We start from the raw sequence: 141,405 nt of genomic DNA on the forward strand, positions 1-141,405 counted from the left end.
CCAAACCTACCGCACACCATGGCTTAGCAACACAACACACTGCAGCGTTGGCCGCTCAGCTTTGTGGCTAACTGGGAGCTGCCGCTCTCTGCCACGGGAGCATGCCAAGAGCAGACAGTGTCATAGCAGACATCACTAGCCCAGGAAAAGATCAAACTACAAAGTTCAGAGCCTAATGACTGTGTATGGCTTTTTCATTACTGTAAAGCTAAAAAAAATTGTAAGTTGAACCACTGTAAGTTGGGGACTGTCTGTATCTGTTTTTATTTGATTACCCACCAAACTTTTCATATTTATTACCATTGAGGCAGGAGAAAAAATTACTTTACCTGCAGCAAGAGGAACTAAAGGCAAATCATCTTGAAGAGTTATGAAAAATGACTGAGGAATACATAATCAATATGAATTACACACACACACAGTGACACAGTGGAATATTAGTCTTAAAAGGAAAATACTGATACAAGGTACAACATGGATAAACATTAAAAACATTATGGTAAGTGAAATAAGACAGACATAAAAAGACAAAGACTGTAAGACTCCACTTATTTGAAGTCCCTAGGATAGTCAAATTTGTAGACAGAAAGCAGGGTGGTGGTTATTACAGGCTGAGAAGAGGGTCATGGGAGTCACTGTTCAGTGGGCACAGGGCTTCTGTGTGGAATGATGGGAAAATTACGGAGATGGATATTGGTGAGTGTGGCACAATCAATGCACTTAATGTCACTGCATTTTATACTTAAAATAGTTAAAATGGTGAATTTTATGTTACATATCTTTTACTACCCAAAATTATGAAGAATGCAGTAAGAACACAGGCAGAATTGGTGGAATCTACCTCCAAACAGAAAGAAAATACAGGTTGAACATCCCTAATTTTAAATCTAAAATCCAAAATAATCCAAAATCCAAACTCTTGAGTACCAACATGATGCCACAAGTGGAAAATTCCACATCTGACTTCATGTGATGGGTCACAGTCAAAATATAGGTACACTACAAGTATCATACAGGCTGGGTGTACAGGATGTATATAAAACACAGAATGATTTTAGTTTAGACTTGGTTCCTGTTCCCAAGATTATCTCATTATTTCTGTGCCAATGTTCCAAAATCTGTCATAAGAAATACTCTGGTCTCAAACATTTTGGGTGAGAGATACTGAATCTGAATATATCTAAGACAGTTTAGGTACACACTGATCAGCAAAAGGAGGTAAGATGCCTAGGATGGAGGAAATGATCTGAGCATCTCTCAATTCATATGACAAAGTGAGTTTTCAAGACTAACAGACTGCCAGCCCACTGCAGCAGGGACTGTAGCTTCTGACCTCCTGTTTACAAAGGCAGCTGCGATTGAGCCTAAAGGACTTCCAGAGGGGGCTGTGTTAATCATCAATGCTCTTTCTAGTTACAAACACTCTGAGGTCAGGAGCCTTGCCTGATCCTCTAGCCCAGACTCCCTCAAAGTAGCCCCTGCGAGGTATTTATTTCATGGCTATTGAACACAGATAGGAGTTTGATGTGGCTTCTATAATGGAGACCAGATAATGTCATCTTAAGAGTGCTATGAAGGTACTTCAAAAAGTTCACAGAAAATGAAATTTAAAGGTGTTTATTTTAGTGCAACAATTTTTTGAAATACATGCATAGTTTTTTTTTCAAAATGAGCATTTTCCATGAACTTTATGAAGACTTCTCATATGTCTGATTGGAATGAAATGGTATTTTGTAAAAACCCTGATACAAAGATAAGGCATTATTCTAAACATAAGCAGGACAAAAAGGCTTGGACATCTCCCTGAACGTCATGGTTTGTTTGCCATGGTCTGCTTTCTTGGCGATTTGCTGGCGAGTTTCACTAAGGACATGGGAAGCTCTAATTCACCATTTTCTTCTCACTCATCTTGGAAGGAGTAGGGCATGGTACTTTTCTGCCTCTAAAGTTCCTCAACTCTTACAAAGCAATTGATTATTCTGAAGGATCTTGGGTTTGGAAGAAGAATACACTAGAAAACAATAGTGATTTGTTTCTTTCAGGGGTTTGTCTAGCTCTAAAACCTGTCCAGTTTTGGCCAGATACAGTGTGCAGGAGGACTTCTAAGGCAAGGCATTCAGTCTCAAGACCTTCCCTGGTAGACCATTTTCTGCTAATCTGACCACAATTGACAGGCGATTTAATAAACTTAATTACCCAAGACATTTTCTATTTTCTAAATCTGCCTCCTTGAGATGAGTATCCTTTGAATCTATGACACAAGGAGAGCAGTCAAGAACTGAACCTTGTGTTTCTGTGTGAAGAACCCATATTTAAAAATTAAGATCCATGCTCATGTAACTCTGATGCTAAGGGAAGTCAGAAACCAAATGGGTATTGATAAAAACTACTGTTTCCTGAAAGGATTTAAAGCAGGAAGCCCTTGCCAACTCCTTTATAAACTGAAAAACATACAATTACTTTAAGAAGAACTAAGTTGTTTCCTAATTACACCACAGATTTTGTCAAAGGGAAACTCTTTAGCAATCTTGAGACTTTTACCTCCTCAAATCTTAGATGGCTGGCTTTCAAAAACGATTTTTGTAATCCACAATACATGAAATCTTCTAGCTGATAAAAGGCCAACATTTACATTCTTCTGGAGGGTTGAATGGATTTTTATATATTAACACAGATGGTTTCCAGTGCTCACCATACTGAGTAGGGAGAAATCATTAGTTTTCATCATCCATGTATCGGACAAGCAGGAAGTTAGAATATCCACTGAAGTTCATTACTGTACATTTCAAGTTCCGATTACCTTCTAAGAACACGAATTTCTGCATCTTAGGTAGAAAGTGTACTTCTCAGTTGCAACAACATCCTCACGGACTTTTCAGTTTGTCTTTATCTTGCTCTTTCTGACTGCAAAGTGCAAAAGATTCCTGCACAAACTGCCTACACATTGGGCACTGCTGAAAATAGCGCACGCAGCCATCGCACAGGCACGTGTGCCGGCACGGCAGCAGCACCCAGTTCACGGCCCCGTTCTGGCAGACGACACAGTCCTTGCTGTTCTCCTCCCACGGCTCCACTTCGCTTTCAGACAGTCCGGCCCTTTCCAACAAGCTTCGGTCCGTGTTTTTTTCTTCTGGAGAGGGGTGGCTGGAGGGAGTGGTATTATTATTTGCAGACATGAAAAGTTGCTGAAAATCAAAGAAAAATCAAGGCTTAACGATAAGGATAAATGACAATGACGTTTCAAATCATGGGGCCCAAAGAGCTGCCCGAATTTGTGAGTTAGCACAGCCAAGAGCAAGGAGGAGCTGACACCTACAACCACTCACTGCGAAACACCACGGCCTCTCTCTGAGTGGCTATCCTTGAAATTCTGTGAACAAACTGACACAGGTCAGACTACAGGGCACGACTTACCTTAAGATCATGAAATTGACCTTGAGCCAAGAGTAAATACTGATACAATATTCTGCAGGGAAGCTTGTAAGTCTTATCAGGAATATGAATTACTGACACCATGGAAATCTAAAACAAAAAATTGAACAGCAGTCAGTATTTAACCTCCTTACGTTATTTCACAAATACAAGGCAAATGTTTCTCAAAGAGACAGATAAATTAGAAAATTTAATCTGTATAAACACTGTCATTGAAGAGGATTCAATTACTGACATGTTTTTGCCAGTTACTTTAATTGCATTCAAATTTATAGATTTAAAGTGATTCCAATAAAAATACCAATGAACTTTTTTTATGGTGTTATATGCATGGAATCAAAAATTCCCCTAAGGAAAAAGAAACACATTAGAATAGCTAGGAAAACACTGAAAAAGAGAGAGCCATGAAAGAGACTAGCCCAGTCAAACATGAAAACACGCTACAGAACTTCTCAAATTCAATGTGTGATGTTGGCACATGGAAGATGAGAAACAATCCAGACACAGACCTAAATATGTATAAAATATGATAAAGGTATCATCTCAAATCAATGGGAAAGCATTTTTTTTTTTTAATAAACACTATTGGTTGGGGTGGGCTCTGTGGCACAGCAAGTTAAGCTGCCGCTGGTGCACCCTCATACCATATTGGAGTGCCGGTTTGAGTCCTGGCTACACGCTTCCAACCAGCTCCCTGCTGGTGCAACTCGGAACCAGCAGACGGATGATGGATCAAGCACTTGGGTCCCTACCCATGTAGAGACCCAAAGGAGTTTCTGGCTCCTGGCTTCGGCCTGACCCAGGCCCTGCTGTTGCAGTCATTTGGAGAGTGAATCAGTGGATGGAAGATCTGTCTCTCTCTGCCTTTAAAATAAACAAACGCTATTGGGACAACTGAATAGCTATTTGCAAACACAGAGACTAAATGCATTCCTCACATTGCATATAAAAATAAACGACAAAAGCATTGGGCACCTAAATGTAAAAAAACAAAAAAAACAAAAAACATGGCAAGTATCGGAAAAAAATTGGGTAAATTCATTTTAGTCTCAGTGTAGGGAAAAGATTTTATAACTACAAACCAGATAACCCTGGTACATTCAGCTATATAAAAATTAAAAACTTCTGACAGAAAAGAACCATCAGCAATGTCAAAACATGATAAACGAGACCAGAATATTCATAGTACTTATTGCTGATTGCAGTTTGATATCCCTAATTTATGAAGAATGCTTAAAAACTGAAGGAAAAACTGACCAAAATCCTATACAAAATTGAGCAAAGTAGATAAACGGACAATTCACAGGAAGATATAAATATGGCCCTTAGCCATATTAAGAAATGTTCAACTGAATCTTCACTGTTTCTCACTCACCAGACTAACAAAGATCTAAAAGCTTGTCAATATACTCTATATAGAAACTGTCAATCTCATTTGTTGCTGGTGGAAATGTTAAAAAAAGTACAACTTGGAAGGTACAGTCCCAGTGGAGAACTTGGCAACATTTAATAAAATGACATGCATTTACACTTCACCCACTAACTCCAACAATATTAGGACAGCCAGTACATGATCGTATGCTACTGAAGAAGACTGGAGGGGCCGGCGGTGAAGCTGCCGCCTGCCGTGCCGGCATCCCATACAGGCGCCGGAACAAGTCTCAGCTGCTCCACTTCTCATCCAGCTCTCTGCTATGGCAGGGAAAGCAACGGAAGATGGCTCAAGTCCTTGGGCCCCTATACCCATGTTGGGAGACCTGGAAGAAGCTCCTGGCTTTGGATTGGCCCACCTCTGGCTGGTGCGGCCATTTGAGGAGTGAGCCAGCAGGTGGAAGACCTCTCTCTCTCTGCATCTGCCTCTCTCTAACTCTGCCTTTCAAATAAATAAAATATTAAAAAAACAAACACACAAAGAAAAAGACTGGAAACCACCTGGATGTCTGAGCACAAGAGACTGGCAGGATAATTACGGGACACACACACCATACTGGAGGATGGTGCTATTCACAATCCCAAACGCCATAATCCTGAGTGTTAAAATCCTGAAAGGTCAAAGTCCCTAAATTCTAAAATCCCTAAAGTTCAAAACCCCCAAATGACAATTCTAAAAGACTAACTGAAATCCTAAAAGCAGAAATCAAAGAAATAAAAAATTACAATTCCCCTATGAAGAAAGTGTATGGTAAGTGGGTGGAATGCTCAGCCCTGGGGAAAGCATTAGCGTGTTTTCAGCTGTCCGCTGGGTAGCTGTCCAACTCTGCAGCCAAGTGTGCCTCTACCCCACACACATAGCACTGTGCTAGCACCCTTCTCAGTCAACGAAAAGAATTCAGCAAATTCTGACCAAAGACACTTGTGTTCTTCCAGTGTGGCAAAGCATATTAAATGGTGAACTATTCTTGGTAAGGGAGCTGTCACAGAAGAGAGTCTTCTCATATTACCACCAACTGTAACATAGAAAAACTAGCACAGGATGCAATTTGCTCAATGGATGGCAAATGTTCCCATTGCTATTTATCAAATAGAAGAATTTCATGGAAAATACATATTATGAAAAAAACTATGCACGGATTCCAAAACTTTGCACCAAAATAAATTTATTTTAAAAATCTTTATTTAAGAGACAGGGGTGGAGGGAAACTGAGCCAGAGTGAGAATGTTCCCATTCATGGCTCATTTCCAAACGCCCCACAGCGGTCTAGGGTTGGACCAGGCTGAAGCCAGGTCTCCCATGTGGGTGGCAGGGACACCAGTACTTGGGCCATCACCTACTGCCTGCCATAGTGCACATTAGCCAGACATTGGAATTGGAAGTGAAGCCAGGACTCGAACTCCGGCACTCCAGTATGGGATGCAGGCATCCCAACCCAGTGCACGAACCAATAGGCCAAATTCCAACTCAATAGACTTACTTTTAATTTCATCTTTCCATGAACTTCTGGAAGTGCCTGCAATTCATAGAACTCAATGTCCCTGAGCTGAAAATTCTGGAACTTATCTACTCACTTAAGGAACCAAATTTCTATTGAATCTTCAAACCACAATGACAGATCCCGACTTCTGTGTGACAAAAGGCTTCTAAAAGTAAATTTCAAACTGTTACCAATACAGTTTGTTTCTTCTATTGAGCTCCATGCCTTTAGTAGATAATTCAGATGAGTAGATTCACCATATGATACAACAGTAACAGAAATGGAAGTTTAAAAATATGTCAGGAGCTGGAGCTGTGGCGCAGTGGGCTGAGGTAGCATCTGCAGTGCCCGCATTCCATATGGGCACCAGTTCGAGTCCCGGCTGCCCCATTTCTGATCCAGCTCCCTGCTAATGTGCTTGGGAAAGCAGTGGAGGATGGTCCAAGTGCTTGGGCCCCTGCAACCATGTAGGAGACCTGGAAGGAGTTTCGGCTCCTGACTTCAGATCAGTCTAGCTCCAGCCATTGTGGCTATTTGGGGAGTGAACCAGCAGATTGAAGAGCTCTCACTCGGGTGTGTGTGTGCGTGTGTGTGTGTGTATGTGTGCGTCTTCCTCTCTCTCTATAATTCTGACTTATAAATAAAATAAATCTTTAAAAAAATTAAAAACATGTCGGCCGGTGCTGTGGCTCACTTGGCTAATCCTCTGCCTGCGGCGTTGGCACCCCAGGTTCTAGCCCCAGTTGGGGTGCCAGGTACTAGTCCCAGTTGCTCCTCTTCCAGTCCAGCTCTCTGCTGTGGCCTGGGAGGGCAGTGGAGGATGGCACAAGTGCTTGGGTCCCTGCACCCACATGGGAGACTGAGAAGAAGCACCTGGCTCCTGGCTTTGGATCGGCAGGCATATCGTGCCAGCCGTAGCAGCCATTAGGGGAGTGAACCAATGGAAGGAAGACCTTTCTCTCTGTCTCTCTCTGTCTATAACTCTACCTGTCAAAATAAATAAATAATAAATACATGTCATTTGTCTGCACTGGCATTAGTTTCGGCTGATAAAATTCCGTAAAGTGGCACCTGTCTGAGGAAGCAGTGAAGTAATGACCGGTATGAAAGTAATTGTGGGCAGAGTAGGATAAGGAGACAGGCAGTGGTGCTGCTGTCTGGTCACCAGTACTGGTTTTCACCATGCCCAGGGTGTGTATTTGAATGTGAAATGGGTTTCTGCATGCCCAAAACATCTCAGAAGCACAGCACAGAAGATGGGAAAATTTGACCGGATCTGCACAGAAGAGTTCCAAAAGGAGCAGCACCAGGCAGAAAATGAATGTGAATGAACTCTGAGGACAGTCATGACCCAAAGAACGCCATGACGCATGACGTAAAACGTTAGCTGGTGAAAGTCAGCTGGCTCTCAGCGACTACCCCCTTGCAACTGCTCACCATCTATCCCTACCATAGACTTTTTCATGTGTTGGCTTTTCTTTTTAGTACTTGTTTTTTTCTTTTTGTGTTCCCCCCTGTTTTAAATTATCAGTACTATATTTTGCAACTCACTAAGCCATGTATTTTACCTTTGTGTCATTTCCAATACTGGACATATTAATGATGTAAATGCTTTCAGAGAGTTCTAATTTGTTCTTGACATTTAACAAAGGTTTTTGCTCTGCAAAAGCACATTTTGTTGCAACATTGGCTTGGTGTATAAGCACTGTGCACATCTATAAAAATGCTGAAATTTCCTCAACAAATAAAAAGATGTCCTGTTGGTACACTGCAATTTGTGAAACATAAAGTTTCTATAGATCTTCGATCTTTGGGTGAGTGTTATCTGCGGTGGTGAGCCATCATGGTTTTTGATGGGTCTTATCAAAACATTCAGGCTGTCTATCCCAGTATTTCAGATAAGCACAGTTACCAAGCTCGGCACATACAGTAACGAACCATCGTGATGTGCACCTGCACATTTTGCTTTCTGATCTATTTCTTTATGAATGCCATTCGCTCATTACTCATACCCATGCAACTGTCCTTATACATAAATGTTTATGCGTGTAAAAACAAGTATGCTATTACTGCCTATTTTATGGGCAAAGTGGCCTATGAAGTACTGTATTGTGTTTTTATGTTTCTCAAGTACATCTCTCTTTTTTTTAAAAAAAGATTCATTTATTTATTTGAAAGTCTGAGTTACACAGCAAGAGGAAGACACACACACACACACACACACACACAGAGAGAGAGAGAGAGAGAGAGAGAGAGAGAGAGAGACTGACCTTCCACACACTATTTCACTCTCCAAATGGCCACAATGATTGGAGCTGGGCCAGGCTGAAACCAGGAGTTTCTTCTGGGTCTCCCACATGGGGCAGGGGCCCAAACACTTGATCCATCTTCTGCTGCTTTCCCAGGAGCATTAGCAGGGAGCTGGATCAGAAGTGGAGCAGGCAGAACTCAAAACAGTGCCGATATGGGATACTGGTGTTACAGGCAGTAGCTTTACCTGTTATGCCACAATGCTGGTCCCAAAAATCTTCTTAAAAATGTAAATGTCTTTTACAAATTTTAAAAATTATTTTTCCAGAATTATTAGACTGTTGATCTTTTGGGATTTCAACACCTGGGTTTTTGGTCTCCAGGACTGTGTCTTTCGTGATTATCTGCAAACCCAATGGAACACTACACAGCTGTTCAAAGCTGGGGTGGGGGGGTGGGGGTGATCTCTTCTAATTGATCCGGAGGGATTTCTAAGAGACACCGTGAAGTGAAATAAGCAAAGTACAGAAGAGCATCTACAAGAACAATTTAAAAATGTAATGGAAAATAGAATCAAAAGATGTTTTATTTGGTGCAAAAATTTTTTGAAGTCTAGAACCGACCCAGTGGCGCAGCAGGTAACACCACCGCTTGCAGTGCCAGGATCCCATATCAGAGTGCTGCTCCGAGTCTGGACTGCTCTGATTCTGATCCGGCCCCTTGCTAATGCACCTGAAAAATGAGACAGCAGCAGATGATGGCCCAAGTGCTGGGGTCCCTGCCCCTAGGTAGGAGACCAGATGGAGTTCCTGGCTTCTTCCTGGCCCAGTCCTGGCTGTTACAGCCTTGTGGGGAGTAAACCACACAGATCTCTCTGTCACTTTGACATTCAAAAATATAAACAAACATATATTAAAAAAAGTTTAAATTTGTGCTTTTCACAAACATTTTCGATGAACTTTTTAATTACAGCATAGATAATGGGTTACCCTTTGTGTAAGATGGAACAGAAAATAGGAACCACCAGGAGGATAAACAGAAAACAATGAATTTGGTTATTTACAAGGACGGGGCTGTGGAGAATGGAGTACAGGGGATGTGGAAGAGGATACTGACTGTATCACTGCAAACAGTTTTGTGATTTTTGAGAGAACTAAGCCAAGCTAATTTACGCACACAGGTGGACTATAAACTCTCAGCAGAGCCTTGGCAGGAAGCAGACAGAGAGCAGTTTGGGCAAGCAGAGTAAGTGTATTTAGTAATGAAATGGAAACCACTGGAGGAAAAAAAAGGAATTCATGAGAGCATAGAGATAGCAAACAGATGAACAAGCAAATAAACGGAAGAGAAGCGAAGTCCCTAGTTTGTCACAGAACGCTGAAGACTGACTGGAAGGAGAGCTAAATTTGGAAAATGACCTCTTTGCAACCATTGTGATAAAGATAAAACCTGGCAAGAATCGTCAATATCAAATATTAACTCCAGGGGAAATTTCTGATAAAAAAGCAGGATATTTGCATGGTCTTGAAATGTTTCCTGGAGAGGACAGAGTAAGACAGCGGAACACAGCCTTCCAGCAATTGTCCACTCGTAGCGCCCTCCAGAAATATCAGCTTGAATATTTATCCATGTAGGAAAGTGTCTTCATACGAGCCTCAGTGCCTTCCCACAGACCAAGGAGGGCAAAAACGGAAACCGTGGAGAAATGAGGTAACACCTAGACTGAGGGACGGAAATCAGCGTCACTCATGTGATAAAAAGGGGACGCCTGCTTCTGGAGGTGACACCCTAGGACAGGTCGTCACCTGCAGGTCACTGGCTCCAAACGCACAGCTCTGATCTGACCACGAAGAAAGACGAACAAAACGAGAGTGCTGTGCTTCACAGAAGGGTGTCATGTGACTGCACCTGTGAAAAATGCCGATGTCATACAGACAAAGGCAGGCTGTGGGGAGTTCCAAATTAACGTAGGTTAAAAATGCACAACAAATACAAAGTCTGCATCTAGACTCCAACCTGTACTAGAGGGAAAAATATGTTGTGAACGACACTGCAGGTATCAACTGACTTGTTAGTATAATAAAATACCTGAAGCAGGCTACTTTATAAACAAAGAAGTTTACCTTGACCACAGTTCTGGAGGTGTCAGATGTAGGGGGCCCCATCTGGCCACGGCTGTCCTTATGTCAGAGTCCAGAGGTGGCGCAAAGCATCACGTGGGAGCTGGTGCTGTGGCATAATGGGTTAAGCCGCCTGCAGCGTCAGCATCCCATATGGGTATTGGTTTGTGTCTCAGCTGCTCCACTTCCGATCTAGCTCCCTGCTAATGTGCCTGGGAAACCACAGAAGACAGCCCATGTACCTGGGCCCCTGCATTCATGTAGGAGACCTGAATGGGTCTCCAGGTTCTCCTGGTTTTGGACCAGCCCCAGCCATTGTGGTCACTTGGGGAGTAAACCAGATGGAAGATTCTCTGTCTCTCCCTCTCTCTGTAACTCTCTGCCTTTCAAATAAATAAATCTTACCAAAAAATCATGTGGCAAGAGACAGCACACTTGTCTGACTGCATCTATGTTTGTCTCTCTCTTTCTTAACAAAGCAAACAGGATTCACTCACAGGGACACCACCCAATGCCCCAATCCAATTTCATCAATTCACCCCCAGAGGCCCCACCTCTGAACACTATAACTGGACTAAGCTTCCACCCTCTCAGTACTATTAATATTATACTTTGAGGACTAAATTCCTTCATGAATTGAGGAACCAAATCATACAGGCAACAGGTTGAATAAAATATTATATCAGTGTTATTCAACTCTTACAGGTTGGATAAAATATTGTATCTATGTTAAATGTATAAAGATGGTAAGTATACTGTGGTTATTTAAGCGAACATCTTTACTATTAGGAAATACTCTCAAATAATTTGTTTAAAATGCATATGATAAATGATTCTATGATATGTATTTGTATAAATGTGTGTGTGCGCATGTGTGTATAGGCAAATAATGCAAATGATGCAATGCGAGCTGGGTAGAGTATACGGTATTCTTTTACTTTTTTATTTTTGGAGCTTTTTGAAAGGATGAACAAATAAAAAGGTTTGGAATCCCATTATAGTTGTAAAAACACAATATTCTTTACAGATTTATAGGGATTTATTAATTCAGTAATGGTTTTAGAGGTTATTAATACTAAACCAAAATGACAAAATTGGTAGAAGATAGTATTTTCACCTCATACTAACAATTCTACTATTTTTTTTTTTTTTTTAATTTTTGACAGGCAGAGTGGACAGTGAGAGAGAGAGACAGAGAGAGAAAGGTCTTCCTTTTGCCGTTGGTTCACCCTCCAATGGCCGCCGCTGCAGCCGGCGCACCGCGCTGATCCGATGGCAGGAGCCAGGAGCCAGGTGCTTTTCCTGGTCTCCCATGGGGTGCAGGGCCCAAGCACCTGGGCCATCCTCCACTGCACTCCCTGGCCACAGCAGAGAGCTGGCCTGGAAGAGGGGCAACCGGGACAGAATCCGGCGCCCCGACCGGGACTAGAACCCGGTGTGCCGGCGCCGCAAGGTGGAGGATTAGCCTATTGAGCCACGGCGCCGGCCTCTACTATTTCTTTTAATATATAAAGCCCCAAAGCAATTGTCATGCTAGACATATATATGTATATATATGGTATATATGTGTGTGTATATATATGTATGCGTGCATATATATATATGTGTGTGTGTGTGTGGTTGTAGGTATATGTTTGATATGGAAAAGATGTTCAAATAACTTAAATGAAAGCATGGTTAAAAGCACTACAATTTGATCCTGTTAGATATATAAAGATCTGGAAAGTTCCAAATAGTCCACAATACTTATCTTTGGATAATAAAACACAGGTAATTACACTTTTCTCTTTTTGCCTTATCTAGATTTTTGTAAATTTTTTGTTGTTATAAACATGTGCGATTAGAATAATACAGAAACAAAACCACCACCATAACTAAGTAAAAATGAAAACCTTTTAAAATAAAATTTTCCGCCCGCACCATGGCTCACTTGGCTAATCCTCCGCCTGCGGTGCAGGCACACCGGGTTCTAGTCCCAGTTGGGGTGCCAGATTTGGTTCCGGTTGCTTCTCTTCCAGGCCAGCTCTCTGCTGTGGCCTGGGAGTGCAGTGGAGGATGGCCCAAGTACTTGGGCCCTGTACCCCATGGGAGACCAGGAGGAAGCACCTGGCTCCTGGCTTTGGATTGGCACAGTGTACTGGCCGTAGCGGCCATTTGGGGGGTGAACCAATGGAAAAAGGAAGACCTTTCTCTCTGTCTCTCGCTCTCACTGTCTAACTCTGCCTGTCAATAAATAAATAAATACATTTAAAAAACTTTTCCAATAATTCTTGCTTTCCTCTTTCTACCTAAAACAACAAACTGGTTCCTAACTATATTACCTAAAACTAATCTTTTACTGTTACAACAGGAATAAGAGAATTTTTTTTCCTTAGAGTCCCCGACACCAGTTAAATACCAAAAATCACCTATGAAAAAGAATATAAAACCTTCTGTTTGCCTTTAAAATCATGAATGAGAACATTAATCCAAAATACAGTGATAAATGTGCTTTAGTGCAATTGTAGCCCCCATAAGAGATGCAAGATTCCCAGGAAAAATGAGAGCGAGCCCACAGATTAGAAAGACAGACACAAGGAGACCCAGACAGGGGACAACTAGACAAAGGACAAGAGGAAATGCCACCGGCCCTGGAGCTGGGCACGTGAGCCTTCCACAGCTGCAGCCGCGGCGGCTCCGTTTCAATTCCATCAGAGACCTGATGGCAAATTCTCACCTTGTAACTGCACTGAACCGTACACTCGAAAATGGTAAAAGAGGTACCTTTTTGTTATTTACTTATTTATTCATTTTTTTGACAGGCAGAGTGGACAGTGAGAGAGAGAGAGAGACAGAGAGAAAGGTCTTCCTTTTGCCGTTGGTTCACCCTCCAATGGCTGCCGCGGCTGGCGCGCTGTAGCCGGCGCACCGCGCTGATCCAAAGCCAGGAGCCAGGTGCTTCTCCTGGTCTCCCATGGGGTGCAGGGCCCAAGCACTTGGGCCATCCTCCACTGCACTCCCGGGCCACAGCAGAAAGCTGGCCTGGAAGAGGGGCAACCGGGACAGAATCCGGCGCCCCGACCGGGACTAGAACCCGGTGTGCCGGCGCCGCAAGGCGGAGGATTAGCCTAGTGAGCCACGGCGCCGGCCCGTTATTTATTTTCACACACACACACACACACACACACACACACCTTTTCTGTTTGGATGGAGGAAGAAAATTAGAAAACCAAGAAGACACCTAGCACACTGAATGCAGACAGCACCATTAGTGAAAGGAAGGGGAAAAAATGACCAAGATCTGTCTTTTTTGTTCAAGACAAAAGCAAAAGGTAGCAGTGGCTGAGATGCTGACTGGGATGTACAACACACCGCAGGGTACCTGGGTTCCCAGGGGGAACACTGGCTCCTGACCCCAGCTTCCTGCTAAAGGAGACCCTGGCAGGCAGTGATGCGCTGAACTAGTTACGTCTCTGCCACTCACCTGGGAGACCTGGATTGAGTTCCCAGCTCCTGGCTTCAGTCTCTGGCCACTGTGGGACTTTGGGGGAATGTACCAGTGGATGGGAGAGCCCTCCATCTCTCTCAAAGAAATAATAAAGATAATTTTTGAAAGTTTAACTGGAAGGATACAACAGGAAACAGAACTCATGGAACCTCGAAGAGATGGGGGTGAGAAGAGGGTCACCTTCCCCAGGCAGGCGGTGCAAAGAAGGAAGAGGTTGGAAGATAAAGCACCGGATTAACAGGTCTGCTCATCCTCAACTGAAAGCGCAGGAAGAAGGGGGAGAGGGAGGATGGATAAAGGAAGCAGGAAAATCAGACCCCCCCCCCCCACACACACACCACCTCATGCACACGCAGGAGTCTTGCTGTGAAGCTCTGTGAGGGCCACAGACATCACCTGGGGTGACTTCTTTTTACCCACCTTTATTGAGCACCTACTGTATTCCAGGCTAGGTTCTGGAAATACACTGCTGTTGGCATGACTTTTTTTTTTTTTTTTTTTTTTTTTTTGACAGGCAGAGTGGACAGTGAGAGAGAGAGACAGAGAGAAAGGTCTTCCTTTGCCGTTGGTTCACCCTCCAATGGCCGCCGCGCTGCGGCCGGCACACCGCGCTGATCCGATGGCAGGAGCCAGGAGCCAGGTGCTTTTCCTGGTCTCCCATGGGGTGCAGGGCCCAAGCACTTGGGCCATCCTCCACTGCACTCCCTGGCCACAGCAGAGGGCTGGCCTGAAAGAGAGGCAACCGGGACAGAATCCGGCTCCCTGACCGGGACTAGAACCCGGTGTGCCGGCGCCGCTAGGCAGAGGATTAGTGTTGGCATGACTTTTTTGAAACTGTACATATTGGGGCCAGCATTGTGGCATGGCAGGTGAAGTTGCCACCTGTGATGCCGGCATCCCATATGGACGCCAGTTCCAGTCTCGGCTGCTCCACTTTCCTAGGAAAGCAGCAGAGGATGGCCTGAGTGGTTGGGCCCTTGCACTCACATGGGGAACAACCTTTACCCAAAATGCTTGGAATCAGAAGGGTTTGGGGATTTCCAATTTTTTTCAGTCTTTGAAATATTTTGCATACACACAGTGAGAAATCGTGGGCATGGGACCCAAGTCTAAAGAGGAAGTTCATTTGTTTCATAAATACATTACAAACACACAGCCTGAAGGTAATTTCATACAGTATTTTGAGTTTTGAATGTGACCTGTCAAGTTAAGAGGTCAAGAAACTCCACAACAAAACAAACAGCCCAGTTAAGAGATGGGCAAAGGACTTAAACAGACATTTTCAAGAGGAAATCCAAATGGCCAACAGACACATGAAAAAATATTCAGGATCACTAGCCATCAGGGAAATGCAAATCAAAACCACAAGGAGGTTTCACCTAAACCCAGTTAGAGTAGCTTTCATACAGAAATCAACAAACAACAAATGCTGGTAAGGATATGGGGGAAAATGTACCCTAATCCACTGTTGGTGGGAATCTAAACTGATAAAACCACTATTTAAGACAATATGGAAATACCTCAGAAATTTGAATATAGACCTACCATATGACTCAGCCATCCTATTCCTAGGAATTTACCCAAGGGAAATGAAATCAACAAATAAAAGTGTTATCTGCACCCCCATGTTTATTGCAGCTCAACTCACAATAGCTAAGAAATAGAATCAACCTAAATGCCTGCCAATTGAAGACTGGATAAAAAAATTATGGAATATGTATTCTATGGAATACTACACAGTGTTTTAAAAAAATGACATCTGGTCATTTGCAACAAAATGAATGAATCTAGAAAACATCATACTTGGTGAAATAAGCCAGTCCCAAAGGGACAAATATCATATGTTCCCTCTGATCTGTGATAAGTAATAGAGCACCTAAAAGGAAATCTGTAGAAGTGAAACTGACACTTTGAGAAGCAAAGACTTGAACAGTCCTTGTCTTGACTGTTAAGGAACAGTTTTTTTTTTTTTTTCTTCTTCATACTATTTGTTGAACTCCTTACTTAACACAGAGTTAATCATATATGTATAAAGTCAATTGAAACTAGATCTCAGTGAAAAATAAGAGTGGGAATAAGAGAGGGAGGAGGAAGTTTGTAACTATAAAGCTGTATAGTTCCATACACATTCCTACAGACTTGCTTCTAAGAGTACAGTTTAAAAACTTGCCATGGGACCCCAAATCCCATTAAGCTGGGTGGTAAATATGCCATCTTAAGTGTTAAAGCAATAATACAGGTAGGATTAAGTGTTAAAAGGACCATATAAATAAGATCAAGTGCCTGGTAATAATAATAGAATTAAAAAGGAGTGACTGTTCCAACATGGGAAGCAGTCCACACAGCAGATTCATAGAATGACAATCACTTTAAACAGCACTCTGACCTCAGAATCAGCCCTTAAGGCATTCTGGTCTGGCTGAAAAAGCCCATGAGAGCATTTTAGGCATGGAAAGCCAAGACACTGTGGCAAAAAAAATATCCACATGAAGATCTCTGTGGGTGAGATCCCAGTGGAAAGAAGTGGCCATCAAAGAAGGATGTACTTTTTATCTGAAGGGAGGAGAGAACTTCCATTTTGCTTATGCCATTGTCTAAATACTGATGGGGATTGTAGATTCAAAAGGCTTGCATAGCCTAGGCAGCTCATGTCAAGAACCTTGGTTGATCACTGATATCATACATGAAAGAGTGTTAATTGTTAAATTATCAGCAGGAGTCACTGTGTACTTACTTCCCATGCAGGACCTCTGTCCTCAATGAGTTGTATTGTGAGAATTAACTGTAAAACTTGTTCTCAAACAGTTCTTTTGTGTATGTGTGCAAATCGTTGAAATCTTTACTTGGTATAGAGTTGGTCTTTTGTGTATAAAGTTAATTAAAAATGATTCTTAATGGAGAATGGGACTGGGAATGGGAGAGAGAGGAGGAGGTAGGGTGGGAGGGTGGGTATGGTGGGAAGAATAACTATATTTCTAAAGTTCTACTTATGAAATTTGTATTCCTTAAATAAAAGGTTTCTTTGGGGAAAATAAAAATAAATAAACATGCTTCTCAACAGAATTTTGTCTATGTAGCAAACATGACAGATGTGGAATTTATGACATTATCTTAAAGCAACCAAAACCTTTCTTTTATTTTCTAAATAGTTATATTTTTGTGACTCATAAGGCACTATTACACATGTAATAATCATGTTAGGTATATGTCCAGACCAAATGCATATCTTCAGAAATGAAAACCTTTTCCATTTTGCCAAATAATTAAGAACCAACATTCAAACCATGTGAAGACAATGCTCTCAGAATTGTAAATTACTTACGATGTCATAAATTTCTCGGTCATCCTCGTCAGCTAAGGTCAACAGCGCTACAAGTGGATAGCGAGATCTGGGCACTGCACCAAAGTCTTCAATTTTAGTGTCTTTTGGTAACTGGCAATATATTTCTTCTTTGCTGTCCTTTTTAATACTTTTTGAAAATGTAAAGGAAAATTGCCAAGATGGTCAAAATAAAAACAATTTTAAAAAAGGATCAATAACTAAGCAACATTTACTGTAACCATAAAAATCTGATTTTAATGTGCTAACAGGCATAGCAGATAGAAGGATACAAATACTGTTCTTGATACAGATATTCGCTATACAGAGCATCTTCTAAAGCTTGGGGGGTGCTTATTCTGAAGCAGTAAACGTGCTTCTGCAGGGCTTCATATAACTTCTGCACACTGCACCCCCAGTAGCAGGTAAGGTGGCTATCTTCAAGGCAATCTGTTGTCAAGGTTAGGCCAGCTGCAGAAAACAAACCAGAAACAGAATGGGAATTACCTAGTATAACGAGTACAATGACACAGGGTGCATAACACAAGTTTCCTTCTGGAAGCTGGCCAGCCTGCTGGCAATTAATGGAACTTGTTATAAGGTAGATATCTACAAAGGGTGGAACTGGCCTCTACTACAACAAGAGATATAAAAATCTCAGTGTCTACACAACTTTGGGGTGCTACCAGTCAACTTCTCACTACTTATCCATCTAAGCTTAGAAATTATCAATTTAATTTTTCTCTTTTGGCAACTCAAGGCTTTCTCCACTCTAATGGTATAAATAACTCTAACTACAAGAAATGGTGCAGCAGGGGAGAGCTGTCTCCAAAAGCAGATACCCACAACCCATGGTATCTAGAAGACTTCACTGGAGTAAGAAAAAAGAGTGAAAAGAGTGTGACCTTTACTGATGTTGATATGCAACATGACTACGCACTCTTGTCATACAGCGAATGTGCCCTGTAATTTGCAAAATATCCTGAGGAGTGAGTAGGGATTCCAAAACACAGAGGGTTTAATAGTAATATCCCTGTTCATCTGTTTTTGTTCAACATAAGAAAAGATAATGCAATTCAAAAGGACCCAAGTGGCTATATAAAGTGTAACGGACATACAAACTGTATTATACAACTTTTTCTTCTGTAACACTTACACAGGACTTACTATATGGTTTTCCCCCCTCAACAGTGGCAGTTGTAACAATATCAAGTTCAAGGGTAGTGACATCCAAGGGCTCAAACTGCTGGCTGTGCAAGCTGCAACATTCAGCAGTGTACCAGACTTGACCAAAGGGCAGTTTTGATGGCTGTTCTTGGCTGAACAGTAATGGTCTCTTATTCTGGCTCTCCGCACCTAGTAGCAATTCTTTAAACCATACAGTAGCTTTTTATTACATTTGTTTCTGTTGCTTGCTGATAGGAATTCTGATTGCTACATTACCTGTGTTTAAAAATGTGGTCAAGAGCAGGTGTTAAAGAAGATACACAAATACAAGCAGATGCTTGAATTTTAATTGGCAGGAATTTTGCATACAAATGAAGCAGAATTTGATTCTGAACTTCTTGATTCCAATCAGGTATTAATTCAAGAATGGAAAATTCTATTAGCTATTAAATAGCTGAAGAAAACATCCCATTATTATAACTGCACACACACACACACACACACAATCATAGATACTTTTCTCAATGTCATTGTAGAACCATTCAATGTGAGGCAAGAGAAAAAAATTGTAAATAGAAGTAGATAGGAGGGGCCAGTGCTGTGGCAAAGTAGGTAAAGCCACCACCTGCAGTGCCGGCATCCCATATGGGCGCCAGTTCAAGTTCCAGCTGCTCTACTTCCAATCCAGCTCTCTGCTATGGCCAGGGAAAGCAGTACAAGATGGCCCAAGTCCTTGGGCCCCTGCACCAGCATGGGAAACCCAGAAGCAGCTCCTGGCTCCTGGCTTTGGATTGGCACAGCTCCGGCCACTGTGGGCAACTGAGGAGTGAACCAGCAGATGGAAGACTCTCTGTCTCTCCTCCTCTCTCTGTGTAACTCTGACTTTCAAGTAAAATAAATAAATCTTTTTTTTAAAAAAAGTAGTAGATAGGAAAGGGTAAACTAGAAAAAGCTCATGAAAAAAAGTGGAAAAAGAAAACCCCCAATATAATCTCTTAATATTCTTGTATTACTGGAAGATATATGGAAAGATGTATGAATAAGGCTATTAACTATAGCACTAGTTATCATAGCAAAATGCTGGAATGAACCCAAATGACAAGGAAGAGGAAATGAGGCCGGTGCTGCTGCTCACTAGGCTAATCCTCCACCTTGCGGTGCCGGCACACCGGGTTCTAGTCCCGGTCGGGGCGCCGGATTCTGTCCCGGTTGCCCCTCTTCCAGGCCAGCCCTCTGCTGTGGCCCGGGAGTGCAGTGGAGGATGGCCCAGGTGCTTGGGCCCTGCACCCCATGGAAGACCAGGAAAAGCACCTGGATCCTGGCTCCTGCCATCGGATCAGCGCGGTGCGCCGGCCGCGGCGGCCATTGGAGGGTGAACCAACGGCAAAGGAAGACCTTTCTCTCTGTCTCTCTCTCACTGTCCACTCTGCCTGTCAAAAAAAAAAAAAAAAAAAAAAAAAAAAAAAAAAAGGAAGAGGAAATGGAATGAGTAATATACGGAACTCAACAAGGATGTACTATGCAGCTATTAAAAAAGCGTGAGCTGGCCGGCGCCGCGGCTCAACAGGCTAATCCTCCGCCTAGCGGCGCCGGCACACCGGGTTCTAGTCCCGGTTGGGGTGCTGGATTCTGTCCCGGTTGCCCCTCTTCCAGGCCAGCCCTCTGCTGTGGCCAGGGAGTGCAGTGGAGGATGGCCCAGGTGCTTGGGCCCTGCACCCCATGGGAGACCAGGAGAAGCACCTGGCTCCTGGCTCCTGCCATCAGATCAGCGCGGTGCGCTGGCCGCAGCGCGCCGGCCGCGGCGGCCATTGGAGGGTGAACCAACGGCAAAAGGAAGACCTTCCTCTCTGTCTCTCTCTCTCACTGTCCACTCTGCCTGTCAAAAAAAAAAAAAAAAAAAAAAAAAAGCGTGAGCTAAGGTAGGCATCTGGTAAGTAATTAAGATATCCCCTGGGAGGCATGCATCCTATACTGGAGTACCTGGATCTGAGTCCAGTCTCTGCTTCTGATTCTAGCTCCCTGCTCACACACACTCTGGAAGGCAATAGACGACGCTTCAAGTAGCAGGTTCCTGCCACCCATGTGGCAGACCAGGATAGAGTTTCTGGCTCCTTGCTTTGGCCTGATATAATTCTAGCTGTTGTGGGTACCTGGGGGAATGAATTAGCAGATGGAAGATTTCTCTCGCTCTCTCTCTTTCTCTCCATCTCTCCCTTTCCTTCTCAAATTAATTAAAATCCATAAACAGGGGCTGGCACTGTGACACAGTAGGTTAAGCCTCCACCTGCAGTGCCAGCATCTAATATGGAGGCCAGTTCATGTCCCGGCTGCTCCTCTTCTGCTCTCTGTTATGGCCTGGGAAAACAGCAGAGGACAGCCCAAGTGCTTGGGCCCCTGCATCCACATAGGAGACTTGGGAGAAACTCCTTGCTCCTGGCTTCAGATCAGTCTGACTCCAGCTGTTGTGGCCATTTGGGGAGTGAACCAGCAGATGGAAGATCTCTCTTTCTCTCCCTCGCTCTTGCTCTCTCTCTGCCTCTCTGTTAACTCTACCTTTCAAATACATAAATCTTTTTTTTTTAAAAAAAAGATCCCAACTTGCAGAACACATAAAACTACTGAATTAATTTGCTAAGTGAAAAGAATCGGAGTTCCAGAGGCTCAGCACTGTGTTTACAGACTTCGCATGCTTGACTAAAAAGGGGAGAGCATCAGAGACCACTATCCCTGGACATTAACAAAATGTTAATATGTCTCTGAAATTATTAGAAATTAATGAAAAAGAACCACTGAATCTACGAAATTCTACTTTCACAAATTCTCCCATTACCTAAAGCAAGAAGAAAATGTACTGACTGACCCTACCTGAAGTTGCTTCAGATAGTCCCATGCAAAACTACTCTTTTTAGTTTTCCTCCAGTCTCCTGCAATGAAAGTTCTCATTTTCATGTTTTCTTAGTCTTTAAAAAGTCAGTGCTCACACCAAACCATCTTTCTTCAATAGCAGTAGCAGAACTGAAACAGTTGTAAACCAGGACGTTTGGAATCAAAATTAAGGGAAGCAGCCTGAGTTGATTTCGCTCAACCTGTCCTTGCCCTGCTGTAAGGGCAAAGAAAGCAAAGGTAACAGACACCGTGCAAAGGTAAGCACTACACGTCAAATGTGTTGAGCCATTTAAAAAGAGAGAGAAACAACGCAGCAGAAAAGCCACAAACCTTCTAGAGGAAGAATCCAGAGAGGAAATGACATACAAGGAGCCCAAGAATGAAGACCATCAAGCCCGAGTACTGGGAGATGCAAATCCAGGTTGTACACTGGAAAGGCGATTCACAAACTACTCCAAAATCCCAGTGTGTTTTTCTACGTGGCCCTCTTGCTTTATGTTAGCTCTTACCATGGTGATCGAGTTAAAATACAGGGAACTGTTTACAAAAGGACAATAGAATTCCTGAACCAAATTAATTCAACACATCTAATGTGTATTACTGAGGACCTGCTTTCGGCGTCACTAACGCCTCTATACTGGGAACACAGAAACACAAATCTAAATACAATATCATTTCACAATGACCATAAATGCCAACAACCCAGCCCTAGCAAACTCAACTAAATGACTAAGAGCGAAACAGATTCTCTGTCAAGTTAAATCAGGTTTTCAGATGCTCTTTCTTATTCCTCTATTTTGTGTCAGACACTTTGAATACAATGGTGGAAAAATTCTGGATTTTTAATCTACCTGCATATAAAATAAATAATTGTTTAAATGTCTCAACTATTGTCACAATATTATTTCACTGTTCTACATGGACATCTTTAAAAAATTATTTATTTGAAAGACAAGAGTGATAGAGAGAGAGGGAAAGACACAGAGAGAGAACTTCTATCTACAGGCTCACTGCCCCAGTGGCCGCAGTGGCTGGGGCTGGGCCAGGCAGAAACCAGCAGCCAAGAGCTTCTTCGAGATCTCCCACATGGGTGCAGGGGCCCAAGCACAAACAACTTATTGCATCTCTCACTGCTTTCCCAGGAGCATTAGAAGTCAGCTAGATACGAAGCAGAACAGCCAGGTCTCTAACTGGAGCCAGTATGGGAAAATACACACATACACGCACACACACACACACACATATATATGAACAAGAGTAAAGGGAACAGGTGTCAGCCTAAAATCTTTAAAGGACTACAAAACTGGACCTAGAACTGCCTCCTGTTACCTCTGCTGAATTGTCACAAAAGCACTTCAATGTCCAAAAGTGCAAAACTCAATTCATTTCCTCTCTTCCAAAACCTGCTGCTCTTCCTGGTCTCCTTATCTCAGCAATGGGATCTGCCTGTGGAGGAGCCGAGTAAAGCAGCTCAGGTCTTCCGAGACACCTCTCCCTCACCTGTCCTACCCTGTGTTTAATCTGCACAAGCTACTGTTGCTTCTCCAGTGTGCTTACTACCTGTCGCAACCCATCACAGGACTTGGTTCACATCCCTCTTCTGCCTAGAATTTTCCACAAACCAAGAAGTAAACACCTACTTATCTCTCAAGATGTTCTATTCAAAAATAATTAATTAATTTACAAAAGGGGCTGTCACGGCAGGTTAAGGTGTTGTGACTCTTGCACCAGATACCAGCCGGCTGGAATCCTGGCTGCTCCATTTCCAACCCAGTTTCCCGCTAACACATTCCATGGGGGAGACCAAGATAGAGTTCCTGGCTCCTGGCTTTGGCCTGACCCAGACCAGCTATTTGGGGAATAACCAACATATGGAAGAGTGCTCTCTCTGTCACTGTGCCTTTCAAGTAAATAAGTCTTTTTAAAATATAAAAAGTAGGAGCAAGTGCTGTGGTGCAGCGAGTGAAAGCCCTGGCCTGAAGCGCTGGCATCCCATATGGGTGCCGATTCAACACCCGGCTGCTCCTCTTCCAATCCAGCTCTCTGCTATGGCCTGGGAAAGCAGCAGAAGATGGCCCAAGTCCTTGGGCCCCTGCACCCACGTGGGAGACCCGGAGGAAGCTCCTGGCTCCTGGCTTCGGATAGGCGCAGCTCCGGCTATTGCGGCCATCTGGGGAGTGAACCAGCGGGAAGATCTCTCCTCTCTCTTTGCCTCTCCTTCTCTGTGTAACTCTGTCTTTCAAATAAATAAAATAAATCTTTAAAAAAAAATAAAGAGTAAAAAATAAGGAAGAAATAAGAAAAAGAAAAATAAGAAAGACTTAGCATATGCTTCTCAATGATGCTTTTCCAGAACGTCTCAGCACCTTAGTAATGTAACCATTTCTTTATAATTCACTCTGGCGGCTCCCAGATGGCCCTGCATACAATTTATTCTTCCAAGTAAACAACTAAGTACAGAGATAAACACCTGCCAGCTACGATTACCATCTACAAAAGATACCATTCTATAGCAAAACAATCTATAGCAAAATACCATGATTTCAGAGTAAGAGACAGCTGTTCTTCAGAGACTTTCCACCGCCTGCATTTAGTCCTAGCACCTCATTTCTCACTGTACTGGAGATCAAGGAAAATGGCAGTGTCCAGAGAGACTTCTCTCATCAACTCCTGGAATATTTTGTTTTTCTCCTTTGTGTACATAACTGTCTCTATTTACTAGCTGATAAATTCCTTGGGAGCAAAGTTTTGTGAATCGTTAATCTTTGTATCTACAATATGCAGTCCAGTACCTGGAATAAAATACAGGCCAATAAATGTTAGTTAAAAGACCTACTGAAGAAGAAGCCATAAAGAAAAAAAGGCAAAAAGGCCTATAGTGAGAAAAAAGCTTTGGGAAGCAGTCACCAACTTGTAATTGAAGCTGAAGATGGATTAGTGATCTCCAAGCCAAAAGGATTCTTGACTTGTCTCATTTGCTTTTTGAAAACTCTTGTGCTGAACTGGGTCTCTTCTGAGTTTCTCAGAATTACTGGCACATCCCAGCCAAACCTGGAGAAAGGCAAAAACAAAATAAAACATTAATTTTTAACAAATGTTGAAGCTTCACTCCATATGTAGAGTATTCATTAGATATTCCTTACCATAAATGTCAGAAAAAAAATGGTCAAGTAATTCAATTTACATTCTTTTGCAGGATTCGTCTAGAATTAAGGGAGCAGTTCCATGAAATTGCAAGACCATTGGTCAGCTGGCTGAACTGAACATGCTCTTGAAAACAAAGAGTTTGTGAATTCTGCTGATAGCAACAAGGGAGTATAGTGACTAAAGATAAATATACTCAATATAACAGCAAAATCATAACAGAATTATTGAACTTTTTTAAAGATTTATTTATTTACTTGAGAGACAGAGTTACAGAGAGAGAGGAGAGACAGAGAGAGGGGTCTTCCATCTGCTGGTTCACTCCCCAGATGACCATAGTGACTGGGACTGGGCCGATCCGAAGGCAGGAACCAGGAGCTTTTTCCGGGTCTCCCACACAGGTGCAGGGGCCCAACCACTTGGGCCATCTTGTACTGCTTTCCTAGGTTATCCGTAGGGAGTTGAATCAGAAGTAGAGCTGCGAGACTTGAACTAACACCCATATGGGATGCCAGCACTGCAGGTAGATTAACCTACTACACCGCAGCACTGGCCCCAATTTTATTGAATTTTTTGAAAGGTACACGTAACAAATATATATCCCATAGACATACTACTCAAAATGATCTTTGGGACAAGAGAATTTTTAGGATGCCAAATATAACCATACATTTATATATTTTCTACTTTAAAATTTCATGTAAGATAACCCTGACAATGCACACTGAACAGACCTCAAAGGGAAAATAAAAGGGACTAAACTTGATTCTTAGTAAAATTAAAAACTAGCTAAGTTTACTTAATTTAAAGAAAATAACCTAAAATGAATGCACACAGGTTAAAGTAGGAGACTTCAGTTAAATATGGGACACTCAGAGCCGGCGCCGTGGCTCACTTGGTTAATCCTCCGCCTGGGGCACCAGCATCCCATATGGGCGCCAGGTTCTAGTCCCGGTTGCCCCTCTTCCTGTCCAGCTCTCTGCTGTGGCCCGGGAGTGCAGTGGAGGATGGCCCAAGTGCTTGGGCCCTGCACCCCATGGGAAACCAGGAGGAAGCACCTGGCTCCTGGCTTCGGATTGGCGCAGCACCGGCTGTGGCAGCCATTTGGGGGTGGGGGTGAACCATGGAAGGAAGACCTTTCTGTGTTTCTCTTTCTCACTAACTCTATCTGTCAAATAAATAAATAAATAAGGAACACTTAGGTTCATATTTGATATGTTTACTTTTTCCAAACACAACAAAATGATCAATAAAAATATAAAAAGAGAAGTAAAAAAGACACTGCTGAAATGAGTCAACAAACTGGCGAGTTTGTATATAAACAAAGGCACAGTAGCACACAGCACTGGAAAGGAGACACTTACTGCAGCAACCACATGGATAATCTCAAAACACGCTGTGCAGCCCTCGTATAACAGAGTACGTGCTGTATGATTCTCTTATAAGGAATTTGAGACAGGCAGAACTAATCTTTTTTTTAACCTTTTATTTAGGAAATATAATTTTCCAAAGTACAGTTTATGGATTACAATGGCTTTTTCCCTCCCATAACTTCCCCTCCCACCCGCACCCCTCCCATTGCTCACTCCCTCTCCCATTCCATTCACATCAAGATTCATTTTCAATTATCTTTATATACAGAAGATCGATTCAGTGTATATTAAATAAAGATTTCATCAGTTTGCACCCACACAGAACATAAAGTGTAAAATACTGTTTGAGTACAAGTTATAGCATTACTTCACATTGGACAACACATTAAGGACAGAGATCCCATATAAGGAGTAAGTACACAGTGACTCCTGTTGTTGACTTAACAATTTGACACTTTTGTTTATGGCGTCAGAAATCTCCCTAAGCTCTAGTCATGAGTTTCCAAGGCTATGGAAGCCTCTTGAGTTCGCTGACTTCGATCTTATTTAGACAAGGTCATAGTCAAAGTGGAAGTTCTCTCCTCCTTTCAGAGAAAGGTACCTCCTTCTTTGATGGCCCGTTCTTTCTACTGGGATCTCACTCACAGAGACCTTTCATTTAGGTCCTTTTTTTTTTTTTTTTTTTTTTTTTTTTTGCCAGAGTAGGCAAAACTAATCTTAAAAAAAAAAAAAAACAAAAAAACACCACAGCAAGACAGAACAATGGTTGCTTCCGGAAGTGCAGGAGTAGGCGTTGAGGGCACGGGTGGTATAAGTTTACTTCCACATGGATGGTAATGTTCTGCATCTTGATAAAGGCTTGAGCTTTATAGGTGAAGTGCTTCAAAAGCACAGGCAAATGGTACCTTCACAGTCTGCACATTGCAGTGTATGTAGATACTACCTCAAAAGCAGACACTGGACTCTGGCTAATGGTATGTAATGCTTTAGTGCTTATGGATGAAGAGCTCCACCTACTTTGAAGCCCAGCCTGGAGTAAGATGGACTGACGAGCACACACAAGGATGGGTGTATGGACAGACACGCGGTAAAGAAGTCACAGCAAAATGCTGATGGCAAAATGCAAGTGATGGGCAAACGTGAGGTCACTGTGCACTTCTCTCCAGGATTCTCTGATTAAAATCTTCTATAATAAAATCTTGGAAAAAGAGAAGACCTAGCTGGATTTAAGGACAAATATCTTTATGGGACTAAAATAGGGAAAGAACAGAGTAATAAGTAAGTCTCATGATATGGTTCACTGGGTTCTGAGTCTGGTGGAAGGCAATAGCCACTAAGTCTTTGTTTAGTAAGGAGACTGACACGGGTTGTCCACTCAAGACAAGGGCCATGGCCTGGTTTGCCACTTGAAACCAGAAGCTGGGATAGGCCAGTATCCACATGGGACAGAAATGTCACTCTTATGTGGTCCTGGATGGGGAGTCTAGGAATCTGGGTGTTGAGGATCCCCAAAATGGCTCAACTGTGAGGGTGAGGACAAAAAGGGAAAAAGAACACAACAAAACAGAAAAACCTTCCACGAAAATTTAAGGTTGCAAACTAAAATTTGAAAACATACAAACAAATCTAATGTGGGAAGATAGCCAATAAAAGTAAAAAATGTAACAAAAATTTCACTCTAGAACAGTTGGATAAGACCATTCTGACACTGCCTAGCAAACACTCTCACAGATCAGAATGTTTCCAAGTAACTTAACTGTGACTGAGAACCAAAGCTTGAGGTATTTATAGGAAATGAAAATAGCCAGCATCCAATAACATAAAATTTACAGTGTTTAGAATCCAATTAAAAAATTGACAGGCATGCAATAAACCTAAGAAGACACAGTGCCCACAATGAAGAGAAATTACTCTGTATAAAGCCAAAAAATTATACTTGTCCTAGAATTAGTAGAGAAAGACATCAAAACACTTGCTATATTTCATGTTTAAAAAAGTAAGTAGGGGCCAACACTGTGGCATAGTAGGCTAAGCCTCTGCCTGTGGCCGCCAGCATCCCATATGAATGCTGGTTCATGTCTCAGCTGCTCCTCTTCCTATCCAGCTCTCTGCTATGGCCTGGGAAAGCAGTGGAAGATGGCCCCAGTCCATGGGCCCCTGCACCCGTGTGGGAAACAGGAAAGAAGCCTTTGGTTCCTGGCTTTGGATTAGCCCCACTCCAGCCATTGTGGCCATTTGGGGAGTGAATCAGCGGAAGGAAGACCTTTTGCTCTTGTCTCTCCCTCTCTGTCTATAACTCTACCTCTTAAATAAATAAGTAAATAAATAAAATCTTAAAATGTAAGTAAAGATTTAGCATACGACAGACATGGAAGATAAAAATAAGGCGAAGATCCATTTCTAGAAATGAAAAACACATAGGATAGGAGTAATTGCAGATTAGACACTACAGGACAAAAGATTAGTAAACTTGAAGACAACACAATAGAAAGTATCCAAAATGAAACATAAAAAGGGAAAAAGAAGAAAAAACAAAAATCAGAAAACATCAGTGGCCCAAAGCACAGCTTCAAGCAGTTGACATACTCAAAACTAAAGTCTGCAGAGTGGCAGAGGACAGATAAAGAACTGGAACACATAATAACCAACGATTTCCCAAATCTGTTGAAAATGAGAAATTCACAGACCAAGAATCTCAATGAACCCCATGCACAAGAAGCAAATAAAATTACACTAAGGCACAAATAACAACTGACTAAACCTAAGTAATGCAGAGAAAAATCTTAGAAGTAGCCAGTGAGAAAAGATACGCTACATACAGAAAAAGACAAAGATGACAGTACTGGGGACAGCGCTGAGGCGCCGGCATCCCATGTGGGTGCCAGTTCTGGTGTTCTGGTCCTGGCTGCTCCTCTTCCAATCCAGCTCTCTGCTATGGCGTGGGAAAGCAGTAGAAGATGGCCCAAGTCCTTGGGCTCCTGCACCCACAAGGAAGACCCAGAGGAAGCTCCTGGCTCCTGGCTTCGGTTTGGCACAGCTCCAGCCATTGTGACCATCTGGGGAGTGAACCAGCGGATGGAGGACCTCTCTCTCTCTCTTCTCTCTCTCTCTCTCCTCTCTGTGTAACTCTGACTTTCAAATAAATAAATAAATCTTTAAAAAAAAGATGACAGTATTTATTATCAGAAGTAATGAAAGTCAGCACATCTTCAAAGAGCAAAAAGGAAAAATAACATCCAATCCGTATTTTGCAAAAAGCAGTCTTCTGAAAGGAATGAAAATGATACCAAATGGAAATCTGGGTTGATAAAAAGAAATGAATAGCACTGAAATGGTAACTCTGTAGGGAAATAAGTTTTCCTTACTTAAATCTCTTTATTACTTGAGAGGTATACTACAAGATCCTAGAGCAATGACTAAAAAATATTATTGCTAATAAACCAACAAAGCCACTAAAATGAAATCACGGGGCCGACACTCTGGCATAGCAGGTAAAGCCGCCTGCTGCAGTACCAGCATCCCATGTGGGCGCGGGTTTGAGTCCTGGCTGCTCCACTTCCAGTCCAGCTCCCTGCTGGTGTGCCTGGAAAAGCAGTGGAAGATGGCCCAAGTCCTTGGGCCCCTGCACCTGTTTGGGAGACCCAGAGGAAGCTCCTGGTTCCTGTTTTCAGATCAGTCCAGCTCCAGCCTTTGCGGCCATCTGGGGTGTGAACCAGAGGATGGAAGACCTCTCACTCTTTCTCTGTCTCTGCCTCTCTGTAACGCTGCCTTTAAATAAATTAATAAATTTTTTTTAAAAAATAGAATCAGATAAAATACTTTAACATTAAAGGAAGGCTGAACTCAAGGGAGAAAGAACAATGTACAGATAGGGCAAACAGCAGCAGAATGGTAGCTTTCAACTTCATCACATTAATAATCATATCAAATGTAATTTGTTTAAACTCCCCAATTAAAAGATAAGGATTATCAGACTGGATAAAAATCTAAGATGTGTGGCTGGCGCTGTGGTGTAGCAAGTAAAGGTGCTGCCTGCAGTGCCAGCATCCTATATGGGTGACAGTTCAAGTCCCAGCTGCTCTACTTCCGATCCAACTCTCTGTTATAGCCTGGGAAAGCAGCGGAAGATGGTCCAAGTACTTGAGCCCCTGAACCCATGTGGGAGACCTGGAGGAAACTCCTGGCTCCTGGTTCCTGGCTTCAGATTGGCACAGCTCTGGCTGTTGCAGCCAATTGGGGAGCGAACCAGCAGATGGAATACCTCTCTCTCTCTCTACCTCTCCTTCTCTCTCTGTGTAACTCTTTCAAATAAATGAAATCTTTAAAAACAAAATCTAAGATGCAACTATATGCTGCAAACAACAAAATTATCTTAAACCTAAAGACAAAAATAGGTTACCAATAAAAGGATGGAAAAATGTATACCTGCCAACACTAATCAAAAGAAAGCTGGAATGGCTATATTAATACTAATTAATATATTAATTTTATTAATATTAATAGGTATTAATATTAATAGATTGAGGTTTTTTAAAAGTCTTTTTTAAATTAAAAAAAAAAACAATTATTTAAGAGAGAGAGAGAGAGAGCGAGCTCTCCAATATGTTGGCCCACTCCCCAAATACTGGCAATAGCCAGGATTGGGCCAGGCCAAAGCTAAGAGCCAAGAACTCAAACCAAGTTTCCCACCTGGGTAGCAAGAACCCAAGTACTTTGACATCACCTCTGCCTCCCCAGACTTGCACCAGTAGAAAGACAATGTCAGGAGTGGAATCAGGGATCAAAGTCAGGCACTCCAACATGGGAAACAGCGCCACAACCAGCTACCCAACTGCTAGGCCAAAATTTCACTCTTCAGAGCAAACACGTTTACCAGAAATTTTATTAACTGTGATGCCAGGGCATGCCATGCATTTCCCTTAGAGCTGGCATTGTAGCATTGCTGGTAATGCTGCCACTGACATCCCATACTGGCACCCATTCTAGTCCTAGCGGCTTTAATTCTGATCAAGCTCCCTGCTGATGGCTAAGAAAGCACAAGATGGCCCAAGTGCTTGAGCCCCTGCACCCACATGGGAGACCTGGAAGAAGCTCCTGGCTCTGGCTTTGGTCTGGCCTGGCCCTAGCTGTTGAGGCCATGTGAGGAGTGAACCAGCAGATGAAGACCTCTGTCTGTCTCTCTCCCTCTCTCTCTGTAACTCTGCCTTTAAATAAATAAAATAAACTTAAGAGAGAAAGAGAAAGAGAGAAAGGAAGGAGGGAAGGAAGGAAGAAAGGAAGAAACAAAGAGGAAGGAGGGAAGGAAGGAAGGAAGTGGAAGGAGGGAGGGAAGGAGAGAAGGAGGGAGGGAGGAAGGGAGGGAAGAGGAAAGGAAAAGGAAAAGGAAAGGAAATCTCAAAAGAAATAAAGAGGGGCCGGTGGCACTGCGGCATAGAAGGTTAAACATCCGCCTGTTGTGCCAGCATCTCATGCAGGTGCCAGTTCAAGTCCCGGGTGCTCCACTTCTGGTCCAGTTCCCTCTTAATGCACCTGAGAAAGCAGCAGAGAATGTCCCAAGTCCTTGGGCCCTTGCACCCATGTGGGAGACCCTGAAGAAGCCCCTAGCTCCTTGCTTTGGATTGGCCCAGCTCCAGCCCTTGCAGCCATTTTGGGAGTGAACCAGTGGATGGAAGACCTCTCTGTCTCTCTCTACTTCTCTTGGTCTGTAACTCTGCCTCTCAAGTAAATAAATCTTAAAAAAAAAAAAAGAAGGCCAGTGCCATGGCTCACTAGGCTAATCCTCTGCCTGTGATGCCAGCACCCCGGGTTCTAGTCCCGGTTGCTCCTCTTCCAGTCCAGCTCTCTGCTGTGGCCCGGGAGGGCAGTGGAGGATGGCCCAGGTCCTTGGGCCCTGCACCCGCGTGGGAGACCAGGAGGAAGCACCTGGCTCCCAGCTTTGGATCAGCGCAGTGTGCCGGCCATAGCGGCTACTTGGAGGGTGAACCAACGGAAAAAGGAAGACCTTTCTCTCTCTCTCACTAACTCTGCCTGTAAAAAAAAAAAAAAAAAAAGAAAGAAAGAAGAAGAAACAAAGAAAAAAATTCTACTTCCCATTAGCAAGGAGCTAAATAAATAACCAAACCAATGCTCCAGTCCTGTCTCTGAGGGTTCTGTCTCCCCCTGCCCCCGTTCCCCTGTTCTCCACCCCAGTATCTCATTCTTAGCAATAATAATATTTTTATCAGTCAAAAGACTGAAATCAAATCAGTTATTTAGACAGGGAGAGCTTAATACTAAAAATGCTAAGCAGATGAAGAACTGAATGGCAAAGGGGGGCCCTGGAGCACCAAGCAGCCGCGACAGAGGGAGCAGCTCTGTGACTGCAGAACTCAGAGCCCTACCGGCCTCGGAAATCCCCGGGGGTGCTCTGTGGAGTGGGGATGTGGGTCAGAGGAAAGAATACAGGTGTCCCCCAGGAGGCTGCTTCCAGGAGTGGAAAAGCACAAAGCCGGAGGCCGGAGTGGACCTCTACGGCCATGCTAAGACAGAACAGAACACGCAGCCAACAGGAGGCGGGGAGCCCCTTGTGCTCTTCTAGCCTTCTAGATGCCTGTCTCACAGAAGCCACACAAGGGGCACGGTGGATTAGCGTTCATCTGCCCAGATCCCTAAAGCAGAGGGCGGGAGGGTGGTATGAAGCTAGAACAGCAGCGCACGGACCTGCAGCCGAGAGGAGGCAGGGGGTGGCTGCAGGCAGCGCCCCCATCGTCTGAACACAGGAAGGATGGACATGGCACGTGGGGCTCTTTGTGCACACTGACCCGCACGTGCTATTGAAGCTCACGGAACACCACGCGGTCAAGAAGAAATGCCATGCTGGCTTCCAGGCGCATGAGTCTCTGCTGTGACTGTGATCCCGCCCTCTCTGCCCTCCCTCGAGATGAGGCAGACACAGAGAGCAGTGGGGAGAAGCAGTGGGAAAGAAATCACCCACAGCCATGACGCAGCAACCACAACAGAGAACAGATGACCAGGGCGGATTATATTTGGGGAGGTTAAAAAAACTGACAAGGGTTGAAGAGCACGGGCAATTGATTTGTTTACCCTTCTGGCTGCGTACCATTAGATGTCTTTGTGAGATGCAGAGGACGTCCAAGTTTTCATCTTTCTACTCAATAAATGTGTGGTCTCAGCTTAGATTTGCAAATAAACACAGTAAATAAGTTACCCAATGTGGGCAGAGCTAACCCAGATGGGAAGAGCGGTGGAATTATGCTCAAAATGACTCCTCAGGCTCAAATCAGGATGCACTTTGCTGGTCTTCCGGCCTCAGAAGTGCTTAGCCCAGTCTTCCAAAAGTGCTACAATGACCTGGACTTCCACCTTTGTAAAAATTATACCCACGGGGCCGGCGCTGTGGCATAGTGAATAAGACCGCTGCCTGCAGAGCCAGCATCCTGTACGGACGCTGGTCCGAGTCCCGGCCGCTGCACTCCTGACCCAGCTCTCTGCTATGGCTGGGAAAGCAGAAGAAGATGGCCCAAGTCCTTGGGCCCCTGCACCAGCATGAGACTCAGAAGAAGTTCCTGGCTTCGGACTGGCCCAGCTCCAGCCATTGCAGCCATCTGGGGAGTGAACCAGCGGGTGGAAGACCTCCCTCTCTCTCTCTCTCTCTGCTTCTCTGTAGCTGTGCCTTTAAAATAAATAAATAAATAAATCTTTAAAAAAAATCATCCACACAGAGTGACCAGGTAACCACTAAATATTCAAATTAAGTCTGAAACCTAATAGAGCCAAGATTTAAGTCAGTTCCAAGTCTTCTCTTACCCACTACACACATGACATTCCTGAAAACCCTCCCCCACAAAGGTCAGTGTCATTATCAATAGAGTCCACTCATTTTCCTGTTCTCAAAGGTAGACATACAGCAGAGGTATCTAATTAGTTGGCCTGTTAAAATAAAATCTAATCATATAATGCAATTATTAACCAAGTAACTATATTCCTTATGGAAGGAATGGGATGCTTTAGGAGAATAACACTAACATTACGGTCATTTAAAACTCCTGTGTTAAGACTCCTTTTTTCTCTTGGGCAACACCTCCCGCATTCCAATTACAAACCCTCTTAAAATTAATAACAGCAATAGAATCTGTTGGGTTGAGAACAAACTGTGTAAGGTTCGTCTTCATCTTCCCGCACCCACATGTAAGGGAGTTAATGTGCTACGGCTGGGGGGTGAGGAGGAGCAGTGTGGAAATGTGAAAACCTGGGTTTGTTCCTAAATAAGTTAGGTCTTTTCAGACACTGACAAGAGCCTGTGTCCTTTCTTTACAGTCATGATAAACCAGGGTCCTTCAAAAAGTTCACGCCAAGTATGTTAAATGAAAAACCTATGCACAGACTTTGAATTTCTTTGTACCAAAATAGCTATCTTATTTTTTTTTAAGATTTTATTTATTTATTTGAGAGGCAGAGTTACAGGCAGAGAGAGGGAGACAGAAAGGTCTTTCATCCGCTGGTTCACTCCCCAAATGGCTGCAACGGCCAGAGCTGCGCCGATCCGAAGCCAGGAGCTTTTTCCAGGTCTCCCATTTGGTTGCAGGGGCCCAAGTGCTTGGACCATCTTCTACTGCCTTCCAAGGCCATAGCAGAGAGCTGGATCAGAAGTGGAGCAGCCAGGACTCAAACTGGCACCCATATGGGGTGCCGGCGACACAGGCAGAGGATTAACCCACTGTGCCATAGCACCGGCCACCCCCCCAAAATAGCGATTTTATAATCCCATTTTCCAGAAACTTGCTGAAACCCCCATCACGTGGGATCAATGGGTGTTTTAAAACTGATTTTAAGAAGTCTGGTGTAGGCATTAACATGGCCCCCTGGGCTCATACTGTCTGCTCTGAAATGCCTTCTCCACCACACACACATTCATCTCTGGTTTTCAAATCACTCCTCCAAAACCCAGCTTAGGACTCCCCGCCCCCGCGGAGTCCTCTCGGACCTCTTTAGGCCCACGAGTACTGGTCACTTGGAACCAGGGCTGGACGCATGGGGAGCCACCATCTTTTCGCAGGTGCCAGCCGGCTGTATTTCCGAGGTCTGCCCACAGGTGCGCCCGGGCTAGAACTGGCCAGGGGCAGGGGCGGGGCCGGCGCTGTGGTGTGTGTGGGGGGGGCTGCCTGCAGTGCCCGCATCTGATACGGGCTCCAGTTCGAGTCCCTGGTGCTCCAATTCCGACCCCCGCTCTCTGCTATGGCCTGGGAAAGCAGTAGAAAACAGCCCAAGTCCTTGGGCCCCTGCACCCGCGTGGGAGACCCGGAAGAAGCTCCTGGTTCCTGGCTTCGGACCGGCTCAGCTCCGGCCGTTGCGACCATCTGGGGAGTGCACCAGCGGATGGAAGACCTCTCTCTCTCTCTCTCTCTCTCTCTCTCCTTCTGCCTCTGTGTAACTCTGCCTTTCAAATAAAATAAATAAATCTTTTTAAAAAAGAAAAAGAACTCCCCGGGGATTATCTAACAGTCTTTCTCCTTGTCGGCAGCAGGTCAACTGCCTCGACCCCTTAGGGTCACTTCTCCCTCAGGTCTCTCCCAGCCCCTGAAATTGTCCTTTTAGAGTCCTATCTATAGACTACGTGTGACGACAAAAGCTGTGGAATCTATCCAGAAACCATTACCTCCCCAAAGCTCAGTTACAAGTTCTGCGGCAAGAGCTGAGAGCGAGTGCTCCGTTCAGGTCAGAAACACGATCGCCGGTCTGGCTGACCGCCTGCCTCGGTGCGTGGTACCACAGGGGACCCGGGCTCCCTGCGCACACAGCAGGCCTGGCGCGGGGCAGAAACCTGCTGGACAGGCACTTGACCCCACACCAGTGCCGGCCCCTCCTCTGGCTGCGTTATCACCTCTCAACAAAGCTGGGTGAAATGCCCGAATCCGGCCCGCAGCGGCGGGGACCCGCCGGAGAGGCGGGGCAGTGACACAGGTGCGGTGCTCACCTGGTTTTCCTCGCGAGGCGCGTCCCTGCCCTCGGCCCCGACTCCCCCGACGGGAGCAGGCGCCCCAGCCCCGCGGCCCCCTGACCCAGCGCGCTCGGCTGCTGGCCGCGACCCCCCTCCCGAGCTGTCCGCCCCTCCTTCCCTGGCCCCCAGCCCTGGGCCACTCACCATCCTAGCACCAAGCCGGTAGTCACGACAAAGCAGGTAAAGACCACCGCGATGTAGAAAAGCGGCGAGTATTCATAGAGCGTCACCAGAAACACCGCAGCCATCAGGGTCTCCGGGACTGAGCCTGCCTCCAGGCGCCCAGCCTAGCTCAGCCCAGGCCAGCCCTGCCCGCCCGCCCGGCCGGGCTAAAAGCCACTACGGTACCCCGGAGCGGACAAACTTCATAGGTCCGCAATCGCCTGGGGTTCTCCGGAGCTAGACGTCGGGGCAGCCTCCCGGGCAGCGGGAGCCTAAGTGCCAATCACGACGGCGCCTGCAAGGCCCGCCACGCCCCTCCCGCTCCCGTCTCGAGTTATTGGCTTCGCGGAGGGGCGGGGTCCTGGCTCGCACCGCCCCCGACTTCCAAGATTGGGTACCCAGCCCGCGTCTTCTCGCCGGTCTGGCCCAATGGTCGTCGATGCTTCGCCGGCAAATTCTAAGCAGAAGTTGAAGCCAGTTAGGTTCGCGACTTTTGTGCAGATGCAGGTTTTCCGATGTCCGAGAGGGGCACAGTCTGAAAACCACGTGCGCTGTTCCTAAATTCCGAAACGCCGCATCTTAGAGCCTGGGCAGGCGGAGGACGGGCATCTTGGGTTCCACAAAGCCAAGCTGTTCTTGTTTTTTTTTGTGTGTGTGTGTGTGTGTTTCTAGAAGGCTTAGAAATAAGCACAGTAAAAACACAAAAAGGAGTCTCTACTCAACCAGTTTGCACGAGCCGCGTCCGTCTTTTCATATTGGACTTCATCCTAGAGGAAAATCAGAATTGCTTTATCCAAAAATGCTCTTAGAAATAAAGCAATTTTCCTACACTCCCCTCTTTCTCCTACACTCCTCAAATGAGAACTTTTTTATATTCCTTTTTAAAGATAACAATTGCATTTTTCTTTTAATCACGCAGAAGTTTTTAAGTACAGAAAGTAGCTCAATGCGTTCTGTCTGCTGTTCACTCAGCCACACCAAGGTGGCCTCCCGGGAAGTCTCTCATCACACCTCACTGACACCGCATTGTGTGGTGCTTCGTCCTAAAGCCACACCCAGCTCCAGCAGAGAGGGAGGAAATGTCTCGTTATTCTGAGCGGCAAAACCCTTTGCTACAAATCAGGGTTTTATTACTGAAGAAGAAATGGAGAATGGCTGGTTAACTGAAGTCTGTGTCACACCCAAACCAATAAAATTCCTGCTTGAGGAAGATGAGCTAAGCTTGTCCTGTGATTGCACACGTGACCGCTCAGGAGTGACCTCTGGAGCAATTCTGTTTGGGAAGTTTGCTTCTTCAGCACACGCTTAAGTTGACATATTTAATGAGCCCTGGATTGTTGGAAAATTTTTCATTACTAAAAATAAAACTGCAAGGAGCTTCCTTAACTTATGTTCTTAGGATAAACCACTAGGGAGGAACTTTGGTTCACATTTTTCAGACTTTGGAGAAACATTGCTTCTCAGAAATGTATCAGTTTGTACTCCCACTATTTCATTTAGTTTTGCCATCATTTATTACTGTCACATACTGAAACTCTTGGCCAATTTGAGAAGTGATTTTATTGCAAAAACAAAACAAAATGTCATAGTGAGGCAAAGATGTATGAATTCCCAAGTAGCCTTAAATATGTATATCTAATTTTGTTCCTTCCCCAAATTCCACTAAGACTACAATAAAGATACTAAAAATAGAAATCAAAAACAAGAACAGGAAATAAAATAATTGCAGCAACAAAATGGAAAATGAGAAATCAGAGCAGTAAGGATAATTCACTAACCAGGCCGTGAAAGCCAAATCCCAAGCCAGCAGTGGAAAACTGAGTCCCAACTTTATTTACGCTAGAGGTTTCTCAAAAACAACAGGAACTAACACAAAGCTAGCTTGTTTCAGAAAAACTGGGTATATGAGGAGAGACTGAAGGAACAAATCTGAGATTACCCAAATGTAACTCGCAGGGGAATCTGTAAAGAGAAGCGGGGTCTTGGGTGGCCATAAGACACACGGAACTCCTTACCTCCCAGCAGGAGTGAGGTGTTCATATGTGGGTTAAGCTAGACAAAGGCGACTCACAGCTAACCTATGCGCACCTGGACTTTCTCAAGTAATAACATTCCAGGCATCAGATAAGAGACATTCCAAGGTCTGACCTGGCCAAATCAGCCTGGCATGTTATCGTAATGACTTTGCTTATCCCACAGGGTTTGGGATGACAGCGAGGGTTACCGAAAGGGCAAGATGGCAGTTACCATAAAAATGGCTGTGGTCTTGTCAAGCAGGATCCCTACACAGCCTTTCTTATTTGCCACTTGGGTGTCTGCTACAGCTGAGGAAGCCTTTCAACTCTCAAAACGGTTTCTGTCCAACCTATTTTGCACAATGCAGCCAAAAATGGGTTTTCATTGTGCACATTTCATTCCACTGCCAAAAATTCTTGATTTCCATGTTATCTGAGTATTTCAAAAGTTCATGGAAAATAGAATTAAAAGATTATTTTGGTGCAAAAAAATTTCACAAGCCATCTGCACGTGACTACTCTTTAACTCTCATTTACTCATGAGAAATGTTTTTTGAGAGGCCAGCATTGTGGTGTAGTTGGTTGAGCTGCATCCTATAGGAGCACCATTTCAAGTCTTGGTTGGTCCACTTCTGATCCAGCTCTCTGCTAACACACCCAGGAGAGGTCCTGGCCCTGGACTTTGGCCTGGCCCAGTCCCAGGCACTGCAGCCATGTGGAGAGTGAATCAGCAGGTGGAAAATCTCTGTCTCAAGAAGGAGGCATTTTTCTCTGAAGGGAGGAGAGAACTTCCACTTTGATTATGGCCTTTGTCTAAATATTGATGCAGTTTGTGAACTCAAAAGGCTTCCATAGCCTTGGTAGCTCATGGCAAGAGCCTTGGGTGATCACTGACGTCATAAATAAGAGTTTCAGTTATTAAATCAACAGCAGGAGTCACTGTGCACTTACTCCCCATGTAGGACCTCTGTCCTTAATGTGTTGTACTATGTGAATTAACGGTAAAACTAGTCTTCAAACAGTACTTTATGCTTTGTGTGTCTGTGTGGATGCAAATTGTGGAAATCTTTACTTAGTATTGAGTTGGTCTTCTGTATATAAAGTTAATTAAAATTAATCTTAATGAAGAACGGGATGGGGAAAGGAGTAGGAGAGCGGGGATGGGAGAGCGGGTATTAGGGGAAGAACTACTATATTCCTAAAGCTATACCTATGAAATTCATATTCATTAAATAAAAGCTTTCTAAATAAAAAAAAATCTGTCTCTCCCTCTCTCTAATTCTGCCTTTCAAATAAATCTTTAAAAAAAGGAACAAAATGTTTAATATGTTCCAGGCATTATTGAAGGCATTAGGAATATATGACCAAAGAAAATATGGCACACTTTTTTTTAAATGGGGCTTATCACCTAACAGAAAAGCTAAAAATTATCCAAAGAATCTTGAACAAAACATAGAGGCAGAAATATGACAATGCTGCTAGGAAGAAGCGCACGGAGTCATGAGAGTTACAATGAGGAAGTGGGGGGAATGTCAGGTGGATCACGGAAAGCCTCCCTGTAGAAATGGTGATTGAGATGAAGTCTGATGGGGAGAGGTTGACCATGCAAAGGGCCAAAAGGAGAGCAAGAGCAAAGGGCAAAAGCTGCAGCACAGGCAAAGGCCCTAGGGTGGCAGAAACCAAACGCATTTGAGAAACTGAAAGGCTGGTTTGGCTAAGTATGGAGAGTAAGGAGGATGAAGGTGAAGATGGAGAAATAGGTAGGGTCCAGACTACACAGGAATCTTCACTTTAACTACTTAGATGTACTCTAAAAGCATCAAGGAGCCACTGCCATGCTTGTGAGGGGAACGGGCTGACAATCTGACTGCATTTTCAATCAATCACTGTAGCTCTTACATAGAAAACAGGTTGAGGAGAATATGAGTGAATTTAGGAATATCAATTAATAGATTCTTTCAAAAGGCCAAGCGAGACATATTGCTAAGTTCTGATTAGGATAGTAACAAGAACTTTTAATGAAGTGGAATATTAGTTACAAGTGGTTGCATCTGCTATAGAAAACTGAAAATTATAGTATCTTAATCAGGATAAAAGTTTCTCTCTCTCTCTCTTTCTCTCTTTCTCTCTCTCTCCCCCTCAAATCCAGAAGCAATTCATGCACATATAGTCTGGTGCTCTACATATGTACTCTCCATTTCAAAGAACACCCCATGATCCAAGATGCTGCTCCAGCTCCAGCCATCATGTCCACATTCCTGTGTTCAAGGAGAAGGAAAATGAGACACCACTTTGTCTAAGGACACACCACACAACCCACTGGCCAAACCCGAGGATTGTACCCTTATTTAACTGCAAGACAGGCTGGGAAAATTCTTTGTTCAAGGTAGTCATGACCCTGGCTAAAAGTCATGGAATTCTATTACTTATAGGAGAAGGAGGAAGCGTTTAAAAGAGTACTAAGAGTCTCTAACATATAAAGGACTCAAGGCTCGCTTGGGCCTGGGGCATGAGAAGAATGGATGTAGCTCCCATTCACTGCAGTTGGATATAAATCTCCTCTTTGTCACCATTCATCCTGGTTCTCCTTCCTCATCCCCTCCAACACTCATCTTAGCACTGCTGAACACCATTGTCCCAGCACCGTGTTGAAGGTGCCAAATGCTAGGCTTCTTCTTTCACAGAGGGGAAGCAAACTCCTGGCTAAAATCGCTTCAGGCTCTCCAGTATCCCACCTATGTGATGTCTCCATTACAGTTTCTGCCCCCTTTGAAGATCCCAGTGCAGGGCAGGAAGGCAGAACCGGTGGATATGCTGACTGTACTTACTCAAGCACCTCCCCCCACCCCCCACTCCACTAGATCGGAAGTGGAAGACTTCCCTCCTTCCACCTTGGCAAGCACCTTCCCTAGGTCACTGCCTCAGTTTCCCTACTACAGGATGTCAGTTACATGTCGCTTTTACTATCGCCAAAGTTTGGGTTTTGAGATCTTAATGGAGATTTAAAAATCTATAAAACCTCTCTTGATAGTGTCTGGCTTTTTCAAGATGACTGTGTCTCTTCAGAATAAAAAATCCTGCTTTAGAAGTCAAAAGCCATTTGCTTGCTTGCTTCCTTTTCCTCATTCCTGACATCATAGTTCTATGTACCCTTTGAGGCTGATAGATACCTCTGGCTGACCAAGGAGAGGGACCCATAAGAGAAATGCAAAACTATTAACATTTTTTTTACAGGCAGAGTTAGAGAGAGAGACAGAGAGAAAGGTCTTCCTTCCATTGGTTCACCCCTCAAATGGCTGCTACGGCTGGTGTGCTATGCTGATCTGAAGCCAGGAGTCAGGTGCTTCCTCCTGGTCTCCCACGCGGGTGCAGGGCCCAAGCACTTGGGCCATCCTCCACCGCCCTCCCGGCCCACAGCAGAGAGCTGGACTGGAAGAGGAGCAACCGGGACTAGAACCCGGTGCCCACATGGGATGCCGGCACTGCAGGCAGAGGATTAACCAAGTGAGCCACAGAGCTGGCCCCATTAACATGTTTTTAAAAGTTATGTATTTCTCTCAGAGCTGCCAACACTTTCATTCAAATGGCCTTTCTGTACCCAACATTCTTAGAAGGGTGGATTTACCTCAATTGTGGAAATAGCATTAGGTAGGAATATAACAGGTATTATGACTTTGAGTTTCAAACTTTAAGACAATCATCATACAATGGAACTCAATGTGCAACGGGAGTATGATGCCACCGATGACAGGAACTGTGAAGTGTTTAGTGCTTGGGCAGAACGTCACAGCATAAACCCTTTGCAGGCTACAGAACTCCCAAGTCCCTCTAAGTAAAAAATGTTCACGGTCTTAGATGGTGGGCTGCCATCATCTGTATGTATATATGCTACCTGAAACCTGCTCCGACTAAGCCCCAACTGATTATTGATGGAGTGCTTAGTCTGTGGCCCAAAGCTCAAGACCTTCATTATAACAGTGGTTCTCACTGCGGGGGGGATCCTCCCCTCCACCTGAACATTCGGCAACATCAAGGGTCCTTTTTGTTTTCTCTTATCTAAGATTTATTTTTATTTATTTGAAAGGCAGAGTTACAGAGAAATACACACACATACACACACACACAGAGAGAGAGAGAGAGAGAGAAACAGAGAGAGGTCTTCCACTCCCCACATGGCCGCAATGGCCAGGGATGGGTCAGGCAGAAGCCAGGAGCCAGAAGCTTCTTCTGGGTCTCCCTTCTGGGTGCAGGGACCCAAGGACTTGGGCCACTTTCTGCTGCTTTCCTAGGCGCATTAGCAGGGAGCTGGGTTGGAAGTGGAGCAGTCAGGTTTCCAGCCAGTGCCCATATGGGATGCCGGCATCACAGGCAGCTCCTTTCCTGCTAAGCCACAGCGCTGGCCCTGGGGAGACCTTTCTGTTGTCACCTGAGAAGTGCTACTGCTCTCTACAGGGTAAGGAGGCCTGGGACAGGACGCCGCCAAACATCCCCCAGGGCACAGCCCAGCCACAGCAGAGTTTTCTGACCCTAAATGTCAATATTGCTGAGGCTTGAAACCATGATGTCCAAAATTCTACTGGCCCCAGGCACTTCTCATCAAATCCCTGGTTCATTCCACCTGGGTCCAAGCAATGTCTTCTGGTGGATTGCTACAGTAACTTCCTAAATGCCTTCCTCACGTCTGCCTCTGCCCGCCACAATTTAGTCTCTGTTCCAGCATTTTTAATTTCAGATTTATGCACGGTAAGACTCACCACGTTTGATGTAGAGTTCTGTGAATTTTAACATGCATGGGGATCACGTCATCACCATCTGGGTACAGGATAGCAGCACGGTTGTCAAAGAGCAATTCGGCAGTGGCGGGAGAGAGCGTTCACTTACACACCCATCATTCAATCACAGCTCAGTTAACACATGCTACTGGGAAAGGAAATGTACGACGAAGTCCTAGCCGGCGGGGTTCCGGAGAGGGTACGGGGGAGGGAGGTGTGCCTAGATTTGAGGGTGATCAGATGGGCAAGGGAGGCTTTCCCATTTACCATGGAAATAACTGACTTAAATCTTTTCACCACGAATTCACTCTCAGAGCTTGAAGAGTTCAAAGTGACCGAGGCCTGGAGCGGGTTTTAAGGAGACGCCGTGAAAGCGTCCCTCACTTACAGCCAGGGCATCCCCCCCCTCCCCACCCCACCCCCAGAAGAGAAAGGCGCTCGCGTTCTGCATAATTTTGAGCCGCGCCGCCTGCCGTCGCCGTCACGTGCCGGTGGCGGAGGCCGCGTTGATAGGTGGGGGCGAATCTGTCTGGCGCCGGGGCAGGAAGGGAGGCGGCCGCCGTGCCATTCTTAAAGGGACCTAGAGAAGGCGACGGGCTGCTGACGGCCGGAAGGAAAATGGTGAGTTGCCGCGGGGAGGGCGGGGGCCGGAGGGCTGGGCCAGCCAGCCGGGCTTTCCTGTTTTCCGGAGCCGGTCTCGGCGGGCAGTGCCCGGGCCGGTGCCCACAGCCAGCCAGAGACTTGGCCTCCCCAGCCGCCGCCGCGCCTCGGGGCAGCAGCCTCCGGGCGCGCCGGGTCGACCCACCCGGGCGTGCTGTGGACTAGGGTGCAGCCACGGGAGGGGCTTCGTCCTCGCCAGGCCTCTCTGGATGGAGGGCTCCGGCTGCAGAGCTGCAGCACAGGGGTCCGGCCCGGCGGAAGACTGCCCCGAATGGCCGGATTCCCTGCTAGGGCTGGGGCCCCCCGCCGGAGAGCCAGTGGGCCCCGAGCCCTTCTGCCCGGAGTGTTTGTCCTGCTCGCAGTACCCCCACCCCCGCCCCGGCCTCGCCTGAGCCTCTGTCCGTCTCCTCCTTGTCCCTGCTCTCTGAAGAATTCGCCTTCCCCTTGCTTGCTTCGACTTCACGGCAGTCGGAAGTCTTTGGACCCAAGGCTTTGGCGCTTGGCTGTAAAGTATTTGTCAAAAGCTTTAGTGTTGCTGGGTCTGGGGGCCCTGGCTTCCGTTCTCCCAGTGGGATGAACCAACCCCAAGCATAAAATGAAGTGGTGAATGAACTCTACTGCCGGTCTCCTGACGCCTTCCCGTGGGGGTTACATATGCTCCCTGTCGTTAGGAACAACAGGAACAGAAACCACAGCGCTACAGCCTCCCTTCTCAACCCCCTTCCATCGAAAAGGTCTTGTCATGGGCGCTAAATCCCCCGACTGTTCATCTTTGGTAACCTTTCCCCAGCATGCCAGGGCGTTGGCAGTCTCTCCTCTTTAAACGCCCCCTTCCCTCATGCTTACCCCTGGGCTTCTGGGGTACGGGACTCCTGGTTGTCCTCCTGCTTCTGTTGGTCCACCTGTTTCTCGTGCACACTGCCGCCCTTTCTCTGGACAGTAACCATAGGAATCCTTCATTTCCTGTTCTGTGGCGGCTGTATTCACAGCTTCAGTTCCCACGTCTGTTTGGATGGGGCGAGAATTTGTATCTCAGATCTTGCTTCTGAGAGCCAGTCCAGATCTGTGTATTCCACTAGTGAGTTAACATCCCCTGGGAAGACTATCCCCCACTGGAATGCCCCAAAGCCACCCTATTTGTCCAAAATGCAACACATGCTCCTTCCCCTCTACCCTGGTCTTCCCAGAACTTGTTGTAACAGTGTGCCATTCAGTCTGTTAATACAAACCAGAAGTCAAGGGTCATCTTGATCATCCTTGTTTCCCTGCCCACTCCACTCTGCTCGCCCCCATATCCAGCCCATCCCTGGCTCCTGCTCCTTTGCAGCAGTGTTGAGAGTGGGTGAGAGGTCAGGCTGCCTGGTTGACTCCTGGCTCCACTAGCTGCCTAGCTTTGGAGAAGATATTTAACCCCTGGAAGGCTTGCTTTCTTGCAAAGTGGAGATACCAACAGTACCTTTCTCATGGGGTTGCTCTGAGCATGGAGGGACATCCAAGCAAAGCATCTAACAGTGCCTGCTTCCCTGTAGCCGTAGCGTCAGCCTCTCTCAGCTGCTTTTCATCTTGGCTGGACTAGTCTTGCCAGTTAACTAGTCTTGCTGTGTTCATCCTGGCTGTCTGCCCAGTTCCTGAACACCACAGCAAGTGCGATCTTTTCAACATGCAAATCTAGTCCCGTTTTCCTTTCCCACCCTGCTTAAAGCACCTTAGTGGGTTCCCTTTGCTCATAAGATGGAAATCGAAGTGCTTAGTGTGGGCCACTGGGCCCTGTGTGGTCTGGCCCTACCAGCCTCCTCTTGGACTGGGTTCCTACTCTCCCATGTGCCTGAATCACTGGCCGTTCATTTTCTTGGCTGTGCCACGCTCACCTCAGTCTTTGCACAGGCAGTGTTAGTCCGTGGATACCTTTGTCGGGGAAGCCTGCTGGGGCCATGCTGTCCTCAGCAGTCATAAATTCTCACAGCATCATGTCTCTGTTTTCCAGTTCTTATTTCAAGTACAGGTTTATGTATTTTTGCCTGATCCTTTTGATGTAGGTCTGTTGTCTACCAAGGAACATATCTTTTATTTAATTTTCATATTATTCTCTCCCTAGCACTTAGCAAGATGCTGGCACTCATTAAATGTTCATTGTATGGATAAACCAGTAAATGAACACTTGAATTGAACTCTTCACTTTGTGTTAACATTTACCTTATTAAGTTTTTTTTAAAGATATATTTATTTATTTGAAAGTTAGAGTTATACAGAGAAGGAGAGGCAGGGAGAGAGTCTTCCATCCGCTGGTTCACTCCCCAGTTGGCCCCAACAGCTGAAACTGCGCTGATCTGAAGCCAGGAGCCAGGAGCTTCTTCCAAGTCTCCACATGGGTGCAGGGGCCCAAGGACTTGGGCCATCTTCCACTGCTTTCCCAGGCCATATCAGAGAGCTGGATTGGAAGTGGAGCAGCCAGGACTCGAACCGGTGCCCACATGAGATGCTGGCGCTGCAGGCTGGGAGTTTAACTTGCTGCATCACAGCATTGGCCCCTCTTCTTAATTTTTAAGAATCTTGATTGCCATCCATCCGCTGGTTTGCTCCCCAGATGACCAAAGCCAGGACCCTGGGACTCTGTCGGGGTCTCCCACATAGGTGGCAGGGGCTCAAGCACTTGGGCCATCTTTCGCTGCTTCCCCGGGCTCATTAGCAGGGAGTGGGAGCAGAAGGGGAATAGCAGGTACTCAAACCGGTGCCCATTTGGGATGGCAGCCTTTCAGGCAGTGGGCTTAAACCTCATTGCTGCAACACTGGCTCCCTAGAGTTGTTTTTATAGCATTATATTCATTCTTTTTTAAAGTTTGTTTATTTGAGAGGCAGAGAGACAGCAGGAGAGAGCTCTCCATCTGCTGATGGACTCTAAATGCCTGCCAAAGCCCCCTGCTGGGGCCAAAGCTGGGAGTGAGAAACTCAGTCCACTTCCTCCTTGTGAGTTGAAGGAACCCAATTACTTTCACCATCATTGCTGCCTCCCAGGATCTGCATTGGCAGGAAGCTGGATTTGGGATTTGGGGTTTGATTTGAGAATCAAACCCAGGCACCCCCATATGGATATGGAATGCACGTGTCTTAACTGCTAGCTGAGGGGCCGGCGCCATGGCACAGTGGGTTAATCCTCCACCTGCAGTGCCGGCATCCCATATGGGCGCTGGTTCTAGTCCCAGCTGTTCCTCTTCCAATCCAGCTCTCTGCTATGGCCTGGGAAAGGAATAGAGGATGGCCCAAGTCCTTGGGCCCCTGCACCCACATGGGAGACAAGGAGGAAGCACCTGGGTCCTGGCTTCGGATCGGCACAGTTCTGGCCGTTGCGGCCATCTGGAGAGTGAACCAACGGAAGGAAAACCTTTCTCTCTGTCTCTCCCTCTCACTGTCTGTAGCTCTAACTTTCAAATAAAATAAATAAAATCTTAAAAAAAAAAAAAAAAAAACCTGCTAGCTGAAAGGCCTGTACTTGTGTTAAAAATTACCCTTTTTAAAAAAACATCTTTTTATTTTCATTTTATTTGAAAGGCAGAGAAACAGAGAAAGATACTACAGCTGCTGGTTCATTTCCCAGATGCCCACAAAAGATAGGGATGCACCAGGCTGATGGGTAGCAAGGACCAAGTACTTGAGCTGTCAACTGCTTCCATCTGCTGTTCCAACTGCTAAGGGTGGGCAGACAGAAGCCGGGAGCCTGGAACTGCTTTCAGGTCTCCAAAGTGGGTGACAGGGGCCCTAGTTTTTGGGCCATCTTCCATTGCTTTCCTAGGCACATTAGCAGAGAGCTAGATCAGAAGCAGGACTCCAACTGGCTCTCCCATATGGGAGGCTGGTGTTGCAATTAGTGGCTTAATGTCACAATACTGGCCCTGCCCAGGCAGCTGGTTAACTGTTATGCCAAACCTATTGTTATTCCTAATGTGTCTATGAGCTATTTGAGTTGGCTGAGGAAGGAATTTGAGGCCTTATTATGGTGTTGAGAAGAGTAAAAATACAAAAACTATATAAGTTAAAGCACAGCATATTTTTCACTTTTTTTTTTTAAGATTTATTTGATTATTTATTTGAAAGGGGAGAGAGGAAAGAGAGAGAGGTGGGGAGGGTGATCTTAGATATCTAACGACTGCTGGTTCACTCCCCAAATGGCTGCAGCAGTCATAGGTGGGCCAGGTTGAAGCCTGGAGCTGAGAACTCCATCCAGGTCTCCCATATGAGCGACAGGTGCCTAAGCACGTGGGCCATCTTCTGCTGCCTTCCCAGGTGCATCAGTAAGGAGCTGAATTAGAAGCGAAGCAGCTGGATCTTGAACCAGTGCTCCAGAATGGGATGCTGGCATAGCAAGTGACAGCTTGCCCTAGCACACTACAGCGCCAGCCCCTTCACTTGGTTTCTGATCCTAATACATCAAGCTTACACATGCAGCTCTAGGTATCACAGTTATTGCTTCTGAACAACTTTCATGATAAATTAGTCTTTGCCTAAACAAAAATCTAAAATATTTATTAGTTTCACTAATAGATTCTGCCTTTCATTGAAGAGAAAAAGGAACTTCTAGTTTTGTTATTTTTTTTTAATTTTAATTTTAATTTTTGTTTGTTTGTTTTTTTTTTTTTTGACAGGCAGAGTGAGAGAGAGAGAGACGGAGAGAAAGGTCTTCCTTTGCCGTTGGTTCACCCTCCAATGGCCGTCATGGCCGGCGCACCGCCAGGTGCTTCTCCTGGTCTCCCACGGGGTGCAGGGCCCAAGCACTTGGGCCATCTTCCACTGCCCTCCCGGGCCACAGCAGAGAGCTGGCCTGGAAGAGGGGGAAACCGGGACAGAATCCGGCGCCCGACCCGGACTAGAACCTGGTGTGCCGGCGCCGCAAGGCGGAGGATTAGCCTAGTGAGCCACGGCGCCGGCCTCTTTTTTTTTTTTTTTTTTAAGATTTTTTATTTTCTTTGAAAGTCAGAGTTATGCAGAGAGAGAAGGAGAGGCAGGGAGAGAGAGAGAGAGAGATAGAGAGAGGTCTTCCATCTGATGGTTCACTCCCCAGAGGGCTGCAACAGCCAGAGCTGTGCCGATCAGGAGCCAGGAGCTTCTTCCATGTCTCCCACATGGGTGCAGGGGCCCAAGGACCTGGGCCATCCTCCACTGCTATCCCAGACCATAGCAGAGAGCTGGATCGGAAGAGGAGCAGCCGGGACTAGAACCGGCACCCATATGGAATGCCAGCGCCTCAGGCCAGGGCATTGACCCACTGTGCCACAGCAGCGGCCCCAAGGAAATTCTAGTTTTCTGACTGGAATCTTTCTTGGAAGATGGGAAAAAATGAACCATGAATCTTAGTTTCAGGAGGCACCATATAACTTTTTTTAAAATATATATTTATTTATTTGAAAGTCAGATTTACACAGAGAGAGGAGAGGCAGAGAGAGATCTTCAGTCCACTGGTTCACTCCCCAGTTGGCTGCAATAGCTGGAACTGTGCCGATCCGAAGCCAGGAGCCAGGAGCCAGGAGCTTCTTCCAAGTCTCCCACATGGGTGCAGGAGCCCAAGGACTTGGGCCATCTTCTACTGCTTTCCCAGGCCATAGCAGAGAGCTGGATTGGAAGAGGAGCAGCCAGGACTAGAACCGGCATCCATATGGGATGTCGGCACTGCAGGCAGAGGCTTAGTCCACTACGCCAAAGCGCTGGCCCATTGTGTAGTTTTATCACACCTCACATATTACCAGGATTCTGAATTTAAAAGGCAATTTAAATTTGATAATCATTTTCTGCTTTAGCATGTGCTCTCATTTATCCAACACAGGATCAAAAAAGCAAGCTCTTACTTTTTATTCTAACTTACAATTGAAATTGGAAGCCTAATGCTTTTGAGTTGTAATGAGGCATGCATTTAGCATTGGTCTCAGAAGTGATCTGATTTCCTTGAAGGAGGAGAAGGAAGAGATCAAAGAGAGTGGCCCTTTTTTGGAACTTGATTCAATTAAACTAAAAATAAAGCAGGGAAATTTGAGTACTACTTGGATATTTGAAACTGGAATTGTCCATTTTCTGAGGTGGAATAATGTCTTTATGTTTTTAATGGCACATACTGTCTTTAATGATGCATGATAAAATGCTGACAGATGAAATGACTTCTGGCCTTTGGGACCAGTGTTGATGGTATAAGATTGACCTGGGGGTAGGGAGGCCTGTGCTGTGACTAGTAGTTTAAGCCTCCGCTTGTAGCACAGGCAGCCCATATAGGCACCAGTTTGTGTCCCAGCTGCTCCTCTGCCATTCCAGCTCTCTGCTTATGGACTGGGAAGACAGTGGAAGATGGTCCAAATGCTTGGTCCCCTCCGCCCATGTGGGAGACTTGGAAGGAACTCCTGACTCCTGGCTTCGGATCAGCCCAGCTCTGGCCATTACAGCCATTTGAGGAGTGAGCCAGCGAATGGAGGACCTGTCTTCCATCTCTCTGTCTCTCCCTCTCTCTAACTCTGCCTAGCAAATAAATAAATAAAATCTTAAAAAAAAAAAAAAAAAAAAAAAAAAAAAAAAAAAAAAGCTTGACCTTCCGCTAGTGCTGTGGTGTAACAGGTGATATGGGCACTGGTTTGAGTCCCAGCTGATCCATGTCTGATCCTGCTCCCTGCTAACGCACCTTGGAAAGCAGCAGAGGATGGTCCAAGTCCTTGGGCCCCTGCACCCATATGGGAGACCCAGAAGAATCTCCTGGCTCCTGGCTTCGGATTGGCCCAGCTCTGGCCATTGCAGCCATTTGGGGAGTGAACCAGTGAGGGTGTGTGTGTGTGTGTGTGTGTGTGTGAAAGACTCTGCGCTTCAAATAAATCTTTAAAAAAAAATTATGTTGATAATGGTTGAGGCTGAGTGATGGATACATTGGGTCTCACTGTGCTGTTCTTTACTTTTGTGTATGTTCTGAGTTTTACTTACTAAAAAAAAAGATTTCTGTCCTCTTGTTTGCAGTCATACATTGCACTGTTAAAGGAAAATTGCTATTTTTAAAGAAATTGTTTGTTTATTGAAAGGCAGAGGGAGAGGTAGAGGTAGAGATTTCCCATCTGCTGATTTACTCCCCAGATGCCTGCAGTAGCCTTGACTAGGTCAAGCTGAATCCAGGAACTCAATCTGAGGCTCCTACCTAGGTGACAGGGACCCAATTACTTGAGCCATTACCTGCTGCCTGGCAGGTGTACCTTAGCAGGAACCTATAGTAGAGAATGAAGGCAGGACTCAAACCCAGGCACCATGAATGGGGTGAAGGCATCCCATTGGCTGCTTAACTGTTTTGTCAGACACCCACCCTGCAAGATTACCCATGATCATTTCCTGCCAGATTTCTGTGAAGGTTCTCTAATATAATTTTTTTATTTTTTTTTAATTTTTTTTGACAGGCAGAGTGGACAGTGAGAGAGAGAGACAGAGAGAAAGGTCTTCCTTTGCCATTGGTTCACCCTCCAATGGCCGCCGCAGCCGGCACTCTGCGGCCGGCGCACTGCGCTGATCCGATGGCAGGAGCCAGGTACTTCTCCTGGTTTCCCATGGGGTGCAGGACGCAAGTACTTGGGCCATCCTCCACTGCACTCCCTGGCCACAGCAGAGAGTTGGCCTGGAAGAGGGGCAACTGGGACAGAATCCGGCGCCCGGACCGGGACTAGAACCCAGTGTGCCGGCGCCACAAGGCGGAGGATTAGCCTAGTGAGCCGCGGTGCCGGCCCTCTAATATAATTTTTAAAATATTCTTTTAGCACATATATATGTTTGTTTCATCTGGTTTCGTTGTCATACTTTCTTAACAGTTACTTTTATATATAAATATGTTTTTAAGATTTGTTTATTTACTTGAAAGGCAGAGTTACACAGAAGGAGAGGCAGAGAGAGGGAGGGAGGGAGGGAGGGAGGGAAGGAAGGAAGGAAGGAAGGAAGGAAGGAGAGAGGGGTCTTCCATCTGCTGGTTCACTCCCCAATTGGACACAATGGCTGGAGCTGCGTGGATCTGAAGCTGGACCCAGGAGCTTCTTTCTGGGTCTCCCATGTGGGTGCAGGGGCCCAAGGACTTGGGCCATCTGCTGCTGCTTTCCCAGGCCACTGCAAGCAGCAGTTTTACCTGCTGTGCCACAGCGCTGGCCCCTTTTTATATTTTCGTAGTCATTTAATTAAGTTATAAAATTTATTGGTCTTCAATCTTACTTTTTTTTTTTTTTTAACGCTTTGGTTATTGTTTTTCCCAGCTGTAGTCGTGAGATCCAAAGATGAACTAAGGACATACTGGTTTTAGTCACAATAAGATCATTTCATCATTTTCCTGTTCTTCCTGCACAGGGTGGAATATTACACTTGCCTTGCTTAATTCCACACGTAATTTTTAACTTCTTTCATTTTCTTCCCTCCCACTCCAGTTCTGATGGATTGTATTTTGTTGGCTCTGGTTTTTGAGACATTTTAACCGAAAGAGAAAGCTAAAGTATACCTTACATTGAAGATGAACAAAGGCTTATGATTAAGCAATATAGATCCAAAGTTCGGCAAATTTAAAAGCTCTTTTAAATGTACATGTGTTTTACTTTAATGCTTTCACATAATTGACTTTCCAAGGTGTCAGTGTACCTTTTTAAGGATACTGGATTTTATAACTTCAACATGCATACACATTGAAGTCGGGGCATTCTGTTTGTGATTTTTTTTCTTTTATAGAGTGAGTCTTTGGTGGTTTGTGATGTTGCTGAGGATTTAGTGGAAAAGCTGAGGAAGTTTCGTTTTCGCAAAGAAACAAACAATGCTGCCATTATAAGTAAGTCAACATGGATTATCTCAGATATGTGGTGGTAGTTTTTCTTAAACATTGAATGAAGTGACCCTTTAGAGAGTAATGTTGCCTCCTCCTGTTTCATGCCCTGCCCCCACCACCTTAAGATCACTTGAAAAATGTAACCGCTAATTCTGATGTTAGAAAGCAGAGGTGGGGGTGCCTCCCCGTGGTCCTATCTGAGTCCCGGAGAAGACAGACTTCTTGATCACTTAGGAAGTGCTTTAGTACATTTCTTTTCTGAGAGGGGTCAGCTCCTGCCCTTTTGGGGAACTGCAAGCAGCCTGGTGTCCATCCTGGATGGGCAGCCTTGCTGACCCTGAGAGGGTGAAGTGCAGCGTGGTGCTCAGTGACTCTGGGCCCCGTTCAGGTTCTCAGCCTCAACTCCAGTTTCATGGAGAGCGCTTTTCAGTGTCATTGTCTTCTGAAAGTGGAAAGAATGATTTGCATATTGCCTTCCCAGTAATGGTGATGGTCCTGCACCATGAAATCCTGACACTGGAGGAGCTGGGAGTCTTGAAGTTTCTCCATCCTGACCCTAGTCCACTTTCCCCTGGAGATTCTAACGGTGTTGTATATAATCCTGTCTCAGTCACAGCCCACAGCCACCCTGACAGATTTTTTCCTTGTCTAGGAAGTTAATTTGAGTTACGAAGTTCTTCATATAAATAGTGAATCTAAGAAGTTAACATGAAGTGCTAAATAAACAAACCAGGTGCTGGGAGTGTGAGTCAAGGTTGTTAAATAGAAAGCAAAGTTAGCTTTTTGACCATCAGCTAAAACTGTGAATCAGAGTTTTATGCTTGTGTTTCCTGATGGTTTTTTTTTTTTTTTTTAGATGCCCCAAAAAAGGCTGGGACTGTAGGTTGCATAGATCAAGGTCACGCTAGAATCACAGTTCACTCATGTTTTATTTTTATTTTAGTGAAGATCGACAAAGATAAACGCCTGGTGGTACTGGATGAGGAACTTGAGGTTTGTAAAATGAAATCAATCAAGTTTTATAGTTAAGCAGTTATTGTTGCTCAGGAGATGCCGGATTAGTTGTACGTACTTCTCAGATGAGTTCCGAACCTCTTAAATACATGTTCATTATGCCTGAGAAGTGTGGGCCAGTTATTGTATAGTGCATTGTCATGCTATTTTAACCACCTTCTTAAGGCCCCTTGTGGTAGAGGTTAGGGCTGTGTGCCCAGTACAAAATGAGTCAACTTTGTAACTTGTTTCTAAATTCCTTGGCTACTAATTAAAAACTAAAACCCTACAATTTGAGTATTTAGTTTGTCAAATTAAGTAACTAATTTAGAGCCAAAATAAAAGTAACCTTCTGAAGTCAGATGCTGTGGTTTCCTCTGAGGCGGTTGTTGGTTTCTGTGGCTCAGAATTTCCTGACAGGTGGGATGTGAACAGAGGACAGTGCCCTCCGTTCCAGTTGTAGTAAGTGCAGCTCGGCTGAGGCCCTGAAGGGGGCTTCGCGTGGACTGAGAGTTCAGTGACCTCCATTTATGAGCAATTCAGTCATACCCCGTTTCCTGCTGGTGTACGTGGCCATGAATTTCTGACTCTGAGTGGAGTGGGTGTCGGGATCTGGTAGGAAAATGTGTCAAAGGTGTTCTTTTCTGCTGGGCCAGGGCGTTTCTCCGGATGAACTGAAGGATGAGCTACCTGAGCGACAGCCTCGATATCCTTTCTTAGTGCTTTAAAAAGATTGGTTTTCTTTAGTCGTCAGCTTTTATATGTGAGCTCGTTTGTTAAGTTTTTTGGTTTTTTTTGTTTTTGTTTTTGTTTTTGTTTTTTTGACAGGCAGAGTGGACAGTGAGAGAGAGAGACAGAGAGAAAGGTCTTCCTTTTTCCATTGGTTCACCCTCCAATGGCCGCCGCGGCCGGCATGCTGTGGCTGGCACATCACTCTGATCCAAAGGCAGGAGCCAGGTGCTTCTCCTGGTCTCCCATGGGGGTGCAGGGCCCAAGGACTTGGGCCATCCTCCACTGCACTCCTGGGCCATAGCAGAGAGCTGGCCTGGAAGAGGGGCAACCGGGACAGAATCCGGCGCCCCAACCGGGACTAGAACCCGGTGTGCCGGCGCTGCAAGGCAGAGGATTAGCCTATTGAGCCACGGTGCTGGCCTTGTTAAGTTTTTAAAAAACATATTTTAGCCGGCGCCGTGGCTCAATAGGCTAATCCTCCACCTTGTGGCACCGGCACACCGGGTTCTAGTCCCGGTCTGGGTGCCGGATTCTGTCCCGGTTGCCCCTCTTCCAGGCCAGCTCTCTGCTATGGCCAGGGAGTGCAGTGGAGGATGGCCCAGGTGCTTGGGCCCTGCACCCCATGGGAGACCAGGAAAAGCACCTGGCTCTTGGCTCCTGCCATCGGATCAGCGCGGTGCGCCGGCTGCAGCGGCGGCCATTGGAGGGTGAACCAACGGCAAAGGAAGATCTTTCTCTCTCTGTCTCTCTCTCTCACTGTCCACTCTGCCTGTCAAAAAAAAAAAAAAAAAAAAACATATTTTATGGTGTCCTTCCACATCATGATCACAGCCAAATTAAACTCAATGTGCATGTTAGTGGACCAAGAAAAGTGAAGAGTTGTTTTAGATACATTGTTTTCTTTTTTAAACAATTCTATTTATTATAGGTGTATAATAAAAAAATCGAGAAAGGAAAAATTCATATTAAATCCACACTTTAATACATTTCTTTTTTGAGAGATTATATGATTTTATATTTGTGGAAAGATAATGAATAATGAAAATGTGGCCTAAATGAATAGAATCTTACCACCCATTGTTCCCTGAGGTGTTGGTAAGTACCTTTCTCGGAGCAATAATGTTAGTTTCTTTAACTTGAGAAAAACTTTCATTGTGTATAGTTACAAATATCAACATGATGATGGAAGAGTGTCATATCCTCTGTGCTTTATTTTCTCCAGTCCTGTTGGTAAGTGAATTTCTTTCAGTTGTATTTAAAATTCATTGGTTCTGCTCTGAACTCTTTTTATAGTGGACAAATTATATGCTAATTTTAAGGATAAAAACTGTTGAATAACCTAAATTTAGTGTGTGTTCACGTGCACCTGCACATATCCCTAGAAAGAAGTTTCTATAAAGCATCATGTCTTAGAATATGTTTGCTTCCTTAGGATAAAGTCTAAGAATTGTAATTATTTGGCCACATCATACATGAATTTTAAGAATTTTGAAATGCAATGACATTTTTAGATATCAGAAATATATATTAATCTTTTTTATGTGAACTCTGTATAATCATGTTTATCTTTTTAAAAAAATTTTTATTTATTTATTTATTTATTTATTTGAAAGGCAGAGTAACAGAGAGGCAGAGCTAGAGAGAGAAAGAGAAAGAGAGAGAGAAAGAGAGAAAGGTTCTCCATCTGCTGGCTTACTCCCCAAATGGCTGCAACAGCCAGAGCTGGGCTGATCCAAAGCCAGGCATTAGGAGCTTCTTCCAGGTTTTCCACATGGGTATAGGGGCCCAAGCACTTTGGCCGTATTCTACTGTTTTCCCAGGCCATGGCAAACAGTTGGATGGGATGTGGAGGAGCCGGAACTCTAACCAATATGGGATGCTGGCACTGCAGGTGGCGGCTTTACCCATTACGCCACAGTGCCGGCAATGTTTATATTTTGAGTAGTAGTTAAAAATGATATGCTGATATTCTTGAAAGTGATCCCAGAGTAGTTTACATTGGGTATTAAAATGGGTTATTGGTATTTCAAAAATATGTTGTCGTCAAAACTTCTACTTCCACCAGTTTTCTTTTTCTTTTTTTTTTTTTTTTAAAGATTTATTTATTTATTTGAAAGAGTTAGAGAGAGAGAGGCCTTCCATCCTCAGGTTCACTCCCCTGATGGCTGCAATGGCCGGAGCTGTGCCAATCCAAAGCCAGGAGCCAGGAGCTTGTTCCGGGTCTCCCATGCAGGTGCAGGGGCCCAGGGACTTGGGCCATCCTCTACTGCTTTCCCAGGCCATAGCAAAGAGCTGGATGGGAAGTGGAGTAGCCGGGTCTAGAACCAGTGCCCATATGGGATTCCGGCACTTCAGGCCAAGGCATTAACCCGCTGCACCACAGCGCCAGCCCTCCACCAGTTTTCAAGACTGTTCATAGAACCGTGCTCTGAATGTTATTTGTATCATTTGCTCACATTTATAATATAATGCAGTGAATTTTGAACTAAATATGGAAGCAGAGTATCTTTATTTTAGAGCAGATATACCTGTCCCACTATCACCCCAAAACCTTATATATTTTAGTCATCTGTAAAATTGATCTTGATATTTAGTATCAAAATAAAGAGAGTACATTATAGTTATGTGTCAATTTAAAAATGAAAACGTTAAAAAATTATGGTAGTGCTTAAAAGTTTTTTAAAACTTTTAAGTCTTAAAAGTTGGGATCTATAGAGGTCTAAAATCATTTATTTTTGTTGACCTATAAACTTGACTATTTGTACTTTAGTTATGTCTCTTTAAACAGACATATGCAATCTAGGACTCAAAATACAGTTCATATACATTTAGATCAAAGTGTTTGTAAGCAAAGGAGGCCCTACATGTGTCATTTTTAAAAACAAGTATAATGAGCACTCATCACATTCACAATCCACAGCTCATTTCTACCCCAACCTTTCTTTTCCAGGATGTAAGCCTGAGCAGCAGATGATGTATGCCGGAAGCAAGAATAAGCTAGTGCAGACGGCTGAGCTGACCAAGGTGGGTTCACATTTGACTTGCTTGTTCAGTGTTTTCCCTTGGATCTAGAACGATAGCCAAAACAGACTGAAGTGTTGCGTGGTTTCCATGTAGGTGCAAGTTGTTTCGACCACAGCAGTAAATTATTTGGAAAAAGAATTATAGAAGTGTTTGAACCAAGGTATGTTTTTTGAACATCAAGTTGATTAGAGGAAATCACATTAAAAATGTAGGCAGCTATAGAGAAGTCACTGTATCAGTTAAATCTACCAAGAGTTCCTTTTTTAAAAAAAATTTTTTTAAAGATTTATTTTTTGTTTATTTGAAAGAGTTAAAGAGAGAGGTAGAGACAGACAGAGAAAGATCTTCCGTCCACTAGCTCACTCCCCAAATGGCCACAGCAGCCAGGGCTGAGCCGATCTGAAGTCAGGAGCCAGGAGCTTTTGGGTCTTCCACGTGGGTGCAGGGGCCCAAGCACTTGGCTGTTTACCACTGCTTTCCCAGGCCATTATCGGGGAGCTGGATAGGAAGTGGAGCAGCTGGAACTCGAACTGGCGCCCATATGGGATGTCGGCACTGCAAGCCGAGCTTTAACCCACTGCACCACAGTGCTGCCCCCCAATTTTTTAAAAGGATTTATTTATTTGAAAGAGTTACACAGAATGAGGGAGAGACAGAGACAGAGAGAGATTTTCCATCCACTGGTTCACTCCCCAGGTGGCCACAATGGCTGGGACTAGGCCAAGCCAAAGCCGAGAGCAAGGAGCTTCTTCAGGGTCATTCCAAGGATGAATGACCTGCCCAGGATTGCATCTAATAGTACATTTCAGAGCTAGGTTTCAAGCTCAAATCTGGCCCTCAGTCACATCTTCTGCTGTAGTACATTGTCTGTCTCCAGGCAGCTTTTAAGAGAACTTTGTTTTTATGCCATCTTGATCATTCTGCTTTGGTAACTGAGTGCTTAGTGTGTAAACAAAGTGAAGGACTGCCTAAAAGGTTGATCTGGTTTACACAGGTTAAGTCATGACCAATGTGGAAGGAAGCAGAATTTGATATGTAACACTCAGGTCTATCATGTGTGTGTGAGAGTATCAGAATCTGACCTATATTTTTTCCTTAAGGTATTTGAAATAAGAAATACTGAAGACCTAACTGAAGAGTGGTTACGTGAGAAGCTGGGATTTTTCCACTAATGTGAACTTCTGTGTTTCCAAAGTATTTATGTATTAACCTGACCATACTGGAACCTGACATAAATACTTATTTATGCCTAAAAATGCACTGTTACTTACAGTATGTTTCCTGCAGTAAAGAAAATTTCTTCATTTGTGCAAAGTTTGAACAAAGAGGAAGTCATCTTCATAGTAATGAAACTTTGTAAAGTGTTTCCTTAGATTTGTAATTGTTAGGTGGACTACTTTCCTCCAGGGACTTTTTGCACTCTTGTGATTAACTTCTATAACTTATGGTTCAGAATTTGTTACTATTTACAGAGACCATTGGAAAGTGGGTAATAGATTGTGATAGACAACAGTTGCCTCCTTTTGACAAATACTGGAAATTAGCAGTTTATAAATGAAAATAGCATATTATCACTTGTTAAGTCATTTCAGTTAATTTGGAGTTAAAGGCTTGAGTGACCCAAATTTTGAGCCATGGATAATAATTTCTTGTAGCGTAATCTGTGTTACAAGGACATTTTTTTCTCAATCCATACCTCCTTCGGTTTCCTGCTTGTTTTTACTAGATCTGGAAACTGTGTTCATCAGTCGTTCTTAAGATTTGGAAGTTAGGTTTTATGATAGAATTACATGAGTATTAGGTTTCCATGTGGAAAATAGATCTTAGTCTTAGCAGCTGGTGGGTTGTACTAATCAAGGGCTCCATTCCTGACTGTGTTATTTCTAGATAGTTTCTAACCTAGGTTCATAACACTTTATTTATAAGCATCTCCTAATGTCCTGTGAACACCAATGATTTTAAGTGTGTTAATACTGTGCCTTTGATTTGTTAGCTTTGAAGTTAGTTTAAGACTTTTACACTGCCAGTATTCCAAATTTGCTGAAATTAATACTTTTTTAAAGGGTCCAAGTAAAACAATTTTCTAATATGTGTATCTAAAATTTGTAATTAAATCAACTTCATATTTTTAAAATTCCAACTATCTGCTTGCATTAGTGAATATATGGCAGTTGAGAATTACAATTTGGGATATATTTGTGATTATTTTTGTGCCATAACAAAAAATACTTATAAAATTTTGGCCATAGTGAATAATGTTATTAACACATCAGTAGAAAACACATCTTATATCCTGAATGTCAGAAGGTATTCTAAACTGGATGCATGAGTAGTTAACTAACCAGTCTTGTTAGGTAATGGTATCCTTGGCATAAAGCAAGGATGCTAATGTATAGCACAGTTTAAAAACAAACCTATAAGTAATTGTTTAATGCTAACTTGATACAAGGTCTAGAGATCTAGAGACTAACCATATTTGGTGAGTGAATTCTTATATTAAGAATATCTTAGTCATTTCAGAACTAGCCAAGGCATTCTTATGTTGTCATATTTCCCATTTATATGTTCTTTGCATTTCATTTTTGAGGTTTCTGTGCCAACTTTAATAAAGTGGTAACGATAGTAGAAAAATTGACGACACTGAATAGAGCATCTTCTCTTCCCACAGTCTGGCTTCCCTAATCTGGGATTCAGGAAGCCATCGGAAGTCAGTTGGAGATGAGCAAGTGCTAGAGTGGGTATTTGTTAATGAATGGAAAGGATTCTTCATTCCAGTTTTAAGAGAGAAAAATCTTCACCCAGGAAGTTAAGAATTCCTTAAAGAGGTATTTTGATGTTGGAGAATAACTTGTTTATCATTCTGCAGAAATGCAAATATAACAAGTGAGTAGAGAGTTTTTGTTTTTGAACGAAGGAAATGAGACTTTGTTTCATTTGATTCACATCAATAAGAGAATCTAGTGCTGCAAGAATGTATTTTTAAAATGAGGTTCCTTCATTGGTCTTGTGTGTTAAGGTTTTTAATTTGGTTTTTCCAATTGGGACGCCCTCCTTGATGTCAGAAGACACTGACCGCCACACACACAGCTCTTGGTTTCCGTTGTCCAACAGGAGCAGAGAGCTGTGAGAAACTCTCCCTCTTTTTGACTTGTCTGACTTCTCATCAATGACATGTATTCTGCAACACGACAGACTGAGGTTAGGGGATCAATATAACTTTGTTATTCCATCTGTCGTATAGCAAGAGTTTACAAGTCCTGTGCTCTAAAATATTCTCATTTATGTACACTTCCTTCTTCCTTCTATCTAAGTATATTTTACATTATCCTTTTCAAGTTTATTTGCTGTTTAGTGTCTTTTTCCCGTGAATAATGAGTAACTCCAGATTTCCTAGTTCCAGCTTCTACATTCCATAGCTTGTGGCACAGCCATTGCCATTCAGCCTTAAATCCCAGTCGTTCCTTTTGCGCAGCAGCTTTTTCCCTGGGAACCTCCTTCACGGTCTTTGAAGTCGGCGTTCGTATTGAGATTGTTGGCCTTGCAGTTCTGTGTAGCATCTAATGTCAAAATAGAACCAACCAGTAATCCCAGTATGCATTTAGTGTGGTTTTTGTGGCAACATACATGACATGAAGCAAACTGTTCTCAGGTCACTATGCTAAATTCCAAAATGTCTGAGTTTTGAGTAGTAATCACTTTGTTCTGGTACTGAAGCAATTCTGTTAGGAAAAAAGTTGGTTGACTGACTTTTGTTTACTCGACTTCTAAAGTAAATGTTTGAATTCTCTTTCTGAAAAGATCACTAGATGCCTAGTGCAGTTAAACATACTCTTGTTTAAGAGGGTGTTCCTAAAATTTGTATTGTCATCATCAAATAATCTGTGTGGCAAAAATATCAGCACTTTTCCCTCGCTTTAGCTCCTATTTTCAGGAGTCAGTTGTAGCCATAAACTGTACCATGGTCTGACACTTTGAAAAGTTCACGGTTAGGGGACTTGATTGCCAAATTAAATTTGGCTCTTTTCCCCCCACCCATTATAGATATTAAGGAAGGTGTACTTTAAAAATGTTTGGACTGCTTTTAAAATCCAAGTAATGTCATTAATCCGTATGTGGACTAGTGATGAATAATATTTTCATAAGCATTTAAATGCTGATATTTGGTGGGAGTAGAGGGTAACTTGTATTCTACCAATTCAAGCATTCTTAGAGTGGTTGCTTTCCCTGTTTGTTCAATAGACTGATAATACTGGAATCTACAGAGTTTGAGCCTTTACAGTTTATGTGAAAAAGTGTTTCAAACATTTCAGGACAAATCTTATTTTGTATTTGTGGAAGAATGTAAATAATCTTCTAAGCCACTTTAAAACCAATGGTTCCAAGTTGGAGATTGGTGAGCAATTTGTTTCCTCTTACACCATTTGACATTTCAAATCCGTGATCGTGTTCCTGTAATGTTTCAGACAACTCCGTTAAGCTTGTGATATTAACTGTGTTTTCCCACTCTTTGGAAAATGATTCATAAACGTATGCTTACTTGAGTATTGTTTAAGGTCACTGACATGGCAGGCCAGTTCCTATTAATTTACATGGTCCAATATTATCTCATCCAGGAGGCTTGAAACATTAATGGTTTAGTCTTGTGAATTTTAACAGTTCTCTGTCATTGTTTAACAAAACCAACAACTGGCACAACTTCTTAAGCTGTGGTTCCAGTCTCTGCTAGTTCATATTGCATGTTTATTTTGGACAGTCTTTTGTTAAGCATGGTGCTTGTACTGGTTTAAATAAAATGTTAACATAAAAGAACTTCTAGTTTTTCATTCTTGACTCTTCCCTTCTTGAGTGACTGGCTCAGTTTGTGTGGGTCACACACTGATTTCAGCAGTTTGTCTGGAAAAAGTGAGAGGCAGGTAAACCAGTAACAGCTTAGTGGAGGAGAACTTGATGAGATTATGAAAACATTTTCTTTCTTTTTTTTTTTTTTTTAACAGGCAGAGTGGACAGTGAGAGAAAGGTCTTCCTTTTTTGCCATTGGTTCACCCTCCAATGGCCAGTGCACCGCGCTGATCCGAAGCCAGGAGCCAGGTGCTTCTCCTGGTCTCCCATGCGGGTGCAGGGCCCAAGCACTTGGGCCATCCTCCACTGCACTCCCTGGCCACAGCAGAGAACTGGCCTGGAAGAGTGGCAACCAGGACAGAATCTGGCGCCCCAACCGGGACTAGAACCCGGTGTGCCGGCCCACAGGCAGAGGATAAGCCTATTGAGCCACGGTGCCCACCGAAAACATTTTCAAACTCAGTTGTGCTAAAGTGATTCCTCTGAGAAGCAGAGGGAATTTCAAATGATGACTCCTTGCTTTCAGAGGGGGAATTAGAAGTTAGGAGACATGTGTATGTCTGTTACAGACTGCACTACATGATATGAGTGTAATAGTGTCTGTCAAATAGATGCAGATCACTTATATTTACAGTTTTAGGTTTTACCTTATATTTCTGGTGATTGAATATGTAGCGATAGTCGCAATTGGTGTTGGTTGTGAAAGGAGTAGTCTGTATAATGCCCTCTTTAAGAATCTCACAAAGAGAATTGGCCAGAGCGTGGAAACATTTATGTCGTCCTTACTTCACAAGTTGGGCCGCTTAGTGACTCAGCCAGCCAGCTCCTAAATGTTTTCACCTTCACTAAAGAAATGTGGTTCTTTTGTCCTTTTCACTTTCAGGCAACAAAAAGCATTCATAGACACTTAACCTCCCAGCACGGGCCCCAGCCATGATTGTGAGGGTGCACCCTGTGTGGGTGTTGTGGCCTTGCACAGTGTGTTTTTAGCTGTGTTTGAGAGCTGAATAGATCCAAGACCTCATTTCTGAGCATCACACAGACACTTGTCTTCTCTTCTACTTGAGATCTGCCTCTAAGCACTGAGCACCCCCTGCTGAGGTTGCCCTCTTTCAATTAGCAGAAAGAAAAAGCAGAAAGCCCAGGCTGCATCCAAAAGCCATCTCACAAAACAGGCGGAGGGTGATTTTTTATTTTTTTAAAGATTGATTTGGCATTTATTTGAGAGGCAGAGTTACAGAAAAAGGATGAGAGACACAGATCTTCCCTCAGCTGATTCACTCCCCAAATGGCCGCAATTTGCCGGAGCTGGGCCAGGCCAAAGCTAGGAGCCAGGAGCTTCTTTGGGTCTCCGACATAGGTGCAGGGGCCCAAGCACTTAGGCCATCTTTTGCTGCTTTCCAAGGTGCATTAGCAGGGAGCAGGATCAGAAGTGGAGCGGCAGGGTCTTGAACCATATGGGATGCCGGCATGGTAGGCAGAGGTTTAACCTGCTCCACCACAAGGCCAACCCCTAGAGGTTTGTACTGTGTGTGTGTGTGTGTGTGTACATGCGCACAGCTGTGTGCACTGATGTTATCTACACAGTTAAATCTGTTAAATACAGATTGTTGCTCTGGGCATTTAAGGATCTCTCCTTACTGTGGCCCATTTCTTACCTGTACCGGACAATTGTCTTAGTCTGTTTTTTTGTGCCATTCTAGCAATACCTGAGGCTGGGTGGTAAAGAACAGATTTATTTCTCATGGTTCTGCAGGCAGAGAAGTCCAAGATGAAGGTGCTGGCGTCTGTGAGGGCCTTCTTGCTGCATCTTCACGTGATGAAGGCAGAAACGGGCAAACCCACTCTTGCAAGCCCCTTGGTAGTAGGATTGGTCCATTCCTGAGGACTCTGCCCATAAGGCCCAACCTCCCAACACTGTTGCATTGGGGATGAAGTTTCCAGCGCATAGTTCTCGTGGACCCATTCAGATCATAGCAACGTCCAAGCCCAAATATGCCCCAGCCCTTTTGTTAGGAAGTGCAGTGAGCTACTGCCAGTAGCTTCCTGTGCTTAGCCCCCTCTCCACTTAATGTACACAGGACTCCGGTTTCCAGCCCCAGATGGTTGAACCCACGGGCAGCAAACCTCTGTGATACTGCCTGAGCCAGGCCAATCATTTTTCCAGCAGCAGGAACTGAGCTAAAAAGTAGTGAGGGGGGCCAGCACTGTGGCGCAGTGGGTTAAGCCACTGCCTGCAGTGCCAACATACCATTTGGACACAAGTTCAATACCTGGCTGCTCCATTTCCTATCCAGCTCTCTGCTATGGCCTGGGAAAGCAGTGGAAGATGGCCCAAGTCCTTGGGCCCAGCACCCACGTGAGAGACCTGAAAGAAGCTGCTGGCTCCTGGCTTCGGATTGGCTCAGCTCCAGCTGTTGCAACCAATTGGGGAGTGAACCAGCAGATGGAAGACCTCTCTCTCTCTCTCTCTTTCTCTCTCTCTCTGCCTTTCCTTCTCTGTGTAACTCTGACTTTCAGATAGATAGATAGATATTTAAAAAAAAAAGTAGTGAAGTCCCTCTTGAATGAGGTGGTTAGCAGTGCAAGATGATTGTGAAAGAATTAGATGGAAAAGAAACTGTGCTACCTACAGAGCAGAGAAGATACTAACTGGGGCAGTACAGAATGAAGCAGGCATGTGGATGGGCTGAGTCATGCCAAAGATGGAGCCCTAAACTGAGGAGCCAAGTCCTGTCTTTGCAGGTCTTAGAGTGTCCTTTGATGCCCATCTCCAGTGTCTCTTCCTCTTGCGTCCTGGTCAGTCAGCCTCCTCCCAGATGGATGCAGGGACTCAAGCACTTAGGCCATCTTCCGCTGCTTTCCCAGGCACACTAGCAGGGAGCTGGATTGGAAGTGGAGCATCCGGGACTTGAACCATTGCCCATATGGGATGCCGACATTGCAGGCAGTGGCTTTACTCGCTATGCCACAGTACCAGCCCCCTTGCTTAAATATTTTTATGTCTGTGATGAAATAAGTATTTTAACTCCCTCCTGTGGCCTTCTCTGCTTTCTTTCCTTACAAGAACCTCCCTCTGCCCTATCAAGTTAACTTGGGCATGTCTCTACTCGCATACCGAAGTACCTAACTACAAAGCTGTCTGGTTCATCTGCCACTGTGCCCTGCGTTTACACTAACTCCAGGCTAGCCGACAACTGTTCACACCGACGTGCTGTGCCCTGGCTTCTTCTTCCCCCACCAGCGGCATCACTTCCTGCCCATGCCTCTGCTGCCTGCCAAAGTCAACGGCTGCAAGAACTCTCCAGTCAGACATTCAGACCCCGAATGCTGTTCTTCGCCGATCTAAATATAGTACCTTCTTTAAAAAAAAATCTTACTGAACAACTAATTAGAGAAAAATTAGAAAATTCAAATAAGCAAAAGGAAGAAAAATTCTACCACCCAGAGAAATCCCTTGTGACATACTGGTTATATCTTTTTCCCTGTCTCTGGAGGAACCCACTGGCCCCATCACTTTTCGGGTCACCCTTAAGGATTGTGGAATCATGTTCCTGTTGACTCAGGTAATAAAGCTTGCAGCCTAATGTCAAAATGTCAACATCTTTATTTAAAGCTCCCTCCCTCCGGTTCCTCCACCTCAGCCCCTTGAAGTATGCTTCATGTTGGGAAACCTATGGTGGGAATGGGATGTGCTCTGTGCCTTGTTACTGTCCTGTATGACTTCTCCATACTGGACATCTCCTCCTTCTGGAGTTGATAGAGGGGGAACAGCATAAGGGAGCAGAAAAAAGACCACCCTGGCATAGCTGTCACCTGGAGTTTGTGCCCATGAGTTGCCAGTGTCTGGTACTAACTCTTCTCGCATGGGGTGCTGGGGTGGGTTCCACACTGATCTCCCACTGGAGGCTCTGCCAGTAGGTCCCGAGACAGGTCGTGGCTCCTCTGGCTACTGGCAGTACAACTGCCCCTCCCAGCTCTGGGCTGCTAACAGTCGCCTCTCTGTTAGGGTCATCTTGCTTCTCCGTGCTGGCATCTTGGGAAGGGTCCATTGTTCAGCTCTCTTCCTCAGTGTTTTCGTCCATTCAGGCTCCTATAACCAAATGGACTGGGTAGTTAGTTTATAAATAACAGGAATGTATGGCTCACAGTTCCAGAGACTGGAAGGTCACCAGCAGATTCAGTGTCTGATGTGAGCTTGTTCCTTATGGAAGGCAATGTCTGTGTGACGTCAGGGAGAGTAAATGCAGCTGGCTCCCCCTGCCGTCAGGGTCAGCTCTCAGGAAGTTGCCCCTGGAAACCTCTCTGATCCCATTTGTTCAGTTTTCCTCCTGGCCCAGTATACCTGGTATTGGCTCTGTAGCCCTAAGTAGCTTTTCAGGCTATAAATAAGTGGAAGCTCTTTTCCATCTATGTCCTTAGGCTGGTATCACCCTTGTCCTGGAAACTGTTGCTTATCTAAATCCAGTATTGATTGCTGATAATGGGAGGGTACTTCCAAAAGGTCGTAGAAAAAAATGGAATATGAAGGCACTGGGGCAGCGGGTTCAGCTGCTACTTGTGACACTGGCATTCCAAGTCAGAATGCTGGCGCTGGTCCTGGCTGCTCCACTTCTGATCCAGCAACCTGCTAATGCACCTGGAAAGGCAGTAGCAGATGGCCTAACTACCCAGGCACCTGCCACCCACATGAGAGACTCAGATGGAGTTCCTGGCTCCTGGTTTTGGCTTGGTCCTAACCTAACTGTTGCGGCCATCTGGGGAGTGAACCAGCAGATTGAGAGATTTCTCTCTCTGTGTCTCTCCCTCTCTCTGCTGCTCTTTCAAATAAATAAATTAATTAAATACTTTTAAAAAGGAATACAAAGTTTATTTTGGTGCCAAACATTTTGAAATCTATGCCTAGTTTCTTCATATTACAAATTTTGAAAAAAAATTTTCATTTTTATATATTTGAAAGGGACAGACCGAAAGGAGAGCCAGAGAGAGGGAGATAAATCTATCTTCTGGTTCAGTTCCAAGATGCCCACAAAAGCAGAAGCAGGACCAGGCTGACTTCCAGAGCAAGGAATGCAGTCCAGGTCTCCTACCTGGGTGGCAGGGACTGAAGCACTTGAGCCATCACCTGCTGCCTTCCAGGGTGCACATTAGCAGAAAGCTGGAATTGGGAGTGCAATGTCAGACGTTCTGACATTCTAAGCATCTTCTTAATGACTGTGCCAAATGCTCACTCCATAAGAATTTTTCATGAAATGTTAAAGACCCTTCATGGGCCGGTGCCGCGGCTCACTTGGCTAATCCTCCACCTGTGGCGCCAGCACCCCGGGTTCTAGTCCCAGCTGGGGCAACAGATTCTGTCTCGGTTGCCCCTCTTCCAGTCCAGCTCTCTGCTGTGGCCTGGGAGGGCAGTGGAGGATGGCCCAGGTCCTTGGGTCCTGCACCCGCGTGGGAGACCAGGAGGAAGCACCTGGCTCCTGGCTTCGGATCGGCGCAGGGCGCCAGCCGTAGTGGCAATTTGAGGGGTGAACCAACGGAAGGAAGACCTTTCCCTCTGTCTCTCTCTCTCTCTCACTCTCTAATTCTGCCTGTCAAAAAAAAAACCTTCATGAATGGATTTTACAAATTTTTGCACACTACATTAGACTTATCTTTTAATTCTACTTTCCATGACTTTTTTTTTTTTTCTTCCATTTGAGAAGCAGAGCGGGGAAGAGAGAAAAAGAGATAGATTTGTGCAACCATCAAATAGTTCATTCCCCAAATGCTTGCAATGGCTGGGACCAAGCCATGGTAGGGACCAGGAGTCTATGACAGAATCCAGGTCTCCCACGTGGGTAGCAGGAACCCAACTAGTTGAGCCATCAGCACTGTCTCTCAGGGTCTGCACTGCAAAGAAGCTGGAGCCAGAAGCCTGGGTGGGATAAAAGCATCCTAACCACGAGATTAAACATCTGTTCCCCCGGGAGCTTTTTTTTTTTAAGATTTATTTATTTATTTGAAAGTCAGAGTTACACAGACAGAGAAGGAAAAGCAGAGAGAGAGAGAGAGAGAGAGAGAGAGAGAGAGAGAGAGGTCTTCCATCCGCTGGTTCACTCCCCAGTTGGCCACAATGGCCAGAGCTGTGCTGATCCGAAGCCAGGAGCCAGGAACCTCTTCCAGATCTCCCACGCAGGCACAGGGGCCCAAGGACTTGGGCCATCTTCCACTGATTTCCCAGGCCATAGCAGGAAGCCGGATTGGAAGTGGAGCAGCCGGGACTCAAGCTGGCGCCCATATGGGATGCCAGCATTGCAGGCAGCAGCTTTTCCCACTACACCACAGCACCACCCCCACAGCCATGAACTCTTTAAAGCACCCTTGTGGCCGGCGCCATAGCTCACTAGGCTAATCCTCCACCTGCGGCGCTGGCACACCAGGTTCTAGTCTCAGGGCGCCGGATTCTGTCCCGGTTGCTCCTCTTCCAGTCCAGCTCTCTGCTGTGGCCCGGGAAGGCAGTTGAGGATGGCTCAGGTTCTTGGGTCCTGCACCCGCATGGGAGACCAGGAGGAAGCACCTGGCTCCTGGCTTCGGATCGGCGCAGTGAGCTGGCTGAAGTGCACCAGCTGTAGCGGCCACTTGGAGGGTGAACCAATGGAAAAAGGAAGACCTTTCTCTCTTTCTCTCTCACTGTCTAACTCTGCCTGTCAAAAAAATAAAATAAATAAAGTACCCTTGTATGTCAGACCCTAGAACAGGAAGGGGACAGTTTCCTCACCAAATATATCCAGGTCTCAGACTATTTCTCAAGTGTTTTATTCAAGGATGTTAAAAACGTCCTAATGGACCTTGGAAAATAGTCTGAGGCGAACAGTCTTTAACTTGCAGGCTTTCCACTGAAGTAGAAGGGAGACGGATTTCTGTCTCTACTCAGATGGCTACAATTTACCAGCTCTTATTACATGCAAGACACTTTGTTAAACGCTTTGCATGCATTGGGTCATTTCATTCTCCCGGCAACCCCAGTGTCTAGTACAATCGCACAGTAGGAGTGCCATAAACACATTTTTTTTAAACTTCTTTTTTGTTGTTGTTAAGAAAATTTTTGTGGTTTTATTGTAGGGTGAGGCATTGAAACATCTGAATAAATCTGTATGTGGGCTGTGAAGCAGCTGCTTTCTTCACTTTGGGTGGCTAGAGTAAGTTGTTAGTAGATTAAAAACAAACAAGTAAAACAAAAACAAAGCCCTTTTGCATTACTTAGGTCTTTCCAAGGCAGGCACTGGTACAACACCAGCTTCTCCTGTCGCATGCAGCCAGTCTGGCGTCCAAACAGCATGCACAACACCTTGGTGGCAGCAGTGCGCTCTGCCCACTCCCACCGTGGCCCATTTCTATGTGATATTTAATGCATCTGGAGGAGTGTGAAAACAGCATTGCATGCCTGGCTGGGAGGAGGTCAGCCGGAGTGGCACTGGGCGAGCCTGGGTGTCCGTGGGGCAAACCCAAGCATCCTTGATGGCCTTTAACAGGAACATCTGGTGGAAGCCTACAAGGGGTCTTCGGCGGCCTTGAGCTGGCCCAAGCCATGCTGATCACGCAGCTCTCTGTGCCATCATGCTGTGCTGGGTTTTCTGGAAGGGAAGGCTAGAAAACTTGTCCCCCGTGGCAGCTCTCCCTTGGAACTGCTATTTTTCCCGCATAAAACATGAGGCAGCCATGGAAATGGAACGTAGTCAGGCTCTGTCCCTATCAAATAAGTGGAGCGATGCTGGAAGAAGCTGGATGCCATCTGCTCCCACACAGGCTAGTCTCCCATTCTGGAGCATCTCCCAGCCTGGCTGAGACCTGGGTTATGATCAGGTTCCAGGTGAGGATCCCAAGGGCATGAGTAGGCACCTGTACTCATGCTAACTCCAGAGCTGGCCAGGTGGCACTGTCCAGCCCCAGATCCTTCACAGGCAGTGGAGGGAATTGGGACTGGGGTCCCCCCGCCAGCCTGCCTGCAGAGCTTGTGGGATTCCAGCAGGCAGAGCCAGGCTCAACAGGGTGGGGCGACCCCAAGATTTCCATCCAGAAGGTCTGGGTCAGAGATGAGGGCCCTGCCACAGCGCACTCGGGTGTAACAGCCATGGGGGCTGCACAGCAGGGATCAGTACCTGTTGGGGCCCTCTGCATTCTGCCTCCCACCCCCGCCTCCCACTGCCCTAGAAGGCCGGTGCAAGCTGGAGCCATATGGGACACATGGCATGGACACATTCATTTTTCAGAATAGTATGAGGAACTCCCATATACGCCACACCTGGATTCACCGTGGGGAGACAGCTGCTCCTGCGTCTCTCGCTTTCTGCACTTCTTAGAAGCAGAGACACTCCTTCCCAGACTCTTCCAGGCTATCTTTTCAAGATTATTTGCAGCGAATAGCCTTGGCAGAGGGTTTCTCCTTTTGGAGCGAGGCACAGGTTTGTTTACCGTTCAGTATAATTCGTCTAACGTCTCTTTCTGGTGCAGAGGTTGTGCAGGTTTGCTTGTAGTCCATTATGAAAGACTGGGCTTCCCTAAGCACAGAGACTCTCAACCGTGCTCTAACCCCTCTGAATGTGCTGCATCCACTTGGGCAGATTTCCCTCACCCTGATGGGACAGAGGGGCGAGAGGAACTGACATGAGAAGAAGCTCACGTGCCTTGCAGTGCCATGAGCAATAGATTCTTTGATCTCTGACCCAAGGGTCTTGTGCCCTCTGCCAGCCTCCAAACAGCTGTGGCAGGCTAAATCTCACAAGTGTGATAGAATCTCAGATCCTGTACGTTTCTTGACAGTTACCAACGGTTAACATCTGGCCACCTTTGCTCTCACTCTGTGTGTCTCTCAGCTGCCACCCCCATCCTCTGTAGACCTGAACATTTCATTTTTCTTTGCCTTTCTCCACATTGACATTTTAAAAATAGTACAGACTGGGGCTGGCGCTGTGGCATAGTGGGTAAAGGTGCCGCTTGCAGTGCCAGCATCCCATATGGGCACCAGTTGGAGTCCTGGCTGCCCATTTCTGACCCAGCACTCTGCCATGGCCTGGGAAAGCAGTGGAAGATGGCCCCAAGTCCTTGGAGACTGGAGACCTGGAGGAGGCTCCTGGTTGTTGGCTTCAGATCGGTGCAGCTCTGGCCATTGCGGCCAACTGGGGAGTGAACCAGCAGCAGATGGAAGACCTCTCTCCCACTCTCTGCCTCTGCCTCTCTGTGACTCTGCCTTTCAAATAAATAAATAAATCTTTTTTAAAAAATAAAATAGTACAAGCCAGTTTTATTGTTGTTGTTAGTTGTTTGTTTTGAAAAATGTCCCTCGATTGGGATTTCCCCCCTCCTGATTATATCCAAGTTAAGCATTTTTTAAAAAGTAGAAAAACTATATAAATATGTTGTATTCTTCTTGATGCATCATATTAGGACACGCCTGTTGTTACTTGGCCATGTCATTGATGGGTGATCAGTAAGCATTTGCTAAATGGTTGGATAAAACTCTGGGAGGTAAGCCCTATTTGAGAGATAAGGGCTCTAAGCCACAGAGAAATGAGCTTACTCAGGGTTACAGAGCCAGTGGGTGGTAGAGCCTGGATGCCCGTCTAAGTGGGGCTGGATCCAAGGCTGTGCTCTGAACCACGTGGTGTTCTGCCTCTTTCTCTTGTTACTTAAAAAAAAAAATCTTTGTCTTCATTTATATTATTGAGATAAAATATACATAATATAAAATTTGCCATTTTAATTCTAGAATTCAGTGGTGTTAACTACATTCACAATGTGCAACCATCACCACCAACCATCTCCGCACTTTATTCTTCCCAAACTGAGATGCTGTATCCATTAAACAATAAATCCCCACTGTGCCCTCCCAGCACCCCAAAAACCATCATTCTGCTTTCTTTGTCAGCATGCCTATTTTAGGCACTGCACATAAGAGGAATCACATGATATCCATCCTTTTATGTCTTGATTACTTTACTTTGACTAATGTTTTCAAGATTCATCTATGTTGTAACTTGTATCAGAATTCCCTTCCTTTTTGGGGCTAACCAATATTCCATAGTTTTCTTATGCCACGTTGATTTTCCCTCTCATCCATCTACGGACACTCAACTTGTTTCCACCTTTTGGCTATTGTGAATAGTGCTGCTATTGGTGTACAACTGTTTGTTTGCATCCCTATACTTAATACTTTTGGATGCATGTCCTGAAGTGCAATTGCTGATAATTCTATGACAATTTTTTTGAGGAATCACCAAACTGTTTTGCACATCAGCTGCATTTTACATTCTCCCACCGATGCGCAGGGCCTCCAATTGCTCCATATCCTCCCCAGCGCTTGTAATTCTCCACAGCTTTGATGACAGCCACTCTACTGGGCGTGAAGAGGCAGTTCATTGTGGTTATGATTGGCTTTTCCCTAATGATTGAGATGCTGAGCATCTTTGCTGGTGGTTAGTGGCCCTGCTTCACTTCTGTGGTCAGGTACTCTCCATGGTGGCTGGTTCTACGCTGGGATGGCATGTTTTTTATGAACGTAGGCTAAACTTTTTTCAGTCTGAATGTGCAGGAATGGGCTCCTGGTGGACTAATTTCAAGATTTGCCAGCAGGGAGCAGCAGGTACACTTCAGAGCAATAGAGAACGTTAGATAGACGTTGCTAGTGCAGAAACAACTACGAAAACAGAAAACCTGGTCAGAACACCCTTGGTTCCCTGGCATCAGTGTGGACTGACAATTCATTTCTCAGGGCAAGTATTAAAGCCATCATATTTCATCAGGAAACAGTCATTTTATCAGGAGTGGAACTTCTGGTGGCTATGAGTTAAAATACAAGGAAATACCAGACCTATTTGCAACAATTTTGCAAAAGCTATCCTGTATATTTTTTCTTTTTTTTTCTATTTTTTTTCTTTTTTTTTTCTTTTTTTTTTTTGACAGGCAGAGTGGACAGTGAGAGAGAGAGACAGAGAGAAAGGTCTTCCTTTGCCGTTGGTTCACCCTCCAATGGCCGCTGCGGCCGGCGCACCGCGCTGATCCGATGGCAGGAGCCAGGAGCCAGGTGCTTTTCCTGGTCTCCCATGGGGTGCGGGGCCCAAGCACCTGGGCCATCCTCCACTGCACTCCCTGGCCACAGCAGAGAGCTGGCCTGGAAGAGGGGCAACCGGGACAGAATCCGGCGCCCCGACTGGGACTAGAACCTAGTGTGCCAGCGCCGCTAGGCAGAGGATTAGCCTAGTGAGCCGCGGTGCCGGCCTCTGCTTAATGTTTTAAGGAACTCAGAGTTTTCTAAAGCAGCCTTACCATTTTATACTCACGTCAGTGATGCAGGAGAATTCGTTTCTCCACATCACTGCCAATACCTGGTATTGTCTGCCTTTTAGAAGATCAAGTGGCAATGCTAGTGGGTTGTGAAGTAGCATCTCCTTCTGGTTTAGATTTGCTTTTGCCTGATGGCTAATGGTGTTGAGCGTCTGTTCGTGTGCATACTGGCCATTGGACGACTTCTCTATTTGTATTCAGATCCTTTCCCCATTTTAATTGGTTTTTATGTCTTTTGACAATCGAGTTGTGAGATTCCATCAAAGTCCCCTATGAAATGTACGGTTGGCAAGTGTTTCCTCCTGCTCAGCGGGTCCTCTGTCCACCTTCTTGATGGTGTCTTTTGAAGCACAAAGGTCGTCAGTGTTGATAAAGCCTGATTTATCTACTTTTTCTCAGGAAAATTTACTCCATTTTTTCCTTTAAGTGTCTTTTAGTTTGAGCTGCTACATTTAGGTCTTGGGTTCATTTTGAATTCATTTTTGAGGGTTTTAAGATGTATTTATTTGAAAGGCAGAGAGATTTGGGTGGGTGGGGGAGGTAGGTCCATCTTCCATTCTCTGATTCACTCCCCACTGCAACAGTCTGGGCTGGACCAGAACAATCCAGAAGCCTAGAACTCCATCCGGGTCTCCCACATGGGTAGCAAGGGTCCATGTACCCAAACCATCTTCTGTTGCTTTCCTAGGTGCATTAGCAGGGAGCTGGATCAGAAGCAGAGCAGCGGAGACTTGAGTCGGGGCGTTGATATGGATGCCAGCATTGTGAGCCGTGGCCAAAACCTCTGTGCCACAGTGTGCAGTCCCACTTTGCCCTTTTGTAGGTGGATATCCAGTTGTCTCAGCACTGTGAAAACAACTGTTATTTCCCTCACTGAACTGTCTTGGCAGTCTTGTTGGATTGCAATTGATAGGAAATATGAGATGTATTTCTAGACTCTCAGTTCCAAGCCTCTGACCTATATGTACATCTTGCACTAGTGCCAATCTGTTCTGATTACTATGATTACTAGGGCTTAGTTGTAAGAGCCAAAAGTGCAAATGTGAAATCTGGTAGCAATTATTTTAACACCTTCTCCACCGAATACTTCACTTAACTGAGTACGTTGCTGGATTTTCCAATCCATCAGTGTTTCTATCAGTAAACAGCTGTTAGGAGAATGGCTTCCATTTAAATATGTTGCTATGAGTACTATAGCAATATTAACTGTTCTATCATGTTTGGGGCATAGGTTGGACAATAAAACCACATTTACTGAAAATTTAAAATGGTAGGCACGCTGAATTCAAGTTATTTCAATTTGAATAAATTACAAAAAAAGCAGTGAAATCTACAAATGATGCATTCTTTCTAATAAAGTTAAAATTCAATTATGTAAGAACACTGACATTCCTATGGGCATATGCTCCATGGTAACAGTAACTTTATCACTTAGTTAAACATTATTTGTGTGCATAAAAAATTAAATATCAAGAACAAGCTCAAAGTGCCCTCCAGATAAACTCTGGGTGAAGGCCAAACTATCTGTGTTCTTTCCTCTTTTAAAAAAAATTGTTTAAAAATGTATTTCTCACTGTGGAAAACATGGTAAATATAAAAACTAAAAATAGGGGGAAATTTTCATTACTACACTTTGAGGATAATCAAGTAACATTTTATTATGCATCAGTTTCCTTTCTACCTTTTCTCATGTACTCAAAAGAGATTGTATCCAATTTCATATCACAGGTACCATAATATAAATATTCTCCATTAAAAAGAACTTGTAAACACAATTAGTTTCATAATATTTTTGAGTGCATACATTGTGACTTAACAATTCCCTTTTTACTTAATACTTTGGTGACTTTCAAAACTATTGCTTAGAGAGATTTTTGTGCAGAAGGCTTTTTCCATAATTTGGTTTATTTCCAGGAGTTACAGAGAGCCTTGCCAACATTATATATTTTCATTTATTTTAAAGTATTGCCTAATTTGACTGATAAAAGTGTTTTATTTTTTTGAATTCTTCTTTGATTATTAGAGAGTGTTGACTTCTTTTTTCATATATTTGCTAATCAATTACAACTGTAAATTGTTTCATCCTATCTTCTGTTCATTGATTAACTGATGTTCAGTGGTTTAGAATTGATTTTAATGAGGTTTCAATGTACTTATTTACCATTTGTGGGTTTGTTTTGCTGGAAATATTTCAGCTTCCTTTTTAATTTTGGTGATTTTTTTAATGTATATTCATTTTTGCATAGCCTAATCTTCTCTTGTGGATTTTTTTTTCTTTTTCTTTTTACAGTGTGATTCACTGCTCTTTGATTTAAAGAATACACCCATGTCCAGACCCCTTCTGTGCTCTCTTGTTATTTTATGGCTAGCTTTGGATCTACCTAAGTATATGCTGTGAGGAGAGAATTTAAATAATTAAGAAACCTCAACAAAGAGCTAACACCACTAAAAATATTTTCCCCAATAATTGGATACTTCTTTTAAAAAGTATGCAATTCTTACAAAGAAGGGGATCTTTTTCTAGAATCATTCTTTTTTTTTTTTTTTTGTAAAGATTTATTTATTTATTTGAAAGCCAGATTTACTGTGAGAGAGAATGATACAGAGAGAAATATCATCCAACTGCTGGTTCACTCGCCAAATGGCCACAACAGCTGGGGCTTGGCCAGGTGGAACCTAGGAGCCTGGAACTCCATCTGGGCCTCCCACGTGGGTGATAGGGGCCCAGGTATTTGGACCATTATCTGCTACCTTCCCAGGCACATTAGCAGGAAGGCGGATCAGAAGCAGAGCAGCCAGGACTTGAAATGGTGCTCTGATATGGGATGTCGGTGTCACAGGTGTCAGCTTAACTTGCTGTGTCACAACACTGGTCTCTGAACTTATCTTTTAATTTCATTTCCCCTTAAACTTTCTGAAGTCTCATGGATGAATCTCAAAAGAGAGAACTCCAAAATATCACATTGAGCCAGAAAAAAGGAACCCCCCCAAAAAAACAAAAATACCAGACATAAAGAATATGTTTCATAGGATTCCAATCGACGAAGCTCAAGAGCCAGTAGGGCTCCTGTAGGATGCTGGGAGCAGAGCCTTGGTTGTTGGGAGCAGGCCATGAGGGAACTCTGTGGGGTGACAGCAGAGTCCGCTGCCTTGTTTGGGGTTGAAACTCACATGAGCACCTGCCTATATGGAAACTCCTCGAAGTGTCTGCTTTAGATCTGTGATTTTACTGTCCTTGAACTGTACCTTTATGTACATTTCTGAATAAAAAGACACATCAAATAAGAAGAATAAAGAGACCTATCTTTTGCACTCCCCCGTCTGTTGACTGAGTCACTTCTGAACATTCATGTCAAAATGATTATGAAACAGGCACTGCTAGGGCAAAGGGCAAGGCAAAGGCCAAGCACCCCACGCTGAGAGACCACACCCTGTTGGACGCAGCCTTAGCCCAGTGCGTTAGGAAAGTGGCAAACAGAAAATAACACCAACCACAAATCGTCAGCTCTCCCATCTAGGGAAAGCACCCAAGAATCATCCAACACTCTGGAGAGGTGGTGACTTCCCCAGGACCGCGGGCTGAGAAGGGCTCCTCCCCTGGGTAGGCGGCGTGGGGTCCTGAATCCTTGTTAGTAGTTTGGTGCCACCTACTCTTGAACATTCCATGCTTAGCTTCTGAGCTGTTCCTTCCAAGGTCTGTGTCTCCATTACAAGTCTGGCTCCGTATGCTACCCACAACCACTCCTAATCTCCCAGGTGAAACTGCTTCTCTCCCAGATACAAAGACCTGGAATCTTGGGGACTGCTGGCCAGAGCTTTCTGTGCTCAGGGTTCGTGTCTCTTGGAAGTTCCTCGAAGTGAGGGCCCGGAACCTCTCAAAACATCATGGGCTCCACTTGGCCTCTGTAAGGGGATGACTTGTTCCCCTATCGTCGCACCTCCATGGGATCCCTCAAGTTGAGTAACAGTGAGTGCTGCCTGGAGAAGGGCTTTTGCTTTTGTGTTACCACCACGTGGTTAAGTACCCTACTCTCCCCTCCCCTTGGAGGGTGTGAATGACCTGCCAGCCTTCCAGGGCAAAGAGCAAGTACTGGTTCTGTGGTGGAGACCGGACAGGGTGCTAGCAGAGTGCTCAACACTACCCCACCTTGATAATCAGTGGGTGAAGTACGGCCTGCTATTCCCAACAGACACCAAGGACCAGGGAGACTGAGCTTGGCTGCCAAGCAGCTCCCTGGAGCTTGGCAAGGTAATGCCTGTTCCTGGGGGAAGCTTTCAACTTCTTACACACTATCTGAGAGAGAGAGCAAGCAAACTCCCCATTGCTGGTTCACTCCCCAAATGCTCACAAGTTGTGGCTGTGGCTGGGCTGGGCTGGGACTGACTGGCAGCTGGGAACTCAATCCAGGTCTGCTAGGTGGGTGGCAGGAGCCCAGTCACATCGCCCTTGCCTCCCATGGTCTGCATTAGCAGGAAACTGTAGTCAGGAGCCAGGGTTTGGAAGAGAACCCAAGCAGTCCAATATGGGGTGCAGGAGACCTGGGTCTTTATTGCTAGGCTACTACCTTCCCCACCCCTCCCCCACAGTCCCAGAGTTGAAACATTGTTGAGGTCACATTTTCCTAATTGCTCAGCACCTACCCTTCCACCTTCTCAATACTGATATTTTTTAAGTTTTGTTGTTTTTTTTTTTTATGTATTTGAATGAAAGGTAGACAGAGAGAGCGCTGCGCTCTTCTCTCCACTGGTTCACTCCTCAAGTACCTACAAATGAGTTGAGACTGTGCCAGGTCAAAGGCAGCAGCCCAGAACTCCCACGTGGGCGGAAGGTTCTTAAGTACTTGAGCCATCACCTGCTGTCTCCAAGGGAGCACACATTTGCAGGAAGTTGGACCAGAAGCCGAGGAGGGTGACCCAACCTAGGCACTCTGATGGACCTCTGTACCACATATCTGTGCCATCTGTGCTGGCTTTCCTTATCTAGTCTGGGGGCTGGCTGCAACATGTCTCAGGTGTGTATCTGGATTTGGGTGAGGGGCTTTTTTATTTTTTTATTTTCTTGACAGGCAGAGTTAGAGAGAGACAGACAGAGAGAAAGGTCTTCCTTTTCCATTGGTTCACCCCGCCACCACGGCCGGCGCGCTGCACTGATCTGAAGCCAGGAGCCAGGTGCTTCCTCCTGGTCTCCCATGCGGGTACAGGGGCCCAAGCACTTGGGCCATCCTCCACTGCCCTCCTGGGCCACAACAGAGAGCTGGACCGGAAGAGGAGCAACCGGGACAGAATCCGGTGCCCCAACTGGTACTAGAACCCGGGGTGCTGGCACTGCAGGCAGAGGATTAGCCTAGTGAGCCATGGCGCCGGCCGTGAGGGGCCTTTTTTTAAGCTAAGATATATTTGTGGATTTTGTTTTCTAGGTCTCCCGTGGCTGACTTGTGTCTAGCTGTCTGGGTTGGACACGTTTGGGGGTTGTTGCTCCAGAATGTCAGTAGACCCATTAGTGTCCTCATCAAGCACCTGTGTGTGGTTGATTGCTCTAACTGGCCCTTTCTTTTCATGAAAATGGGTGCGTGAATGTTCTCCAATGGAGTAACATTGCATAAGACAATTTATCCAACAGAACTTTAAATTTTTAAAATGCCTATCTATTTGTTTTTATTTATTTGAAAGGCAGCGTGACGGTGCCAGAGAGATCTCCCTTGCATTGGTTCACTCTCCAAATGCCCACAACAGTCAAGGCTGGGCCAGGTGGAAGCCAGGAGCCAGGAACTTCATCTGGGTCTCCCAGAGGGGTGACAGGGACCCAAATACTTGAGGCATGATCTCCTGCCTCCTGGGAAGTACATTAGCAATAAGCTAGATCCGAAATGGAAGTAGAACTCAAACTAGACATTCTGGTACGGGATGTGCATGTTCCAGGCAGTGGTTCATGTGGCCACAAAGCCTGCGCCCCAGTGGAACTTTCTATGGTGATAGAAATATTTTGCGACTATGCTGTGTAATACAGTAGCCACCAGAAACGTGTAGTGTAGCTAAGGAACTGAATTTTAATTTCATTCATTCTAATTAAATTTAGATGGCATGCATGATTAGCAGCTCCTATGGTGGATAGCACAGCTCTTGAGTTTACTTGCATGCCCTGTGAGTAGGTGAAGGGGACTTCACACTGCCATAGCTCATGGGACTATGTGCTATGTTAGTGTTCTACCTGACGCAGACTGTGTGCTCAATAAACCTTTGTTCTCTTTGATGAAGATAATGGACTTGCTTTTCACATAAAGCAGTCATGGGGTTTGGGGTGGACAAAATGCCTTCTACAAACTTCCTGTCTCAAGAAGAATCTGGATAGTGAGTCCTGGTGCCGGTGTTGTGGCACAGTATGCCGGGCTGCCACCTGCAGTGTCAGCATCCCATATTGGATTCCAGTCCTGGCTGCTCTGTTTCTGGTTTGCTAATGTGCCTGGGAAACCACAGAAGACAGCCCAAGTCCCTGGGCCCCTGCACCCATGAAGGAGACCTGAATGGGTCTCTAGGTTCTTCTGGTTTTGGACCAGCCCCAGCCATTATGGCCATCTGGGAAGTGAACCAGCAGATGGACAATCTCTCTCTCCTCTCTCTCTCTCTCCTTCCCTCTCTGTCAATCTTTTAAATCTTTTTTTTAAAATAAGAAAGGGAGTGAGTCCTGGGGGGGACAGTTTCATTCTGTGAGGTGTGGTGGCAGAGGCAGTTATTAGGCAAGGAAAAGATCATTTCAGGTGAAGATGGAGGAAAGCGTGTTGTCAGAAGGTAGAGTCTCTGGGTATCTGACGAGGAAAGATCACTTCCAAAAGTTTAGAAGGGATTCATTTATTATCTTCTTATTTTAAAAAATTATTTTATTTAGTTGAAAGGCAGAGCAATGGTGGATGGGTGGGGAGAGAGAGAGAGACAGAGAGAGAGAGAGAGAGAGAGATCGATCTTCCATCTGCTGGCTCACTCTCCAAATAGCTGCAATGGCTGTGGCTGGGTCAGGCGGAAGCCAGGAGCCTGAAATTCAATCAAGGTCTCCCACACGTGTGGAAGGGGCCCAAGCACTTTGACCGTTTTCCACTGCTTTCTCAGGCACATTAGCAGGAAGCTAGATTGGAAGGGGAGCACCAGGACTCAGACCTGAGCAGGTGACAGCTTAACCCACAGTACCACAACAGCAGCCCCTGATTTTTTTTAGAAAAAGATTTTATTTATTTGAAAGGTAGATTGACAGAGAGAGGGAGAAACAGAGAAAAAGAGATCTTCCATCAGTTGGTTCACTCCTGAAATGGCTGCTCCATCCAGGTCTCTCCTGTGGGTGGCAGGGGTCCAAATACTTTGATCATCTTCAGCTGCCTTCAAATGGAGATTCATTTAGAACAGGAATGGGGAAATTTTTTTCTCCCAAGGGCCATTTGGATATTTATAACACCATTCGTGGTCATAAAATATTATCAAGTTAAAAACCAGCCTGCTAGATTTGGTCAAATATATTCATTAACTCACCGCTAATATGATGGCTGGAAATGTTCCTCTTTGGGGAGGTGAGTGATGCTAGGTGATCCCGATGCTATTGCTAATCGCAACTGCTTTTTCAGGTTCGCAGAGGTTGCAGTCGACTTTTGATGATGTCAGGTTTTGAAGAGAACTCACACCAGTAAGTTCTTCTGAACACAGATGCATATTTCTGTTACTGGTGAATGGCAGGGTTCTTGTCTTCACGCAAGAAAGAATTCAGGCGTGAGACAGAGAGCAGTGGAAAGTAAAATAGCAAGGTTTATTAGGGCAGGGACATCTGTAAGAATGGATGGGCACCTCTCCAGACAGAACCTGAGAGAGAGTGCCCAGTCGCTCAGACTGGGGGAGAGCAGGGTTACATGGTTGAGTGGAGAGAGTACACCTGGGCAGGCCAGGCGGGCGGCTCAGCAGAGAGGCAGAGGGCTGAGCACTCAGTCCGGTTGAGGCCGGGAGGGGGGAGGTTTAAGGAGATGGGTCTTTGTCTTCTCACATCTCCTCCTGAAAAAAAAGACTTTATGGGTGTAAATACTAGAAACTCCTATGTGAGTTTTCCCCCAGAAGTTATCAGACAGGAGGAAGCCTAGCTGGCGTGGCCTTGGTTTAGAGGAAGGGTGAGCAAGACCCCCTGGAGAATCAGGATGAGAGCAGGATATTTGAAATGCAGGTACAGGGCTGCATCTGGAAGATTATCAGGCAGCAGGAGCGGGGACCCCCACCTGGCAGGTTATCAGGTAGAAGGAGCAGGGCAGGATGCCTGGGCTGCCTCTGAAACGTTATTGGGATGACTTTGAGATGCATATGCTGGACCCAAATGTCTCCTTAGGCCTTTGCCACACACACATAAGCTCATATCTGACTTTCTACCTAACATTTCGATGCATGTCTCCTCCTAGTGGGAAAGTCATCATTGCTTACGTAAGGCTTCTAGCACTGGGAGGTTCTTGAACCTGGCTTTCGGCTCATTATTACTTTGCAGCGGAAGGATTTCACCGTGTAGATTATCGGACGCACTAACTGGTTCCACATGGAAGGGCACAACTAAGATGTTCAGTTCCCTCTGCCTGCTTTTCAGGTCCTGGAATCTTTCATCAAATGTCAATGAGTTTCTCACATTCACAGCACATCCAAGGGTCGTGGAAGGCTTTTGTTCTTCTGGAGTAGGGAAATACACTGTGTTATTCCTTTCAAGATACATTTTTCACCGCCTTCATTTAGCTTCCAATGATTTCACATTTGAAGGCAGGGAAGTGCGAAGCTGGCTGGAGGCCCGCAGCTTGATGATCAGCTCTGGGAGGTTCTTGGTGACGTCCACTGTGTACGCGAGATCACACGGCCACTGGCTGTCACTGAGTTCTCTAACCGGGTTTCCCTGTATCTTCACGAACTCCTCAACTTCCCCCTGCTGCTCCCGCCACTCAGCCCCCGTGATAAACAAGGTCATCCTACTCAGAGTCAAGATCATGCAGTAACTCCTTAAACGGCCAGCTGTTAAACACGCTGCTTTGGACGAAGTTTACAGACGACACTACTGCTGACTTCACACTGTTGAACTGAACAAGTGCGCACAGAGATTTTCTTGGTGCTTGACAGAATAGCACATAATTAAATCACTTGGATCAAGACTAAGACGAACGGCTTCTTTTTTGACAAATGCAGGGAATTCTTCTTGCAAGCTCACCATGGCCAAAGCTCCACCTGTAAGCAAGGCCATTTAGTTTTCTCATTGCTAAAACAAGTCTCTCAATCGAGTCCTCATCTCTTGTTGTGTCGTGCATGGCTTCCCGTGACAGTCATTCCTCTTGCGTGTCAAACACTGCAGTTATCCCATGAACAAAACCGCTCAATTGGGCAGAGTTTGTTATATCCATTGTTTTGTCAGAAGCCAGAGAGAAAAATTGGGAATCTCCTGCAGAAGTCTTTTTTTTTTTTTTTTTTTTTTTTTTTTTTTTTTTTTTTTTGACATACAGAGTGGACAGTGAGAGAGAGAGAGAGAGAGAAAGGTCTTCCTTTTCCATTGGTTCACCCTCCAGTGGCCGCCACGGCCAGCGCACTGTGCTGATCCAAAGCCAGGAGCCAGGTACTTCTCCTGGTCTCCCATGGGGTGCAGGGCCCAAGCACTTGGGCCATCCTCCTCTGCACTCCCAGGTCACAGCAGAGAGCTGGCCTGGAAGAAGGGCAACCGGGACAGAATCTGGTGCTCTGACCGGGACTAGAACCTGGGGTGCTGGCACCACAGGCAGAGGATTAGCCTAGTGAGCCGCAGCGCTGGCCCTGCAGAAGTCTTCAGTGTTCTCCCGGTGCCTTGTGCTAAGTCAGTAATCTGGTCTGAGCCAGTTCTCCGAGACAGACTCACACTCTGAGACAGTGGTACCTTGGCACCATACAGTCGTTCACAAACTGCCTCTTCCGGAAGCCACAGCTGTTTGGCAGTTACCTAGCGCACTACAGAACTTGTCTGAATGGCTTTGTCTCTTGTAGCAGGAGGCCTAGTGAAAGCAGCTTGCTGTGATTCTGTGTTTGGAGCCGTAATGACGCTCCAGACTGGCTTTCTTCGTTTCTGTTAATGCATCGCCACAAAGTAGGCACAAGGGCAGGTTTGCCTTTGAGTTCAACAACAACAAAATCATTTTTCCATTTCTCTTGGAAAGATCGGCACTCTACGTCAACTTGTCTCTGCCGTCGCCATTTGTAGGCTGTCTTACACTGCAGAAGTTTAGATGGCATTCCAGGGTGGGTTTGTTTTGCTTTGATTGCTGGTCTAATCCTGCATCCTGGATTTGGAACATATCTCACGCTTCTAGCATCGACTTGAGGTGTTTTCTGTGTGCTGTAATTCCCTTCATCTTCCTCTGAGATTCAGCTTTGGCAAGGATAGTTGATCATGGACAGGTGGCTGGGGGTTAGATTGAAGTTGTTGTCACCAAGGAAGCCGAGAACATGCTTGTCAATCATTGGAAGCAAGATGATGGATGTCATGAGGAATCATCTCATTTCACCATCACCAGAGCTGGGCAGCTTCACACAGTGTGTTAACACCTTGCAATGTGTACGCTCTGGCACTGTCCACTGCATCACCACAACACAGGCAGACAAGCCGCAGGCAGCCGACGAGAAGCACCAGGGCTGTCCTCATCCATGTCCTATCTATCCCATAAGGATGTTCCTTGCTTGTCCCTCAAAATTTATGTGATTATTATGATTCATTTAAAATAAATTTATGATACTATGAAAAAAGCTCCTAGGTTTCTTGAATTTTGAGGCTTGCCTGCGGTTGCCTTGGCAGGGCCAGATCAAATCCAGACATCCCACCCTTGATTCAGAAGAAGGCGGCAGGGGGCTGTGCTGTGGCATAGCGGGTAAAGGTGATCCAGCTCCCTATTAATGTGCCTAGGAAAGCAGTGGAAGATGGCCCAAGTGCTTGGGCCCCTGCACCCACATGGGAGACCTAAGAGGAGTTCCTGGCTCCTAGCTTCAGCCTGGCCCAGCCCTGGCTAATGCGGCCATTTGGGGAGTGAATCAGTGGATGGAAGATCTCTCTTGCTCTGTTTGTCCTTCTCTCTAAATCTGCCTTTTTTTTTTTTTTAAAAGATTTATTTATTTATTTGAAAGGCAGAATTACAGAGAGGCAGAAGAAGCAGAGAGAGAGAGAGAGAGGTCTTTCATCTGTTGGTTCACTTCCCAAAGGGCCACAAAGGCTGGAGATGGGCCGATCCAAAGCCAGGTGCAGGAGCTTCTTCCGGTTCTCCCAAGCAGGTGCAGGGGCCCAAGGACGTGGGCCATCCTCCACTGCTTTCCCAGGCACATTAGTAGGGAGCCGGATTGGAAGTGGAGCAGCCGGGACTTAAACTGATTCTCATATGGGATGCTAGTGCTGCAGGCAGTGGCTTTACTTGCTATGCCATAGCGCTGGCCCCTAACTCTGCCTTTCAAATAAATAAATATTCAAAGGAGAAGGAGGAAGAGGAAAAGAAGAAGAAGAAGGGGGAAAAGGTGGAGAAGGGGGCGAGAGCTCACGGTTTGGGGTAAACAATTCCCTGCAAACTCTCTTTCCGGGGCCCAGGAGACTGCCTCTGTGAGTTCTCCTACACAAACAAGACCTGTGCTGCCTTTCGCTCTGCTTCTATGGCCTGACGTGCTAAATAAAGTCCTTTTTGCCTTCTTCCCTTCTCTCATGATGGCCTCCAATCAGTCCTGTTGATCTCTAAAATACTATCAAATAAGTTCCCCCCTTTCCATCCCAGCTTCCCCTTCCAGTTCAGATCTGCAGCGACTTTTCCCTGCGTCATTGCTGTGGGCTTCCTGTTTCCAATCCGACATTTCTCTAACCAGGGTCATGGAGCACAGTTGGGCAGTTTGTGTACTGCACACAGGAGGTGAGGGGGGCTGAAATATGCCCTGTCCATCTGTTCTCTGGTGTGGGGTTCTGTTTATATGGAGACGATAACGTGCAGTGTTGAAAGGTGCCGCACAAACCTGATGCTATAGACCTCTACTATCCAGTATGGTAGCCACTAGGCACATATGGCTGTCGAAATGTAATTCATTAAAAAGGTATAACATTTAAAGTTCAGTTCCTCAGTCATACTTGCTACACTGAAAGTGCCCAAGAGTCACATGTGCCTTGTGGTTACTGTATTGGAGAGCAGACGAACAGAAAATTTCTAGCAGTGCAGAAAGTTCTACCGGATAGTAGCGAGTAGACCTTCCTTTGAAACTGGTTCACACAATGCTCTGGTGTGAGTGATCTTTAATGCCAAACATGTCCTCCTCATGCTTAAAAGTCTTCCATGATTTCCACTTCCATCCGCAGCAGTTAGGTGGCCCAACCATTCTGTGGCTTGTAGCCAGCATCCACAACAAAACAGCCAGAAAGAATAGGAAGGAGGGGGTTGCTGTTGTGGCTACATCTGGTTAAGTGGCTATTGGCATTTCAAATCAAGGTGCCAGCTCAAGTCACTGGTGCTCTGTTTCCAATTCACGTGAGAGGAGCCTGGGCTCCTGTCACCCACGTGGGAGACCCAGACAGAGCTCCGGGCTGCCGCAACTCCAGTCGTTGCAGGGTTGAACCAGCGGAGAAAAGAACTCTGCTTCTCCCTCTCTTTTTGTCACTCTGCCTTTCAAATAAATAAATCTTTGGGGAAAAAAAGGGAGGAATACTCATGGATCTTTGGTGCTGTTTTGATAGATATTTGTTTTGATGGCATCTACATTTCTGCGTTTCTATATCTATATTGCCATCTCTCTATAATTTTATATCTATATAATGTTCCATTGGGTTGCCATGGAAAAGTCTACTTGTGTGGTGAGCAAACACAGCTTGAAAACCTTGGGCTTGTAGGATACGGGGTCTGAACTCCTTAGCAGGGCACTTGAAGTCTTTCATGATCTGACCCCTTGCTAACTCCTTTCTCTTAACACTGTCTTGCATTTATGTTCCACTAATGTAAAACTGACGCTGGGTTCAGCCAACACACCAAGCTTTTCTTTGTAAGCACAGTGTTCACGTGTGCCGGACCGCTTCCTTGGACAGCTGCCAGCTCTACCTTGTCTTAGCCTGGACGGCTTCTACTCACCACAGAGGCCTGAGCTTAGGAAACCTCTGCTCCAAGAATTCTGGCCCGAATGCCTAGGGCCGGCTGGGTCCCCTTTGACCTTTCAGAACCTCCTACAGACATCCCTGTCTGGCTTATAATCGCGTAATTATTTAGTCAGTAAATATTCGTTTCCGGCATTATATTAAGTTCTTTCAGTGCAAAACTACTTCACTCATCTTTGTATCTCAAGAGAGAAGTATAAAACCTGGGACAAACTGGGCACTCATTCAGTAAATACTTGTTCAGAGAATAAACCAGACAACCAAAGAAAAAGAATCCAACTGTGCAGACAACATGAGTGCGATGCACACTCCAGCCATCAGAGGGCGCCAGCGCGGCGCCCCTGGTGCGCAGGCGCGCTGGGAGGCGGGCACCACGGCGGCGGCGGCGGCGGCGGCGGCGGCGGTCCTGGCTGCGGCCGGGGGAAGTGAATGGTTTTACCCAGAGGGCTCTGCGCCGCCTTTCTCCCGCTGGCACCGGCGCCGCTCCCTACTGCTCCTGCCCGGCCATGGCGTTCACGTTCGCGGCCTTCTGCTACATGCTGGCGCTGCTGCTCACCGCGGCGCTCATCTTCTTCGCCATCTGGCACGTGAGTAGCCGGGGCTGGGGGGAAGGCGGGCGAGGCGGCGGCGCAGCCCCTTCTCGCCCGGGGCCCACAGTGTCGGGGACGCGGCGGCCCCCCGGAGGTCGGTGCGCCGGGGGATGGGGCCGGGGCGGCGCGGGCCGCGCCGTGAGGGGTCTGCGCGCCCGTCCGCCTCGCGGCCTGGGGGCTGCAGGTTGGTGGGGGGCAACCGGGCGAGGGTCGCCTGGCCGGCGCGCGGCAGTGTCCAGGCGCAGGCCGCGCGCACCGCTACTCCGCCGCGGCGGGGTGGGGCGGCCGCGGTCCAGCCGGGCCCTGCGGGACAGCGCCCCGCACCCCCGGCGCTCCACATCCCGGGGGAGGCTGTCGAGGGCGCCCCGAGCCTCGGGACGCACTTAGCGAGAAGTTTTTACGAATGCTTATGATGTAATACCGAGTGCCTGCCTGATGGAGGGTTTCCGCAGGAGTGTGGCCAACGCCGATGGGCACAGCCCGGCCGAGATGCATTTCCAACCGGACGACTTCTAGGCACTTGTTGGGTCTGCGAATAGAATCGCGTCCTCTGCCAGCCCCCCCAGCCCCTCCTCGGGATTCCTGCTTCCTGTGAACTTGGACGCGGGGCGCGTTGCTTTGTCCACCGCCTCTCGCCGCTCCCCGCCCTAAGTCAGCTTTGACCGCCGGCTGTTTCTCTGGAGACGGTCTCCGAGCCACCTCTGTAATTTATGGTTGCCTGGTTTGGTAGAGGGCGTTTTAATTTGATTTTCAGAATGCTCAGAAACCGTCGGTTGCGCTGAAGGAGTTTTAATATCTTTGACTCGCATCCTGAAAAGCCCGTAGGATTAAAAAGCGCATCCTCAGTGGGCCCGAAGAGGAACAGGCTTAAGTTCCCGGTGACAGTTCTACCAGAGACTTTTTTAATTTAATTATTTTATTTTATATTATTATTTACAGATTTCTGGTTCTGTAGCATAAAGTGGGAGGCGTTGAGAGCCATGAGTTTTGTCTTCCTTTTGCTCCTGTCCTCCCCATAGCCCAGTGCCTTCTGGAATGATGGCCTCCCTTTGAACAGCTGAGGGTGTTCACCCCCAAGTCAGGTGTGGTCCTGCCCACGCCAGGGATTTGTTACGAAACATCCGGAGAAGCGGAGTGATGGGCTGGCAGCAGTGTCTTGTGCCAAAAGACGTCTCACAAGCAGAGACACGGCACGGACCATTCCCTTTGGCTCAGCAGTGCAATTCTACTTGGTTGCCACCCTGCCTGCTCGTGGACAGGGGCGTGCTTGGGTAGGCTGCTAACTTACAGACATGGCTGCTATCTCAGTGCTGGTCAGGAACAAGGAGGACCCTGAGGAGCGTCAGGGCTGGTGCCAGGGAAGCTGGAGCAGCCCCCGATGGAGCTGCAGTGTGTGGCCATGGCCTGGCCGTGGCCTGGCCGTGGCCTGGCCGTGGATGGGGTTCACTGGCGGTCACCTGCTGCTTGCTGCAAGGAGATTCCGAGCAAGGAGCTGCGCGGTGGCCCTTTCCACATTTTTACTTTTAGGACCACCTTGTGCTTGGCTTCAGGAAAACCGGAACCGCGCCTTTTAAAAAATGAGTAGTTTAATTTCAGCTTTGAAATGCATGTCTCCTGGAAGTAGATAATTTTAAGCCCTGTTACAGAATTAAAAAAAAAAAAGAATCCTGTCACAGGTTAATGGAGAGCCTTCATGCTTAGGGGTTTCTTAGTTCAGAGAGTCACTGCACCCTTTTGGAAACAATTCTAAACAAACATGTAATTTTTTTTTTTTGACAGGCAGAGTTAGACAGTGAGAGAGAGAGAGAGAGAGAAAGGTCTTCCTTCCGTTGGTTCACCCTCCAAATGGCTGCTACGGCTGGCGTGCTGTGCCGATCTGAAGCCAGGAGCCAGGTGCTTCTCCTGGTTTTCCATGCGGGTGCAGGGCCCAAGCACCTGGGCCATCCTCCACTGCCCTCCCGGGCCACAGCAGAGAGCTGGACTGGAAGAGGAGCAACTGGGACTAGAACCCGGTGCCCATATGGGATGCCGGCACTGCAGATGGAGGATTAACCAAGTGAGCCACGGTGCTGGCCCTGATAAACATGTAATTTTAAATTGTCTATTATCCACGTAACCTGAGCTTTTATTTTATTTTTTTTTTTAAGAATTTATTTATTTGAGAGTCAGAGAGACAGGTCTTCCATCTGCTGGTTCACTCCCCAAATGGCTGCAACCTGAGCTGGGCTGATCTGAAGCTAGGAGTCAGAAGCTTCTTCCGGGCAGGTGCAGGGACAAAACACTTGGGCCATCTTCCACTGCTTCCCCAGGCACATTAGCAGGGAGCTGGATCAGAAGTGGAGCAGCCAGGACTCAAACTGGTGCCCATATAGGATGCCAGCACCATAGGTGGCAGCTGTACCCGCTATACCACAGCACTGGCCCCTCTCTTTTCTTTCTTTCTTTCTTTCTTTCTTTTTTTTTTTTTTTTTAAAGATTTGTTTATTTATTTGAAAGTCAGGTACAGAGAGAGAGAGAGAGAGAGAAGAGACAGATCTTCCATTCACTGGTTCACTCTTTAAATGGCTACAATGGCTGGGGCTGGGCCAGGCCAAAGACAGGAGCCAGAAGCTTCTTCTGGGTCTCCCATGTGTGTGCAGGTCATCTTCTGCTGCTTTCGCAGGCGCATTAGCAGGGCGCTGGATTGGAAGTGGAACAGCTGGGACTTGAACCTGTGTCCATAGGGGATGCCAGTGCTGTGGACGGCAGCTTAACCTGCTGTGTCACAACACTATCCCCAGGTATCCTGAGTTTTATACTTGGCATCTTGAGAGATTTATCTGTTTTTTTATTTTTATATTTTGTGGGCGATCTTATGAACATTTTTGTTTAGCCACACAAAAAGCCACTGCAAAAGAGTTGAAATCCTCTCATTTAAGAATCCTATCGGAAGAGCATTGAAAACTCTCACTTAGGGCACTCAAACAGAAACACATTCGGCATCATATGCAAAAGGGCGCTGGAAGTCACCTAAAGGTAATGTCCGATAAAGAAAGTAGTGTTAAAGATAAGTTTTGTATTTTGCTATCAAATTTGATCTTGTTATAGGCAAATACTGTTTTTCTTTTGTGATGATGGTCCTTGTCTTGAACTTTATTACTAAAATGCAGTGGGGATATATCACAGTAGTGTCAGGTTGCTAATCATGTCCGTGAGTATTCAGAAATCAGTATCTTCTGATTTCACATTTATATATATATATATATATATTTTTTTTTTTTTTTGACAGGCAGAGTGGACAGTGAGAGAGAAAGACAGAGAGAAAGGTCTTCCTTTTGCCGTTGGTTCACCCTCCAATGGCCGCCACGGCTGGTGCGCTGCGGGCAGCGCACCGCGCTGATCTGAAGGCAGGAGCCAAGTGTTTCTCCTGGTCTCCCATGGGGTGCAGGGCCCAAGCACTTGGGCCATCCTCCACTGCCTTCCCGGGCCACAGCAGAGAGCTGGCCTGGAAGAGGGGCAACCGGGACAGAATCCGGCGCCCGGACCGGGACTAGAACCTGGTGTGCCGGCGCCGCAAGGCGGAGGATTAGCCTATTGAGCTGTGGCGCTGACCCACATTTATATTTTTATCATTTACTTGTGTTAGGGGCCATTAGAACAGGAAAATCTCCTGATGAATTCTTTTTTGTTGTTTTAATTTGTTGATTTTTATTTGAAAGGCTGAGTTACAGAGAGAGGGAGAGACAGAGAGAGAGTGATCCTCCATCCTCTGGTTCACTCCCCAGTGGCTGCAATGGCTAGAGCTGTGACAGACCAAAGCCAGGAGCCAGAAGCTTCTTCCAGGTCTCCCAAGTGGATGCAGGGGCCCAAGCACTTGGGCCGTCTTCTGCTGCCTTCCCAGGCACATTAGTAGGGAGCTGGATCGGAAGAAGAACAGCCTGGACTAGAAATGACATCTATATTGGATGCCGACACTGCTGGCAGTGGCTTAACCTGCTACTCCACAATGCCAGTTCCAAATTCTGTCCTTTTTAAAAAAAATCTCCAGTGTTTTTCTCTCTCCGCACCTTCCATTCAATATTTATTGAACACTTAAATATGTGCCAGGTGTCATTTTTATGTTTTAGGTCCTGGGCCACAGTAGTGAATACAGTAAAAATCTTGGTTCTCTTCAATGTTATTCTAGCATTACTGATTACTGATAATACAGGGCGGTGCTTGTCTCACTTAGAAAGATGCTATTCCCAACCCAGCAGGGGAGGCCGGGATCAGTTCTGTGTCCCCTGAGTAATCAGTGGCAGCAGCTGACATGGCTCCTCTGTGAACTTGCTGCCATTGGCCTCTCTGACACACGGTGTCAGTGCCACACGGTTGTGTATGGCCTGTATTTTGGGTCTAAGTACATTTTCACTTTGAAGTTCTGTGCTTTAGTGACCCCTAAGGTGATAGCCATATCCCTGCAGAGTGTGGACAAAAACTGCCGTGTGCCCTACAGCTCAGTCTGACACACACAGGAGCTGAGACCAGCTGAGGGGAGGGGACGTTGCTGTCTTCCATCCCGCTGGGGCGTAAACGGAGAAGGCTGGGCAAATCCCTTAGGTCTCTTGCTCCCGTTCTGTCATCCTCGCCCCGGTCCCGCGCACGCCTGCTTGTGTTGGTCAGATTTGCACGTGGTCTGTGGGAGGAAGGCCGAACTCCTCTCCAGGGCATGAGGGTGCAGCACCCGGGGCAGCCCCACCACCTCACAGCACGGGGAAGAGCTTCCCGCAGATTCCCCGGCCCTCGGCTGCCAGACAGCCTTGACCCCCTAACACTGGGGACTCTCCAGTTTCTGACGTCACCTGGGCGGGCCTGCCTGTGAGGCAGAGGTCAGCTACGGCCTCTATCCTGAGACTAATCCTGCAAAGTCAGGGTGAGCCTGCTCAGATCTGAAAGGCATCACCTTCTCACCTCCAGAGATACCTGCTGAGTTCAATAAACAAAGATTCTTCCCTTGGGCCTGAAGGGGAGCAAGTTGAAGTGCCAAGTCTGTCTCTGGTGTCTCAGCGGTGCTGTGGCAGGGGCAGGGCCTGCCCACATCATTCAAAGTGCTCCTGCAACGTGCAAGCGAACCTGTTGGTAAATGCCAGTGAAGTGCTACCTGCAAACATGCACGAGAGTGCCGTTAACTTTGCCTGAGACAGTCAGGAAAACCCCAGAGAGTAGTTGATACATAGGAAGCAGGTTTTTAAGAGAAAGAGGAGTTTGGATAAATAATTGTGGAGGTAGGGGAAGTCATATCTCAAGTAGAGAAAATAAGAGAACGGGTATTGAAGAGATGGAAATTTGAAGGTAATGAGCTCAGTGATATCAGATCATTTTAATGATAATGACATAACAGTGTTTTCAGTTCTTTTAATCTGATTCTTGTGGTTCTTGCTATTAGTATGTGTTGTTTACTGTAAATTGGTTTGCTTTTACTTTCGTTTTATTAACTTGTTTCAGTAGTTATTTGATGGTGGGGCAGGTTTGTTGCTCCTTTTTATTCAAATGAGTGGTCCTAACTGTTTTAATTTTATTTTAGATTATTGCATTTGATGAGCTGAAGACTGATTACAAGAACCCTATAGACCAGTGTAATACCCTGAATCCTGTAAGTTACAATATAGGATTTGTCTATAGATTTTTATATTTTGATATAATTTTGAAAATGGCCAGTATTCTCAGTGGCATGGTATATTTGTACTTTTTGAAATAGGCACAGTTTTTAAAATGTTTTTTTTTCTGTCATGTGTGACTATTCTGACTATTATTAATCTGCTGGTGATCTTGTCAGCTGTCATACTAACATTCTTCCAATCTGCTTTTTACGTTGTCGGCCAAAGACAGTTGAAAAGGTCAAAAAGATTAAAAGAGTCAAAATTGCACTAAAGGTGTGTACTGCTTTTCAGTTTAATGCTTTGATGCTACTTCATTTCATGGGGAGGGTAGGGCGTTTGTATTGTTCTGTTCAGTGTGCTTGTTCATATGCCTGTTGAGGTTTATGATTTCATGAAACTTCATACTTTATGCAAATATTTGCTTGCTGGCCCAGTCAAGTAGGGAAAGCTGTTAAATGCTTATGCCTTTTTAAATGTCATAGCCATAGGCACTTCTGTATTAAATTATTTGGTGCAGTGTTTGAAAGTTGGTTAACATAAAGCGCCTTTCTAACAGAGTTGAGATTATTCTTGAGTTGTGGCTTTATTGTGAGGTGGGAGGCAGGTGGCATCTTTGGTAGGGACTTAGCTGCCTTGACTAGCTTTAGCTCTGGCTAGGGGTGTTCTGGAGTAGATTCAGCCTCTCCGCTACTGCTTTTTCTTAGCCTTTCAGGTGGATAGCTCTGTTCTTGCATTCTGGAATCTTGAGGTAATTGCCCTTTGGACTTACGCTGCTAGAATTTCATAGAAAGCAATTTGTCTACAAATGTCTAGAGTTACGTGTAGTGCATGTCCATTCTCAGTCTCTAAGACAGACCTGTCCTACACTAAGCTGTGAGATGGAATGGAGTTAGTGATCCTGTGGCTCCATTTGCTTAGAGGTTTTATGGATTTTTTTTTTTTTTTTACTTTTGTAGGAAAATTTTCTTCCAGTTCATAGGTTTAATTTGACTTCAGTAGTCTGAAGCAGAAGGAAAACAATGGATGCATTTTCAAGAAGTGAAATATAGTAATTCATCCTTAAAAATACAATGAAATAGGAGTATGTGTAGCATTTAGTTGTGTAAAATGCCAGTGCACTAGCACACTGGCAGAGCTGACAGATGGAAGAAACATCTGTCGTGTGAGTTTGCTACCTTATCAGTTTTCCAGGTACAAGTGAATGATGGTTTGATTTTTAGTTTGTCTTTTGAGAACTGTTACAGGAAGACTTGATGTAGATACAAGGATAACTGTTAACTTAGCAGCTGTGGCTCTGTTCTGTGGCATGAAATGGGAGGAAAAGAATGCCTTCTGGTTGGAAATACTATGTTCATTATAAAAATCCCAACCTTAGAAGTTGAAACTAATTGTTACCAGGAAACAAGTAGACTGCAGGCTCTCCTTTTGACAGTATTTTCTTCTGGAATGAATAGTATTCTGTGCTCTTTGGCTTTTTTATTACTGCCAGTAACCAACTGATGAGGAGAGTAATAGTAACTGCAGTTAGACGAGGCCTTTGTTGGGTGCCAGGCTGTGTGCTAACCATTATACCTGGATTTCGTTGGTTCAGCTCTCGTGCCAGTCCTCAGAGGTCGGTGTATTTTCGTTCTCATGAGCAGGAGAGTGTGTGGATGGCTTGGCGAGCTGAAAGCACTTCGCTCAAGGTTCCGCAGCTAAGGGAATGCCAGAATTGGAACCCGGACAGCCTGAGTTTTTGAAGCTAAAGCTCGTATTTCCCTAATTCATTGTTATTTAAGAGGAGCAAATTTCATTTTAACATAATATGCCTGATTTCTGGCTTTTCTTAATGGAAAGAAAGTGTCACTGAGAACACACATGAGCCAAACCCCCTGCCGCCACGGGGGTAGGGAGGTCAGGGTGTGGCCGCCCAGGTCGCGCCGTGGCTAGGGTGCCGATCATTGGCTGAGCATCAGTGCATCTGACAGTTTTCCCTATCAAAGTTTGTTTTGACAGTTCTGCCAAAGTATGGGGGAAGACACATATCCTAATTTCCAAAAACGAGAACTTCAACAAGAGAGTATTATATTTTGCGTGCCTGAGTACTGCCACTTGAGCCGTGTTTGCGTGAGGTACTTGTCCTGGATACTAGTTTGTGTATGAACTTGAGTTCTTAAGGAGGGTAAGTTTTGTGGTACTCACAGGGCATTTCATCACTGAAGAGCTGGTTTTTGTGAGATGCATAACAAGTGTATCTGAACTTGTTTTTGAGAAGGGAGGGAAATGTGAATTTTTTTTCGTATTAGAACTGGTGAGTTGCAGGTTATCTTCACACTCTTACAAAATAAGTGCTTAAGAGCAGTGTGGGTTGTGCTGATTTGAAAATCATGCCCTTTCCATACCCTAGCTGGGAAGGGTGGGCTGAATGATTGCATAATGATTTGTATCTGTTGACTTCAGAGGGCTGAAGTAGGCTTATTGTCTTAGGAAGAAAATCTCTGATATTTAAACAGAGCAGCTCTGGTGGAATTTGTAATAAAATGCCTATTTTTCTTCATTTGTCTTGATTGTAGTCACTGGGCTTTGATAGATGCTGATTCAAAGGTTCCTGCTACAAGTTTACATGTGTGTGCAGAGTTGATCTTCTGTTTATTGTTGTTTATTATATTGCTTACCTTTGTAGAAGATACCTGGCTAGTGGCATACATTATTTGGTTTTTACTGGGATTTCCTCTAAAATAGTATTCGTTACAAAGTTGAATAGTTTTAGATTGGTAAAAGTAATTTGACTATTAGAAAATGGGCTTTAGTATGTAGTATAATTATTTCTACAGCCATGGTTTCCCCTCGGGAAAAGTCTGAAGATGTTGAAGAATCACGTGATTTGAACGTGGGCTGAAATAAACTTGGGAAACTGGCTGCACAGCTCTGAGTTACTGGGGCTTCTTTGGCCAAAACTTTCCTTGAAGGGTTTTGATATTTTTGTTTAAGACATTGGTCTGAAATCTTGACGATTATAAAGATGTTAAATAAAGCACTAGCTCTTGGTGACTTTATGAAAACCATTTTGCTTAAATTAGCTTTTCCTCACTAAATACTGCCTCCTACCAAAAGGTTTTGAGTTCTGAGTGTCCACTGGTCTTAGGCTGTGTCTCTAGCGATTTGCTAGCAGGCAAGGCAGAAAGAGAAATAAAGGTCATGGAAGAATGAGAACTCAGGGACCTGGGAAATTCCAATTTCGTGGATGAGAACTCCGTCTTTTCCCTCCTACATTGCAGAAAGCACATCCTTTGCATTTGTGCTTCTTAGTGCTCGTCCCCTGACTGTGCTGAGATGATTGGCTGATTGCTTTCCATTGAAAAATGACTCATGGTAATGTGATGTGGTTTGCTAAATACTATATATGTAGCAGTCCTGGTTTCTGTAAAAGGCTTAAAAACACTACTGTGTGAACTTCTAAAGGACAGTTTTGTTTTTGTGGACTTTTTGTGCCGTGTTGCATGTGATCAGATACTTCATTTTTATATTTTTATCAGTGTTGAGTAGCAGAAAGAAGTATTCCAATCCATGAGTGGAGAAGTGAACAGTCTGGGTGGTAACTTTGTATAATTCAACTGGTTGCTTAGAGAATATGAGTTTTAAATTTTAAGCCTTATTTTACAGCAAGCTGTATCTTCCGATCAGCTTGCTTGTAGCCCTGCTTTTGGTAAAAAGTAAAAGTAAAAATGTGGCGCTAAAACTCAGTAAAATCGTTTGTCTCTGATTTAAGAGTGAGTTTTCATTATGGAAACTTGGTTGCCACCTGCCCTCCAGAGTAGCCGCTGTTGACGGTCACTGCGCTGTGATAACGGGCTTGTGTTTTTCTTCCAGCTTGTACTTCCAGAGTACCTCATCCATGCTTTCTTCTGTGTCATGTTTCTTTGTGCAGCAGAATGGCTTACACTGGGTCTCAATATGCCCCTCTTGGCATACCATATTTGGAGGTAATATTTAGATATGCTTTTAATATTTTTCCTAATTAAAATTTAATTGTACTGTAGTTGATATGCTAGCCACCGAAATGAAAATTGAAAATCAATTGGTATTTATTTTTTTAAAGATGTATTAACTTATTTGAAAAGCAAAGTAATAGAGAAAAGAGAAAGAGAGAGAGAGGACTGAGGGGAGAGAGAGTGAGAGTGAGCACACCCTTCCCTACGCTGGTTCACTCCCTGAAGGCCTGCAGCATCCCGGGGCTGGGCCAGGCTGAAGCCAGGAGCCAGGAGCTCCATCTGGGTCCCACCTGGGTGAAAGGCCGCGAGTACCTGAACCATCACTGCTGTCTTCCCGGGTGTACATGAGGAGGAAGCTCAGTCTGCATCAATCCCAGGCACTCCGATGTGGGATGTGGTTATCCCAGGTGGCAGCTTCACTCAAGTACCACACACCCACACTGGCATTTCGTTTTCTAGAAACCGAATGGATGGGGACCGATGTTCTGGCACAACGGGCTGAGCTGGCATCTGTGACGCCAGCATCCCATATGGGCACCAGTTCAAGTCCTGGCTACTCTACTTCTGATTCAGCTCCCTGCTAACGTGCCTGGGAAGGCAGTGGGTGATGACCCAAGTGCTTGGGCCCCTGCACCCTCATGGGAGACCAGGAAGAAGCTCCTGGCTTTGGCCTGGCCCAGGCCAGCCCTGGCCATTGGCAGCCATCTGAGAGAGAACCAGAGGTTGGAAGCTCTCTCTCTCTGTTTCCCCTTCTCTCTCTTTGTAACTCTTTGCCTTTCAAAAGAGTAAATAAGTCTTTAAAAAAGAAAGAAGTCAAATGGATGAACAAATAGCTGTTTTAATACCTATCATAGAGCTTACTTAATTACTTCTTGAAGGGATTTTTAAAGAAAAGGAAGGCTGACTTACATACAGTAAGTGCACAGGTCTGGGGCCTGCAGATGAATGAGGTCTTATGAATATTTACACCTGGGCAGCCGCCACCGAGCTGCAGGGGATGCAGCAGCTGCAGCCCCAGGAGATCCTCTTGTGTCGGGGCTCAAGGCCACTGACCTCCGTCAGCTTAGATGAGTTTTCCCTGTCTTTAAAGATGTACAGCACGTGTTGAATTTCTTTCTCCGTGTTTACTTTGTGACTATAAATAAACTTCGGTTATTTGTAAAAGATAGTCGTATTTCATAACTAATAGTTAGATCTGCCCTTTCTAGAGTTGGAGATTTTTGCTTTAGATAGGCACGTCACAGTCTCATGGCCTTGAGTTTAGGAAGTGCTTACGGAAGTGGCATTTAGGAGTAAAGTGGTACGTCTGAGACTGGCTCCGAAACGGCTCAGAAAGTGTTCTCAAGGTTAGAGAACGAAAGAGAAGGCGGATACAGGCGTGGTGAACATGCGTGTTTGGAATATCTGAGTGAAGGGTTCTTGTACCTTTTCTGTAAGTCTAATGTTATGTCAGTATAAAAAGTTGAAAATACCCTGATTTCATTTTTACTGTTATTTCTGTTTTTCTTGGATTTCTGAAAATGTAGACACCACATATGACTTGTTTAGCTAACCCTTTGTGCTCATTTTGGAGCTCTGGTTGTAAATTAAGGTGATGAAATGCCAGAATTCCACGTGACAGTGTGTTTGCCTGTGTGGACCACCTGTCGGCCACAGCTGTTTGGGAAGGGAAACCCTCTCTCCCAAGCTGCAGGCCTCCTGCCCTTTCTCAGTGGCTAATAGACTGTGTTTATTCCAGGTACATGAGTAGACCAGTGATGAGTGGCCCGGGACTCTATGACCCCACAACCATCATGAATGCAGATATTCTAGCATATTGTCAGAAAGAAGGATGGTGCAAATTAGCTTTTTATCTTCTAGCATTTTTTTACTACCTATACGGGTAAGTTTAAAAAGGTGAAAGTATGATTTTCCTTTGCTGCCTCCCAAATTTGCAGGCATTCTGGTCTTAGTACCCTAATTAGAGTCCACTTGACGAATAACTGCATGTCTTGAGCAGTGGTGACTGGTAATGGCACAGTTCAACATGCCACGCGCTGGTGCTCGCCCCAGCAGGCAGCTGGTGTCAGCAGTGGCTGGGTGCTGCTTGCCGCAGGCTGTTCAGACACCGTCACTTGGGAGAGGACAGTCTTCGCTGTCCGCGCAAAGTGCTGGCGTTGAGGGGATGGGACTGTGTGTGTACAAAGAACGTTTCTGCTGGGAGCTGGCGTGTTGATGCTTTCCTCCGTGTTCTTCGTAACCTGTGTGCACTGCCCTTTATTTCCTGGAGTGTTTGATTGGAGTGGGATGAGTGAATGAAAGCGCTCTGCCTTACGGGGCGGCGAGTTACCAGTGGATGGTGTCCTTGTCCCTTTAGGTTAAGGTTTCTCAGCTTTGGCACTGTTGACATTGTGGGCTGGGTAATTCTTTGTTGTGAAAGCTGTCCAGGAGAGTTAGCCGCATGCCAGGCCTCTACTGATTATGTGCCAGTAGTGCCCCTGCCCCAGTCACACAACCAGAAATGTCTCTGGGCATTGTCAGATGCCCCATGGGGCAAAACTGCCCTGGGTGAGAAGCTCTGGCATACTTATGTGCTGTAAAATGGCTGCTTATTAAAAGCAGACAAGGACATGGTTAAGCGTGGAATCAGAGTGATGCTTTAAGCTGTGTAAATATAGTAGAGCTCTCCCCTCATTTTCAAAATATAAAAATATTAGCTGTGCACAATGAAATTGAAGAGCTAATGGAATTCCCATTCCTTTCCTTTTGTTACTGGAAGCTTGATGAGAATTCTCACCTCAGCACTGCGCTATGTCGTATGTGCCGGTGAGAGCCCCGCCAGCTGGTAATAAAATCCTCTTGCTGCTTGTCAGTGGAAGAATGAGAATCCCTTAGTGCAGCCACAGGTGCTTCTCAGATATGCAGCAAAGGTAGCGAGCAGGTTCTGAAAAGTGAAAATTCATGTTATTCTAACTCCAAGTTAATTTTCACTTTTGACGTTCCTGTAACAAGTGTGTAGAACAGTACTGCTCTGTAGTGAGCACTTAAACTTGCTGAAAGGAAGAAAAAAAAATGAATGATCAAATGAACTATAAAACTGGAGATGTGGGGCTGGCGCTGTGGCGTAGCGGGTAAAGCCACCACCTGCAGCACCAGCATCCCATATGGGCGCTGGTTCGAGTCCCTGCTGCTCCACTTGGGATCCAGCTCTGCTACGGCCTGGGAGAAAGCAACAGAGGACGGCCCAAGTGTCTGGGCCCCTGGCACCCATGCAAGAGACCCTGATGAAGCTCCTGGCTCCTGGCTTCTGCCCGTCCCATTGCAGCCACCTGGGGAGTGAAAGAACAGACGGAGGATCTCTCCCCCACTACCCCGTAACTCCGATTTTCAAATAAATAAAACAGTCTTTTTAAAAAAAAAAAAAAAAAAAACAAACTGGAGATGTGCAGTTGTGGAAAATGTTCACAAGGTTGAGGCAGCACTTGGATGTTTGTTGCGTTTCAAGATTGTCTACCAAAGATTGCTTACCGCCTTACTTTGCGTTTCTGTTTAGAGGTGTGTGCTTTGAGACATGTGCTTTTTGAACCATGCTCTTATGCCCTGCCTCCCTCACGCTTCATGTGAAAATTGCCCTTGGTAGTTGAAGCTGAAGTAAATGCTCACTGCCTTTTTTGCTGGTTTGTCCTGTTTTCCGTTGCTCTTGCTTAGAGCGCTTCTCTGATGGGAGTGTTCCTTAATTGTCCATTCCCTTCTATTAAATGGGAATAATGACAGTGCCTGCCTCCTAGGACTGCTTGAGTTACGTGAGGTGATGCCTGTGAGAGAGCTGGCATGGGCCTCACACGACCGGTGCCCTCCACAGATGTGCTCTGCTGGGCTGAGATGTGGCCCTGAGCACGGTGGCCTTTGAATTACTTCTCAAAGCCCTGGTCCCCATGGAGCTCTCAGCCGTGCTGCTTGCTTGCTAAAACTGGGAAGGAAATAAGGGACCATTACAACACTGCCCGCCGCCAAATCTTAGGGTAGGCGAAAGTCCACAGACGCAGATGAAGCTCCCATGTGAGTTGTCTCCGCTGCACTCTGCAGTGTGCAGTGTGACGCCGACGCAGCTTCTTGATGCGCTCAGGTTTGTAGGTTGTGTGCGTTGTAACAGCTCTTTTCTTCTTTGCAGCATGATCTATGTTTTGGTGAGCTCTTAGAACAACACCCAGAAGACGTGGTCCAGTTCAGTGCATGCAAAAAGCCACCACATGAAGGGATTCCTTCCAGCAAGATCCTGTTTCCAAGAGTAGCCTACGGAAGCTGATCAGTTACTTTCAAAATGACTCCTTATTTTTTAAATGTTTCCACATTTTTGGCTTGTGGAAAGACTGTTTTCATATGTTACATTCAGATAAAGAATTTAAATGGAATTACGTATAAATTAATATAAAATGATTACCTCTGGTGTTGACAAGTTTGAACTTGCACTCTTTAAGGAACAGCCATAATCCTCTGAATGATTGCATCAATTGCTGACTGTCCTTAGTCCATTGGAAGCATTTCTTTATAGGAACTTCTAGGGCTTATTTTGGTTTTATTGAAATGCCATCTAATTATAAATTAGCTGTAGATATCAGGTGCTTCTGATGAACTGAAAATGTATATCTGACTTGTGGGAAACTTCATGGGTTTCCTCATCTATCATGTAGATGATTATGGATACACTTAGACAAATAAGAAGAGTGGGATTTTTTTCCCTTCGACTTGAATATTATCCCTGTATATTGCATGAATGAGAGATTTCCCATAGTTCCATCAGAGTAATATACTTGCTTCGATTCTTAAGCATAAGTGAACATGATATAAAAATGTATGCTGAATTATTTGTGAAGAATGCATTTAAAGCTATTTTAAATGTGTTTTTATTTGTAAAACATAAGTAAGAAATTGGTTATGCTTACTGTTCTAATCTGGTGGTAACGGTATTCTTAAGAATTTGCAAGTACATTAGATGTTCAGAATGGAATGAGAGAGAAAGCTGTATCACCATCCTGCTGTTCCTTTAGTGCAATACAATAAAACTCTGAAATTAAGACTTATTTTCAGTGCATTGTTTTAAAAATGACAAGTAGTGATTTTTTAAACTTGCTTCAATCTGTAACAAAGACCTATTACTGTCATTAGAGGAAAAACAGAACTGGAGAATATTATCCTGTAGTTTTTCTTAGAAATACCATGCCTGGATCTAAAATGCATGATTTTCAGACGGCCACGAGTGCTCCCGTCTCGTCCTCTGGGGAGGGCATCAGTGATGACGACAGGACGCATCCTTTCTCTTAACAGCTGAACAACATCAAGCACTTAGAATGTTTCACGTTTCTTTCTCCTTTCTGAAAGAGCTGGTTTTGAGGTAAAGGAGCTTGTCAGTTTGAAATGTTGCTGCTGCTTGCATGGCAGGTGAGTTGTGGCTAGCACGTGGTCGGAAGCATTCCTGGGCCTTATTTGGGACGAGGAAGTTCAGGTGGTTGAGGAGGATGCAAGTCCCCAGCAGAGGATCGAGAGAAGGAAAGCCACGTGCAGCATTCCCCGGGGCGATGGGGCGGTTACGGATGTGCCCGCGGAAGCCTTGCTCTAGGAGCTTCTCACTGGCAGAGCACCGCTGCGGTAGAATGCCTGCCCACCCCTGGGAGAGCAGCTGTTTCCAGTAGGGAGTGAGTAATTGGGCTGAGTATGTTGAAGAGGATGTAGAACCAGAGACTGGGGAGTCCAGCCATTTCACAGCAGGGATGCTCTGAGGATCTTGTACTTCATGGTCTGGAGACCAGCTTAGGGGAGTCTGACTGCTTGTCAGTTCAGCCAGTAAATCACTTAGCGAGCACTCACTGGGCACTGATAGGAGCATTCAATTTCAGGCCCCCTCCCCTCCCTGCCTGCCCCAATGTGGGTACCCACTTCTCATTTTTCTTTCTTGTTCACAAGTACTTTGGAGCCTGAGTTCTGGCAAAGCCTTCTGTATTCCACATTGGTTTCCTGGGGCTCTTACCATAGTCTTCCTCTCCCAAGTATTCTCTTGAACCCCTCTTCTCCTAGGAAACACTACTTTATAAATTTTATCATTTTAATCTATTCTGGAATATTTTCCAGGATTAATGCGAGGTTTACTGGTCGGAAGGCACATTCGCGTGCTTCCAAAATTCTGATTCCTTAGGGGTGATTGACAGTGAGGTTCGCCCATCTCGGTGGAATGTTAGTTCCTGGGCAGGTGAGTGATTAGAAGGTTGAGCTGTGGGATGCTCTTGTCTACCTGCCTTTACCTTTTCCAGTGTGTTATGAAATTGAATCACCAAGAGAAAGCAGAAAGGAAATACTTGCGTCCAGCCATACCTGTTAGCGCTTTTCCTTCTTCGAATTTATCACTCCTGTCAGTCTTCGGGGTGGCCCTGGCCTGCCCTGTGCCATGCCTGCGGATTCAGTCAAGCCAAGAGTGTGCGTTTGTAATCCTTTTCAGTTCCTATCCGATGCTCCCTGTGCAGTGACACCTGTTTATTGAGGTACTTTCTTCTCATAATCACTTGTGATATCTTATGCTTCTGTTGGCCTTTAAGAGCTTCAGAAACAGTTTTCGTTTTTGCCTGTTCTGTTGCACCATCTAAACCAACAGCTCTTGGTTCCTATGCTAGGACATACTCTTGAAGAATTTTTTAGATACTAAATGTGATCTACGTAGCAGTTCTTTAGAGTAACAGTATTCTATCATGGCAATGTGCCTCTTACTCAGTAAGGAGTTTGTATTAGTTTTCATCCCTGAAACAAATACCTGAAGAGAAGCTACTTAACAGAGGAAGAGGGGTATTTTGGCTCACAGATTTGGAGGTTCACAGTCCAAGACTGGGTGACCCCACTGATCTGGCATCTGATGAGGAGGAATGCAGGCAGAGGAAGCAGCACGGAGCAAGCCAGAAGGCAGGGAGAACCTGCTGGTCCCCTGTGCCAGGGTCTCTCTGGGGGTTCCACCTCAGCAGTCTCATCCAATCTGGTCACTTCCCAAAAGCCACCTTCATAGAGCACAACTGGATTAAATCTCTACCTTTAATCTATGATTGGAGACCAAGCCACATGGACCTTTGGGGAACATCCAATCTAATGTCCACACTAGAGCAGGGTTGTGTGTTAGAATCTGTTTGTGCATATCTAAATGTCGGTAATGCTGTGTGATGGTTTTCATGATGCTCAGCTGCTTTCCCTACTTCCCACTCCAGGTTAGACGAGAATTGGTCCCAGGCTTTTGGACAGACTGCTCATTTGTTTGAAGTTTGAATTATTTTTCATATGAAGGGAAGTGATAGGAAATGACCAGACCGTCCACTTTTGATGTGTATTGAGAATTGGTAAACTGGTTAAACCATGAATGGCCAGCCCGATAAATTCAGATGCATGAACAGTGATTGTCAGAAGATAGCAAAGTGGGTGGCTGTGTGGATCATGTCTCATTTAAAGCTTGCCCACTGTTCTTCAATACTACTCATGCAAATATCTCTCATAAAGCTCTTCTCTGTGCTCCAAAACAATGTATCTTGAAAATGTCAATTACTTGCATATAAACAAAATAGAGCCGTATAAGCTTTGAAGCTGGACAGATATTTCCCTTCGTACAGCACTTCTCTTTTCCTCTGATTGTGTGTTTAGGAATAGTGCTCGTGAGATAGCACTACCATGATGCAGGTGGCAGCTTCTGAGTACCTCTTGTGCCCTGCATGGAGAGCTCTCTTTAGGTGTGGCTCTATCAGTGAAATCTGACTTGGCAAATCCATTTAAGTCATGAAATGTATTTAAGAAGTATACATCTGTACTTCATCTGTGTCATTTAATATCCACAAATGTATATCTTTCAATAATCAGCTGGGTAGTAGAATTCTGTGTCAGAAATTTTGATGGCAAAAATATTTTAAAACACTTTTAGAAAGGATTGAGAAATATGGATGCTTTGTCTAGCATCGTTCATGATAGTACTCATGTTCATCCTTTCTGGAAACAATGTCCGTCTCAAATAATTTTAAGCTCATTTTGCTCAAACCAGTCATTGATTGGCAGTCAGACCAGCAGCTAAGAAGTTTCTGGTACTAGTAATATAGCTTAGAAGATCATTCTGAACAAGTACTGTAGAGTGAAGCTGAAAGAAAAAACTTAATTCTGTTTCCGAATGTGTGACTAGCTTCCTTGTAACAATTTGACATTCAGAGCTATAAAGCTAAATGTCTAAAAGCAGTAAATAACTGCTGTGTGTTATGCTGGTTTTGGAGAAATAGTTCTAACTGTCTAAGATGTGGGGTTGAATTTGGTCCTGTGTTAACATACATTTGTGGAAGATGTAGAGAACATGTTGACATGAGTAAGAATGAATTCTCATATATGTCCATTTGTACAATGCTTTTAATCAGTATTTAGATCTCTTTGGTTACCATGTTTATGTATATTGGAGAAGAAAAATTTCTTAGATGGATGACTGGGTAGACCTTAAAACAACTAAGAGAAACATAAAATGTGGTTAGCTGTCTATCTGTTCCCCTTGTTTGTTAAAATCTGAGTTAACCTTATGGTGCTGTACCGCTGCCCAAAGAAATGCTGTTAAGTAGCCCTACCTTACTCCATAGAGCTTGCTTATTCTGCTTTTGTATATTTAATAAAAATTGTCTCAAATGTTTCCTTGTGAAGTTTATGGATAATGGTTGAGCATTTGTGTTAATTCAGTGTTAAATGCAGGCACCTCTGGTTTGTGTATGACTAGGACTCTGCACTTTCTCATCCCCCCACCACACACATTTTGGGGGATACACATAGGTTAGGCAAAAAAAATACTTTTCCTGGAATGTTGGAATTACATGTTATTAAACTGTACGATTCTATTCCAGTAGCGACACTCCCACAATATGTTATGGAATAATTGATGTTTTCCCTTATACTTAGTATTCATGTTAAGTTTATTCAAGTATTTCAGATGTTGAAGGCTTAATTACTACTTGTAATGAAAATTAAGAGATGCTTGTACTTTGAAAATTTGGTTATTAAAGGATTTAATTTTCCTAAGTGTTCATGAATAAGCTATATACTGGGAGAGAGCTAAGATTGCCAATGTCAATTTCAGTGACTAATAGAATATTGTGATTTTAAATTGTGTTTGTTCGTAAAACTAAAATCATGAAGATACCCAACCTTTTTTTCTGCTTGCTCTTTGAAAAAGAGCTTTCTTCCCAGAGCATTTGGTATTTATCATCTGGGGTAAGACAGCCCTGGCTTAAGCATCTAGAACTGGGCTATGTGTCTGTCTTCCTTAAATCCTCGTACCATGTTCAGTTCGAGGAGCAGTATATGCACACAGGTGTTAACTGTTGATTTTCTGTGACATCACTGGCATGCTCAGGTTCCCTGTCAGCAACTCCTAATTGTTCTGGAGTATTCCCTAGTGAAATTCAAGTAGTTCAGCAGCAGCAAGAGGAGTGTGAGCCTTGGTCCTGGTGTGACTTAGGAAGTCCATTTTGGTGTGGTGCGACTTTATCTTGTGTGGCAGTCCCTGAGTCTGCCACCCAGTAGCAACGGCCAGATGACCACTGGCTCCCATTTGTGAAGACTGGTGGCCATGAGAGGCCTGGGGCTGCAATTACTGCTCTCTCAAAACAGGTGTCTGACTTTCACGATGCTCGGCTAAAGCCAAATGACTGCTTTGGGTAGCTCAAAGTTGGATTTGAGGACAAAAAGATGGGTTTCAGTAGTAGAAGGTGAGGTGAAGGCAAGAACTGGAGATGCTAACCAGTGGCTGAGTACTTTATAAATAAATGTGAGGGAGGGATTAAAATCCGTCCATGTAGGTCCCTGGGTGGGGAAATGAATGTTCTAAAGACGGAGCAGCTGTCGCGAGCCCAGCAGGCCCTCGTCTCCGGAGAATGTTCCAGCACATGCTGGACAGACACCTGTGGGGACCCATCCAGCACTGGGGGTGGGGTGGGGGACTGGAGGACTCAGGACTCCTCAGCACTTCACTAAGTCCGTGAAGTAGAGAAAGCAGACAGGGACATTTGGGAGGAATAGTGGATGGGAGTTACTTAAAGACAAGTGTGAGTATGCATACAAAACTACTGGGTCATATGCCACCCAGTATTTCACTATGGTACCAACAGTAAAATGACGTAAAGCTGTGGCAAGTAATAAAAATATGCAAATATTTTTCCACATATCTTTTTTGGGTATTACCTCCAGGTAAAATATATTGGAGCAGCCAGTACATTTCTAAAAGGAAAACTCTATCCCTTTGATATAAGAGGAAAGAGACAGTGATTTTTGTCGAAAGCTTTAGGAATATCTGCACATATACATTGACATTCACATTGATAACACTAGAATATTCATTTCAGTACAAATTAGAGAACTCAAATTTCAGACATGGTCACAGATAAGCTCTTTGAAATTCTTTATCTCGATACAGATCTTGAGAGTGAATCTCTTGATGATAGATGTGCAGCTAGTTTGTCCCGGAACTCGTGAAGATAATTGTATTGCTGGAAAGAAAAAAGAAGCATTGAGGTAACACTGTAGGAAACCGGTCCCCAGTGGAGCCACAATACTAGCAGGTGTCAGCCATCAAAACACTTGCTGAGGATAATCCTACATCTGTAGGAAAGGAGGCACTGGTACCCCTGGGGAAGCTTTAATAAAGCCACCTACATTGTGCAAAGCTATTGCTTAACAAAACATACAAATCAGAAGAGCATGAAGTACAGATGTTTTCTAAGTCTGTAAAATCCTTTCCCTCGTAGGAGTGGGGAGCTTTTATCCCCCCTCCTCCCGCGGCTGAGGGCTATTTGGATATTTGTAACAACGTTCACAGGCCATAGAGAGTGATAACTTACCTTAGCCTGCTCTAGATGTACTGAATTGAGTCTCACCTCCGGTTGCCTTGGCAGGCCCAGACCAAATGCCTGCGGGCCTTCTAGGGGGTGCGGGCTGTGTGTTCCCCAGCCCTGTTTAGTGGCAGGACCAAGTAAGATGAGAAATAGTACAGAAAGGGATTGTCCTGCTACTGTTCTCCAACCTGGGAGCAAGTAGGGAGGAGAGGCCACTTTGGGTAGCAGTTAGTGGTGGCATCGATACAGAAGTCTTTTCTTAATTTATAGAAGCAAGCCCTAGTCTTTTGCTGTTTGCGGTGATGACATAACCCATTTGGGACAATGTTTGTAGATAGTTGCTTTAAAAAAAAATCACTAATCTCAATAAGCAAAATAAGTGCTTTAAATAATTTATCTGGAGTTTAAATAGCTTCCCAAAGGCTCTCTTTGGCTTTGCCAATCATCTCATTCGATGTTATGGAGCAGTGGAGACAGCACGAGCTAACACATCCGCACAGAAAGGCCTAGAACCCATCTGCCACAGGATGCCTGGGTAAGACTGAGTCTCATTGATGGTGGCTTTGTTCTCCCCAGTGTCAAAGATGGGACATGTGCATATTTGTACATAGATTTCACCATGTGATTTGCTTTGTTTCCTGGAGAAGAGACTTGAACTTCTTGGATTTGAAGCATTACTTGATTTTAACCTAATAAGAGGAATTGTTTTGCAGATTGTACAGTGACATGGATCCAAATGTAACGGGACCTTTACATCTTTTTGGCCAAAAGTCTACTTAAGAAACTCTCAAGTTTATAGGAACCATCTCATTATTCCAAGCGAAAGGATCCATTCCCAGAGCTGCATGGGACAAAACCTGAGCAGCAGTAGATCCCGGAAGAGTGCAACAAGTGCAGGTGTTTTCAGTACTTGGCTTGAAATGCCGTGAGCTTTTGTAGGTATCTGGGTTATTTTATGATGTAAATTAAAAAAAAAAAAAAACAAGCAGGTGGTCCGTGGATTTTCATCTCCCCACCCTTTGGGTTACTGTTACCCTGGATTTGCCACAGTCTGCCCGAGACACAAGCACACAAGCACGGTCAGCGCCTCACCTTTATGGTCTGGATGGCCCCGGATCCTCTCAGGTCTCGCAGGCTGTCTATGGCTTGCTGTGGCGATACGCTGTCAGACAGGTAGAGTAGGAGACAGGCGGCTACTAATAGGACATGGCAGGAAAATATGATCAACTAACTGGTCATACAGTGGTGTACATACATAGTACATACATACATTGTACATACATACATACATTGCTATATACATACATACATTGCTACAGGGGGCTGTGGTGTAATTGCTGCAAATGAATTAAGATTGTGTGTTTTGGACAGTTAAATTATGACCTGAAATGACTGTGTTTGAATTAAAGTTTACCCCTGGCTTCATTCTTTCTTTTGAAACTATATTGAGGTATAAATAATTCAAATGCCATCTAGTTGATTCTTTTAAAGGGTGCAACCCAGCGCCTTTTTGGAAAATTTTCATCATCTCAGAAAGAAATCCTGCACCCTTGTTGTCACCCTGCCTTGTCCCATCAACCCTGCGCTTAGCAACCACTAATGTACTTCCTGTTCCAATAGACTGTCCTGCCTGGACATGTCACGTAAATGGACTCTTTCGATATGTTATCTTTTGTGACTGACTTCACTTACCATGTGTTCAAGGTTCACACACGTGAGGGACCTTCAAAAAGTTCATGAAAAAATACATATGAAAAAATGACACATGGGTTTCAAAGAAACATCTTTAAAAATTTATTAATTTATTTGAAATGCAAAGACACAAAGAGATTCATTTAATGGCGCAGTCTTCAAATGCCTGTGACAGCCATGGCTGGGTCAGGCTAAAGCCAAGAACCTGCAACTCAATCTGGGGCTCCCACATGGGTGGCAGGGACCCAACTTCTGTGGCATCATTGCTGCCTCCCAGGGTCTGCATTAGCAGGCAGCTGGAGTCTGGACGGAGCCATGACTCCAACCCAAGCCCCCAATACGGGAGATGGGTCACTCACTGGGGGCTTAATAGCTCAGGGAAATAAATGCCATGCTCGTTTGATTTCTCCATGAACTTTCTGAAGCACCCACCTGTTGTGGCACTTATCCACAATTGACCAAATAATATTACCCAGTGTGGACACAGCCACATCACATTGTGTTTACCCAGGTGTCAATGGGCACTGAGGCTGCTTCCATTTTGGCGGGGGTGGGGGGGCCTGTTATGATGAATGCTTCTCTGAGCACTCAGGTTCAAGTTCTTATGTGAACGTGTGTTTCCATCTCAGGTTCAAGTTCTTATGTGAACGTGTGTTTCCATCTCAGGTTCAAGTTCTTATGTGAACGTGTGTTTCCATGCCTCTCTGGTGTGGGCCAAGGAGTGGCAGTGCTGGCTCATGTGGTGCCTCCATGTCTAACTTGGCGAGTGATGGCCATACTCTGCCAGAGAGCTGCACCTCTGTTCTCCCCCACCAGCAGTCGGGGAGGGCCCGGGACCTCCACATCTCCTCCACTATTGGTTGTTTTCCACTTTTTGACAATAGCCACCCTAACGGGTGTAGCAGTGGCGTCCACTGTGGCTTGATTTGCATTTCCCGGATGGCTAATGACCTCGAGCTATCTTTTCATGTGCTGCTTGTTAGATATTTGTGTGTTTTATTCGGAGGAATGTTTATTCAGACCCCTGGCCTGTTTTTAAATTGGGTAGTTTGTCTTTTTATATTATAAAAAGTTCCTTATATATTCTGGATACAAGACCCTTATCAAATACATAGTTTTAAAATATTTTTTCCCATTCTGTGGGTAGGCTTTTCATTTCGGTGGTGTCCCTGGAAACACAAAAGTGGTTCATTTGGATGCTGTTCAACCCTAAAAGGGATAACTCACTCCACGAGGGGACTTCATGAATTGATTTTGCTTTTTCCAGCACATTAACATTTAAAAAAAATATATATATAGTAGTGCACTTTGGCTTTGATACTTGGGACACTCCTGGGTACTTTTTATTTAGAAGTTACTGTCAGTGTCATGATTCCTGCGCTGGGAGAACATTTGAAAGAGTAATGTCACTTCTAAGTTGTAAATTGGGTTTTCCCACTCCCACCCAGGCTTTCTGCGGGAACACAAAGTGTGTAGGGCCTTAAATAATCTTCTGAGTCTCAGCATCTTGTTCCAGTCTACAGTGAACATATGGCTCAGAAACAGGAGTTTGCCTACTTTGAGGTTAAAAAAAATAATGAAAATACATTTCTTACCAAGACAAGATCTCCCAAGTCCACCATAACAGCTGAAAGGGAAATACAGTTTTGAAGTTTGTACATTTTCATTCCATCACAAGTTACAACGAAAGACTTGCGCCTTCTGCCTGCTGTTTATGTGTCTTTAATGCCTAGCACAATGTCCTATACACAGAGATTAATCTTTTAAAAATCAAAGGCAAAATGTGTTTATTTGTTGGAAGCTATTCTGAAAAACTCTAAGTCAAGATATAGGGCCTTATGACTTAATAAAATGTTCTTTTAAAGTTTATTTGAGAAGGAGGGAGGGAGAGAAAGAGAGAAACAGAGAGAACTCTCATCTACTGGTTTGCTCGTCAAATGTTCATGATGGCTGGAGCCAGGTTGGGCCAAAGTTGGGAGCTGGGCACCCAATCCAGGTCTCCCCTGTGGGTGGCATGAAGCTAAACATGGGAGCCATCACCTGCCACCTCCCAAGGCCCACATTTTGCAAGGAGCTGGAGTTAGGAGCCAGAGGTGGGGAATGAAAACCAGGTACTCAGATGAGGGTGGCGGATGTCTTCGCCACTGGGCTAAACACCTGCCCTGATTGACATTTTGAATCGCTGAGACCCACGTCTGAGAACTGGAGTCTGTTGGGAAGTAGACAGAGGCAGACTATTTTAACCACCTGCCACTTTATTTCCCCTGTGTAAACAAAACTGAGTGGGCACAGGACAAATGCTGTCCTACAGTAACCCTTCCTTTATGTGAACAGCGTGCGGGGTCCCCCTGCTGTGGGCTCCGTCCTATACCCAGCATTTGCTGGATGTGGGAGGCCTCCCTGGACGCCAGCAACAGTGTGCACACTGGAGTGTGGATTCAATGAGGCAGCCTTTGCAAAAGGCTGCGAAGACAGCGTGGCGCAGAGGAAGAAGTAAATGGGTGCTTGTCGCTATTATCTGGCATTGCAAAGAAATTAGCAATTCCAAAAAATGAGGTTTAACCCTCGAAGCAGCAAAACCATTCATTTTAATCATTTTCAAAATTCGTAGAAAATGCACTGCACATTTCCTGACTTGTTCACAGAGGGGTTATGCTTAACCCAGCTTAGAGTTGACTTAGCACAGACACCAGCTACCGCAGTGTTAAGTATACAGCAGGCAGAGCTGTAGATACAGCCTGCTGTGGGATGTGAGATGGAGGACCAGACAGGGACTGACCCCTAGTTACTCCTGACCTTGCTGGCTACAATGTGTCCCAGGTGGAGGCCTGTTGGAGACCTGGATCTACCCTGTAAAGGTAGAGGTATAGTACTAGCTTCCTGTACCTTAATCCTACTTTCTCCTTTGCCACTTTCATCTTCCTCCTGTTTCATAGATCCCTACTTATTTTTCAAAACCCAGTTCAGATTTCATCTCCTAACATACTTGTGCCTCTACAGGAATGATGGCTGGCTGGTGCGCTGCCTCCCCCATGTCCACACTGTGTGCAGATCTTACTGTACTTGTGTGGTAGTCTCGTGTTAGCTGTGTGTGTGTGTGTTAGGGGGAGGCAGGGAGTTGGGGTTTCCCTGAGATTGGGGACAGGGCCTCACTCTGCAGTCTCAGGGTTTGGTACACACACGTGGGTTGAATTACAACTCCCTGAGAGTGAAGCTCTTCTCACTGGCGCGTGTGAGTGTGGCCTCACTGGGAAGGAGAAAGAGTCTTGACAAATGTGATCAAGTTAAGACAGGGTCATTAGGGTGGCCCCTTATCCAATATGAGTAGTGTCCTTGTAAGAGGGAGACACCATGTGTAGACACAGACACACAGGGGAATCATGAGATAATGCAGCTATGAGCCAAGGGCCACCAAGGGTTGATGGCCACCACTGGAAGCTAGGACGAGGCCGGAAAGGAGTCCACCCAGTGTTACAGGGAACCTGGCCCTGTTGACACCTTTGGTTTGGACTTCCAGCCTCCTGAACTGAGAGAAGATGAATGTCTGTGTTTTAAGCTGCTTCTAGGTATTCTGTTACAGTAGCCCACGAGGCCACACTGTGATGCAAGATGCAAGCAGTGTCCAGTGACTTTCTATAGGGCTGAAACTGCCCTGGCAGACCCAGTGGGGTGGCACTGGTCCACATCAGGACAAAAGCTACCAGACTCTGTTTCTGAGGGAGAGGCTCCCCAGCTCCTGGATTTGTAGGCTTGAAGAAGGCAGAACGAGGGAAGAGTGTCCTTAGCCAAGCCATGCACGGTGGGACATCTTTGAAAGCTCCAAGTCAATGAAAAATCCAGGTCATCAGATGGCCAGAATGTTCAACATGTGCCAGGCCACCCGTCCGTCTGTCCATCCTCTTTGGGTTGTGCTCAAGTATCAGAGCATTTTGTTTGCCAGAGCCTGTGGGAGTGGAACCCGTGGAGCTTCCATAACTTGGGCTGGTTCGAGCTCTGGAAACTTTTCAGTAGAAGCTGCTTTCAAAAGTGTATTTGGGGCTGGCGCCGCGGCTCAACAGGCTAATCCTCCGCCTAGTGGCGCTGGCACACCGGGTTCTAGTCCTGGTCGGGGCTCCAGATTCTGTCCCGGTTGCCCCCCTTCCAGGCCAGCTCTCTGCTGTGGCCAGGGAGTGCAGTGGAGGATGGCCCAAGTGCTTGGGCCCTGCACCCCATGGGAGACCAGGAGAAGCACCTGGCACCTGGCTTTGGATCAGTGCGGTACGCTGGCAGCAGCGCGCTAGCTGCGGCGGCCATTGGAGGGTGAACCAACGGCAAAGGAAGACCTTTCTCTCTGTCTCTCTCTCTCTCACTGTCCACTCTGCCTGTCCAAAAAAAAAAAAAATGTATTTGGTGGGCTGGCACTGTGGCATACAAGATTAAGCCTCTGCCTGCAGTGCTGGCATCCCATATGGGCACTGGTTCAAGTCCCAGCTGCTCCACTTCTGATCCCGCTCCCTGCCAATGGTCTGAGAAAGCAGCAGAAGATGGCCCAAGTCCTTGGGCCTCTGAATCCATGTGGGAGACCTGGAAGAAGCTCCTGGCTCCTAGCTGCGGTCTGGCCCAGCACTGGGTGTCGTGGCCATTTTGGGAATGAACCAGAAGAAAAATGTACTTGAAAAAAAAAAAGAGGACAAATCTCAGAATGATTTTAAAAAATAGATATAAAAATTGGAAAGCATTTTTCACTGTCTACATCAAACTGTCCAATACCATTCTGCCTGTACTTATCAGGAAATGCAGTACAGGTAACTGTATCATCCCGAAATCTCACTTTTACAAGAGATGACGCTCTCTCTAGGCCGGCGCCGCGGCTCACTAGGCTAATCCTCCGCCTTGCGGCGCCGGCACACCGGGTTCTAGTCCCGGTTGGGGCGCCGGATTCTGTCCCGGTTGCCCCTCTTCCAGGCCAGCCCTCTGCTGTGGCCCGGGAGTGCAGTGGAGGATGGCCCAAGTGCTTGGGCCCTGCACCCCATGGGAGACCAGGAGAAGTACCTGGCTCCCGCCATTGGATCGTGAACCAACGGCAAAGGAAGACCTTTCTCTCTGTCTCTCTCTCTTACTGTCCACTCTGCCTGTCAAAAAAAAAAAAAAAAAAAAAAAAAAAACACACACACACACAAGAGATGACGCTCTCCCTTGAGATCACTTGGAAAGAGGCAGCTGTTGGAGGGCTTCTAAGAGTTCTTTGTTCTCTACCCTGCGAGCCTGAGTTTGCCATGTTCCAGTTCGGTTCATCCACAAACAGGTGTACATCGCCAAAGACCCTGGGACAGGGGGTCTGCCTTCAGAACTGGTGCTGGCAAGAGGCCCGGGAGAGAGGGTGGCTGCACTTGCCCTGCAACTGCACAGCCATTGCTCAGTGTGTACATCTGCGGCTGAAAGCCATGGCCTTAGGGACTTCGGGGCATTTGAGGGGTCGAACTAGGTACTCTCCTACCTTGGTGCAGAAAGGATTAAGTGGTGCCCAGGAGGCACAGCAAGGATTGGCTTCTCGCCGCGGGCTCACCCCACCCCCCGGCACATCTCCCCTCTCCTCGTCTCCCCTCTGCACCTCTCCCCTCTGGCAGGTGCAGGATCTCCTGCCCACTGCCACACGCTTTGTCTCTTCTCCAAATGACTGTTTTCTTCGCAGTTTCCCCCCTTTCCTAATTCATCTTGCTTTATTCTACACTTCCATACCGGCTGCCTGTGTCTTCATAGCCATGGACAGACAATGAAAATTTCTCTTTCGTTCTGGGAGCAAATTCTTATCAACGAAAGCGATTTTCGAGCCAAACCAACATTGCTCCTTGCTTTTTTCTGTGCTGCTAGTTTTGAAAAAAGATGGACCTGCTTGCTGGGAAAAGTCACGGAGCAACTGAGCTGGTGGCTGATTAGTGAGGTGTTGTTAGAGAGCGGCCACGTGCCACCTTGTGAGGGTGGGGGCGGGGAGGCTCCCCAAATTACAACTCAAGGGCAGGGACAAGAGGAGAGAAAAACAAGCCTGCACCCCTATCCCTACCCACATCTGGCCTTCCTCTTGGAATGCAGGAACGAACAACACTGAGAGCCTTGCATTCCGCTTTTCACGGGTACATCCTCTCCACCTTGTAACGCTAAGCGAGAGGCCGGGGGCCGCCCGGGCCGCGGTGATCAGAGCTCATCGGGGGCGTTTTCCCGGGGGCGCGGGGAGAGGAGGACATACTGTATCAGGGTTTTGCGGTTGTTTTTGAGGCAGGCTGCAAGCTCCTCCATGATCTCGCAGCAGCGGGCAATGTCGGGCGTGCCTCCGTCTGGGATCGGGTGGTGGTGGGTGGCGATGCCACACTGCTCGTAGAGCTCCAGGAGGTTCGGGACTCTGTATTTTGACAGTTCCCCTCGGGTGCAGAAAACAAATATGTCCTGGATCCCACAGCTCTTTAGTTCTTCTGCGACAGAGCAAGGCATACACGGACACACAGACAGAATGTGACACGGAGTTAACTTTCCTACACCGAGCTAATGACAAATGATCGTCTGTGAATTTGAGAATACACACACACACACATATGCTGCAATAGTCCTAAGATCTCTAGTGCTTAAAAACCCTTAAGAAGGAATGATAACACGTTTGTTTCTTTTTGTCACAAAATCCACCACGTTGGCTACTTCATCACCCTGCTGTCTGTTTTGTCCCAAGCATTGTATATAAAATCCCCGGCAGGGCCCATGGTACCAGAGCTCTGGCATTCTCATCTTATACTGTTCTGCACCATGCTGTATTTAATTTTATGGGCTTTTTTTTTTTTTTCTAAAAAAAAAAAAAATAAGGCCTGAACTGTATTAAACTTATGCGAGTTAGCTATTATCAGCATAATGACATGAACCATGAAATCTGGCCACAAGCGTCCTATCCACTGGACTGCCTATGGCAGTAATCATCCTGGATCCTTTGGTTCAAAATGAATCTGGCTGTTTCAAGCCCTCTCTTCTTTCCTTGATCTTTAAGTCCAAGGTCATTGAGCTTTCTAAGTTCCAAGTGTCTTTCCTCATGCCCTTGGAAGGTGGCTAGTCCAAATGGAGATGCACTGTGTTGAACCCCCCTGAACACAAACTGCACAAACATTAAGTTGCTTTATATGTAAGACCTGGTGAGATGATGATATTTAAAATCTATCAGGTTAAATAAAATATTATTCAAAAATAATTTCACCTGCTTCTACCCTTTTACTGTGGCAGCTAGAGAATGCACAGTTGCTTGCATGGCTTCTGTTTGTGGTTCCCATGATGTTTCTACTGGACACTGCTGCTCTAGATAAAACAGTTGTATTTTTGTGCTTGTGAAAGAGTGAAACCTGCCGTTAACATATCTTATCAGTTTTAAGAGAGTAGGTAATTTCCTATTTGCCTCTTGGCTACTTTCCTAGGAAGGAGTCTGAGGCAGACCCCAGGAACTGCTGGAGGGAGAGGCTAGGTCTTCCCCATCAATCATCTGGATCTGTTTTCTGTATTGGACTCATTTACTATTTCTTGCAAAAATAAGTTTTTATAAAAAAAATTGGAAGATCCCTCTGAAGAATGAATAGGGCATTCCAAAATGGGTTAGCTTGGCCTTGAGCCAGTGATTTAAATTATATGTTGCTTATTATGGCTTACATGTTCTCCAAGTAGAAATTCCCTACCACGATGGATGTGTCTTAAGCTGAAAATCTTTATAAATACTGCAAGGGCCAACTAATCTGTTAGCCTTTTAAAGTCTCTTTTCATGGATATGGACTATATTAAAGAAAGCACATTGGCAAACCAGGAAATATCTGCAAGATTTAAAAAGTTGGGCCTGTGCTGTGGCTTAGCAGGTAAAGCTGCTGCCTGCAGTGCCAGCATCCCATATGAGCGCTGCTTCGAGTCCTGGCTGCTCCACTTCTTTTTTTTTTTTTTTTTTTTTTTTGACAGGCAGAGTGGACAGTGTGAGAGAGAGAGAGAGAGAGAAAGGTCTTCCTTTTGCCGTTGGTTCACCCTCCAATGGCCGCCGCTGCAGCCGGCGCACCGCGCTGATCCGATGGCAGGAGCCAGGATCCAGGTGCTTTTCCTGGTCTCCCATGGGGTGCAGGGCCCAAGCACCTGGGCCATCCTCCACTGCACTCCCTGGCCATAGCAGAGAGCTGGCCTGGAAGAGGGGCAACCGGGACAGAATCCGGCGCCCCAACCGGGACTAGAACCCGGTGTGCCGGCGCCGCAAGGTGGAGGATTAGCCTATTGAGCCACGGCGCCGGCCGTGCTCCACTTCTTTTGATCCAGCTCTCTGCTATGGCCTGGGAAAGCAGTGGAGGATGGCCCAACACCTTGAGCCCCTGCAACCACATGGGAGATCTGGAAGAAGCTCCTGGCTCCTGGTTTCATATCAGCGCAGCTCTAGCCACTGTGGCCATCTGGAGAGTGAACCAGCGGATGGAAGACCTCTCTCTCTGCCTTTGTCTCTCTGTAATTCTGCCTTTCAAATAAATAAATAAATATATTTTTTAAAAGGGCCACTTTAAAAAATAAATAAATAAAAGTATACTGGTCAGAATCAAGCAGTATATGTTTGTATTTTGTGTTATCAGGACCTTGGTAGAACTAACAGCCTTGAGATATTCCAGGCCAGCTGGAATTAAATATTTTTTAAAAATCACATTTGTTAGTATCATGCAACATGTAAATTCCAAATTGGGGTGGACTATGGGGATTACTGGACAGGAGGCACGCAACAGTCAGTTCACGCCCTCTGTCTTTCCTGGATCTCTGCATTCTCTACCCAGGATGGATTTCACTGCTACCTCTGAGTTCCCAGCGTGAGTGGATCTCTACCGCCATGGTCAGGTGTACAAGAAGCCCGTGTTCAAAGATCTGGGTGGTGCCCTATGCTACTTCCTATTGGCAGACGTCCGTCCTCTCACTCACACTGCCTAGCCTCCAGTGTGGTTCATGTCTAACAGGGAACAGCCACCATCAGTGGAAAGCCAGGCCACGCTTGTGCCCATCACAAACACCTCTTCGTATATCAGAGTAAGCCCACGGTGGGAAACTTTACAGAATATTGAACATTTATTCGGTAGACTGAGAAGAAACTTCGGTTGGTGACCTTTGACAAAGGGATTTTCTGTGAGTACTTAAAAACCTATTAGTATGGTTGTCTCTTATTACACCTACCTGTATCTTTTCCAATATTTCTTCTAACATCTTTAAATTTACAACCTATAAGTAGTAACAAGGCAAGTAAAGACGTCAGTTTCTGGTCACATAGAAACAATATATTTAAACATACATACAGCTACTTTAGAACACCATTCCACAGGATCATTTACATGTTTAATTCTGTTGTGAATGCAAATTTCAATTTCTTGTATTCTTAGGAATATGATTACGAGGCTTCACAGATCCCAGCTGAAGGAGCTCCTGTGAAGGATTCCTTCTGTGCTGTCTCTGTACCCAGCACCTGGCTGCTGTCTGTCTCACCTGCACCCCAGGGCTTAAAGTGTCCGAAAACAGATAACCCAGAAGCGCAAATCTGGGAGGCCGAGAGTGGATTCACTCCTTATCTAGGGGCACCGTGGGGCTCCCAGAAAGCACCTGAGGGCCGATGGTCTATGGAATTCTCTATTGCTCAGTACAGAGATCCAAGTGTTAGCTGATGGAAAAAAAAATTGTCCTAAATCTACTAACAGGAAGACAAATAGAGTTTGACCCACCTGGAAGAGCACATAAACCGAGAAACTGTGACCAATTCACTCGGGACAGAGATAGCCTGAAAAAGAGACATTTATCAAGCTTTGTCCAAATTAAAAAACAACAAAATTAGAAAAGGAAATTTAATTTAAATAACATGTGAGTGCTTGCCAATGAATAAGGGTGTTTTAAAGTTTCACAGCAGTCACACAAAAAATTCAGAGTTAATATCAATGTGTTGGTCATGAAAAAAAAAACCTAGAAAAACAACATTTTAAAATTGGGACTTACCATTTTAGTTTGTCATTATTTAAATCTTTAAAACAGCAAGTTCATTCAATTTTACCATAAAGATACTCATGCTTAAGTTGTCAACAGGTAATATACCGTGTATTTCAGCCATTGTGTGGTTTGTTACCTGGGACACTTCGTGTTAGGAACCTTAAGTCAATGAGCTGGAATAAAGGGCCACCTGACAGTTTCGGCCCCAGCATTCATTCTGCATTTCCTACTTTCAGATTCTTCTGCAGGACTTCCTTAACAGATATGGTGTCAATGATTTCCTATGATGAAGCCACAGGTTACCCTCTGCTTGTTGCAATGGATGTCGGTTAAAATGAAATCACTTCAGAGCATCCTATTACAAATTTGCAGGGCTCGGAAACACAGGCTCCCCTTGTCTGCCGAGTCAGAGGATGAATTCGGGGGGAAACAGGAAAGCAGCATACAAATATCACCTGCCTTTGAAAATGAGACGAGCACTTAAGTTTAAAGATGGAGTCTGGAGGGGGAGTGACAGCTGTGTGGCAGCAAGACAGAACTTTAGGGACGTCAGTGTGGCTGGGCTTTTTCTCTTCAAAATTTTACAGGTGGAGCGTCCCTGATGGAAAAATCTGAAATCCCAAATCTGAAGCTTTTTGAGCACTGGCACTCAACCAGGAAAGGCCATGCAAATATTCCCACATCCCCAAAAATCCAAAATCTGACACACTTCTCATCCCAAGTGTTTTGGATAAGATACTCAATCTGAACAGTGGGTAGAAGAGAATGAGAATCACTGAAGTATTTTCTTTCTTTCTCTCTCTCTCTCTTTTTTTTTTTTTTTTTTTTTTTACAGGCAGAGTTGGACAGTGAGAGAGAGACAGAGAGAAAGACCTTCCTTCCATTGGTTCACCCCCCAAATGGCCGCTACGGCTGGTGCGCTGAGCCGATCCGAAGCCAGGAGCCAGGTGCTTCTCCTGGTCTCCCATGGGGTGCAGGGCCCAAGCACTTGGGCCATCCTCCACTGCACTCCCGGGCCACAGCAGAGAGCTGGCCTGGAAGAGGGGCAACCGGGACAGCATCTGGCCCCCCGACCGGGACTAGAACCCTGAGTGCTGGTGCCGCAGGCAGAGGATTAGTCAAGTGAGCCGCGGCGCCAGCTGAAATATTTTCAATATGTGGACTATAATTCCACAGAAATCAATGTAATGTCAAATAATTTAGCTCATCATGGATCAGAGCAGCTCACATACCATGATATCTGAATTGGAGTGTGTTCATCTTCAAGCGGCTCTTCATCTGATGAGTCAAACTCGCTTGTTTGTACTGAACTAGGCTTCAAAAGAAAAGTTATGTTAAAAAAAATGACACACTATTTACGTATCATTTTAGCATAGTGGATCCTTGCTTGCACATGCATTGAATATTTGCAATGTATTCAGTCATCAACCTGTACTATCAGAGACCAGCAATTTCAATAACGAGTGATTGCTATTTATCCCAGCATTGTGTAGTGGGAAGAGTTGGATTGCAAATCAAGAAATCTGGCTTCTGGCCCTGGCTCTGCCACTCACTGAATAATCTTGGAAAAGCCTCTTCCGTTCTTTTCTGGATCTGTTTTTCTCAACTATAAAATGAGGTGATTTATTCACAAACATTTCTTGGACACCTCCATTTGCCAAGCCTTGGAGATGGCAAAGATCCATAAAATCACTGCCAGCCTTCTGTCTAGCTGGAGAGAGAGAGAGAGGAGGGGTGCCTATACTGCAGAAGACAAGTGTCCTGGAAAACGGGGGTACTTTCGGCAGAAGTGCTCTCTGGGGAGCAGAGGGGCGGCGACTGATGGCTGAGAGTCAGAGCAGGTGCTTAAAGCCGGGTTTTGAACCGGGTTTGTAGGCAGGTAGGGAAGCAGTGAAGGAAAGCGAGGCAAAAGAAGGGGCGCGTGTGACCAGGAACTAATATCAAAGCAATGATGGGGGGAGGAGAGAAAGCCAGGAGTGATTTTATACAACCCCGAGCCTGGGGCGGGGTCTCTGAGCGGAACCCCGTATGCACAGCCAAGGAGCAGAGAGTTAATCCTGTAGGCAGCATTTGTACATGGGAGGCGTTTATACTCCTTGTTGGCATTTTACAGGTTCAATGAGAAAAAGAAACCCCCAAACTATCCTTTCCACTGCCCACTTGTGAGCAGCTGAGCTGTAAGACACCGGGAGGCACATGGAGGGTAAAATGTGTTTATTAAGCGTCAGGTGGAGGATGCAGCCTGCCCTGGCCGACTGTCCCCTGAACCGGACAGACTTATCCACCCAGTCCTGGTGGCGATGCAAATGCAGAGCCCCCCCCCCCCGCCCTTAAAGAGGAGCAGGACGGGGAGGGGAAGAGAGGGCAGCGCTACTCGAGTTGCTCCCACATTTGGAGATCCGAAACTGGCTCTTCCCTCCCCGGGGACGAGTGGAGACGGAGGCTGGGAGCGAAGGGCAGCTGATGTCCCTCCACTTGGAGCTCAGGGATTAGTGAGTACCGCCGCGTCCCGCCCGGTGCAGCTCCAAGCCCTGTTCTATACTGGTCTCGCCAGGATCACATGACAGAGCCCATGCAGGCTGCGGATGGGAGCTGCTGGGGATCCGCCTGCAGAGCTGCATCAGCTGACCCCCAGGCTGTCACCCGGGGTGGGGCTGGTCAGCTCCCGGCCGGCCGCCCGCGCTCCTTCGCTTTTCTTGAAAAGATGCGTGTTTGTTTTTTGTTTGTTTTGTTTTTTTGATGGTTCAAGGTTTTCAATCTGCGCGGCCCAGTCCCGCAGCCCCTCACTGCCAGGGTCTGCAAATCCTAAGGTGTCCGCTTGCCCACGCCCAGGGATTTTAATCGCAGGCAAAGGGACGCGGCGCCAGGTGGTGCCACCGGTGCCACCTTGGGGAGGGGTGGTGGTGACGGCGCTGGTGTCACCCACAGCCTGGGCGCGGCGTTCCTACTCCTGGTCTTGCCCACTGGGGCCGGGGCGACGCCCAAGCGCTCTACGCCTCTGTGTCCCCGCAAGAAGTCGGGCTGTCCAGGGGCTTCTGAGACCCCGCAGGCGGCAGGTGGCAGCCACTGCTGGTGCACAGCCTGCGTCCGTCTCCCCTCGCCCGTCACCGACCCTGCTCCGCGGGCTCTCGCTCCTTCGCAGCCGTCGCCGGCGCCACCTCCTCCACCCAGAGGACGGTTACCGCGCGAGTCGTGCAGCGACCAGACCCGCGCTACCCGCCCGGCCCAGGAGCGGGTCTCGAGTGCCCATGGCTTCGCTCCTCCAAGCCCCGGCGCCCAACTCACCGGCTTCATCGCTGGCCACCCCACGCCGTGACCACCGCCGCCTCCCCAAGGCAGCACCGGCGTCTCTGCCACCGCCCCGCACCGAGCCCGCCCCCCACTCAGCTCATTGGTACATCTTTCTGTGAGGTGGGCGCGGCGTATTCGGGAAACCAATCAGATCCTCGTTCTGGTTCTTACTCCGCCTCCTTGTGCCCTGGCTCGGCCCCTAACTGTTCATTGGTTCCTAGGAAGCCTTTGAAAGACGCGCGGGAGGAGGGTCCCGTGGAACGTTGATTGGCTGGAGGGCAACCTCGTCCGGCCAGTTGGGAGCGTGGAGGGGCGGGACCAAGGCGTCTGGGGGCGGTCCCAGCGCTTAGGGGACTCTAGGAATCCGTGAGGTTTTTGGTGGCTGGGTATTGGGGAGGTTTCCTTTGCTTAAAGATTTTTTTAAGGGCGTGGGGGAGATTTGGAGCACTGCACTGAGGCGTCATGGGAAAACATATCACATAGACTTTGTATTTATAGTCATATGTAATCACACAAGTACTGTAAAAATCTAGAGAGTAACTATAACTTATATGCTTGACGTTCTATGTTCTTTATCATTGCTGGATCTAGACAAGTTCGGGTGTAGATCAACCTTCCTGCTCAACAAATATGAACGGAATAATAGCGGGAGGGAGATTTAAAAGATGCCAGGTGGGTATGCAGTGTGAGTATTTCTGCATAATCAGCCATAATTTAAAAAATATATGTTTCATTATTCTCTCTTCCATTCTCCAGATCCTGTGTGGTGGGCCGTGGAGTAGGAAGTCATCGGGAGCAGTGTTACCTGCGTATCTGAGAAAAGAGTCACACGCAAGTTTCAGCCAGTGGCCGTAGAGCTATCCAAAGACAGCACAGTTTTTTTTTTTTTTTTTTTGACAGGCAGAGTGGACAGAGAAAGGTCTTCCTTTGCCGTTGGTTCACCCTCCAATGGCCGCCGTGGCCGGTGCACCGCGCTGATCCGATGGCAGGAGCCAGGTGCTTCTCCTGGTCTCCCATGGGGTGCAGGACCCAAGCACTTGGGCCATCCTCCACTGCACTCCCTGGCTACAGCAGAGAGCTGGCCTGGAAGAGGGGCAACCGGGTCAGAATCCGGCGCCCCGACAGGGACTAGAACCTGGTGTGCCGGCGCCGCAAGGCGGAGGATTAGCCTAGTGAGCCGCGGCGCCGGCCTACAGCACAGTTTGACTCAGAGGCCATATGAGTCCGGGTTCTGCAGAGAAGCTGAACGAAGCGGACGTGCATAGACACATATAGGAAGAGAAGTCTGTCTTAAGGCATTGGCTCCGTGATTGTGAGGGTTTGGTGAGCCCAAAATGTGGTGGCAGAGGCGGGTGAGCTGGAGACTTGGGAGAGAATTAAAGTTCAAGTCCAAAGTCAGCCTTGTCCTAGAACCTGGAAGAGTCCGTGTTGCAGATGAGCTGCCGAGGCTGCAGCCATTTAGGGGGTGAGCCAGCAGATGGAAGATCTCTTTCTCTCCGTCTCTCTGTAACTCTTTAAAATAAATTAAAAAAAAAAAAAGTTATAAGCAAGGGAACCAAATACTTTTCATAGGAAAACAATTTTGTTTTCACCACTTACCAGAAAAGCAACATTGTGTTCAGGAATCCTGAATCCTGAATTCAGAATCCTGAGTTTTCATAAAGTTTCAAAGTGAGTTTACATAACCTCCCCCCTCTTTTGTCCTGCTCACTAGTCTAGCGAGCAGCCTGGAAAAGATCCATCCTTTTTTTGGTCACTGCTGCACTTAACAACCAAGCTGCCTAAGCTGGGTGTGCCAGGAGGGAGGTTGAGTCTGGAGGTAGACTCCATGGTAGCAAACTGAGAAAGCTGCTTCAAAGAGTTTGTGGGGAAAATGGAATGAAGAGGTAAGTCTATTTTTTGGTGCAAACAACCTTTGAAATCCTTGCATAGTTTATTTTTTGAAGACCATTCATTCATTGGATTCATAAATCCAGAAAGTGAGGACCGCAGGCCACAGAGGGCGGTCATGCCCCAGAGGCAGCTGAGTCTGCTCCACCAGGAGCCGTGGAGGGGTTAGCGGATGTGCAGCTTCTGGCACCAATCAGCAGTTAGTCTCGGTATCAGCAGGAGAGACCAAGCCATGGCTCAGTTTCAGGGTCTTCTCAGAGAGTACGCCTTTCCCCGCGACTCTGTATGTAGCCCAGAAGGTCCAGCCAGCATCCACCTGGTTATGCCCCCACTGAGTGGTGTCCCAAAGCGCTGTTGGTCTCCAAGTTAAGTCCTAGTCATTGAGCTTAGCTGTGCCTCTGGCTCAGCACAGCCTGTCTTGGTGCTGCAACAGCCCATAACAGACAGGATCAGGCTTTAGCTTAAGGTGCAAGAATATCTGTGACATCAAGATTTCAAAAAGAGGCTTTTTTTTTTTTTTTTTTTTTTTTTTGTAGTTGCTAAGGCGAGGCACTGCAAGCTGGAGGGCCGTGTTCCAGGTCCAAGTGGACTTGCAAGGCTTTCGCATGTCCATGTTTATCGTGTTATTCCAAACTGACTCTTGCACAAACATCTACATCAGGCCAGAAAGAAGTCATTGACTGCTCTAAGGGCCAGACATCTGAATTTATGAGTTCATTAACAACCCAAAACTTGCTCTTTAAAATTCCAAAAGTGTAACTCTTGTCATGTTGACTTCTTTTCCTGAGGCTCTAATAAGAAAAATGTCACGGTAGAAACTACCAGTGTTGGAGTCCGGTTCTGTTCTTAGTACTCAACGAATTTACATTCTAATCCTGTATGACCCGCAAAAAGCAAGACTTCTGTGTCCCAGGGATACTTTTCTGTCCAGCTTTCCTTGATGGGGAGGATTCCTCTAGCACTCATGAAATCACAAATGTAACATTTTGCATCAATTTTTATCATCATTTACTTGTAATAGTTCAAAAAACACAACGATTGTTTTAAAAAATCTGCTTTATTCTCATCGCAAATTTACTCCAATCTCTGCCAGTAAATTCAACATTTTCAGGATTAATACTATAGATTCAAGCTGGACGGCAAGAGGAGGGGCTGGCTGGCCGGACTGCCCCCCAACCCAAGCCTGCCCCTTGTTTATCTAAAGCTATGTTCCGCTCTGGGAACTGACTGCTCTTTTACCATTCTACTTGGAGAAAAGAGCAGTGTAGATTTTCCACATTTTTGAACCACTCCAGTCACCTTTGTGGCTCCACTGGGAGGATGGTACAAAACCAAGAGCAGCACCTGAGCAGCACTCTTTTGCCCTCTCCCTTCAGCTGTCACGGCCAAGAGCAGCCGGGTGACCCAGTGAGCCTCCTCTCCTGGGGTTGCATCTGTCACAACACACAACGGCTCAGCTGCTATTTCACGTGGAAGGGAACTCCATGGCCATCTAGGCATCAAACACCTGCCATATCCTTCTCCCTCTCTTCCTTTTCCCAAAGATTGCGCTTGTCATATTGCAGTGAGTTGGACTTGGTCTCGCGAACCCCACTTCTGACACCAGCTGTATCAGGAAGGCCCCTAAGACCACCTCCAGATCTAAAAATACACCACAGGCATCAGTACTCAGTACCTAGTAGCCCTTCTGGCTATGACTTATTACATTGACAAGATACCAAGAAAAACTGGCCAAGAGAAAGGGGCATAGGGCGAATGCTGCAGGAAGCTAGGTGCAAGTCTCTGAGAAGCCTCTGCCAGGGGAGTATCATGGGATGCACTCAGTTCCTCCACAATGGGTTGTGACAAAATGTGTGAAATGCTGTCTATTGAGAAAATTCATTAGAGACTCAGTGACCAGGGATTTTATTGGGGGCCTGGTCATGTAGGTACCCTCTGCCTGCTCCGTAGCAATGTTTCAGACTGGAAGGAAAGCAGATGTTTAGCATCAAAATATTGTTTGCACACAAAGTTTAGGTAGTGAGTCCTTCTTATCAGACAATGGTGGGAATTCTACCAAGAGCAAGCCTTGGGCCAACCTTGTAAGCTGGCCTTTCTAAGGAGAGCAGTCTGAGGGCTGTTACATTAACTCTTTTCTTCACAGTATGCTATGGCCAGAGGTTCAAAGAGTTCTTGTCCATTCAGGCTTTTCCTTCTTCTCCTTTTCTGTTTTAATGAGTAAAACACTCCTGGTGTAGCCCACTTATCTCAGGAGGAATTAAAGGCATGTGAAATAAGTGAGTTCCCCTGCAGAGCCCCGACCAAGCCATCAACATCCTTAGAAAGCCTCCGTGTGTGTGCAGAGCTTGGCTGAGACCAGGAGGGCTGTGCAGCTAAGTCCAGACTAGATGACCTGACCCTCAGCCAGTCTTTAACTGACCCCTAGATCTGAAAGAATAAATAATTGTTTTAAACCACTGAGTTCTGGGGTGGTTTATAGCATAGCGGTTTTGTGGCTGTAGCTGAGAGGCACTAATTTAATAACACTAAAATAAAAATATTATTCACTTCCTTTCAGAGAAAAGGCAACTGAGAGGAGAACAGAAGAGAATCAAGATGCTATTTGTCCAAGATCCTAGAGCTTCTAAAACAAAGAGGCAGAACAAAAAAATTTTAAAAAAATTTAAAAAAGGAAGAGGCAGGATTTGAAGCCAGAATTCTGGTCCCAGAGCCTGCATGCTAATTATCACTTTGTGCTGTCTTGGCGGTTCAGCTGGAACTTGAAGAACAAAGGCGTGGGTAAGAACAGCCACAGCTCGTTGCACCAGAAGGATACAGCTATAAAGCCAGCAGGAGTGACGGGAAAGAATCACTCTGGAGAATTGTAAAGAATGATGCTCGAAACATCCCTCCTCTACCTTTGCTTTGACTGTGAAGTTTGTGAAGGCAAACTCTCAATCTCAGAAGACCTCGGTGGTGACGAAGATGGTGATGACGCATGAGCATTGATTGGGCATCTCGTAAGCGACCAACACTGCTAAGAACGGGTTCCTCCAGGGCCCAGAGTAGGATTTCACGTTCTTTCTTCTCTTTTTTAAGAAAAGATTTACTTGTATTTTTAAAAAATATTTTATTTATTTGAAAGGTAGAGTTATGGGGCGGTGGGGGGGGGGTGGGAGAGGGAGAGAGAGAGAGGCAGAGAAAGAGAGATCTTCCACCCCCTGGTTCACTCCCCAAATGGCTGCAGCAGCCAGGGCTGGGCCAGACCAAAGCCCGGAGCCAGGAGCTTCTTCCAGGTCTTCCAAGTGGTTGCAGGGGCCCAAGGACTTGGGCCACCTTCCTCTGCTTTCCCAGGACAGAGCAGAGAGCTGGATCAGAAGAGGACCAGCCAGGACACAAATGGGTGCCCATAAGGGATGCCGGCACTGCAGGCAGCGGTTTTACCCTCTATGCCACAGCACCTGCTCCAAGGATTTCGCTTTCTTGTTCCCTTGAAGATGGCCAACTGATTTGCTTTAGTCCAGGGTGCACAAGCTATATTCTGCAGGCTGCTTTTGCGTGTCCTGTAAGTTAAGAATGATTTCTAGTTGTGTGTGTGTGTGTGTGTGTGTGTGTGAGGGCACTTCCAAAAGTTTATGGAAAAACAAATAAAAAATAAGTTCATTTTTGTGAAGTTTTTCTGTAGTATGCATTTTCCATGAACTTTTTTTGAAGACCCCGTGTGTGTGTGTGTGTGTGTGTATACATATGCGACATTTATTTTAAGGAGTTGGCTCACAAGACTGTCGAGGCTGGGAGTCCAAATGTGCTGGGCGGGCAGGCTGGAGACGAGGAGAGCTGATGTTGCAGCTCTAGCCAGAAGACCATGGCTGCCCAGTTCCTTCCGACTCAGGGGCAGTCGGGCCTTGACCTGATTGGGTGAGGCCCGCCCACGTGACAGAGCGCAATCTGCATCACCCGGAGCCCGCTGATCATTGTGGAAGTCTCACCCCAAAGCACTCCCAAAGAAACACCCGGAACATTGTTCTCCAAACATCTGGGCCCCAAGGGGCACCTCAAAATTACCTAACACATGGCGGACTCTGATTCCTTCATTCCTTCTGTACACATGTATTGAGCACCACCTGTATGCCAGGTGCTAGCCAAGGTGGATACGCAGGGAAGGAGTTTGTAAGCAGCAAGGGTGAGGTGCCAAGGAGCCAGGGGGCCCTGTGGGAGGGGCTGGCTGCGTGAGGTGAGAGGAGCTGGACCTCAGGGGGCTCCAGAGCTGCCCGGCTGAAGGAGCCGAGAGTGGAGCCAGCGAAGCCGGCCCGCACCTCTGCGCGCCCTGGACTCCCGGCTGTCTCTGCTTCTGCCACCACTGTGTCCACAGCTCTTCCCACTCTTCAGGCTCAGTGCTCCTGCTCTGCCCCGCCCCAGGGTGAACGAGGTCCCAAATTCTGCGCAAATTCTGTGCAAATTCTGCGCCTGCGCCCGCCTCAGCTGGGTGTAGGTACCGTCTCAATTCCTAGCTGCTGCTGACTGCGGAGAGGTGAGGAGAGGCCCTGGTCCCAGGATGGCGCGGTGGGGGGCTGGGGTGAGTTAGGCAGTGTCTCCAGCCACCGTCTTAAGCTCTTACCTGTGTAGGTGTTGCCCATGGCGGTGCCAGGACAGTGGAGTTGAGCAGTTGCAAAGAGACCAAGAGGGGTCTGCCAAGCCTCAGATGGCTCCTGCCCGGCCCTTTACAGAAAAGCTGTGCTCGTGTGGTCTGTGAGAGTAACGTGCATGCTCACGGGTGCCGTGCGTCCCCAACTCTCCCCCACACAGCAGTGATCCTGGCCGTCTGAGGCTGACTCAGGCTCTTGATGGTGTGGGGTCTCTTCCGGTAGTGCCTCCTAGTTCAATGGCATCGCGGTCACCTGGTTTCTCTCTGATGCCCAGGACTCTCCCCGGCCAGGAGGAGCAGGGGCTTGAGTTCAGCCTGCCAGCCCAGCGGTGTTCAGTTGATTTTTTGGCATGTGACTCACATGTGGTCAGAACAATGTAGGAGATTTTTCAAACCAGCAGCAGCTAAGTGTTAACACCTGCTTGTCGATGGTGACTATTTTGAGAAGTGCTCGAAGAGAAATTAAACATGATTGCTGTCAGTAGTTGCACCTGGGCCAATGTTGTACAACTAATATGTGTTTTAAAGGTATTTTAATGTTAATACTAATGGATTTGGCATGTGTGTTTGGGAGAAAATGCTAGAATCTTAGAGTCACATGCAATTTGGAGAACACTTCCTCATTTTAAAATTTTATTTATTTGTTTGAGAGGTAGAGTTACAAACTGAGAGAGATAAGTCTTCCATCCACTGGTTCACTCCCCAGATGGCTGCAACAGCCAGAGCTGAGCTGATCCAAAGCCAGGAGCCAGGAGCTTCTTCTGGGTCTCCCATGTGGGTGCAGGGGCCCAAGGACTTGGGCCATCTTCTACTGCTTTCCCAGGCTATGGCAGAGAGCTGGATCAGAAGAGGAGCAGCTGGGATAAGCAGTAGCACCCACATGGGATGCTGGCACAGCAGGCGGGGGCTTACCCACTACGCCACAGCGCTGGCCCCTTGCTCATTCTTGATAAGCCAAGGTTCAGAATTTCTTGTGCGATGACCATCAGGTAGAGTAAGATGGTGCCATCAGCAGACAAGTGCTGCTTTCCCATTGCACTGACCCCCTTGCACGTCATGTGTTCTGGTCAGGTAGATGCCTGGCCTGACCCTTGAACAGGCCCATTTCTCTGGTCGTAGTTGCGGAGTGTGGGGCTCGAGCTGGAATGTCCTTTCTCATGTGTGTTGGTTGCAGGTTCTCTCCTTTTCTTCTCTATCTTCCTAAGATTTCTGCTTTACCCAGAATGATGCTGAGTTCCAATCTGCACTGGGTAATTGGAATAAATTTTACTATAAAACAATACTACTTATAATTAAGGGGGGGCAGTTTTAGCATAGCAGATTAAGCCTCCACTGACATCCCATATCAAGTGCCAGTAGAGTTCCAACTACTCTGCTTCTGATTCAGCCTCCTGCTAACCCACCTGGGAGGCAGCAGAGGGTGGCCCAAATATTTGGGTTCCTGCCACCATGTGGGAGACCAGTATGGAGCTTTGGTCTGGCCCTGCCCCAGCTGTTGTGGGTAATTGGGAAGTGAACCAGCTGATAGAGGATCTCTCTGTATCTCTACATCTCTCTGTTGCTCTTTCAAATACATAATTAGTTAATTAAATAAAATATGCTTTTAGATGGTATTGGGTTTATAATGAGATTTTTTTTTATAACAAGTTCACTCTTCTGCCTCGTCTTCCGTAATGAGACTTGGCTACTCCCCATTAGGAGATGGAGTCTAACACTCTCCTGTGGACTGTGGGCTGCCCTAGTGACTGGTTTGGCTGGTTCAGGGCCCAGAAGGGCAAATAATAACTCAATACATTTTTTAAAAAGATTTATTTATTGGGGCCTGCGCTGTGGTGTAGTGGGTAAAGCTGCCACCTGCAGTGTCGGCATCCTGTGTGGGCGCTACTTCAAGCCCCAGCTGCCCCACTTCGATCCAGCTCTCTGCTGTGGCCTCGGAAAGCAGTAGAAGATGGCCCAAGTGGTTGGACCCCTGCACCCACATGGGAGACCCAGAAGAAGCTCCTGGTTCCTGGCTCCTGGCTTTGGATTGGCTTAGCTCCAGCCATTGCAGCCATTTGGGGAGTGAATCAGTAGATGGTAGACCTCTCTCTGTCTCTGCCTTTGCTTCTCTGTAACTCTGCCTTTCAGATAAATAAATAAATCCTTTAAAAAAAGATTATTTTATTTGAAAGGCAGAGTTACAGAGGGGGAGAGAGAGAGACAGAGAGAATCTTCCATTCCACTGGTTCACTCCCCAAATGGCCACAAGAGCTAGGACTGGGCCAACCTGAAGCCAGGAGCCAGGAGCTTCCTCTGAATCTTCTATGTGGATGGCAGGGGCCCAAGCAATTGGGCCATCTTTGGCTGCTTTTCCCAGGCCATTAACAGGGAGTTGGATTGGAAATGGAGCACTTGGGACATAAACTGATACCTATATGGGATGCTGGCATTGCAGGCAGTGGCTTTACCTGTTACGCCACAATGCTGTTCCTTCAACACATTTTCGTACCCATGTCCCAAGAATGAGGACACTGGCAGCTCACAGAAGCCTCCTGTGTGTCCCCCTATTTCTCCTTCTGACACCCGTACCTTAATAGTGCTTGCTTATCAATTGCATAGGAATGGACTCATTTGTGTTTGGCTGTTTGAGAGATTCATTCATGGTGCTGTGTGTGGTTGTGTTTGTTTAATTTCATGGTGTGATTGCATGATTTGAATACACCATGATTTAGCCATCCAATCTGCACTGGATGATTCCCAGGTTGGGACTACCATGAAGTGTGTTGACACAAACCTTCTTTTCATGTCTTTTAATAAACATGTAGTGTGTGTTGCTGCTGAGTGTGTATGTAATAGGAGCAGAAGTACATCTGTTCTTCAGTTAATGCTGTCAAGTAGTTTTCCAAAGAGGTCATACGCGTTCACACCTCCACCGGCACTGGTTTGGACTATTCCAGCTCAGCCTCTTTGCCAGAACGTTATAGAACTTTTAGTCATCCGATGAGTGAGTCACTTTTCTTCAAACCACTTTTTAATCTTAAAATGTTTAAAGACTAACAGTAATAATATGCCAAATATCAAATAATTGGAGATGCCAGTGCTAAGAGGAAGCAAAAATTCATAATTTTTAGAAAATATTTCTACTGGGCTGGCGGTGTGGTGAAGTGGGTTGAGCTGCTGCCTATGATGCTGGCATCCCATATGGGCTCTGGTTCAAGTCCTGGCTGCTCCGCATCTGATCCAGCTCTCTGCTGTGGTCTGAGAAAAGCGGCAGAAGATGGCTCAACTCTTTGGGCTCCTGCACCCATGCGTGAGACCTGCAAGAAATTCCTGGCTCCTGGCTTCAGCCTAGTTTGGCCTGGCCCAACCCTGACTGTTGAGGCCATGTGGGGAGTAAACCAGCAGATGGAAGATTTCTCTCCTTATCTTTCTTTCTCTCTCTGTAACTCTGCCTTTCAAACAAGTAAATAAAACTTTTTTTTTAAAAAAAGAAAGTGTTTCTATTGTGCACATTAATTTCCTTGTGTAAATATTGTTCTTTAGTCTTAGAAATGTGCATATCATTGCAATGCACGTGCCTACTTCAGTCCATAGAACTACAATACGAACAGAATGGCTTCAAATTAGCAAGGTTCTCAAATTTAGTGATTTTTTTGAAAGTAGTTAATTAACTTGAGAGACAACTCCTGAGTGCTAATTTAGCCCCCAAATGCTCATGATGGCCCCAGCCAGGAGCTGGGAACTCAATCTGGGTCTCCCACATAGGTTTCCAAGGACCAACAACTGCATTCTTACTGCTGCCCTCCAGGGTACACGTTAGAGGACGCTGGAGTCAGGAGCAGGAGGCAGGAATTGAACCCAGATACTCCAACACAGGATGTGCGCATCTTAACCGCTAGGCTAGATGCCTTCCTCCCAACTGTAGACTTACCATCAGTGAGCACCTCCCACTATGATGGAAGAAATGCTACTTCCGCTTTCCTGGCATCACCAGCAGGGTGATTTAAAAGTCCCAGGAAGGCGTTTTTTACTCAGTATTGCTCTGTCTCTTCCTCTGTCCTCTGTGTGGGACAGCAGCCGTGCTCCGCTCCTCATACTGGTTTCGTGTGCCCTCAGGCTGGCCTCCAAGACACAGAACCAGGTGGCACCATCTCCCTGCACTCCTGCGCTTGCTTGCTGGGCTGGTGTCTCCATGCTAACCCTGATAGCACAGACTCATGTTGGGGCTCCTGCTGATGTCCCACCCAACTGCACCCTCTCTGTCACTACTGAAATTGCTGGCACAGGATTTGCTAACCCTCGCCTCCTTAAGGTCCCATGAAAATTGTAATGAACAGTTCAGTGTCACTGGCTTTTTAAGTCCAGAGAACCTGGGCCAGAGGACACTGGGCATGGCTACCAGTGGGTGGTACCAAGAATTGTCCCTCCCCTGCGGTCATGTCTTGATGTCATTGAACTCAGTTTGTATACATTGACTTTATCCCCCTTTAGGAAGAGTTATTTCCCAGGAGTCCCTTGGCCTCTCCTGTAAACAAGATTATTTGCTGCCTGGCCCACTGTGGTCAGGCATGGCTGTGACCTGGGTGCTGGGTCTGAAGCTCCGGGTGGCTGTACGTCTGGGTTAGTTCTGCTTTGTGACTACTGCACTGGTATAATGACGAGCTCTCTCTTTCACTTTCCAAATGACGCTGGTTTGGATGGTAAGTAAAGTACAGTCATATTCTCTAGAGCCGCCTTTAGGAAAGTGTTCCAGAAGTAAAAGAGAATTGACAACACAGTTTCTTTCTTTCTTTCTTTCTTTCTTTCTTTCTTTCTTTCTTTCTTTCTTTCTTTCTTTCTTTCTTTCTTTTTTTTTTTTTTTTTACAGGCAGAGTGGACAGTGAGAGAGAGAGAGAGACAGAGAGAAAGGTCTTCCTTTGCTGTTGGTTCACCCTCCAATGGCCGCCGCGGCCGCCACGCTGTGGCCAGCGTACTGCACTGATCCGATGGCAGGAGCCAGGTGCTTCTCCTGGTCTCCCATGCGGGTGCAGGGCCCAAACACTTGGGCCATCCTCCACTGCACTCCCTGGCCACAGCAGACAGCTGGCCTGGAAAGGCGGTGACCAGGACAGAATCCGGCACCCCGACCGGGACTAGAACCCAGATTACCGGCACCGCAGGTGGAGGATTAGCCTATTGAGCTGAGGCGCTGACTGACAACACAGTTTTAAAAAAGATTTATTTAAAAGGCAAAGCTAGGGCCGGCACCGTAGCTTATTTGGTTAATCCTCCACCTGTGGTGCTGGCATCCCATATGGGCACTGGGTTCTAGTCCCGGTTGCCCCTCTTCCAGTCCAGCTCTCTGTTGTGGCCCGGGAAGGCAGTGGAGGATGGCCCAAGTGCTTGGGCTCTGTACCCACATGGGAGACCAGGAAGAAGCACCTAGCTCCTGGCTTCGGATCGGCACAGTGCCAGCTGTGGCAGTCATTTGGGGGGTGAACCAACTGAAGGAAGACCTTTCTCTCTGTCTCTCTCTCCCACTGTCTAACTCTATCTGTCAAAATAAATTAAAAAAAAAAAAGGCAAAGCTAAAGAGAGAGTGGGGGTGAGAGAGAGAGAGAGAGAGAGAGAGAGGTCTTCCATCTGCTGATTTGCTCTCCAAATGGCCACAATATCCGGGTCTAGGCCAGGCTGAAACCAGGAGCCAGGAACTCCATCAGGGGTCTCCCAAGGGGGTGTGGCAAGGGCCCTGGTACTTGGGCCAACATCTGTTGCCTTCCCAGGCGCATTAGCAAGGAGCTGGATTGGAAGTGGAAAAACTGGGATTTGAACTAGCACCGTGATGTAGGATGCCAGTGTTGCAAGCCTGGCCCTGACAGCACATTTTTGCCAAGAAATAGACCGTGCAGGGGAAAAGCATGAGTAGGACCCAGGGCTGGGGCTGGTGTTGCAGGGATCCACCTTGCTCTCCGCCCACCACTGCCATCTCCTTTGGCTCCACCTGCAGGCTGCACTGTTCTCTGGGCTGATGCTTTTGTCTTCCTTTCTGCCAGGCAGCTGGAAAGAACTGGAGTGGAGAGCTCTGGCCCTGAGCGGGAGGTTCACAGTGGTGGTGGTGGGCCTGCCCAGCATGTTCTTGTACCCAGTTTGCCTACCCTAGCTTCCACAGTGTTCCTGAAACAGCTTCCAGTTCGTCTACACCCTAGTTGTGAACAGGGCCTGGTGAGCTCTTGCCATTTCCCTTCATCGCTGACCTGGCCTGGCCCTGAACCTTGGCTCCACCACATGGGTTCTGGCACCTTCTGCAGCCTTCCCCACAAGGCCTTCCTGGCCCTGTTGTGTGTCTCCCTCCCCCACACTCCATGCCCCAGTAGGCTTTGCTCTTTGAAAGCTATGTTGCAACCTCTTGTTGGACTTGCATATTGGATTCCCACCAGGAAGACAGGGTGCTCTAGGAGAAAATAACAAAGACATTGGTATCAAAAGACCTGAAGTGGAGTCTCCCTTCTGACATTAACTGTGGGGCCTTGGACAAATCAACTAAATACGTGACCTGAGTTGCAGTAACCTTACCTGTAACACTGAGGGGAAGTTGCTCCTTGGAAATGAGCGGATTGACTTCTGAGGCCAGAGTTTCTTAGTGAGTTTGGTGAGTACGGATCAGTTATCTGGGGCTGAGCCAATCTTTAGGAAAATCACGCTTCTGAACTTGAACAATGGTTGTATATAAAAGAAGCTGGGAGAGTGAGCCTGCAACAGCCAACTTGACTTCCCACCTTCATTTTAGGGGAAACTTTTGCCAGCTCCCAAGGCTGGGCTTTTCCTCTATCCCAGTTGCTCCACACCCAGAGAGGTCTTAACCAAGCCAGCTTTGCCCGATGGAGTAGACACAGCCTCTTTCCCCTATCTCATCTCAAGGGTTTTAGAAAAGAGGTAGAAAGATTTGCCAGGATTGGAGAAGAGTCTGACACTCTTAACTCTCCATCTTTCCCTAATACCTAGTTCAGTTTCAACATGATCTAAAATAAGGAGAAAAACTGTACTTTTCATCACTTCATTCTGGAGTGAACCAGAATGAGCTGGGAGCATGTGTGTTATAAGCGTCCATATTAATGACCTACCGTGTGAAACAGAAATGGGCAAGGCTGTTCTTCCTGGAATGGGCAATGACAGTGAAAACAAGCAGATTTCAGTAAACACCTCCCTCCTGTGAGAAACCCCCTGGCTGGGACTCCAAGCTGATTAAATGCATCAGGCTTCCAGTTATTACGGTAGACTAGAAACATTTCTTAGCCTTCAGACATGACTGGTGTCTCCGTGGACTTGGCCAGTTCCTGGCAATTATGCACTTGGCTGCTGAGGGGAGAGCAGTGTGCCAAGTGCTAGGGTTGAAGATGTGTGCTTGAGCGTTCAAAACACCGCGTTCCTCCCCAAGGCGGCCCAGTCCTGGTCACAGACTGAACTTTGAATTTGTTTATCCTGAACCTGGGTCAGAAAGGATGTGGCCACGACTCTCTTCCACTGTCAACTTCCATGGAAGTCATTGGAGACCTTGTGTTGATTTTACTCTGTGTATCTGCTGCTTGGTCCACAACTCATCCCGTGCCGAGTCCCTTAATCAGAGTCACATTGGTAACCTAGCAGGTGGACCACTAGAAAAGATGAATTCTTGCAGAAACTGTGAAGTCTGGAGGCCTAGCCAAACGCCAGACTGGAACATGGCGGTCTTCTGAAATGTCCTTCTGGTTTTATTTGAATGGGCGTGAACCAAGCTGTCCGGTTCATGGCTGGTTCACAGTTACGTGTGCTTCCGTCTCTTTAGGAGGAAGACAGTCTTGCTGGGCACAGGCTGCATAGCAATGGATGCTGCTGCAAGGGAAATGCTTTTTGGGGCCAGCAGCAAAGCTGTCTTGACATATATGGGGAAGACTAGAATGTATGTCTGCTCTGTTACCTACTAATATTTGTTGAATGCCTATTAGGTGGCTATTAGTCCACTCTCTTCTTAAGTAAATATCACCTTGTCTATTCTGTATGCCTTTTTCTTTTTCTCATTTTGTCTTTACTCAATTTAGATAGAAGGCAGTTAAAAACATTTCTGCACTCAGCAGGGCAGATGGAAAGTAAATATGGCTGCCTTGACAATCTTGCTCTTATCAATCTTCCCTCTTATACAGCTTCTTTGAAGGACCGTCACCACTCTTTCAGGCAGAAGCATTTGGTGGGGGCAGTTAAGCTGCTGCTAGCGACAGCCGAATCCCAGATTGGAGACCCTCGGATTGAGTCCCGGCTCTGCTTCCCATTCCAGCTTCCTGCTAAGGAGCACGTGGAGTTGCATTTTGTGATGGCTCGGATAGCTGGGTCCTTGCCATCCATCTGGGGCACCTGGATTGGGTTCCTGGCTCCCGGCTTCAGCGTGGCTGAGCCCTGTCTAATGCAGGCTGTTGGGGGAGTGGGCCAGCAGATAGGAGATCTGTTTACCTTTCAAACCAATGAACTTTTTTTAAAGATAAAAAAAATGTGGCCCTCATTCCTCTGCTTTCTCAGCCAGTTGCCTGGTCTTCTGTCTGCTCCTGTGACAAAATATGATCACAAACACACACATCCCTCTCCTCTGTCTGAGTGAGGCTTTCCCTCTGCAAGGGAGACCCCTTCTGTGTGGACTCTTGAATGATTTCTCTTCTGCTTGTCTTTGCCGTTTGCTTATGAGAGCCCATGGAAGGGCTCATGTCTCTCCAGTATTGAAATAAACAAGCAAACACATACAGAATAAAACAGCAGCTTCCCCCCAACCAAAAAACACCAACCCCACCTCATTTTTACCCTAAGCTAAGGTTTTCAACAGAAAATTCTACACTCAGATACTCTGCCTTCTTGCTCCTTTTTTAGCCTTTGTAAAATTAAGCAACATAAAAAAATGTTCTTCCAGAAGGAAAATATAAAACCAGGGACAGACATTTAGCCTGGTTGTTAGCTGCTGGTTAGGATGCCCATGTTCCACACTGGAGTGCCTAGATTCAGTTCCTGGCTCCGGCTCCAACTCCAGCTTCCTGCTAATGTGTACCTGGGACAGCAGCTGATGATGGCTCCAGGAGTTGGGTCCTTGCCAGTCTTGTGGGAGGCCTGGGTTGAGTTCCTGGCTTCCAACTTCAGCCATGGCTCAGTCCTGGCTGTTGTGGGCATTTGAGGAATAAGCCAGCAGATGGAAGATGGATAAGAACATGTCTCAAGTCAGATGGCATTTTGTTTTCATGGAACTTTCTGATGGTGAATTCTCTTGATAACAAAGGAGAAAAATACGAAGATAATCTTTTTTTAAATTTATTTATTTTATTTGAAAGGTAGAATTACAGAGAGGGAGAGACAGAGACTGAGAGATAGAGAGATCTTCCATCTGCTGGTTCACTCCCCAAATGGCACATGAGCCAGGGTTGGGCCCAGCTGAAGCCAGGAGCCAGGAACTCCATCCAGGTCTCTCACGTAGTTGGGAGGGGTTCAAGGACCTGGGCCATCCTCTGTTGCTTTCCTAGCTGCATTAGCAGGGAGCTGGATTGGCAGTGGAGCAGTTGCTCGGTTGGAGTGTTCCAGAGGTCACTGCTCCGCGCTGTCTGACCACAGATGTCGCTGGGACAGTCCCTCCCGCTGCTCATTGGCGCACCTGTCCTGGCCACTCTCCGTGCTGCTCTGCACTGCGCTCCACTCCGCTGCCTCCACCACCCTGGACTCAGACTAGGGTTGTAACGCGCTTCACTTCATCCTAGTTCTGGGAGAGCAGCGTTGGGTTTATGTCTTTATTTGATAAAAATGAGCTGTTATGCAGCCATTGGCACCTGCACTGGGGACACATAGCATACAAGCAAGAAGCTTGCAGCCTCAGTGGTGAAAATTTTTTCATGTCAGGGACTGAGAACTCTCACAGTTGTTTATGTCGTCCCTTCTTTTCCAGACAGACGATACCAAAAAGTTGCAAAGATCTCTTCATTGTATCGGTAAAGCCACTAATAAGCCAAAATGTCTGTCAACATGTGAAACGCAGTGTGTTAGACCAGTGCTCTCCCTACCAGATGCCCCATCTGATTGCCAAGGTTGAGGGCAGAGGAAATGAATGGACAGTTATAGTCAACATGGTTGACATTGGAAAGGCACTTGATCGACCTCCAACTTATCCCATCAAATGTTCTGGTTGTGAGCTGGGATCACAGCCCCAGTTTGATGTTAAGAATGACCGTTGCATTGTCAGTGGATCTCCTGAGGCGAATAAGCTGCAAGACATGCGGATGGATTCATTAGAAGCTTTGTTCTCTGTCCTGAGTGTGAGAATCCTGAAACAGATCTGCATGTCAATCAGAAGAAGCAAATAATTGGTAATTCTCCTAAAGCCTGTGGCTATTGAGGCGTGCTTGACACACACTTTTTTTTTTTAAACATTTTATTTATTTATTTGAGAGGTAGAGTTACAGACAGTGAGAGGGAGAGACAGAGAGAGAGGTCTTCCTTCCGTTGGTTCACTCCCCAGATGGCTGCAATGGCCAGAGCTGCAGCAATCTGAAGCCAGGAGCCAGGAGCTTCTTCCCAGTCTCCCATGTGGATGCAGGGGCCCAAGGACTTGGGCCATCTTCTACTGCTTTCCCAGGCCACAGCAGAGAGCTGGATCGGAAGTAGAGCAGCTGGGACTTGAACCATATGGGATACCGGTGCTGCAGGCGGAGGATTAACCTACTGTGCCACGGCGCCAGCCCCTTGACACGCATCTTAAACTCTGCACGTTCCTTCTCAAAAACCCACCCAAGAACAGCGACAGTGGTGCAGGAAAGAAAGAAAAGGAAAAGCAAAACAGGAAGGGCAAAGACAAGGAAAATGGCTCTGTACCCAGCAGTGCACCACCACCACCACCACCACCAAATGAAATCGCGCCGCCTCCACGGACTGCGGAAGAGGAGGAAGGGGAGGGGGGTGACTGGGGAGGAGGAGGGGGAGGAGGGTGACTGGAGAGGAGGAGGGGGAGGAAGGTGACTGGGGAGAGGATACGACCGAGGAAGCTAGAGGTGTAGAATGGGTGAAATCAGTGACCACGCGAAAGTTCTGACGCTCAGTGATGACTTGGAGAGGACTGCGGAAGAGCGGGTCAATATCCTGTTTGATTTTGTTAAGGAAAAGAAAGAGGGTGTTATTGACTCACCTGACACGGACATTGTTACTGAAGCAGAAAGACTGGGTGTAAAAGCTGTGGGTTCTCTTGTTCTGACCAAAGTTCTTCTTAATGAGAAGATTAGAGAACAAATTAAGAAATACAGGTGCCATTTCCTAAGATTTTGTCACAGCAACAAAAAAGCTCAGCGGCACCTTCTTCATGGTTTGGAGTGTGTGGTAGCAATGCATCAGGCTCAGCTCATCTCCAAGAGTCCACACTTTTTTTTTTTTTTTTTGACAGGCAGAGTGGACAGTGAGAGAGAGACAGAGAGAAAGGTCTTCCTTTGCTATTGGTTCACCCTCCAATGGCCGCCGCGGCCGGTGCGCTGTGGCCAGCGCATCGTGCTGATCCGAAGCCAGGAGCCAGGTGCTTCTCCTGGTCTCCCATGGGGTGCAGGACCCAAGCACTTGGGCCATCCTCCACTGCCCTCCCTGGCCACAGCAGAGAGCTGGCCTGGAAGAGGGGCAACCGGGACAGAATTCGGCACCCCGACCGGGACTAGAACCATGTGTACCAGCGCCGCAGGTGAAGGATTAGCTAGTGAGCCATGGTGTCGGCCAAGAGTCCACATTTCTTGAAGGAGATGTAAGATGCAGATCTTTTAGAAGAAGAGATTGTCATCAGCCGGTCGGAAAAGGCTTCTAAGAAATACGTCTCAACAGAACTTGCCAGAGAGATTGGTGTCAAAGCAGAACCGTTTAGTAAATGGTTGAAGGAGGCAGAGGAGGAGTCTTCTCCACTGAGGTGGAGGATTCGAGGACTGCCAGTCTACCGAAAGTTGAAACTGTGAAGCCTGACACCAAGGGCGACGACGACATTGATATTGATGCCATTTAAAGGGCCGGATGCAACCTAGCTTAACTGTAATGCTGCAACTTTTTCTCCATTATCAGCCAGAAGTGCAACATGTATGTGCAAAATGCTATACTTTATACTAAAAAGAAATTTATTATTGTGAGTGATCTATAGTTAAGCCCAATGAGACATCTAGGGAGTCCATACACATCAGTGAGCAGATATAGTTTGCTTATTTTATAGCATGTTTCTTTTTGAAAAACTAGTGATGGACACTTTTGGATCACATTTATACAGTGAAAATAAAGATTTGATTTTGATCATTCTTAAAAAAAAAAGAAAGAGGCAGGCGCCACGGCTCACTAGGCTAATCCTCTGCCTTGCTGCGCCGGCACTCCGGGTTCTAGTCCCGGTCGGGGCGC

At 45.9% G+C, this 141,405-nt stretch overlaps 4 protein-coding genes, 1 long non-coding RNA gene and 1 pseudogene across 16 annotated transcripts; 4 read left to right on the forward strand and 2 right to left on the reverse strand.

Moving 5' to 3' along the window:
- Nucleotides 1–240: 240 nt before the first annotated feature.
- Nucleotides 241–44,919, reverse strand: CGRRF1 (cell growth regulator with ring finger domain 1). Of its 3 annotated transcripts, none has more exons than XM_008269674.5 (7): nt 44,543–44,838; nt 36,232–37,016; nt 24,485–24,624; nt 17,814–17,991; nt 17,524–17,671; nt 3,415–3,522; nt 241–3,185 (listed from the first exon to the last, which is right to left on the reverse strand). In XM_008269674.5, the coding sequence occupies exons 2-7, from the start codon at nt 36,333–36,335 to the stop codon at nt 2,865–2,867; spliced, it is 999 nt and encodes a 332-aa protein (XP_008267896.1). In that variant the 5' UTR covers nt 36,336–37,016; nt 44,543–44,838; the 3' UTR covers nt 241–2,864. The 3 variants fall into 3 exon arrangements, with proteins under 3 accessions (XP_008267896.1, XP_069909742.1, XP_008267897.3); XM_070053641.2 differs by lacking the exon at nt 44,543–44,838 and adding an exon at nt 43,019–43,212; XM_008269675.5 differs by lacking the exon at nt 36,232–37,016 and having other exon boundaries at nt 44,543–44,919.
- Nucleotides 43,501–65,679, forward strand: GMFB (glia maturation factor beta). Of its 5 annotated transcripts, none has more exons than XM_008269679.5 (7): nt 43,501–43,657; nt 52,403–52,499; nt 53,440–53,489; nt 54,146–54,195; nt 55,369–55,451; nt 57,172–57,245; nt 58,346–62,051. In XM_008269679.5, the coding sequence occupies exons 1-7, from the start codon at nt 43,655–43,657 to the stop codon at nt 58,415–58,417; spliced, it is 429 nt and encodes a 142-aa protein (XP_008267901.1). In that variant the 5' UTR covers nt 43,501–43,654; the 3' UTR covers nt 58,418–62,051. The 5 variants fall into 5 exon arrangements, with proteins under 5 accessions (XP_008267901.1, XP_069909746.1, XP_069909747.1 ...); XM_070053645.2 differs by lacking the exon at nt 58,346–62,051 and adding an exon at nt 65,152–65,679 and having other exon boundaries at nt 43,517–43,657; nt 55,366–55,451; XM_070053646.2 differs by lacking the exon at nt 58,346–62,051 and adding an exon at nt 65,152–65,679 and having other exon boundaries at nt 43,517–43,657.
- Nucleotides 65,680–86,974: 21,295 nt separating this feature from the next.
- Nucleotides 86,975–105,364, forward strand: CNIH1 (cornichon family member 1). Of its 2 annotated transcripts, XM_089309694.1 has the most exons (6): nt 87,015–87,110; nt 92,656–92,724; nt 92,957–93,004; nt 96,581–96,693; nt 98,441–98,584; nt 100,853–105,364. In XM_089309694.1, exons 1-6 carry the CDS (start codon nt 87,030–87,032, stop codon nt 100,878–100,880), a joined length of 483 nt encoding a protein of 160 aa, XP_089165820.1. In that variant the 5' UTR covers nt 87,015–87,029; the 3' UTR covers nt 100,881–105,364. The 2 variants fall into 2 exon arrangements, with proteins under 2 accessions (XP_051678830.1, XP_089165820.1); XM_051822870.3 differs by lacking the exon at nt 92,957–93,004 and having other exon boundaries at nt 86,975–87,110.
- Nucleotides 105,365–106,992: 1,628 nt separating this feature from the next.
- CDKN3 (cyclin dependent kinase inhibitor 3) lies at nt 106,993–122,646 on the reverse strand. Of its 4 annotated transcripts, none has more exons than XM_017348314.4 (8): nt 122,520–122,646; nt 120,467–120,549; nt 118,976–119,031; nt 118,437–118,481; nt 115,474–115,696; nt 110,846–110,877; nt 108,651–108,751; nt 106,993–107,213 (listed from the first exon to the last, which is right to left on the reverse strand). In XM_017348314.4, the coding sequence occupies exons 1-8, from the start codon at nt 122,526–122,528 to the stop codon at nt 107,127–107,129; spliced, it is 636 nt and encodes a 211-aa protein (XP_017203803.1). In that variant the 5' UTR covers nt 122,529–122,646; the 3' UTR covers nt 106,993–107,126. The 4 variants fall into 4 exon arrangements, with proteins under 4 accessions (XP_017203803.1, XP_002718301.1, XP_089165819.1 ...); XM_002718255.6 differs by having other exon boundaries at nt 108,651–108,754; XM_089309693.1 differs by lacking the exon at nt 118,437–118,481.
- Nucleotides 121,586–123,923, forward strand: LOC138844614 (uncharacterized). Of its 2 annotated transcripts, none has more exons than XR_011380704.2 (3): nt 121,586–121,726; nt 123,117–123,197; nt 123,282–123,923. It is a non-coding gene; the product is annotated as an uncharacterized LOC138844614 (long non-coding RNA). The 2 variants fall into 2 exon arrangements; XR_016217807.1 differs by lacking the exon at nt 121,586–121,726 and adding an exon at nt 122,512–122,645.
- Nucleotides 123,924–133,586: 9,663 nt separating this feature from the next.
- LOC100348926 (eukaryotic translation initiation factor 5-like) lies at nt 133,587–141,025 on the forward strand (annotated as a pseudogene).
- Nucleotides 141,026–141,405: the final 380 nt, after the last annotated feature.

Source organism: Oryctolagus cuniculus, chromosome 12 (genome assembly GCF_051225735.1).
Source record: "Oryctolagus cuniculus isolate XC-2025 breed Fujian yellow rabbit chromosome 12, ASM5122573v1, whole genome shotgun sequence".
NCBI classification, from domain to species: domain Eukaryota; kingdom Metazoa; phylum Chordata; class Mammalia; order Lagomorpha; family Leporidae; genus Oryctolagus; species Oryctolagus cuniculus.

Coding starts and splice junctions, on each gene's coding strand:
- CNIH1 (XM_089309694.1), top strand. CDS start 87,030: ATGGCGTTCACGTTCGCGGCCTTCTGCTACATGCTGGCGCTGCTGCTC. Junction 92,725..92,956: donor AGTGTAATACCCTGAATCCT/GTAAGTTACAAT, acceptor TGTCGGCCAAAG/ACAGTTGAAAAGGTCAAAAA. Junction 93,005..96,580: donor GAGTCAAAATTGCACTAAAG/GTGTGTACTGCT, acceptor TTTTTCTTCCAG/CTTGTACTTCCAGAGTACCT.
- GMFB (XM_070053643.2), top strand. Junction 53,490..54,145: donor TACTGGATGAGGAACTTGAG/GTTTGTAAAATG, acceptor CTGCTGGGCCAG/GGCGTTTCTCCGGATGAACT. Junction 55,452..57,171: donor TATTTTCTCCAGTCCTGTTG/GTAAGTGAATTT, acceptor TTTCTTTTCCAG/GATGTAAGCCTGAGCAGCAG.
- CGRRF1 (XM_008269674.5), bottom strand. CDS start 36,335: ATGGCTGCGGTGTTTCTGGTGACGCTCTATGAATACTCGCCGCTTTTC. Junction 17,992..24,484: donor ATCTTCAGCTTCAATTACAA/GTTGGTGACTGC, acceptor TGTTTTCTGCAG/CTGGCCTAACCTTGACAACA. Junction 3,186..3,414: donor GTCAATTTCATGATCTTAAG/GTAAGTCGTGCC, acceptor TTTGATTTTCAG/CAACTTTTCATGTCTGCAAA.
- CDKN3 (XM_002718255.6), bottom strand. Junction 119,032..120,466: donor ACTCCAATTCAGATATCATG/GTATGTGAGCTG, acceptor TCTCTTTTTCAG/GCTATCTCTGTCCCGAGTGA. Junction 118,482..118,975: donor CGGTTTATGTGCTCTTCCAG/GTGGGTCAAACT, acceptor TACTACTTATAG/GTTGTAAATTTAAAGATGTT.